Here is a 142,854-nt window from a genome sequence, read left to right as displayed (position 1 = left end):
ATCTTGCAACAGCGACCCACTTTCTCTAACAAGGTCACACCTCCTCCAACAAGGCCACACCTACTCCCACAAGGCCACACCTCCTATTCGTGGCCTTTGGGGGCCATTTTCTTTCAAACCATCACAGGCCTTAGGTCCACCTAGAGTTTCCACGCGTGCCCCGTAGCAAGTGTTTACCCACTGAGCCGTCTCCTTTCCTTAAGTTCCCTGCTTTAACTTGTATGAATTCTTGGCATGTAGTTTCTGCTCTTAAGGCCATTGCCAGCTCTGAACTGTAAATACTGCGCGTCAACATGGAGTTCTGTAGTTTCCGTGCCCTTGATGTGACCTAGGGATTTACATGTAAGTGCATTCTGTTTATGTGGTTACTCAACACTATGGTAGAAAAGAAAATTGCTCTATAACAAGGACTTACGGTGACATCTGTGTACTAAAAATGGGCTTTCATTGCTTCGCTTTTTGCGCTTTCCCAGGGTAAAGGTTTTCTCATTAGGTGTAACGAGTCAGCTATGTTATGCTTGGGTGACCAGTAGCCTCAACTTCAGGTGAGCGTCAACACTGAAGGTGTGCCCCAAATAGCTATGCGGCTGCCACAGGTCACTGTGGGTGGCAGGAAGAAGAGATGGCTTTTAAAGCTATTAAGACACGATCCAAATGATTTCTTCTGACATCTCTTGGGCCTTCTCCAAGTTTCTCTGGGGTGGTTGTGGGGTATGGGAACTTCTCTCAAGAAAGAATACTGAAAATGAATGAGCAGCATTTGCCGGATACTCAAGATTTGCTCACTGCTGTCTCAATCCACGGCTTTTGACGGAGACAGTCCCGGGGTGTGTGTATTCATCCCTTTTTACTACAGTCTGGAACTCCGGTCACTTCTCTGCCAAATCCACCAAAGTTAGCCAGCGTCCAGCTGGTGAACTCACTTTTCAGCATTGTGTTGACTTCTGTGTATTTGCTTTTCTATATAAACTTTAGAGTCTTTTGTCCCAAAGTTTAAATTTTTTAAAATTACCTTTCATTTGTATCTGCTTGTGTGTGCTCACATGTGTGTGCGCGTTGGTGTGTATACATGGGGTTGTGTGTGTGTGTGTGTGTGTGTGTGTGTGTGTGTACTTAAGCATGCTTGTGGAGGTTGGAGGACCACTTGTGGGAGTTAGTTCTCTCTTTCTTCCTTGTGGGTCCAGAGGATGGAACTCAAATAGTTTTTGTTTTTTTTTTTTTTGGTTTTTTTTGAGACAGGGTTTTTCTATGTAGCTTTATGCCTTTCCTGGATCTCGCTCAGTAGACCAGGCTGGCCTCGAACTCACAGAGATCCTCCTGGCTCTGCCTCCCGAGTGCTGGGATTAAAGGCGTGCCCCACCACCGCCCGGGCGGAACTCAAATTCTTAAGCATGGCCAAAAGTGCCTTTACCCTCTGTAGGGAGCACTAACCACTGAGCTTTTTCTCCGGCTCTAACAGTATCGCTTGCTAATCAGAACACAGTGCTCTGGTTAGGTGGTTGTGGTTTTGGTTTTGTCAATGTGGCACAAACTAGGGTCGTCAGAGAAGAAGGAACCTCAGTTAAGAAAATGCCACCATCAGATTGGCCCATAGGCAAGCATGTGGGCCATTTTCTTGATTGTTATGGGGTAGGTGCTGTCCCTGTATACTTTCATGTCACGTGTGTTGTACTGTCCCTTCTCTCTTAAGGCCCCACCCCTTTCAGTGGCCCCTGTCTAGCTTCCTGACCTCCACAAACACCCCAGGCGAAGTGTACAGATGTGAAAATTCAAAGCTAGGATAGTAAACTAGAGAGAACGTGTGGCATTCATCTTTCTGGACCTCAGTATAATTTGTCTCCATTTCATCTATCTCCGTGCACATTTCATTTTTCTTTACAGCTGAATAAATACCACTGTGTATATGCATCCCATTTTCACTGTCCACTCTTGAGTTGATGGACATCTAGGCTGATTGCATTTTCTAGCCATTAGGCTAGAGAGCCATGGCCATAGATGAGCAAGCATCTCCGTAGTAGAATATGGCGCCCTCTGGGTTTATGCTGGGACATGTGGTGGTCTATTTGTGGCTGTTTGAGAAACCTCCACACTGACTTCCATAGTGGCTGTACCGGTTGACACTCCCACCGACAGTGACTAGGTCCTTTCTCCACGTGCTCATTATCATTTGTTTTCTTGATGATACCCATTCTGTGGTGAGATGGAGTCTCGAAGTATTAAATTTGCATCTCCTTCATGGCTAAGGAACATTGAACCATTTTAAAAGTATTTATTGGCCATTTGGAGTTCTTTGGAGAACTCGGTTCAGTTCCTTAGCCCACCTTGCGATGGGGTTGTTTGTCTTCGTTCAGTTCAGTCCTTTGTGCTATCAACTTGTGTTTCAGGAGCGGTTGACATTTGAGGATGTGTCCATTGATTTCTCCCCAGAGAAGCGGGAATGCCTATACCCCGCCCGCTCGCTGGAATTTGTATAGGGATGTGATGTTGGAGCATTACAGGAACCTTGTCTCCCTGGGTGAGGATCTCTCCCCTACAGAATTCTTAACTCCTTCTCAACATCTGATTTCCCTTCTGTGTAGGCTTGTCTCGGGGGGCTTCTGGTTTGTATGAAGGCAGTTGACATTCCTACGCATAAGAGAAATACTTAGGGGCTTGATGGTCTAGAGAAAATCATTTTAATTGTATTTATGTTGAAATCTCCTTTCTTGAGGGAGTGTTTCGGCTTCACTCTAGATCAATGGTTCTCAACCTGTGGGTCTTGACCCCCAACAGGGGTTGCAGATCAGATACCCGGCATAGCAGACATTTGCATTCCAATTCATAAAATTACAGTTATGAAGTAGCAACAAAAATAGTTTTATCTTTGGGGGGGGGAGCTCACCACAGCATGAGGAACTGTATTAAAGGGTTGAAGCATTAGGGAGGTTGAGAACCACTGTTGTAGCTCAGTGGTAACGTCAGAAACTTGCTGGCATGAAGCATGGTGGCTGTATCTTAGAGTCCATTTGCTTTGAGTTGGTCACGTGTACAAGTGAAGTTTTGCATCTCCAAGTTGAAAATCCCTCACACATAATCTTTTTTTTTTTTCCTCTGTGTAGCCCTGGCTGTCCTGGAACTCACTCTGTAGACCAGGCTGGCCTTGAACTTGGAGATTTGCCTGCCTCTGCCTCCCAAGTGCTGGGATCAAAGGTGTACACCTCCACCACCTGGCAGACATATTCTAATGTATACGACAGGGAATAATCAGAGAAATAATTTCCTCAAAACTTCTTTTATATCTCTTCTTTTCTCCCAGCAAGAAATGTTATTATGAGACTCTTAACTGAACATGGTTCTCTATTTTGTAATTAAACAGGTCTTGCTGTGCGTAAACCTTACCTGATCTCATTGCTGGAGCAGAGAAAGGCGCCTTGGAATGTGAAGAGACACGAGTCAGGAACCATGTACCCAGGTAGGCGGGAATGACACAGGAGGAAGCCATGCTTTCAGATGTGGATTGGGAAGCCCTGTTTCAATGGAGATGATTTTTCAGGAGCCTCTGGAGCTGGACTTACAGATTGTTGTGAGCTACCTGCCATGTGGTGCTGGGAACTGAACCCGGGTCCTCTGGGAGAGCTATGCATGCTTGAAGCTGTTGAACCATCTCTCCAGCCCCAGATGCATAACCTTTAAGTATATAAATAACAAATCAAAACAACGGTAACGTGAAACCTATCAACTGTTCCTATTTCTGTGGACTGGGACCATCAGCTAATACACCATTGAACTATGTAGAGTCCATCAGAGTCATTCAAAAAGATTTTTGTTTTATGTTCTCTGTAGGGTTTTATTTTTATCTTTGCTGTCAGAAACACTTGCTCTTATTTCTGCTTAGGACTCCTTGGGCTTGGGCTGGAGGGAAGTCTGGTTGAGAGCGAGTCCTACTTTTGCAGAGGACCCAAATTTGGTTTCTGATTTTCAGGTTGGGTGGCTCCCAACTTCCCACAATCCAGGGCTCCATTGCCCCCTTCTGGCCTTTGCAGGCACTACCCTCAATTTGCACATACCTGTACACAAGCACATGCATACATAAAAAAAAATCTTTAAAAAGAGATTCTGTGGTCTCCTCTTCTCTGGTTGGTTGTCTGAAGTAATAGCATCTTGTGGATAATGTAATGATTATTCAGGGTTAGGTGAAGTCTGCCCATCCTGACATACTGTCCAAAGAATACCTGTTATCTCCCGCACTGTGGAACAGGGAGGAACCTTCAGACACTTGAAAAATGTATTCATTTGTTCTTTTCTTTTCCTCTCCAAGAGAGCAGAATGATGTGGGAAGTTGTTTTTGTCTTGGGGTGTCAGGAGAGTGCTGTTTTCAGAAAAAAAGAGCTGTGATTGACGAGGAAAGTAACAGGCTTTTCAGTGTATACCTGTGGGGAAATGGAGAGTTTTTTCCGTTTGCTGTTCTGCTGTCTGGAGGACATGTCTGTTTGGCTTGGTATTGAGGTTAGATTCAGAAATAATTCACCTTAGTGTAGTTCCTGAGGTGATCTGTTATTTTGATTTCTTGCAGGTGTTTCTTCTCATTATACCCTAGACTCTTCACAAGAGCAGGGAGAAAAACCCAGTTATTACAAAATATGATAGGGAGAAGATGCAGAAATTATGACCTTGACAATTTGCATTAAAGTAAGATAGGAATGTAGCAAGCCTTCAAATATCAACAAACCCTACTTGACACCAAAATTTTCACACTAGAGCCAAACCCTCCAAATGCCAAAAATGTGGCAAAGGCTTCAATAATAGTTCAACTCTTAATTGACACCAGAGAGTTCATATAGGAGAGAAGCGCTACAAATATCAGTGAATGTGAAGGCTGGAAAGCATTTTACAGTCAGTCTGTGGCAACTGTGCACAACAGAAAACCCATTGCCAACTGAGATCAATGACCTACAGCATCTTAGAAAAAAATCACTGTTAAGAAACTGTATGATTAAACGTCCACATCATGGTTGGAAACAGCGTTCCTCTTAAATGAAATTTGGGGAATTCTTAAAATGCACCTGTTCCATGCTTTAATTAAGAACCTGAGGGGCTGGAGAGATGGCTCAGAGGTTAAGAGCACTGACCGCTCTTCCAGAGGTCCTGAGTTCAATTCCAAGCAACCACATGGTGGCTCACAACTGTCTGTAACAAGATCTGATGCACTCTTCTGGCCTGCGGGCATACATGCTGTATACATAATAAATAAATAAATCTTAAAAAAAAAAAAAAAGAACCTGAACAATTGAAATGTAGCTGGACTGAACTTTGAACCAAATATTCTCTTAGAAAAGAGACTTGAGAATGTAGAACACATTTTAAAGTGTGATTGTCTTTTAGAAGGACTCATTATTTTGTCCCTGGCAAATTTGTTTTCTCTGCACCAAAATACACAGCTCTAATGAATGTAGTAATTTGTTGTTGTTGGTAGTTTGTTGTTGTTTGTTTATTTTGAGACAAGGCTTCACACTGTGTAGGCCAGGCTATCCTGGCACTTGGTATGGAGCCCATGCTCACTTTGAACTTACCATGATCTTTCTGTTTCACCCTCCTGCGTGCTGAGCTTACAGGTGTGAGTTAACCACCCATCAATTCTTTTCTACGTCCAAATCCAGATACAGATACTTAGAGACTCCAGTATATGTGTATTGAAAATAGGAAGATCATTAATGAGGCTGGGAAATAACATATTGGAGAGAAAATGTTGTTAGTGTAATGAAATTCATAGTTTTAGCCATGGTTAAAATTGTATGTCTTCTTTTCTCCCCAGAAAATCTCTGTGACTGTAATGACTCTGCAAAAGCCTTGGATCAACACACAAAACTTACCACCCATCAATGTGTGCATAGTGAAGAGAAGCCATTCAAACAGGAAGAATGTGACGAAGCGTTGATTGATGATTCGGCTTCTGATGGGCGTCACAGGGTGCATAAAGGAGATTTGCCCTACAAATGTAAAGACTGCGGGAAAGCCTTTAAATACCGCTCAATCCTCTACCAACACCGCATAATCCATACTGCTGCAAGACCCTATAAATGCCAAGAGTGTGGGAAAACCTTCAAGAGAGGTAGAAACCTCACGCAACACCAGATGACTCATAAGAGAGCGAAACCCTACAAATGTAAAGAATGTGGCAAAGCCTTTCCTACACATGCTGTACTTACTCAACACCAAATAGTTCACACTGGAGAGAAGCCCTACAAATGTAAAGACTGTGGGAAAGCCTTTAAATATAATTCATCCCTGACTCAGCATGAGGTCATTCATACCGAAGCAAAACCCTACACATGTCAGGAATGTGGCAAAGCCTTCAAGAGAAGTCACTCCCTGAATCAGCATCAGCTCATTCATAAAGGAGAGAAACCACACAAGTGTAAAGAGTGTGGCAAGGGCTTCAGTAAACAGTCGTCTCTTACTCAACACCAAGTAATTCACACCGGAGAGAAACCCTATAAATGTAAAGAGTGTGGGAGAGCCTTCAGATACCAGTCAACCCTGACGCGCCACCAAGTCGTTCACACCGGGGCAAAGCCCTACAAGTGTGAAGAGTGCGGCAAAGCCTTCAACAACAGCTCCACGCTTAGCCGGCACCAGATCATCCACACGGGAGAGAAGCCCTACAAGTGTCAGGAGTGCGGCAGAGCCTTTTACTGTTCCTCCTTCTTGATCCAGCATATGAAAGTCCATTTTGAAGAGCTGCCCTATAGATGCAAAGAGTGTGGCAAACCCTTCAGACTCTCCTCACAGCTGATTCGACACCAGAGAATCCATACTGGAGAGGAGCCCTACCTATGTAAGGACTGTGGCAGAACCTTCAAATATCACTCGAACCTGACTCGACACCAAATACTTCACACTGGAGCAAAGCCTTACCAGTGTGAAGAGTGTGGCAAAGCCTTCAATAATAGCTCGACCCTTGCTCGACACCTGATCATCCACACGGGAGAGAGACCCTACACATGTCAGGAGTGCGGCAGGGCCTTTTACTGTTCCTCGTATTTGATCCAGCATATGAAAGTCCATTTTGAAGAGATGCCCTATAGATGCAAAGAGTGTGGTAAACCCTTCAAGTGTTCTTCACAGCTGATTCGACACCAGAGAATCCATAGCGGAGAGAAACCCTTCGTATGTAAGGAATGTGGCAAAGCCTTCAACTGTACCTCATACCTTACTAAGCATCAGAGAACCCATTCCGGAGAGAAACCCTACGTATGTAAAGAGTGTGGCAAAGCCTTTAATTGCTCTTCCTATCTTTCGAAACATCAGAGAATTCATATTGGAGAAAGACTCTATAAATGTAAAGAATGCGGCAAAGCTTATTACTTTTCTTCACAGCTTAACCGACATCAGAGAATCCATACTGGAGAGAAACCCTACATATGTAAAGAGTGCGGCAAGGCCTTCAACTGTTCTTCATATCTTAACAAGCATCTGAGAATCCATATTGTAGAAAAACCCTACGTATGCAAAGAGTGTGACAAAGCTTTTAGCTGTCCTTCATACCTTAAAAAACACCAGAGAATTCACTCTGGAGAGAAGTTTTACAAGTGCAAAGAGTGTGACAAAGCCTATTACTTCTCCTCACAGCTTAACCAGCACCAGAGAATTCACGCCAGAGAGAAACCCTATCGGTGTAAAGAGTGCGGCAAAGCCTTCATTTCTTCTTCCAGCCTGAAGCGGCACCAGGAAACCCATACGCTGGTGAAACCCAGCAGTGTGTCGAGTTTGGCAAAGCCTCAATAGTCACATATTTGTCACCAGGTATTTCATAAAGGGGGGAAACCCTAGACACGCAGTCCAAGACTTTAACAACTGCTGAAACTTTAGTTTTCACACCAAAAGGTGGTGTGCCATGAGGGAGACTCGACAAGTGTGAGGAGGTGGGGAAACCTTTCACAGGCGTGCAGTGGTTAGTCCATACTAAAAGGTCCGCGGTGGAGAACAGCTTACAGATATGCTAATGTGGCCCGGCCCCTGACCACAGCGCTTCCATATTGGACAGTAACAAATTCATGTCGGAAAGAGCACTGTCCTATGTGTAACCCTCAGAAGAGTCTGATACTATACCGTGAATCCCCTCATAAAATAACAAATTGAACAAAGCTTTCACTAATACCTCAAATCTTTTTTTTTTTAAGACAGCCCATACCTCAATAAATCTTGATGTACATAAAGAATTAGCACAGAACAGAAATCTTATGACTATGTAGTTTGTGGCAAAATTTTGATCTTCTGCTTATCATTAATGAAGTGGAAAGAGATACATCACGGGTGTCAGAGTTATTTGAACTCATCTCCGAAAACGTGGAATTTGTTATACATTCAAATATACTAAATAACTTCACTGTTAGAAACTACACAAGGCTCGGCCTTGTGACATTTTCGCAGAAGAATAAGGCTGCTTTCTGAGAAGTTTTGAACTGTTTTCTCCAGAGAGCATAAAGTGGATTTTGAAAAACTGTATATTCTGTATAAACTTTATTTTAGTACATACATGGAGTGGGTGGTTCTTCTTGTCTCTGATATGTATTGCTTGACATGTTAATTTGTTACAGAGAGTAGGTCACCATTTTGATCTACTCTTATGTACAGTAAGATCCTGTTGATCTTACTGTTATGTACATAACAGATCTTAGTAATATTTCGTTGAGGAATAGTGAATGACTGCTAATTCTTTTTTTATTTTATTAAATTTTCTATTCATTTTACATACCAACCACAGATCCTCCTCTCCTCCCTCCTCCTGCCCCCGATCCTTGTGCCCCAACCTACGTCTCCCACCTCCTTCAAGGCAAGGTCTCCCATGGGGAGTCAGCAGAGCCTGGCACATTCAGTTGAGGCAGGTCTAAGCCCCTCCTCCCTGCACCAGGGCTGGGAAAGGTGTATGACTGCTAATTCTTGTTCTCGGTGTCCTTATCCTTCAAATAGATGTATAGATTTGAAGATTTATTTGTATGTGATATTTTAATCCATCCTTTTTTCACTTACCCAGAAATTATGAGGGATGTGAAAGTATAATAAATTGTTCTAGCTTTCTGAATATTAAGTTTTTTATATTTTTTTTTGTCATATGGTTTTTATCCACACATCACCCCTTAGTTATACAAAGAACACAGAAATGTTGGTATTCATTTGTGTTGACTGCAACATACAACTAAGGAGTTGTTAGGAGTAAGACTACAGAAATACTGTATGTTCATGGATAATAATTAAGAACAAAAGGAAATTATAGAAACCAAAAGTATTTTTAAGGGAGTTGATCATTTATGGCAAGGTAGAAACCTTGTGTTTTGGGGAGTGGGCGGGTGAGAATAAATTCCATTTTATCTAAATGGAACTTATTTAAACACTTCATGGTTCTTTGTTTAGAATCGTTACTTCCTGGTTCTACTTCTCTTAGTCATAAAAGACATATGAATTGAAGTTTATGACTTTGTTTCTGTGACCATTTGTTGGTTGTGACTGTCTTCTGAGCCAACAACCAGAACTTCAGGAGTTCAGCTGTGCCTGCTTGCAAAGGATCATCGCAGCTGGGTTTGTTGACTGATCCCTCACAGGAGAAGGGTGCTCATGGGACCCTCATCTGACTTTACAGCACTCCAGACCATCTGTTGTGTGCAGTTTTGCCCTAATTGCATGTGGCCTTGGGGAAGGCCTAGGGCATATAGACCTGGGAAGAATGGAGGAGGAACTTCATCTATGTTGCTGTGGGAAAGCCATTGTAACTTCTGGGTAAAGACTTTTCTAGCACAGCCTTTTGGGTAGGGAGAAACACCCATGCCATAAATAACCCCTTACCTATTCTCTGTAAGTAAGCCCAATAAACTCTGGTTCTCCAGAGTGACCTTGGGTGGAACAGTACCTCTTATTGTTGTCGGGACTTTATGGGATGAGATAGATGTTTACATCCTCTCCCTGGGAAGGAATTTTAGCAACGCTTGGTGTAGCTGGCAGAATACGACAAAATTCAAAGATGCTTTTGGGAAGATTGATGTGTTATGCCTGATAGGAAGAATGAGACAACCAAAGTGAGTGTGTGTGTGTGTGTGTGTGTGTGTGTGTGTGTGTGTGTGTGTGTAGAAAATTTTAACATGGTGGTTTGCCTTTACAGGGCTGTGGGGGTAGTGGTGGGAGATGGATGATGCTGAGGGTGGTGAGACATGCAACCAAGGTGAGACGCCCAGGGCAGTAGCTGTCAGTGGGGGAAATTCCAGGATGGCGGTCTTCTTGTAGGTGGTACTGAGTGCTACTTGCCAGGTGGGCGGGGCCCTCCCTGGGGGTATGGAGAAGCTTTAAGAACAGTTGAAGGTTTTGAGTTGTATTGACTAGTCTATGTCAACTTGGTGCAAGCTACAGAGTCACCTGGGGAGAGGGAACCTCAGTTTAGAAAATGCCCCCAACCAGATTGGCCTGTGTATGTTTTCTTGATTGGTGATTGATGTGGGAGGAGCTAGAACAGTGGGCAGCGCCACCCCTGGGATGGTGGTCCTGGATGCTATAAGAAAGCAGGTTGAGTTCGAGGCTAGCCTGGTCTACAGAGAGAGTTCCAGGACAGTCAGGGCTACACAGAAAAACCTTGTCTTGAAAAAACAACAGCAACAATAACAAAACCCAAAAAGAAAGCAGGCTGAGCGGCTCATGGGGGATGCAAGCCAGTAAGCGGCTCCCCTCTATGGCCTCGGCTTCAGTGCCTTCATTGAGTTCCACCAATCTGCATAAATGATTGCTCTCAACCTTTCTGGTAGATTCTAGGAAGCTGCTTTCTATTGCTGTTTGCTGCTTTCGGCAAATGATACACATGCATCATCTGTGTCAGGGGCTTTGGAGAGTACATCACTTAAAATTACAGCTATGCATTTAGCTTGTATTGTAACAGTTGATTATATGGGAAGTCCAAGGCAAGTAGGGCTGATTGTTACATTTTTCTCTTTAAGGCAGGTTGAACAAACAGTTGGAGTGCACAGGAGGCTCACTGTCTTGAGTGACTTCAAGGTGTGTTATTAACTCTGGCTGTGAGGTCCAGAAAAAGTGCCAGTCTTTAAGGATGTAAGAGATATTTTCTGAATATTGCCCCGACAGTCTCCAAAAGCACTACCACATGGATGACATTGCCAAGTTCAGCCACTAGCTTGGGATGGACTCTTCACCACTTTGACTACAAGTGCAGCAGCTTTTCTATGCTTTCTAGGGTCAGCAAACTCCTTAGGCCCTTTCCTTTCACAGATTGGAGTTTAGGAGGTATCCCTGAGGGTCCTCTTCCTATCTGATGCAGAGCAGGCCATTTCTCTCTAATGGTCCTAATGTCCCATCTTTGTGTTTTATTGCTGTGAAAAGACACCATGACCATGGCAACTCGTAATGGAAAATAGTTAATACGGGGTGGCTTACAGTTCAGAGGTTTAGTCCATTGTCATCATGGCGGGAGCGTGGTGGCATGCAGGCAGACATAATGCTGCTGGAGGAGGAGCTGAGAGTTCTGCATCTGGATCCACAGGCAGCAGGAAGAGACAGTGAGCCACTGGGCCTGGCTTGAGCATCTGAAACCTCAAAGCCCACCCCCCAGTGACACACTTCCTCCAACAAGGTCACACCTACTCCAACAAGGCCACACACCTTGATAATGTCACTCCCTATGAGCCAATGGGGGCCATTTTCATTCAAACTACTACATCTACTTAATGATGGCTGCCTCTTGCATCACATGGCTTCACTGTATTCTAAAGCTTCCTCCTGCTCCTTTCCTGCTCAAGCTGCACATTTTGTGTTTACTTTGCCACTCTCTCCCCCCCTCCTTTTCACTATAGATTTGCATAGGACCATACCACAAACTCCACGTCATGTTGTCTTGAAATTTCTCTGCAAAAGGAATTAGGCCATTCCTCTCTAATGTGGCCTCATGGATTATCAGGGCTTGAAGAGAGTGATCAGATTCTTTGCCAAGATATCATACAAATGGCCGCCAGCCCAACTGTTTAATAGAGTCCTTGCTTCCCCTGCAATGTCACAGGCTAGGTCTCCACTGTCTGCATTATTCTCGGCACTTCTGTCTCCCAGGCTCCTAAAACAGTTAGTAGGTTCTTCGTACAGCGTTCAGCTACTTTTCTAATCCAGAGGTCCCGAGGCTCCCACATTCCTTCAAACAAAACAAAACAAATAAAGACAAAACCAAAGCAAGAACAGAAAACCAGCAACTGTAATTGGCTTCTTCATAGCAACAAGGTGGCGCCACCTGAGCGTGGCAATCCGACATCGGTGCGTTGTAATGACACAATGGAGCTTTCTCATGCACGGTAGAGTATTGTCGTCCCCCCCCCCTTCAATTCTGTGATGTCACAAAGAGAGTTGTCATGCCAAAGAGGAGCATTGTGATATTAAAAATCTCTCATTATGTCACACCACCAATGGAGCATTGTGATGCCAGAGCTCAGCATATTCCAGTGGGACATCGTAACAGTGGAAAATTTGATATCACAATGGAAAATTGTCCTGCCACAATGCAACACTGTGAGGTTATAATTCAACATGGTGATGTCGCAGGGGAACATTGTAGTGTCACAAGGAGTCTTTGTGACGGCACACTGCATCATCGTGGTGTCATAATTCAGAATTTTTGTTATAGTTCAGCATTGTCATGACAGAAGCTGAACATTGTGACGACACGATTCAGCTTTATTACGGAAACATACATTCTAGTAATGGCACAATAGAACAGAGTAATGTCACAGTCTAGCAACACCATGTGTCAGATTCCAATGTTTTTTCATGATAAAATAGAGCAATGTGAAGCCACAATTCGGGACGATGACATCACAATGCAGCATCGGTATGTCTGCCATGAGGCAGCAGGTAAGTCACAGCAGAGTACTTCATTGTTACATCAGAAAATGGCATTGTGATAGCACAAAGTGGAGGAGGAAAGGCCGCTGGACTGTGAACACAGGCTTGCTTTGGAAAGCTGGGAAGGGTTCTCATCAGATGTCAGATCACACCCTTCTCTTTCAGGCTGGTTTTTTTTTTTTTTTTTAAATCAGGGCTGGGGAGAAGATTGTCAAAAGGGCTGAGGTCCAGTTCAGCCAGGCAGTGTTAATAATTCAATAGGATGTGCAGGGATGGTATTAGCAGTGTTGACTTAAGGAAATTAACTTTGGGACATTGAAACAGTAAGGGAGTGGCGTTCAAGCCGCAATGGAGTTTACCGGAGATGGGGTGCTATTCTGGCTGGTGTGGGGGTGCCTCTAAGTTGTGTTCTTGTTCTCTCACAAGTGAGATAGCTATATGATGGCACAAAGAGCATTTCCTTGGCACAGTGAGACATCATGATCAAATATAGCTGCGTGACATTTACAATTCAACATCGTGTCATCGAAATTCAGCATTCACCGACACAGCAGAGCACCATGCTGGCACAATGTGGCATTGTGAAGCCACAATTCCGCATCAGGTTAGCACATCTGACTATTGTGGTGTCAACATTCAGCACTGGGATGTCACAATGGAGCTTCGAACAATTTAACGTTACAGCCTGGTGATGACGCATGGCAGAAATAGCAATAGCTTGCAGCTCAGATACCTAAATTCAGGTTTGTGAAGACATAAAGTAGGATTATCATGTCAAAATTCAGCACTGTGGTGGACCGGTGGAACAGTATCATGTCACTATTAAGTATTAGCACAAAGGAGTATTGATCTGGAATCATTTAGCGCTAAGATGACATAATGAAGCCTTTTGATGTCACAATTCAGCATTATCACGGCACAAGGGAGTATTGTGATGGCCAAAGCATGCTCTCGTAGCATAATGGAACATTATTAAGGACACTGCAGCTAAGTGATGTCGAAGTCCATCACTGTGACATCATAAACAGCCTTGTGATGGCAAAATGGAGCATTGGGATAGCACAACTGATCCCTAGAGGTCCCGGTGTGTCTTAGTTAAGGTTACCATTGCTGTGATAAAACACCATGACCAAAACAACTTTAGGGAGGAAAGGGGGTATTCTGCTTCTGCTTCCACATCACAGGTCATCATCAAAGGAAGTCAGGGCAGGAACTCAAACGGCAGAACCAGGAAGCAGGAGCTGATGCAAAGGCAGATTCTCAGTTGAGGCTCCCTCCTCTCTGATGACTTTTAACTTGTGTCAGTTGATGTAAAACCAGCCAGTACACAGTGCAATAGTGTGTTACCATGATGGTGTATTGTGGTGTCACAATGGAGCATCGGTATATAATGGAGCATCAATATAATGGAGCATCGATATAATGGAGCATTGATATATTGGAGCATAGTGATGGCATGATGAAGTATTGTGGTGGAATAATGTAGCATTTTACATACCAACCACAGTCTCCCCCTTGCTACTCTCCTCCCATCCCCTCCCCCCCAACACTTTTCTCCCCGCCTCCCATCCACTCCTCAGAAGGGGGCAGACCTCCCACGGGAGTCAACAAAGCATGGCGCATCAAGTTGAAGCAGGACCAAGCTCTTCCCCCTGCATCAAGGCTGAGCGAGGCATCCCACCATAGGGAAAAGGTTCCAAAAAGCCAGCTCATGTGCCAGGGACAGATCCTGGTCCCACTGCTAGGGGCCCCACAAACAGACCAAGCTACGCAACTGTCACTCACATGCAGAGGGCTTGGGTCGGTCCCTTGCAGGCTCCCCAGCTATCCGTCTAGAGTCCGTGGGTCTTGTGAATTCTTCATGCCCAGATGATAGCGGAAGAGAGGGAGGCAGGTTTGGTTTGCACATGATTTTGTGTGCACAGTCAACTGGCCTGGTCACAGAACCCATTATTCTCACCATATTTCCCACCATCCTGAAGCAGACGGCTAGAGAGAACAACAGAAGCCCTTTAAAGACTGCCCTCCCCCCCAAAAAAAATCCAAAGTCTTTCTATGTATCCCAAACTGTGTTTGTCGATCTTGTTGATTTTCTCAAAAAACCAACTCTTTGTTTCATTGATTCTTTGTTTCTATTTTATCGATTTCAGCCCTCAGTTTGATTATTTCTTGGCGTCTATTCCTCCTGGATGAATTTGCTTCTTTTTGTTCTAGAGCTTTCAGGTGTGCTGTTAAGTCACTAGTGTGAGATTTCTCCATCTTCTTTACGTGGGCATTTAGTGCTGTGAACTTTCCTCTTAGTACTGCTTTCATAGTGTCCATAAGTGTGGGTATGCTGTGCGTTCATTTTCATTGAATTCTAGGAAGTCTTTAATGTCTTTCTTTATTTCTTCCTTGACCCAGTAGTGATTCAGTTGAGCGTTGTTCAGTTTGCATGAGTTTGTAAGCTTTCTGTAATTTGTGTTGTTGTTGAGTTCTAACTTTAAACCATGGTGATCTGATAAAATACAGGTGGTTATCCCAATTTTTTTGTATCTGTTAAGATTTGCTTTGTGATTGAGTATGCGGTCAATTTTAGAGGAGGTTCCATGAGATGCTGAAAAAAAGATATGTTCTTTTGTGTTTGGGTGAAACGTTCTGTAGATGTTTATTAAGTCCATTTGAGTCATAACATCTGTTAGTTCCCTTATTTCTCTGTTAAGTTTCTGTCTGGCAGACCTGTCCATTGGTGAGAGTGGGGTGTTGAAGTCTCCCACTATTAGTGTGTGGGGTTTGATGTGCAATTTAAGCTATAGTAATGTTTCTTTTACAAATGTAGGTGCCCTTGTATTTGGGGCATAAGTGTTCAGAATTGAGACTTCATCTTGATAGATTTTTCCTGTGATGAATATGAAATGTCCTCTATTTCTTTCAATTAATTTTAGTTTGAATTCTGTTTTGTTAGATATTAGGATAGCTACACCAGCATGTTTCCTAGGTCCATTTGATTGGAAAATCTTTCCCCAACCTTTTATTCTGAAGTAATGTCTGTCTTTGAAGTTGAGGTGTGTTTCTTGTATGCCGCAGAAAAATGGATCCTGTTTTCATAGCCATTCTGTTAGCCTGTGTCTTTTTATAGGTGAATTGAGTCCATTGATAGGTTTGAGTTCCTGTCCTGACTTCCTTTTATGATGAAGAGTGATTTGGAAGTGTAAGGCAAATAAGCCCTTTCCTCATCAACTTACTTTTGGTCAAGGTGTTTCATCACAGCAATAGGAACCCTGACTAAGACAACCATTCATCTTTTTGATATCAGAACTGATCATTGTGATGTTACAGTGGACACTGAGATGACAAAACAGAGAACTGTGATACCAGAATGAAAACTGGGACGTCAGCATTGGTCATTATGTTATCACGACAAGGCATTGGGAGGACATAATTGGGCTTGTGATGTTACACTGATATTATGGTGTCATCACAGAGAATTATAATGTCATGATGGGGTTATGTCACAAGAGAACATTTTAATATCTCTTACTATGCCACATTGTGTTGGTATAATGAAGCATTATGATGTCACAATGGTGCATTGTGATGTAACCATGGAGCATTGTGATGTAACCATGAAGCACTGTGATGTAACCATGGAGCACTGTGATGTCACAAATGCATTGTGATGTAACAATGGAGCATTGTGATGTAACAATGGGGCATTGTGATGTAACCATGGAGCATTGTGATGTAACCATAGAGCACTGTGATGTCACAAATGCATTGTGATGTAACAATGGAGCATTGTGATGTAACCATGGAGCATTGTGATGTAACCATGGAGCACTGTGATGTAACCATGGAGCACTGTGATGTAACCATGGAACATTGTGATATCACAATTGATATAAAAATGGAGCATTGTAATGTCATAATTCTTGTTCTGATGGCTGAGTAATATGATGTCACAAATCAACGTGATGGCACATTGGAGCATTGTGATTCAAAATAGAGCATTGAATTATCAAAATTGTTCTTTGTGACGTCACACACAACAGAGCATGGCTATGTCACAGTGGAGGACTGTCAACGACACAATGGGGCACTTCAATGCCATCTTAGGTGTTTGCAGTGGCACAGTGGAGAATTATGATGTCAGAATGGGACATTGTGATGTCAAAATTGAACGCTGTGATATCATAATTCATACTGTTATGATACAAGTGTGTGCTGTGACATCACAATACAGCAGTCTGATGTCACAATGGAGTACTGTGAGGGCATAGTGGATCTTTGTGAGGGACCCATACTAAGGCAATGGCAGAAGGTCGCACTGTGATGTGACAACTGAGCATCATGACGTCACATTTCCACATCGTATTAATTCCTCTTCTGTTGCTGTGATATAAAGCACCGTGGCCGGGACAGCTTCTGCAAGAACAAGCTTACACTGGCTGACATTTCCAGACGGTTAGAATCTGGGATGCTGGAGTGAGTGGAGGCAGCAAACATCAGGCATGTCCGCAGGAACAGCTGAGAGCTGCCATCTTGAACAGCACGTATGAGGCAGAGAGAACAAACTGGAAATGGCATGTGGCCTTTGCACCTCGGAGCCATCTCTCTAACTGCCTAATTTGTGTTTTGAGACAAGGTCTCACTATGGACCCTATCTGGCCTTGAACTCTCAGCAATCCACTTGCCTCCAGAGTTTTGGGATTTCAGGTGTGGCTCACCATCCCCAAACTTCCCACTTCTTTTATTTTTATTTATTTATTTACTGTTTTTTTGTTGTTGTTTTTTGTTTTTTTTTGTTTGTTTGTTTTGTTTTTCGAGACAGGGTTTCTCTGTGTAGCTTTGCGCCTTTCCTGGAACTCACTTGGTAGCCCAGGCTGGCCTCGAACTCACAGAGATCCGCCTGGCTCTGCCTCCCGAGTGCTGGGATTAAAGGCGTGTGCCACCACCGCCCGGCTGTTTTTGTTTTTTTGAGACAGGGTTTGTCTGTGTAGCTTTGGTGCCTGTCCTGGATCTCTCTCTGTAGACCAGGCTGGCCTGGAACTCACAGAGATCCACCTGCCTCTGCCTCCCGAGTGCTGGGATTAAAGGCGTGTGCCACCAACGCCCGGCACTTTTTAAATTGTATATCTATAACTTCCTGACTCTCTGGGGTCACTAAGTTTTATGAGCTGGGCATGGTGGCACAGACCTGTAGTCCCAGGATTCTGGAGGTTGAAGTGGAAGAACAGATTGCAAGTTCCAGACAGTGAGACCCTGCCTTAAAATGAATGACCACCAAAAGTGCTAGGGAGGCTGAGGCCGGAGGATTGCTGCAGTTCAAGTTTACTCAGGGATTTATAGTGAGTTCTTGGCTAGCCTAAGTTCTAAGACTGATATGATACCCTGCCTCAAAAAAACAACCAAACAAAAAAACACAAGCAAAGAATTTTTGTGAGCCCATGTCCTGCTTCTGGTATTCTGGCCAAGAACGTGCCTCTTACAGTGCTCGGCTGGTGTCGGATCTTGTGCATGATTCCTAGAGAGAGAAAAGGACCTGACAATTTTAAACAACAAAGATTCTTTCCAGGTTCTGTAGACATGCACTGAGATGGATTTTGGGCAATCGGGTCCTTTAATAATGGTAGCCACTCACAGTAGTGGTGGTTGGCGGGTATGTGTGTAAGACTGGGATAGGAGATCTAACAGTAGCCAGAACAGAGGAAATCCCTTATATTTAGAGACTTCAGAGGGTGAGGGATATCTGAGAACTGAGTTTAGATAGGGTTGTCTGGGCTTAGAAGGCAGGGGACTCTAAGTTTAGAAGATGGGTGTATTAGTTAGGGTTTCTATTGCTGTGATGAAACACCATGACCAGAAGCACCTTGGGGAGGAAAGGGGTTATTTTTATTTTGCTTACACTTCCCATTACTGTTCTTTATTGAAGGGAGTCAGGGTAGGAACTCGAGGCAGGAACCTGGAGGCAGGAGCTGATGCAGAGGCCATAGAGGGGTGCTGCTCACTTTTTGCTCCTTGTGACTTGCTCAGCCTGCTTCTTATAGCATCCAGGACCACCAGCCCAGGGGATGGCACCACCCACCATGGGCTGGGTCCTCCCCCGTCGATCACTAATTAAGAAAATGCCCTCTAGGCTTGCCTACAACCCGATCTTATGGAGGCCGTTTCTCAATTGAGGCTCTCTCCTCTCCATCGACTCTAGCTTGTGTCAAGTTCACACAAAACTAGCCAGCACAATTAGCAGAGGTACTACATAGGATATAAGGCAGGAATTTTGGAAGTTAATTTTATTGACCTGCCTGGTCTCGGGACAGACACATGCTAGATTGGCAGGTTATAGAAAGGTACTAGATATACTATAAGGTGTGGTCAATCCCCTCTCCATTGGCAGCCTCTGTGATCTACCACTAGTTGGAGACAGAGAAGTAAGTGCTCATGGGTTTCCTGGGAGTAATGGGGATGCTTGGGAACTAGAGAGAGTGGTTGGTCCAGCACTCTGCCATGGTCTGACTCGCTTAATTTCCTAAATTCACCTCCATCAAATAGCACGGTGCTCAGACCGAGAAGGGACTCAGGAAACTTCTGGCAAAGCTTACATTGAGCAGTGGTCCAGCAGGATGGGCGTTCCTACCAGCCAAGTGGAAGAGAGTGCTCTGTGAGCAGCTTCCCACCCAAGGGTGCTGCACGTCATGGCCCAGAGGGAGACTGGGAGAGGGTTTCAGGGGTCCCAGCACTACCTGTATCTTCTGGCCCCGAGAGACTGCCATCTATGGACACCAGCAGCTCCTTTGTGGGCCCGAAGCTGGCCCACGAGCCCGCAGCTGTCACAGCTGTCACGGGTGTCACCGGCCTGTGATCTTTCTGGTGGACTCAGCCTGACCTATGTACGAGCCATCTCCAGCTGATGGGAAGGACAGTCGCATCCTGCAGGCCTGGTGTAAACTACACCCCAGCTGCCTTGGAGATGCTCCCCCCCCCAAAGCTGGAATCTCACTAAGTGGCCCCCCTTGGCCTGGAATGCTCTATGTAGACCAGGCTAGCCCGAGCACTGCTATGTTCTTCCTCTTGCTCTGCCTCCTGAGTGCTAGCATTACAGGTTTAAACCACCATGCCTGGCTGCATGCACCCTGCCTTAACTTTTTTCTCTTTTTATTTTCTATCATGCGTCTTTATGTGTCTGTGTATGGATGTCTGTGCACCATATATGTGTCTAGTGCCCATGGAACCCAGAAAAGGGGGTGGTAGTGGGGGCTGGAGAGATGACTCAGTGGCTGAGAGTACTGGCTGCTCTTCCAGAGGACCTGGGTTCGAGCTCTAGTATCCACAGGGTGGCTCACAACTGTCTGTAACTGACTTCCAGGGGATCCAACTACTTTTCTGGCTTCCATGGGTACTAGGCACATATGTGGTGCACAGACATCCATACACAGACACATAAAAACGCACGATAGGAAATTAAAAAGAGAAAAAAGTTAAGGCAGGGTGCATGCAGCCAGGCATGGTGGTTTAAACCTGTAATGCTAGCACTCAGGAGGAAGAACACAGCAGTGCTCGGGCTAGCCTGGTCTACATAGAGCATTCCAGGCTAGGTGGGGCCACTTAGTGAGACTCCAACTTAAAAAAAAAAAAAAAAGCATCTCCAAGGCAGCTGGCGTGTAGTTTAGAGCTGGGATGTATCTCAGCGATGAAAGGCTTTCCTAGCATGGTTCGTGAAGGGTTAATGACCTAAAACAGGGAGCCTCAGAGGATCTGAGGAACTCCCGACTCAGCATAATAAGAACACCTGCCTTTCAAGAAAGCCAACACAGGAGTGAGAACATCCGCTGACCCCATTCGTCCTTGAAACTATAAAGAATACATCGACTGAGAAAACCTTCCTCCCCCGGAGACGCTCCCGCTCCCGCCCTATGAAGACCCCAGCTCCCTGTGCCGGGGCGCACCTGCCTCCTTTCTCCGTTCCTGCCTAGAGAATGGCACCCTTCAATGGTTCTGATTAAAGGACCATCTGATCTTGTAGAGGTCGGTTTCCTCTTTTATTTCCACATAAATCCTGATCTCACAGGCCAGGCCCTGTGTTTAATCCCTAGCACCGTAAAAACCGCCAACAAGAAAAGAGTAGACTGTGTCTCAGTTCTCTTGAACGGGTGCTGATGGGATGCGGCTTTGGCAGCGAGTGTCTGTGGATCGACTTCTGCCTGCTAGGAACTGAACTCTGGTCCTCTGCAAGAGCAATACGTTCTCTTTAATGACTGAGCCATCTCTCTAGTCCCTGGCCTTAAACACTTGATCCTCCTGCCTCTGACTCCCAAATACTGGGATTACAGGTGTGTGCCACCACACCGTGGGAGAAAGCATACCCACAGCTCTACAGTCAGAGTCCTTTCAGTTCCCCAAACTGTCCCACGACAAAAGGCTGGGGCCGCTGCTGCCTTGCACCAAGCTCCGGTTCAGAACATGATCAAGATCAAAGAGGAGTCACCAGACTGAGACAGGTAGGGACTTGACCTTCCCAGAATTCAGGACCAGATCAGAATGATAACCCCCAAAGTCCCCAACTGGGCTCACAATGAGGCTCTCCTGGCCCCCACCTTTACTGACTTGGCTCTTTACCAGCAGTGGTCAGTCAGTGATTTGTAGCATCCAGACCCCGCCTCCAGTAGAAAATAACTCTGAAAGGCTGGGGGTGTGGTTCACTTGGAATGGTGCTTGCTAATAGTCGTGAAGCCCTGGGCTCCATCCCCAGCACAGAATAAGCAGGGCATGGTAATGTACATCAGAGATCCTATCACTTAGACCAGTGGTTCTCGCCCTTCTTAATGCTGCAACCCTTTCATACAGTTCCTCCTGGTGTGGTGACCCCCCCAACCATAAAATTATTTCCATTGCTACTTCATAACTATAATTTTGCTACAGTTATGAAGTGTAATGTAGATATCTGTTTTTCCAATGGTCTTAGGTGACCACTATGGATGCATCATTTGACCCCAAAGGGGTCGCAACCCATAGGTTGAAAACTGCTGACTTAGGGGTTAGAGGAAGGAAGATAAGGTAGATCAAGGTCATCTGGCCAGCCTGGGCTACAAAGGGAGGCCCCTCTAAAACACCAACACAAAACAAAACATAAATACAATTCCCTGGGGATGCCCTGTGCCTGGGATGGAAGCTATGAATTATTAAGAGTTTGGGTGGGGACTGATTCCAGTCTCTGGGGACAAGAGCAAGTCCTCTGCCTTGTATCATGATTAGAACACCCAGGGCAGTCATATCAGCCACACCTGTGTGCATCAGGACATTGGGCATGGCCTGGTCACCTTTTGTGACCTTCATCCTCGATGGGAGTCACCCAGAGCAGCCCCTGCTTCCTGTCCAACAATGGTAACTATCCTCCTCATTGAAATGTCCTCATCCATAGCGCACACCCACAGCTGTAGGCCTTCCCAGCTTTCCAACCTAAGTGTCTGTGGCCGACGCTGCCTGTTCCTCAATGGCTGGAGCTACGTGTGGTCAGAAGCAATAGTATCCATGGCTTCCAGGCTCTGGCTCCTAGGGTCCCCTCTCAGGCTCTTCTCTACCTTGGTGGGATGGGGTTCAGATGTTCACATGCCCTTTGTCTGCTGTGACAAGGACATAGCAGAGCCTCCGCCAGCCCCGCAGGGACTCAGCCTCTGGAGCAGGAAGAGCATGATGTTGGCTTGCTAGGATTTGGGGAGTATGGGGCCGGCTGAATTGGGTGCTTTTCAAACACAGCCTATGGGTCTGTATTAGAAGGCATTGAGAAGACACCAGACAGACATGTTGTGGGGTATCCATCAGAGAAGACACAGATTTAAGCCTATAGAAAGTCTTTATTAGCTGACTGGTGAGTATATTAGGTATTTAGGATCCCAGTATAGCATTGAGCCTTTCTCAGAGTGAGTTTTAAGCACAAACAACAACAACAACAACAAAAAACCACCATGTCCTGGGCTGATATACTTTAGTCAACAAGAACAGTTAGCCAGAAAAGGAACTACAGAAGCCAACAAGCAAGGTTAGTCATTTAGAGTCTGTCCCAGAACGATGAACTTTGATGGATTAGGTCTTTGTTTTTGTTTTTGCAGGTGGTGCTGTCTACATGCTGAGTTATATGACCTGGATGGCACTTCCATCATGGAGTCCCTTGTGCTAAGGTCCTGGGGCCTACTAAGGCCTGGGGCCCTGATACATTCTCCATTGGTCTTAGTGAATGAGTCAAATCAAGGACTCATCCTTCTTCAAAGATATGCAGTTGGTCCTAAGGACCATTAACTTTACTGAGCTGATGCATAACTGGCCATATAGTTTAAGATGCAGGGCCCTGCTGTTCCAGTCAGAATGAGAATTAGAGATCCAGCCAGTGCTGATAGCAGAGTAGTTAGCCAGTTGTGTGGTGGGGGGAGGGGTGGGTGGGCAGAGACTGGTATCAATTCTTTGATTTATTTCTCTTTTTGAGGTTTTCCCTAACCACGGCAAGATTTTCTCCAATTACTCCTGATCAATTCGCACAGAAACAACAGGTTTTTCCTAAAGCCATTCATAGCTCCCTTTATCTCATGAGAAGTAAGCAAAAGCCTCTCCAATTTTGGTAGACCATTTCTGCAAGAGACTCTGTTGTTTTAATTCGGAAATTGAAACTTTAATAGTCCTCTAGGTCCTGATTGAGCAGTCTACTTAGTTTGGAGAGCATCGGAAGAGGCACATTTGGTCAAAAACATTAGAACAGGCCCACTGCATACAGGGAGGGATTTACCTGCATAGTCTCAGGGGCTCTGGTAATATTGCTGTTATCCAGATGAATTAACCCATAAGGCAGAACGGCAGGCATCAGAATAAGGGGAAGTGCCTAGGATAAAGATTTTGGATATTAGACAAGTTCTGGCCCCTGAGTAAATCCTCTAATGTTAATCTGGGCTGCTCCCAATGACAATGAGTTTTGTTAGTCAATGGGCTGACAGTCTGGTTAGCTCCTATCCCTATGTAGTATGGTGGTGGTGGCAGCGGTGGCGGGGGGAGGGGGGAGGTGTCTAAGCATAACTAGTAATCCTTGCTGATTTCTGGCTGGGCATGATTAACTCTATCCCCAGGGTCCCTTCCTATGGCATGGGGCCTGATATCCCAGGTTTTCCCTGTTTTCTAAAAGATGAAATCTTTCTTAGTGAATTTCCAGATTTTTAATTTTCCTATTCTGTATTTCTTGGGGATGGGGGGCGCTTTCTCTATATCTGTGTGTTTTCTGGAAGCCTGTTTTACAATCTCAGTTTTGGCAATGGAAACTCCCTTGTTCTTGGCAACTTAGGGGGCCAAGTCACGGGGTATGTATAGAATTGTAAACTCCGTATTCCTCGCTGGAAAGATAAACTCCCACATCCTTTCTCCAATCCAACCAGATGTTTAAAGTGAACATCAGTGAGCAAAGGTCAAGATGAGTGTGGGTTGCTGGTCTGTAACCACACGAGCTTCTCTGCATCTGTCTTCCTGGGTTCCCAGGTCTATGCCTGAGGGTAGTGGGGGTTGGACCATGATACTATATTCATCCCAAACATAAGACTTAGGAGGAGGCGGAGGGGCCGAGAGTGGAAGGGCCTGGGGCAGGATGAAACCTTAATGGGTCCATAGTCTGGAGATAGTCAGTTGGCATTACCATTCATGGCTTCCACTATCTTGACCTGGGTGTATGGATCCGTGGTATAATTCCAGCTGCCTTCACAGCTGTAATCACCACATAGGGTCCTTTCCAAGTTGGTTTCAGTGCTTCTTTGGCTACCCGCTTGATTCAGACAGTATCACTGGACTTGGACACTTGGCGGACACATACAGTCTGACGAACGGCCTTTATGGAGGGCCGGAGGGTCTGCAGTGACCTGAGAAGTGAATGGTTAGACAGCTTTGCCAGCTGCGGGTCTCCGAGCTGGTGAAGCTGTGGAGGAGGTCTTCGGAACATAATCTCACAGGGGGTAAAATCCCTCCCCGTATGGGGTGCAACAGGCCCAAAGCAAAGGGAGGAGGTCTGTCTACCCTTCCCTGTACCCTGGGGAGAATTTTGTTACGGTTTCTTTTAATGCCAGTTTTTTGTTTTGTTTTGTTTGTTTGTTTGTTTATTTTATTTTATTTTTTTGCCTGCTCAGAACTCTGTATCTATATGCACAATGAAGTTCCCAATCTATCCCTAAAGATTCTATTATTAATTGAGAGGTTTGGTTATGAAATCTGGGCCATTGCAAGACCCTATTGCTAGGGGAGGCCACATCAGGGGACCAGATCCTGGAGGATCGTCTAAGCTATTATTCGAGCAATTTCAGTCTGGGTGGGGAATGTTTCTATCCGCCTGAAAAAGGTATCTATAAAAGTTAGCAAGTACTTCCCCCCCCCCCCCCCCGCCCCAGACAGGGTTTCTCTTTGTAGCTTTGCGCCTTACCTGGAACTCGCTTTGGAGACCAGGCTGGCCTCGAACTCACAGAGATCAGCCTGCCTCTGCCTCCCGAGTGCTGGGATTAAAGGCATGTGCCACCACCACCTAGCAAAAGCTGACAAGTACTTCTATTCTCCCCCTGGCAGGCTAGACCTCAGTGAAGTCAGTTTTCCCATAGTTTGCCCAGGTGTTATCTCTCATTTGGAACCCCTGGGTAAGGGCTCTTTGTTTTGGATTTACTTGAGCACAAACCCGGCAACTGGCTGAGACATCCCATGCCAGTCTGTCCAGTCCAAGGACAGCAAAACTTGGTCTGAGAACCTCAGAAGGTTTTGTGGACCCCAGATGAGTAGCGTGGTGAAGGTCAGTTACCTGAGTCCTGACAGTTGTTTCTGGGAGGATGATCTTCCCTTCTGGTGTCCTCCACTAATCCGTGGGTTCGAGCTGTCCATTTTTTCTTTTTATGTCCTCTATTTCCTCTTGGCTGTACCATGGAGTCTCGGTCAGCACCAGGTCAGGGTATGTCATCAGAATATCAATAGAACTCACTGGCCTGAGGGCCATTTATCAGGCAGGCCAGGTCAGTGGTCCCCTTACCTCTTACCTCAGGGAGTCATCTTTTGGATGTCTTTGGTGGTGGAGGAGAGCAAGTCATAGGGGAACCAACGTATCCTTTATGGTGGTCAAGATAATAATATCCTTTTCCTCAGTTATGAGAAGCCCTCTTTCTCTATAGATCATAACCATTGGACATGGATGTTAATAAAAGGACAGTGACTGTTCATGTATATGGAGGTTGACTTTCCTTATCCCTGAGAGCCCAGGTCAGGTTGATTAGCTTTGTTCTCTGGGCTGAGGTCCCTGGCTTAGGCTCAAATCATTCCAGTTAAAGTAACGACTGCCTCCCAGTCTTTGGAGTTGGGATCAGAAGGATGGCAGCAATCTTACTCTGAGGAAGGCTCCTTTTACCTCCCCTCAGCTGGTAGCCAAGATAGGTAGCCTCCGATGTACAAAGTTGGGCTTTCTTAGCCAATATTGTGTAGGCCAAGGCCTGTAACTTGCAGCAAGTGGCCCCTTTATAATTTATTTTAGGTTTGGAGGCTAGAAGGAGGTTATTTACATATTTTAAGAGTATGGTATTGGGAAACCTCCAACGGAAGAGCAGGAGGTCAGCATTTAGTGTCTCATCAAACAGTGTTGGAGAATTTTTAAATCCTTGGGGCAACCTGGTCTATATAAATTGCCTGCTGCAAATTCCCCCTGGATCTATCCATTTAAAAGCACAGATGGGTTGACCTTCTGCCAGTGGGAGACTGAAGAACACATCTTTCAGGTTGGTGACAGTGTACACCTGTTTCTCTGGAAGAATCAGATTCATGAGATTCAGAGGTTCCATGCTTCTTCACAGACAGGAGAGGTGTATTCCAGGGCACCAGGATGCCTGTCTCTCTAAGCCAGGCAATCTAGACTGTAATTTCTCTCCCCCCCTCCCCAGGGTCATTGGGTATCATTCAATCTGGATGGGGGTAGCTGAAATGGTTAGTTGAATAACTATAGGAACTTGGGGTTGGGCCAGTCTTGGGGACTTGGTTTCTGTCTATACCCCCAGTAATCTTTGTTGTTAATCTGAGAGGTAATCCAACTGCATCTTTTGATTGGGAACAGGATTTTCAGCGAAGAGATATTCTTCTGACAGAGGGCAAAATTTTGCTGGGTATCTTAAGTCTAACTGTGTCTCATTATCAGAGAAGGTGAAGGTAGCTTTCAGTTTATGAAAAAGGTCTTGTCTCTCAATCAGTTCTCTATTAAATGCCTTTTGAGCTACCTCCAGCAACTGGGACCTACTTATATCTTTAATTTTTTTTTTTAGCCTTTGTAACTTTTTTCTAATATTGAATATCTGGGTGACAAAGGAAATCTTTTTAGTAGCTGTCTTTAATCGTTCTAAAAAGGATTTAGCAAAAGTTGTTTCAAGTCTTCTTGGTCAGTATTGGACAGAAGGGAAATGTGTTCTCTCTCCAGGCTCTGTCATCCCACAGCGATCTCCTTGCCCAGTCTAGGGGCATTTTTTTTTCAGAGGAGAGGGAGAGGGGGAGAGAGAGAGAGAGAGAGAGAGAGAGAGAGAGAGAGAGAGAGAGAGAGAGAGAGAGAGAGAGAGAGAGAGAGAGAAAGAGAGAGACAGAGAGATAGAGAGAGAGAGGACATGAACCCTATCCCCTCAATCCAACCAACTGTCAGAGCAGGCACTGTACAGTGCTCTCCTCTGAACAGAACCTCCGTCTTAAGACCAGCTGGGTCTGCTTGCAAAAGACCATCACAGCTGGCTGTGTGGACTGTTAACATGCCCTCCTAAACAGAGTGGGTGGAGAGGGTCATTGGAGCCCTGCTGGAGTATCCAGCCATTCTTCCTATCTATTTGTATACAGTTCTGCCCTAATTTCATGTAGTTTCTGTGTCTCAGGGAAGGGCTAGGGTACATAGACTAGCGAAGGAGCCGGGGGTTAAATCCATATCGGGCATGGACCTTCCAGAAGAACTGTTTTGGGGTCACTCATACTCCTACCCACAACCCCTCATCCATGTTCTATAAATAAGCCCAATAGACTTATTGGTTCCCAAGCGGGGGATCTTTGAAGGAAACAAACTTGGGTTTGTCGTTGGGACCTTAAAGGGCATGTGGGTAGTTGTAACTTAGCGTCCTTGGGGAAAAAATTCTCACAATAGACACTAACAAGCCCTGTCCGGGTGTTTAGCAGAGGTCCCTAATGGGCAGTCACCACACTGCCCTCATGACAACCAGCTGTTCCTGGCTACTGGGCCCACTGTGCAAACACCTGAGCTCCAGTCACGACCGCTCCAGACAGCTCTCACCAGCCTTGGAAAGAAGCACTATGAGTCTGATGAACTTGGTCAACTCTGATGATCTTGGAACAATTTCACCCAGGCCCGAGGGCGAGCACTTCCCTGCCTGTCCCTCAGAAAGCCTGCAATTTGGTACAGACGTGGCCTCGGGAGCCCAGCATGGTGTTTTTTTTCTTTCTCAAGATCTCACCTGCCTGGGGCCTGGGCAGCAGGGAGAGTGTGTCAGTGTGGCCCTGGGCTGCAGGTCAGGCTTCCGCCTGTTATCCATAGTACACCCAGTCTTACAAACTTCCTACCCCTGGTTCTCTCACCTGGAATATGAAGTAGCTGCCTTTATTCTCGTCAGGGTTGTTCCAGGATTCTGGTCAGTGTGACTGGACAGTACTTAAGTGTGTAAGCTGTAACTGTGGCTGTTTTGGAGGGTGACCCAGACAGTATAGCTCTGGTCTTACCCCTGATTCATTTGCTTGGCACCATGGCCCACCTTCTGGTATTTGTTTGTTTGTTTGTTTTTCGAGACAGGGTTTCTCTGTGTAGCTTTGCACCTTTCCTGGAACTCACTTTGTAGCCCAGGCTGGCCTCGAACTCACAGAGATCCGCCTGCCTCTGCCTCCCGAGTGCTGGGATTTAAGGCGTGCGCCACCACCGCCCAGACCTTCTGGTATTTTAAGGACATTTAATTAATTAAATTGACTAAATTTAACTTACTAAATTTAAATTGTGCCCTCCCAAATCCAGGTTGGTATACTAACCCAAGGTGGTAATGCTGGGAGTGTTTAGTAAAACATGGCCCTAGGGTGGTGCTGTTAAAAAAAAAAAAAAAAAAAAAAAAAAAAGACAGGATCTTACTATGTAGACTCAGCAGGCCTGGAACTATGTGGACAATGCTGGCCCAGAACCCTGTTTCTAAGTGCTGAGCATGCACTACTGTGCCCTGCAAGATGGTACATTTTGACAAAAAAAATTACATGTTGTCATGTGTGGGTGCAGGCCATGCGCACCATGGGGCACAGATGAAGGTCCCAGGTCAGCATGGGGGGAGTTTGTTCTCTCCTTCCATCATGTGGGTTCTGAACTCAAGTCCTCAGCCTCGGTGGCAGACATCTTTACACACTGGGCCATCTTGCCAGCCGAGGGTGGTGTATTGAAGGGTTCACAGTGCCTCCCCTTGGCCATGAGTGGACGCATCACTGAGGTGGCCCTGCCTGGGCTCCCAAGCAGGAGCAACAGGGAACAGCCAGGGCAGATACAGTTGCTTACACCTTGTCTGATTGTAAAATGGGAGTTAGACTGGCTGTGAGCTGGCCCTTGAAGTCACACGGGGGTGCCTTGACCTTCTTCCCATGCACAGAGCTGACGTTTGCTCATCAGACCGAAGAAGGCTCAAAGCCCATGACTACCCTTGTTGGGTACTGGGCCCTCACTGGGTGGTAAGAGTCCTCAGACCTTCCAGGGTCAGGTGGTCACAGGCTGGCCATCCACTTGAGTGCAGAGGGTCAGTTCAGCCCGGGACTCACAGACCACACAAATCAGAATTACAGGTGAAACGTGTGGTTTTGTTTTAACAGCGATTTGTCTAGAAGATGATGCCATGTGGTATCATGCCGAATGTTACTGCGGGACAAGAGCTGGATGTGGCCTTAGGAAGCTTAGACAGGTTGACCAGGACATATAGGGTCAGGTACCGGGTAGCAGTACCTGACTGGGCGTCAACTGAGTGGGAAACTGGGTTGGCTCCTTGCCCGGAGAGGATGTAACTGGGACCCATGGAAACAGCGAGGGAGTCTCAAAGTTTGATGGCCCTCAGGAGTCGTCATGTTCTGTAAGAACAGTAAGAGCCTCGAGGCGGCATCACATCCAACAACCTGGGGGTGGAGGAGATGCTCTTATTTTCTCCCCCCAGCCTCTGTATAGGGGTGTGCATCAAATCATAAAGCACAGGGGTCCAGCTGCAGCATGCCGCACAGGAGCCGGAGCGTTCCCCCCCCCCCCCCGGAGACCCCTGGCTACAGCTGTGGAGGGAGCAGGCAGAGGGGGTTCAGAGAACGCTGTATCCACTGATTTGTTTCGCTCAAGACCAGAGGTATACACAAGTTGCTTTTTTGTATTGGAGATCAAGCCCACAAGCTAGCCAAGTGCTCCACCACTGAGCTGTCACCTGTCCAGTGTAGAAAAATTTTATTAAGAGTTTGGGTTTTTAAAATGAGTGAGACACCAGCATCTAGACAGCTCCAGCCTGCAGGCCGGGCTTTTGGGCGCTGTGACCAAAGACTCTCAGGGCTCTCCTTGCGACTGGACTGGACAGCTGTGTCCTGCAGGCTGGTGGACAACATGGGACATCATAGGAACGTGCTTTGATATAGGGCAGAGTGGGGGCGGCCCCCATGATGCCTCAGACCCCTACTCTGTCCTGTGTAGCTTGACGGGTGGGTGCTGGCCTGGGCTGCTCGCTCCTGACAAACGCTCGAACCTGGGCGGGGAGGGAGCGGCACCAGCGCCATGTATGTGAAGTGTGACCTGGGGTGTGCAGAAGCCTTTCTTACCTGAGATGGGGCCAGTCGGGGAGGGGTGTGTGATCATATATGTCCAATGACAGAAGCTGCCTACTATACATCCAAGCCTACATGGGTAGCTCTGCCCTAGGGTATTTTCTATCCCTCAGGCCCATCCCGTCCCAGAACCTTCAGCTCCCGGTAGCTGATCACTCCTTGGTCCTAGCTCAGAGGCTCTTTCTGGACCATGAAGGTCTGTCACTCAGAGCAGCAATTCTTCCATAGCTCCTCCAAGTCCAGGGTGGGCCAGGAGGTGACATCATCATGGCCCCGAAGGATGCTACTATTGACCGGGCCATGCTGAGTATCCCTGCAGCTGCCCCTTCAAAATCACCCTGTGCTCTACATGCCAAATATTACCATTTCCCTACTCAGGGCCTGGGATGATTCAACCACCCCTTAACTGAACCCCCACTTTTATTCCAGGTGTTAGAAGCCCCTCCACAGCTGGGGAGGGGACAGCTTTGAGTCTAAGCTGCAAGGTGTCAGCCTAGAACCGTATGGGGCATCTTGCTGAAGCAAGGGCACTGACAGATGAGAGATGTCTCTATAGGTACACCCCCCCAAGCCACAGCACCCCGGGGAGACCCACAATTCTCTCCTGGCCACAGAGAGATAACAGGACTCAGCCTCCACTTCCGAATAGCTCGTCTGAGTTGAGGAGAGGCGAGTGCTCCTGACTGTTGGAGCAAGGCCCCTGGGCCAGCATCTGGATACCTGTGGGGTAGATCCTGAGCGTGACTGGTCCTCTGTACCAGCAGATACGGCGCTAGCTGCTGCAAATGGCCGTGGCATCGGACTGCTGGGTAGGTACCCCTCCCCCGCCATGTGCCCCATTGGGCCATCAACTCTCTCACTTGTGAAACAGGGACACTCTGAGGACCCTCCGGCTGTCCCCACCGGCCCACAGGTGCAGACAAGGCATTCCCCCCCCCCTCCCGGGTTGTGACGGCCAGGCTTGAGCAGCCCAGTAAGGTGCGATGAAGCAGCGTGGTGCACAGGAGAGGACGGAGCATGGCCTATGGCTGCTCCGGGTGGGAAGGGTGCGTGGATGCCGTTGGCGGGACAATCCCGTCCCAGTAGGAAGCCACTCCAGCAGAGGGTCACAGCACCCCCGGGGTTTGGTGAAAGGAAGGAAGAACACAAGTCCTGCTGACGACTGGCCAGTGTGTCCCTGCCCTCCTCGGCGCCTTGTTCCGCAAAGGCCAGCACTGCCCTCAGGAGGCCCTGGCGGAGACTGAGGTCCACAGGCCCCACAGCAGCGGCGGCACCAGCAGTCGAGACGACAGTGTAGACTTGGGTGCCTCTGAAGTGCAGGAGCATACTGCCAGGCTGTCCTGTGCCCCGCTGCGGCCCTGGGGTCCGGGCCCGACATCCTCTGCATCCGCCAGCGGCTCGCCACATACCAGCCAGTCCCGGGCTGTGGACTGTGGGTACCCAGGGGCCGCCTCCAGCTCGCCATCCAGCACCTTCCAGTACTCCTGGCCTCGGAAGAAATAGGATGCACCTGTAGAGGGAGAGGAAGGTGGCTGAGCTGGTGTCTCAACCATGGGGAGGCTCTGCATAGAACAGTGTGATTGAGTACAGAGCTGGAAGCAGGGGCGGGGGGGCGGGGGGGCGGGGGGGACATTTTGGACAGATAGGTCTGGGCCATGCCTGTCAGAAGCATGAGCCTGACTTGGGCAGCTGAAGGAGGCTCTGGGACACAGGAGTGGACCATCAACCCCCACACTCTTCCTTGCTGGAGTTGACCCAACATCGGTTCTCTGTGCATCTCTTTGGGTATTGGGGTGGTGGTGGGGGGAGGCCACAAGCGGGGTGGAGGGTACTCTGAGGAGCATGTACAAGGGCTGGAAGTCCTGTGTGTTTGGGGAGTGAAAAGGTCCTGGAGCTCACAGACAGGATACGGTGGTGCAGGAAACCCCGCCCCCCCCCCCCCCCCCCCCCCCCCCCGCGCCCCATCACAATCCCTTATCTACAGTCCAGGAAACATGCCGGACAGCACTGTCCCGTGCCCGGCCCGGCGCTCACCATCAGACCAGCGCATGGCGTCATCCAGCACGCTGGGGACACCCCTCCACAGGGGGCCCTGGGCAGGGTAGCCCGGGTCCATGCGCCGTGTGTGGTCATCGTAGCGCCAGTACAGCTGGTCCTTAAAGAAATAAGTCCTGTCATTGTGGGCCCAGGAGAAGACGGCATCGATGCCACCAGGCGGCAGGCTGAAGTCGGAGACGGGTCGCGGGTACCCTTCCTCTACGTTGTTGTCCTTAAACACCCAGTATCTGTCTCCTGGTGGCGAGAGAAAGAGCCGTGGGCTGCGGCAAAGGCTCCGGTCTCGGCTTTTCCCGGGGTCCCCCCCATCTTCACCCAGGTGGCAGTACAACGTAGTTACCGCATGTCAACAAGTTGAGGAGGAGCCCTGTCCGAATTTACTGAGCACCTACTATATGCTTGGTGTGGGTCTGAGACTCGGATCCTATTCTGGCAGTCACTCAGAGACATGGAACCCTGCTCCGTGACTATTATGTGTGAGGGGTTCGGAACATCCCCTCCCCCTTTTTGAGACCCATGGCCCGGGCTGATCTCAAACTCACTGTGTAGCCCAAGGGATGACCTTTAACCTCTGGTCCTCCTGCCTCCGTTACCTGAATGCTAGGATTAAAGGCGTGTACCACCATGCCTTGTTTAGGGAGCCCTAGGGATCGAACCCAGGCTTTCATACATACTACGCAGGTGCCTCAACAACTGAGCCACATCTCCAAGCCAGGTATGGACATCTTATGGCAGGGAATAGCAAGAGGACATTCAGTCTCAGGCTTTATTGCAAGTGAGATGCAGGTCTCTCTGTGAGACTTTATGTACCAAGACACGGAAGAACCATTGGAACAAAGATAAATGTGCTGGCTGGGACCAGAGAGGCTCCATCCAGGGGTACTCGTGTGTGGGGTGAACCCAGGGCAAGATGCTCAGGTGGCTCTGGGCCATTTCCAGGGCTTCCTGGTAACTACAGGGTGGGGTGGGGAGATGGTATGTCCAGACCACCAAAGGGATGGGTCGGACACCTGATCCATGGGAAACACAGGGCACACGAGGGGTGAAACCTGGGATGATAGATACTGAGAAGGCCCGAGGGAATGTTCTAGCTTGGAGACCAAAGACACCACCATGCAAGGGAGACCCTGGCTGGGACCCTGGTGATGCAGGAGAGGGTGTCTATGGACTAGATGAAGGTACCGTCACTGTGGCCTCATTGGCCCGGGGGCCAGTGCTTAGAAGCAACTGAGAAAGTCCCAGAGGAAAAAAACCTGACCACCCTGGGGATATAGTGAGTTCTAGGCCAGCCAAAGCTACACAGCGAGACCCTGTCCAGGGAAAAAGAAAAGGCACAATGATTAACATTGTCAACTGGAAAGCACATAGCATCAAGCCTCTGGGCAGGCCGGTGAGAGATATTTTAGGTTGAGTTGAGGTCAAAAGACCCACATTCCAGGTCTCAGGGGCTGGGATTTTGTACCAAATAAACAGGAGAAAGTGAGCTGAGCGCCAGCATCCATCTTCCCTGACTAAGGGGTACCACGTGACCAACTGTCTCATTCTCCAGCCGCCATTCCTTCTCTGGCATGATGGACAGAATGCCACGGCATTGAGTCACATGACTAATACATGAGGCCAGAGCCTCAGTGTCCTCATAGGGACCTGAGCTGGGCGGGTGACCTAGTTAAGGATGATGGCACTTTCTGAGCTGAGGGCGGGCCGTGTGCCCACCCTAATCCCAGGTTTCTGTCCCATAGTTAAGACAGGAATTTCATTCCTCCCTGCGCATGGGCCCAGGAGGCTCACACTTCATACATGCTCACCTCCCCTCTCTAGCTTCCTCCTTCATGACTTAGGCTGGCCTCCAACTTGCTACATGGCTAAGGATGACCTTGAATTTAAAATCCTCCTGCCTCTAACTCTCCAAGTGTTGGGATCAATACACCCGGTACATGCAATGCTGGGCCACACTTTGTGCACATCAAACAAGTATTTAACCAGGGAAATGATATCCAGGGTCCCCCAGCCACCTGATTTTTTGGGAGACAGTCTCAGTATGTAACCCAGGCTGGCTGGGAATTTCTAGCAATCCTCCTGCCTCAGTTTCCTGATTGCTGAGATGACAGGAATGTGCTACCTTCCTGGCCTGGATCTCATTTCTCTTTCTATGGGATAGATGTGGACGTAGGAGACACACCCCATCTAAGGCCAGCAGTGAAGGCTAGGAGCCTTTCTTCAGAGTTAGGAACACGGTAGGGTAGCCTAGACAGAGGCTGCTGCTAGGGGCTATGGCTTCATATTCTTTTGCACTCCATGGCCTCTCTGAGGCCCCAGCAGCCACTCTCTTAGTTCTCTACACTCTGAGGGGCTGTTTCTGCCTTGGGGGTCTTCACACTGGCTGCAAACCTGGCCTGGACCCTGTTCCTGGGGTTTCTGCTCAATGGCAGGTCCCTAGATAGACTTTGCCTGCCATGGTCTGTTCTCTCCCATCACCTGGAATGCCTCTTTGAATAAACTCCTTCCTCTGTATAGGAGCTTTTCACACCCCCACCCCACCCCCAACCTCAGCTCTCCACCGCCCCGGGGCAGAGATTTTCTTTTTTGCTTACTGTGTGTATCTGCAGCGCCCCCTACAGGATGCGCCGGCAGTAGGCCTCAATACACATCCAAAGAGTCCCGCTGCTCTTTCAGACTGGTGGAGCAAACCGTCCAACCAAGCTGGAGGCGCAAGGTTACAGCCAAGGTCAGCAGGGTACAGGGGAGGTTGAGGCAGGTCAGATGGCACAGAGGGAGGCCAGGGCAAGCCGTGGCCCACGGGGAGAAGTTCACCCACCTTTGAAGAAGACAATCTTGTGGTCGCTGGTACGCTCATACACGGCGTCCACGCTGTCCAGGTGCAGCGGCAGGCCCCGCCAGAAGCGATGCATTTGAGCGGGCTGCAGGGACACCAAGTGCCGGTCCCGGGTCAGTCGCCAGAAGTACTTGCCTGGGTGACGATGAAAGGGAAGGGGGCTGCTGGAGCCTGGTGTGGCTATGGGGATCTGTCCTTCCGTTCCCCCGGGCCCCAGGGTTAGTTACCTTTGAAGAAGAACGCTTCGCCTCGGATCTGGGCCACAGCATCAAAGTGCGCAGTGCACCTGTGCGGCACGTCCTTCTGGGACCTGCAAGGCAGGATGCCAGACGGGCTGAGAGGGGGAGCACCCGACCCAAGCAGCTGGGAGAGCTACTCCTGCCAGGATCATGGGGGTGGGCCTCCTGGATGGACCCACAACACCCCAGTGTCCACATGGTAGGCAGAGCTCACCAGGCAAGAAAGGTCGGTTAGAATGGGGGCCCAATAAGGCTCTAAGCTACATCGTGAGTCTGAGGCTAGCCTAGGCTCTAAGACTGGCTCAAAACACCAAAGCCAACTCCCCCAAACCTAAAACACCAGACAACTATAGCACCCCAAAACAAACCAATAATGATGACAAAAACAAACAAAAAAAAATGTGAGCTTGAGTCAGGTTTGTGGACACACCACAGCCTACAATTTTGTACTCAGGAGGTGGAGGCAGTAGGATCACCATTTTGTGGTCAACTTAGGTGTTGGGTTTCAATTGCCTAGGAATGAAAAACATTCCCAGGAGGGATAGTCCTAACGATTTAGGAGGGAAACACAACTCCTAAGTCTCAGGAAGGTCCTGAAACTTACAAGACTCACAGGCCCCTTCCTAAAGTTATATAAGACTGCTGGAGGAGAGGAGACTCTCAAATTGGCTGATGTAGCTCCACAGTAAGACCTTGTCTCTAATTAGGAGCTGGAGAAACAGCTCAGTGGTTAAGACCCAGGTCAGTTCCTAGCACTCACGTCAGGTAGCTCAGAACTGCCTGTAACTCCAGCTCCAGGGGGATCCAATGACTCTGGCCTCTGAAGGCACTCTAGGACCATGCACATTCCCACACACAGACACATCATTTTTAAAAATCTTGAAAATAGCCGGGCGGTGGTGGCACACGCCTTTAATCCCAGCACTCAGGAGGCAGAGGCAGGCGGATCTCTGTGAGTTCGAGGCCAGCCTGGGCTACCAAGTGAGCTCCAGGAAAGGCGCAAAACTACACAGAGAAACCCTGTCTCGAAAAACCAAAAAAAAAAAAAAAAAAAAAAAAAAAAAAAAAAAAATTAAAAAAAAAAAAATCTTGAAAATAGATGGAGAAGAACAGCTTCTCAGCTTCCCAGGGAGATAAGGGTCTCAGCACATACAGCTCCATGGGTTGAGCTGGGCTACAGACAAAGACCTTGTCCCCCACCCACAAAACAAAACAAAAACCCAGAACGAGCCCGAGCAGTATTTTGATTGCAACAGCAGTTCGCAGTATACAGCTAAGCCAGGAGAAGAACCATTCACCACAGAGACAAAAACCAGAAGCCCAGATGTACGTGGGCACAGCAAGGGGGTCAGGGGGTGGGGGAGGGGGTCAGGCAGGAGAAGGGGCAGGCTGAGTAACCGAAGGTTGTGCACTGTGATAACTCTCACCACAGGCCCTTTATTAAGTACCCGCTGTGGTACTGAGAGCCCAAGCCCTGGGAACTGTCTGGATAAACTCAGCTCTCAGTCAGCTCTGCAGAGAGACTGACACAAAAATAAGCCAGCTGTTTGCAAGATCTCTTAGTCCCCAAGGTCCTGGGCTTCGCAAACCAGGCTATAGGAGAGGAAATATTTGAGATTCGCTGTAGCTTCGTGGGGGTAATGGATCCTTTCCTCTTTCTATTTCTTACTAGGATGTTTAAGAGAAGAAAGTATCCCCCAGGCCCAGCCAGCACATACAGCAATGCCTTCCTCAGGATCCTGGGCTATACTGAGTACTGCGTGCTTGGAAGAGACAGCATTGGACTAGGACAGGCTGGCCGAGGTTCAGTGACAAGGGACATGGCTTACGGGGTGCTAGATCGATTGTTGGGGGGCTCCGGCAGGAGGGGTGGTTCCTCGGGCTCTGGAGTATCCAGCTGTGCCGTAGGGGACACGGACTCCCGCACACCTGTGGAGACAGAGAGACTGTGTTCAACCCGGGACCTCAGTCATGCCAGCCTATCCTGAGGCCCTGGGCATGGAGCGTGGGTTGTGAGGCTGGAGGACCCCGGTTTTGCTCATTCAGTTGAAGGGTGTCCAGGCGGGGCAGACCACTGCAGCTTGCCTGTGAACTATTCTATGCCCCCAGGGCTTGTCAAGTGCGTCAACATCCCCCTCACAACCACGCTCCCGGGTGGACACCCTCGAAAGACAGAAGCCAGGTGATCCATAAGAATTCTGCACCTATGTCCACAGCGCTGGTCAAAAGAGCCTGACTGGGAAGTGACCCAGTGCTCAATGCTGGACTCATTCAGCCATGGAAAGGAACCAGGCCTGACTCCTGTGAGGGAGAAAGCTTGAAGACGCTGTACTTGGGGAAGGCATGTACAACCCCCAGAAGGCCTCACTCTGCACGGCTCCCCTTCCTCCAAAGTGTCTCGCCCTGGGCAGTCCTCAGAGACAGCCCCTTGGGGGTTAGTTCAGGGTAGTGAGAGTTGTGAACCTCAGCCGGGTGCTCCCTGTACAACTCTGTGGCTGTGGCAAACACGTGTGTACCCTTGGAGATGGGGGATTTTACTGCATTAGAAATTGCACTCGGGCTGGAGAGATAGCTCAGTCGTTAAGAGCACTAGCTGCTCTTGCAAAGGACCTGGGTTTGGTTCCCAGCATCCACACAGGGACTCACAAACTGCCTGTAACTCTAGTTCCAGAGGATCTATTGCTTTCTTATGACCTCTGTGGGCACCCGTGTGCATGTGGTCCACATATGTATGTATGTACGTATGTATGTATCCAGGCACACACATGAAAAGGAAATTCTGAAAAAATAAAACCACAGCCACTTCTATTTCCAGATATGTCCTGGGAGTGGTCCTGGACCAGATTCTGTTCCTAGTTTGGCTCTTTATACTCCTGTGGGGCTACGCAAGGCAGACAGCCTGCCTCTCACGCTCATGGATCCAACCTCCAAGCTACCTGCCTCTTGGTCCTGTGGGCTATTCTGGACAAAGTGCCTGACTTTTGGTCCTACAGGGATATCTTCATACTCTTACGGGCTATCCTGGGCAAACTGCTGCTTCTTGATCCTGTAGGGTTATTCTTTCATTCCCGCCCCCACACACATGGTTTCCTCTGTGTAGCTTTGCACCTTTCCTGGAACTTACTCTGTAGCCCAGGCTGGCCTTGAACTCATGGAGATCCACCTGCCTCTGCCTCCTGAGTGCTGGGATTAAAGGCGTGCGCCACCACCACCTGGCTATTCTTTCATTCTTATGAGCAATCCAGGACAAGCTGCCTGACCTGGGTCCACTCCAGGACTACTGTTTCTCCTTTAGAGTCATATGATTAGATGGCTAATTTAGCACATGCCTAGTGCTTTGTAGGCCTGGGTCCACCTTTACTGCTTGCTGCCAAGACTCTTCAAACCTTTGAAGGACAGATGTGAAATCACCACATCTAAGCTCTAAGCACCAGGAGGATCAGCCTAGAAGACAGGCCTGTGCCCCACGCCCTGGGCTCCTCTCCTCTCTCCACTGACCCGTTCCCAGCAGACATCAGGTGCCCACGGGGCTTTAGACTAAGAGGGCACAGCCATGAGCAGAGCTTACAACTACCTGGGGTATCTGTTCCTAGCCCCACCCTCCATGTGGTCCATACTGGGCTTTAGGGACACTCACCATATAATTGCCAGACACGCACCCTGTCCTCGTAGGGAAGCCCATAGCGTAGCGGGTCACCCACGGGGCCCTGGTAGTACGGCTGCATGATGGAACTGGGGGCAGCAACGTGGCTCAGACCGATGGCGTGGCCGAACTCATGGACAGCCACTGCAAAGAGGTCCATCCCATGGGCATCTAAAGACAGAAAGCCGGGCGGTGGTGGTGCACGCCTTTAATTCCAGCACTCGGGAGGCAGAGCCAGGCGGATCTCTGTGAGTTCGAGGCCAGCCTGGGCTACAGAGTGAGTTCCAGGACAGGCACAAAGCTACACAGAGAAACGCTGTCTTGAAAAACAACAACAAAAAATAAATAACTAAAAATAAATAAATAAAAACACAGAAGCTTCATGAGCAGGACAGGACAGGACCCCCTCGCTAATGATGGGGCTGGAATAGAGAGCCGATGCTCAGAGGGTGCCTGCATCCTGGCTGTGTTCGGGGCCCCAACTAGCCACATGAGTGCTGCAGGTCTGCTGAGACCATGCTGGGCTCTGATGGAGGCCCTGTGTGACTGGAAGAGGTTTCTCAGGGGTCTCTTACACTTTCATGGGATGGAAGTCAGCCCTTTGAGTGCCAGACCAGAGTGGAGACATCCCAGGATTGGCAGGATTTGCCAGGTTCAACTACAGTAGTTGTCAACCGCCAGACCCTACATGAGAGGCCTGGGTTCCTGGGCGCTGGGCAGGGGACTAGCTGGTTTGCGGAGCAGACTGCAGACACTCGGTGGATCAGTATCACAAGAATGGCCCAACAGGTTTCAGTTGGTGGCTATCTTAAGGAGTGCAGAAGGATTGAACTGTTTAAGCCTATGCTTGGATTCGTTCTGGGGGCCACAGCTGTACCTGTCTTTCATAGGTTCAGGGTGTTATTGTGGGGTCTGTAGGGCCCACAGGGGCTGCCCAGGCCCAGGTCCCCCGACACACCTGAGGAACGGAAGGTCCATGCCTCGTCATCATCAAAGTGGGTGTCCCCTGCCGTGTGGTGGTCACCGGGGAAGAATGCATGGGCCACCGTGCCACCGGGGCCATCGAAGGGGTAGCCGTCATTGTGGTCGGCCTTGGAGAAGTCGATCTGGATGTCAGCGGCGTTGCCCGCTACCTCGTGGAAGTTCAAGGGTGTGATGTCACTCCAGACTTTGAGGGCGTAGTACATGAGCGCACGCACAGTATCCCGGCCCAGGGGTGAGTCCCGTGGGAACGTCCGGACCCTAGGGTCAGGGTCAGAGTGGAGGCCAGCTGTCCCTGAGGCCTTCCTGGACCTCCCTCTGGGGTGACATGTTGCCCCCCTCCTTGGCAGGAGTGTTCCCTTATTGTCTGCCTTTTTTCTAGTCCCCAGGAGCTGAATGCAGATGAGTCCAGGGGTAATATGCAAATGCAAGCTTTGTTGGGGGGGGTGGAGGGGTGGGATGGGGTGAGGGGGGATGGGGTGATGGCATGGGCGGGCCAAGTCTCAGTGTTCGCTCCACCCTCTATCCACAGTCTACACCCTGGTGGGATCCTCTCTGAGCTGGTCTGGCCCCAGGGATGGCAGAAGGACAGAGAGACGCTATCCTGGGGAGCCCCCACCCTGGCCACGCACCTCCAAGAGAGGTTCCTCTTGCTCCATTTGGTTGGTGGTGGACTCTGTCGCTTCCTTCTTGCTTGGGCCCCAGGGGGCAGGTCCGGAAGGGAGCAGCGAGGGGTCTTCATCAGGGCCAGAGTAGCCTCATCTGCAAGGTAGACACAGATCAGCAGGTAGACCTGTCTCCAACTCCCCAGAGAAGACACCCCCGACCCCCCTGCCTCAGGGCCAATGGCCTCCAGGCCAGGTATGCTCAAGCCCCACCTACCCCCCACCAGGTTAAGGCAACATTCAAGTTCATGGCTCTGGCCAGTCTGAGTCCTCAGTGGCTAATTTCGGGGGGCCCTGAGTAGCCAGGATGGGTATGGCCAGGCTGGCACAGCCCTGATGGAACCAAGGAGTCTCCTGGTCCGTCCCCCACCCCGTCCGGAAAACTGACCGAGGATGCCGGTGGTCTCCAGGCCTCCAAACTGCTGCATGGCGGTAATAGCCTTAGATAGTTCCTCCTGGGTCTGCAGCTGTCCGGTTGCTGGGTCTGCAGGAGGCAGGTAGCCAAACCTGCTCAGCCACTCCTGGAGACACAGAGGTTGTTAGGTTAGAGCCCACCTGAGGAGGACCTGGCCAAGCTCAGGACTGCTGCAGGGGAAATGCCTCTTGAGCCCTGGTCACCTCTTAGCGCTCCCCTCCCCTCCCATTCCTTGCCCTTAAACCGAGCTATAAGCAGTGAATAAACGTAAAGCCGGAGATGGGGGTGTGCATGTACGGGACCAATGTCCGCCAGCAACCACTAGATGGTGCTGCAGTCCACATGTCAATTGTGACAATGACCCTGCCTGAGGCATGCACCTGGCTGGCTCCAGCTGACTCAGAGGTCCTAGAGGGCAGGATGCTCTGAGCCAAAACCACCCTCCTTTCAAGAAAGGCCCAAGCAAGGTATCCAAACCTGCAGACTAGTTTCCTTCCATCTCATCAACATACACACACACACACACACACACATACACACACACACACACACACACACACACACACACACACAATTTTGAAACAGGGTCTTACTGTATAGTCTTGACTGGCTATATAGATCAGGTTGGTCTCAAACTCCCAGAGATCGGCCTGCTTCTGCCTTCCAAGTGCTGGGGTTAAATGCACCTGCCACACATCCAGCTATACCTCTCTTTTGAGACAGGGTCTCATGTAGTTCAGTCTGGCTTCAGACTCACCTTGCAGCCAAAGATGACCTTGAACTTCTGATCCTCCTGCTTCCACTGCCCAAGGGCTAGGATTACAGGCAGGTACTACCATGCCTATTTTGTGTGGTGCTAAGGATTGAGCCCAGGGCTTTGTGTGTTCTTGACCTTTTTTTTTTTTTATGTTTAATGATCCCGTTGTGGCGGTACACACCTTTAATTCTAGTACTTGGAAGGCAGAGGCAGACAAATCTCTGAAAGTCTGAGACTAGCCTGGTTTACACAGAGTTCCAGGACAGCCAGGGCGACATAGAGAGACCCTGACCAAAAAAAGACAACAAAAAAGTTAAACTATGTGCTTGTGTGTCTACACATGTATTCGGGTGACCTCGGATACCAGAACCACTAGATCCCCTTGAAGATGGAGTCACCAGACAGTTGTGAGCTGCCCAATGTGGGTGCTGGGAGCCCAACTGGGATAATATGACTCTTTTTTTTTTTTTGAGAATTTATTCTAAATTTGAATTGTATATTTCATTTTGTGTGAGAGTGTTTCGCCTGCAAGTATACATGTAGCCACACGCATGCTTGTTGCCCACAGAGGTCAGAAGATGGCATCAGATCCCCAGGACTGGAGCTATGGGTGGTTGCAAACCCCCACGTGGGTACTGGGAATTGAACCCAGGTCCTCTGCAATAGGAACAAGTGCTCTTAACCACTGAGCCATCACTCCAGCAGCTTGCCCGCCCCCTTTTGAGATAGTGTTTCACCATGTGGCTCTGGAATTTGTTATGTAGACCAGGATGGCTCTGAACTCACAGAGACACGCCTTTCTTTGCCTCCCCAGTGCTGGCAGGCATTGAGGTTGTGTGCCATCACGCCCAGTGACCCACTTCTGTTTTGACGGACACTTTTAAAAAATGGCCCATTCATGTCCTTCCCTGGCCCTCCAGGTCCCCAGGATGCCACCCAGACTCACCTCTTGGCCTAGTTCCCGCTGCTGATGGCTGTTTGCTCGGGAGCCGGGTAGATGTAGCTGGAACTGGGTTTCATCTCCCAGGACTCCTTGGGGCCTCAAGCAGGGGCAAGCTACCCAGGCTAAGAGGTCCAGGTTGGATGGTGTAATTTGCATACATCGGCAGTGTGCCTACCCGGTCTCCTCTCTGGATAGCACGTATCCTTGCTGGGGTTTCTCCGTTTCAAATTTCATCCCACCCCAAACCTCCCTGTAACCTGTTAGTGTGTATGGGGATGCCAGAGACCCACTTCAAAGGCTGAACAGCAGGACCTTCAAGGACAGGGCAACATCCCCAAAGCATCCTGGGACGTGAGAGTCATGCCCCTGGTGCAGGCCCAGATCTGTCTACTGCCCCATTTGGGGTTCTGTTTGAGGCCAGCTTGGTGAAACCTTGTTTTGATCTCTCCTCTCAAAACCTATTATAACATTTTAGTTGTTTTCAAGTGTCAGAACACACACACACACACACACACACACACACACACACACACACCACAGAGTTTTCATAGCTCAGACACAGGGCCCCGTGGTTGCCTCTCTGTCCTGCTGGAAGTCCCCTGGAGCTTCCTCAGCCCATACATGGAGCACTTCAGGGACAATGGGTCCCTTTCCTGAGTGTGCACATGAACGGGGAGCAGGGGGTTTGAGGTCCTCTGTGGGGGTCATCCCTGACCCCTGAGCTGGGGTGGTAGTTGTTGCCTGTCTAGAGCAGGACATAATTGGGGTTGGCAGCATTGCATTGGCAATCTCGACGCCCTGCCCCCACCAAGAGAGCGCTCAAGCCTCAGCATGCTGGCAGCCCCCTCCCCGTATCCGACCGAGTCCAGAGCTGACTACAGTGGGCTTTTTCTTGGGGAGATGGATGACTGTCAGCGCTGGCCTTACTTAGGTGGACACCCACAAGAGGCAGCCAGCTGACCAAATCCACACGTCAGCAGAGTATGGGTGGGTGTGTGGAATCCTTAGGCAGCCAGCTCCTCCACCTCCAGGTGGGTGAACCCCAAACACTCAAGAGCTTCACTTTATTGTCTGGGACTAGTGGCTGATAAATGTCAAATAAGGATAACGGGCCACTGAGATGGCAGTTAGCCTAGGGGACTTGGAGGCTGCCTCGGCCGACAAAAGCCACCTAGAGGATCAGATTTCTGCAGGAGAGGCAGCCTTGACTGGTACCTTGCAAGCTAGCGAACCCCCAGGCAGCCCTCATCACCCCACCTAACCTGCTCTGACCCCTGCAGGTGTACAAGCCCCTCCCCACCTCGATGTCTGCCGTAGGGTGGCCAGAGACAAGACTTCCGGGCTTCCTCTCCCCTGTCCCCTAATACCTATAGAGGCGGGACCACACACCCTGTCCTGGGCCACCAGCTTCCTGCTCGCCTGCCTGGTCCTCCTTCCACTGTCGCCACGGAGACAGACCGCTGTCTCCAGGGCAACGGAGGCTGCAGCAGGCGGGTGCTGTGAGGCTCAGGGTGAACCTTCCAGAAGGCCACTGGGGAGGGGGGTGGGTGGGGCCAGGAGAAGGGGAGTCCCACCCCCAAGAGCAGACACCCCTTCCTCCCAGTCCAGTCCGGGAACTGGACCATTACTGCAGGCTGGCTGGGCAGTCAGGGATTCCTGCACAGATGTAAACAGGCAGTCCGTTAGCGCAGGGCCCCCCTCCCCTTTCCCTTTTATCACCGTTTGACACAATGTGTATCTTGTACAGCTTTAACGAGGCATAATATATACAGCGTTACAATCCTTCCGATGATTTTGGCAAATTTATAGAGCGTCCAGACGCCACCCCAACCCCGGTTGCTGACTTACCCACCCGTCGCCACGGGACCTGGGCAGCTCTGCCCCACAGCCTTGGTCAGCTGCCACGGTGGCCCCAGGAGCCTGCAAAGCTTGCCTGGCACCTAGACTATTATGAAGCTGCCAATCACCCCTCACCCCTTTGTAACTGGACCCACCAGCGGGAGACAAACGGAAGCGGCCAGCCCCATCTCACAGGCAGGGAAACCGAGGCCCAGAAGCCGAATCCAGACTGTTGTCCTTCCAACGAGTGTCAGGAGCAGGGCCAGCTCCTGATCTATGATAATGATATATCTCATTTATATTACATATGATAACGGTAGGTGCTGTAATCCACAGGCAGTGCCACCTTTGGCCACTCACTCCTCGAGATTACATCTTCCTTCCATATAAGACCCCTCAGGCCCTTGTAAGGGCAATACCAGCGGGGCACACCCCCCCGCAACTGGAGAGGAAACTGAGACCCCAGAGGAGCTGAGGAAGCTGCGCACGGTTTCACACAGCACATGGGATACATGACTCATTTATTAATGAGTATGTGTGCGTGTGGAAGTCAGAGGTCAAGTTTGAGTGTTACCCTCGAGGAGCACTGTCCGGGTCCTGTGCAACAGCGTCCTCCCACTGGCCTGAAGCACCACCAAAGAGGCAAGACTGTCTGGCCAGCATCTCCAAGAATCTCCTGTTTCTGCCTCCCCAGTGCCAGGATTACGAGTATGTTCCACAGGCGGGCAGTGGTGGCGCATGCCTTTAATCCCAGCACTTAGGGGGCCAGAAGTAGGTGGGTCTTTGAGTTCGAGGCCAGCCTGGTCTAAAGAGTGAGTTTCAGGTCTACACAGAGAAACCCTGTCTTGATAATTAATCAACCAAACAAAAAAACCAAGTATGTTCCTCCAAGCCAAGCTTCATATATACACACACACACGTGTGTGTGTGTGTGTGTGTGTGTGTGTGTGTGTGTGTGTGTATGTATGTATGTATGTATGTGTATGTGTATATGTATATGTCTGTGGGTGGGTACTTGTGAGTGCAGGAGCATAAGGAAGCCAAGGGTATCTGACCCCCTGGATCTAGAGTTCAGGGCAATTGTGATCCACCTGATGTAGGTACTGGGAATCAAACTCGGGTCTTACATACACGCTTTTAACTGCTGGGCCACCTCTCTAGCCCCATGACCAGCTTTCTTTAGCGGCTTCTAGGGGTTGAACTCCGGTCCTCCCGCTTGCATGGCAAGCATTTTATTTGAGTGAACTTCTCTCCAGCCCCTGCATGGCCCTTTTATAAAGACAGATCCCAGCAGGTAGCTGGAGGGATCCCATGCCTGGGTCTTCCTGACTGTGCCAAGGGGCTGGCTGTGAAGGGTGCTAAGTAGACCAGGGCAGATCTGGACAGAAGCGAACAGTATGGAGGGGATGATGAACGGAGACCATGCCCATATTGCCTCAACTCGCCTTCATCCTGATGGCGGCTGTTCCAGTGATCCTGAGCTAGGGGCCACTGAACGCTTGCAAATACTTGCAAAGCTCCACACAGCTCCCAGGATGTGGGGAGATGGTAGGCACTGTTTTTTTTTTTCTTCTGCAATTTCCTTTGAGCACAGTGATCACTCTGTAAGTCATACAAGTCGACAGGACAAAGTGGGTTCCACTGTGACCCCATTTTACAAATAAGGGAAGAGAAGCACAGAGAGGTCAGGGCATCGGCCCTAGTCACACAGCACATGAGTGCAGAGCTGTGGCTGGAGCGGTCTGGCTTCTGGGTTTATCCTGTAACCACTGCAAGGGAAGGGAGGGGTGGGGCAGAGGGGACGGTCTGATGGACACTCGGGGAAGTTGTTCTGGGTAGACACGGGGTTGTCCAGGTGAGGAGCCCTGGGGAGGGTATTCATTGTGGGAAGAGCAGGCGTGAAGGCTTTGGCTAAGTACTAACACCTAGGAGGGAGATGGACATCGAGGGGTGGCGGGTCCGGGGACAGGGACAGAGTGGGACTTGGAGCTCAGAGGGGGTGCTGGGCTGTGTGCCCACCACATGACTATCCCACCTTTGCTGCGAGCCGGGTGCCCAGCATGTATGTCTGATCCTTCATGTGCCGGCCCTGGCCTGTACGGAGATCCAAGGCCGAGTGTTACCGGAAGCTTAATGTTTACAGTGCATTTACCACCACAGGCAGCCGACACACCCTGGGAAGTCCCCAGCAGGGTCCTCACTGGAGAATGCCCCATAAGCCTTATGAAGTGTTTCAGCTTCCCTGGAAGTACAGCCTGTCCCTATGGGCCCATCTGACAAGAGAGAAAACTGAGGCCCTATGATCTGTTGGGTCCCAGCAGCTTGGGACCCAGCCCAGATCTAGGGAAAAGGTCCCCACATTAGATATCCACAGAGTGGCCAGGTGTGGTGGTGCACAACGTTGATCCCAGCATTCGAGAGGCAGAGGCAAGCAGATCTCTGTGAGTTCCAGGCCAGCCTGGGCTACATAGACCCTGTCTCAAACAGAAACAAAGCACCAAGTAGTGGACATTAGGATTTGTTTCCGTGTGTGTGTGTGTGTGTGTGTGTGTGTGTGTGTGTGTGTGTGTGTATGCATGCATGCGTGCCCAGGGCCCTTCCCATGCTAGACAAATGAGTGTGGCTTGGATGAAAGTGGCCCCCTCCCCCAAGCTCATGTATGTGAACACTTGGTTCCCAGTTGGTGGAAACGTGTGGGGCGAATTAAGAGGTGTGTCACTGGAGGCCTGGCTTGAGGTTTCAAGAGAACTGCCATTCCCAGTGTGCTCTTTGCTACCTGAGATGTGAGCTCTTAGCTCTTCCTACAAGCGCGGCCTCACCCCTGCCGTCATGAACTCTACCCCTCTGGAACTGTGCCCTATTAAATACTTCCGTTTCTAAGTAGCCTTGGTCATGGGGACTTCTCACAGAAACAGAAAAGTAACGACGACTGTACAAGACGGACACCCAGCTTCATCCTCTTATTTTCTTGAGACAGTGTCTCACCCAGGCAGCCCTGGATGGCCTGGAACTCCCTATGTAGACCAGGCTGGTCTTGAACTCTAAGATCTGCCTCTGCCTCCTGAGTGCTAAGAGTATACGATTAAAGGCGCGCACATCAACATGCCCAGCATGGGCCCTTTTTTTTTGTTTTGGTTTTGACATTCTGAGGTTGCTCAGGCTGGCCTTGAACTTGCTACGTAGCCAAGGATGACCTTAAACACCGTATCTTTTCCCCTTTGTTTCCCAGGTGTGTGCCAACATGCCTGGTTTATTTGGTGGGGCTGGGGCTGGAAGCCAGTGCTCTGTGGATGCCAGGCAAGCAACTAGGCTAACATCTCGAGCTTTGCACTTTGAGACAGAGTCTCACTCTATAGTCCATGCTGGCCTTAATACCTACCATCCTCCTGCCTCAGGAGAATGCCTGTAACAGCAGGTCTGGCACTGCCTATGTTTAACCCTTGCCTGGCCACCTGGGTTTGGGTCCACAGTGAAGAGCTATAGTTCCCAGAGCATAAGGATATAACTCCTTCCTGGGCCCAGAAAGATTGCAGGTACCCGTGAGAGCTAAGGTCAGGACAGGGGGAGGTTTAGGCTCCATGAAGGGGACACAGGCAAACCCTGCACTCCATGCCCCTGCTTCCACCTGTCACCATGGGCCCTGGCCCCCAAGGTCTTTCCTTATCCATGGCCACCCTCGGTCCCAGCACGCCAGTCTTCAGGTGAGGGGCATATTGGCGATGAAAATCTCAACCTGCCCTGCTGTGTGGTGCCAGCAACAGGAGAGACTGCCGCGGGAGGAAAAACCGGAGTAGAAACTTCCCGGGATCCTTTGCCTAGCTGCCAGCATGAAGGGGGGTCTCAAGCAGACCCCTAAGCAGCCACGGGCCACCAGATACCTCGAGACACACGGTCACACAGCATCCACCGTGGTGCCAGGCCTGGCTGAGCGCTATGACATTTGTGAATGAAATATGGGTGGAGGGGGCGACGTGAGGGTGAGAACCTGCAGAGCGGGGCAGTGGCTGCAACATTCTCCAAGGCACGTGGTGAGTGAAAACCGCAGGGTGTGAGAACTGGGGCCTGATCTGGCTGTGTGAAAATTGCCCACTTCCCCATGGCTACCCAGCTGGAGACTGAAAGGGCCGTCAGGACGCCGCCACTCTCCAGAACCTTCCCTGGGGCTGCACACTTCGCTGTGGGGCATTAACCATTCAAGAAGCGGAATAACAAGACAAGGCCCACTAGGCCGGGAGGAGGCACATCCCCGGTGTCCTTCCAGGGGGCCTGGGGCCTCTCCTCGGCTTTATTCACAGGCGTGGGCCCCTCCCGGCCCAGCCGTGGGTGCAGAGCCGTCTGGCAGCGGCTGATCACAAACACAAAGGCGCCCTTCTCCTCAGAGGCATCCAGACTTGAATACGTTCAACAGCCCGCAGAGGGCGGTCTGAGGGGCATCAGAAAGCTCCCACCCAAAGCCCGCCCATCTTTTGCAGCTCGGTGCCCCTGCTCCCCAAGCTCTCAGGTGCCATCTCCTAAAGAGCCACCAGAGGGCGCCCCCCACCACCATAGAAGCAGCAGGCAAAGGACCGGGTTCCCACACCCGGGAGGGTATTGTCCTGGGCAGGGGGGGCTGCCTGCTGCACCCTCCCGCTTTACCCAGACCTGGACGACAGGGTGCTGCTGCCTCGGACAAGGCTGCAGTCACGCACCCTGATCAGGGAGACCTTTCGGGGGTGTGGGTGGGCCGGTGACCCCGGGGTGCTCGGGAACTCAATAGGGGAGGGGAAAAGTAGAATGAGGCCCACAGGTGCCAGAGGGAGGAGCCAGCTGCACCCCAACCTCTGAGGTCTGGCTGCTGCAAAACTTCCTAAGTGCACTGGGCCCGATCGAGAACTTGGCTGGTCAGGGGCTCCATCTCCCCAACTCCACCTCGGTGTCCTCTCTCCCTTAACTAGTCCCTTATGAGGCACCCTGAGAACTGGAACAAGGAGGGGTCTGGGCTCTGCCACCCCTCTAGAACTGGGACTAGACGTCCGACTGCTCGGGACAGCGGGACAGCCTGCTATGAAAACCCAGGAACAGGAGTGCGAGGGACCCCTATTTTAGAGGCCACTGGGGTGGGAGGAAGCCACCCCTAGGGGACCCTCAGGCGTCTGTCTGCAAGTAGGCAGAGAAAGCATGGGGCCGCTGCCACCCCAGATGCCTGGGGGTGGTGGAGTCGGCCTCTCACTCAGATCCAGGGGCAAGTCTTGCCAAACAGGGGGCTGCTCCCACCCGCTCCTCCAGCAGGACATCTCCACGGCTCCTTGCCTAGACCTAAGGGTTTAGGAGTCCCCATTGCCAAGCACCCATGGAGAGGGGACTCTGCCAGGACCCCATTAGGATATTTGCTGCCTTGTGCTGGGCAGGAAGCCGCCCCTGGCTGGGTCTCCGGATCTCAGAGGATCAAGGGCGCCCAGGCCGGGGCCTCCTCCTCCTCCTCCTCGAAAGCGGGCTTTATCCAGCGCGCGCGCCTTTGCAGAGGCTTCACGGGCCTGCGGAGCCATAAAGTCTGATCGAAACCTTCCGGGTCTCCTGCGGGTTTCCACCCGACTTCGGTCAGGAGGGCAGACGAGGGGTGCAAAGAAGCCGGCACCGGGACTCGCCAGCAAGGGTGCCCCGTTAAGCTCGGGGCTTAAGGTAGCAAGCGGTCTTGGGAGTTGGCGGGCTGGGGGACAGCAGCGGGCTTGACGCGACAGCGGTTGCCACCCGCACCAGCGGGACAAGGCCGACCGCTCCCGTGGAGGAGGATGGAGAGGGGGGGTCGCTCCACGCACGCCGTGCTGGCGGTTCTCCCAACATCGTCAGCGGAGCAAACTCGGGAACCCCAGGCTTTCCGGGCGCCCACATGCGCGTCCCCGGCTTGGGGTGCGCGCCCCTGACCTCCCACTCCCGCCGCGAAGCTCGCGGGGCGCACCGCTCCGGGCGGCTGTGACGACTGTCGCCCCGCCAGAGGTCTCTGTGGAGCTGCTTTGAACCAGGGACCCGGCTCCAGCGGGGCGACCACCTCCCCCGGGCGCCCGCGTTTGCGGCGCAAGATCGCACGGAACGGGAAAGGGACCGGTGTCCTCCTCCACCTGCAAGCGTGCGCCCCGCTCAGCCCGAGTCCCAGCCTCAGTTTCCCTGCCTTGGAAAGGGATCCGCCGCGCCCGGGATTCGCGCACCTCTCCTAGAGGAACCAAGGAGAGTCTCCCTTCTCCCCTGCACCCCGTGAGCGCCCGGGGGACACGGCTCCGAGAGTCCCATGCCCGCGTCGCACACTCACCACCCCGAGGCTGAGGTCCTCTGCGCGGGGCGCGGGCGCTGCGCAGCCCCCGTGGGCCGCCAGGGCGAGCAGAAGCAGCAGCGGCGGCAGCCTGGGCCCGGGGCTTGGAGGGCCAGGACCCCGGGGGGATCCGGGTCCCCGCGGGCGGCGTCCCATCCCGCTCTCCGAGGCGGGGTGGCGAGGGTCCCCCCGCGCCCGCCCGCAGCCGGCTCCGCGCCTCACTCGGCTCCGCGCCCGCTCCGCTCCGCGGGACTGAGCCGCGCGCCCGCCCGCCTCCGGGGCAGGGCCATGCTAATGTATGCTAATAAGGTACCACCCCGCCCACTCCCTTAAAGGGGCCCCCGCGCGGGCGGGACCGGATAATCCGCACTGAAGGTTTGCCCTCCCGGAGGGCTGGAGCTCCGCTCTAGGTGGGGGAGCGGGGTAACTGGGGTGCGAGTGTTCTACATCCCCGGCTGTCCTCTGGAAGCGTCCCCTGGTCTCCTGCTAGAGCTCCCGGTCCAGTTCCAGGTCACTCAGGACCTGGAGATCGCCGCAGCGCACATGATGGGCGCATGGGGGAGCCCGCGGGCCACAGAGCCCTGGGGCGAGTAGGAGTGAGCACCCCGATGCGGAGGGAACGGAGATGGGGTGGCGGGGAAAGGGTTAGTGTGATTCGAGCGAGCGTAGGAGGGAGCGGGGGCGTAGGATGGGAGGGGCTGAGGCCGAGAGCACACCTGAATCCTGCATGGAGCACTAAGCACGGAGCACCTTCTTTCCCTAGTTCGCGGGGAAGCACTTGGCTTCTGCTGCTGGGTGTCTGTCTCAGGTGTGAGAAAGGAGAGTTTGTGTTTTGAGGTGCGGGGAGTGAACCACAGGCTTCCGGAGGGCTGGACCGGCTCTCAGATCTCCCTGAGCCGCGACGGAATGGGAAGCTATGAATAGCTCCCATTAGCTGGGATCTGGCACCCGCTCAGCACTTTACATAAAAAAAAAAATTTTCTTAATAGATGGAAACCAGGGTTCTCAATTTGTACACAAAGAAACTGAGGTCCAGAGAAAATAACCCCTAAGCAAGTGACAATGTGCAGAGTGACAGATTGGAAACTGGCTGGGTTGGGGACAGCGTTCAATCCCCCACTCCACCCCCAGTCCAGCTTCTCATCACCTTGAGGTGCGCCTGGATCCCCAGCCTCTCTCTCACCGGCCTCTCTTAACTGTTGGTGGTAGGATTACAGTTTGTTGTTTGCACAGGGAAACTGAGGCTCAGGTGATGCCCCTGAAGGGGAGAGTGGCCCCCTGCATCCCAGGGAAAGCTCCCGCCCCGCCCCCAAGTCCCAGCTGTGGCCTATGCAGTCCCTGTTGCTCTCAGGATCTGGGTGGTTTGGGGAGAGGTTTAGATTCTGTGCTTAACTTCAGCACTGCGCAGTGACAGCTGGAGATGGGTCATCTTTTCCAGCACAAACACTTGCGCTCCAGTGGTGTGTGTGTGTGTGTGTGTGTGTGTGTGTGTGTGTGTGTGTGTGTGTTAGGGTTTAGGACCTTGATGTGAGAAAGCCCTGGAGGGCTGGTGGCCCAGAGAGAGCACCCAGACACCCAGCAACAAGACAGTAACATCTTGGGGTGCTTAGCTATGGGGAACAGACAGACTCCATCCCACTCCCTCTCAGCCCATGGAACTGCTGCCCACAGTTACAAATGGGTCTTCCTACCTCAATTAACCTAATCGAGATAATCCCTTAAAGGCAAGCCCAGAGGCTAACCTAATCTAGGTAATCTCTGGCAGGTGTGCTGCGAGACTTGTTTCCAAGGTGATTCTGGAGCCCGTCGAGTTTACAATATTAACACATGACATTAACATCACATGGCATTAGAAGAAAACTCGGTCCCTCTCGAGAAGCTTTGTGCTCACCTGGTAGAATAGAAAAGAGGGAACACAACATTTGTAGTTACTCTTTGAGAGATCGGCTTCAAAGCTCCGAACCTCCTCTTCTGTCTGTATGGAGGTCTCTGGCCCTCCCGTGCATGCATGTGATGTCCCTGTGTGGGAATGAACCTCGGAGAAATGCAGCTCAAATGGGAAAAGGGCTCCAGACATGGGTAGCTCTAGAGGCTCTTGGCTTCAGACTCTGTCCTGGACTCTGCCAACTCCATCTGGTGCCTTTGCCTATCTCCCTCTGGGAGTTTCTTCCAAGGCTCCTACAGTATGGCGAACGTCCACTTGACATGTTCTTAGTTGGACAGGAATCTTTTTTTGTTTAGGACTCTGTCCTGCCTCAGCCTCCTGAATGTTGGGATTTCGGGCGTGCACTCCCATGCATGCCTTGGATAGGGCGGTCTTTGCAGGTATAATTGAGTTAAAGACCTTCACTCACCGGGGATTGTCCAGGGGACCTCAATCCACTGTCGAGTGTTTTGATAAAAGCTGGGGAGGCTGGGCATGGTAGCAGAGGTTTGAAATCCCAGGCCTTGGGGAGGCAGAGGCAGGAGGATGGTAAACTCCAGGCCAACCTGGCCTACAGTTTTGAAAGTGTATTAAAAGCTGGGCGATGGTGGCATACGCCTTTTTTATTTATTTATTTATATTTTTTTGAGACAGGATTTCTCTGTGTAGCTTTACACCTTTCCTGGAACTCGCTTTGGAGACCAGGCTGGCCTCGAACTCACAGAGATCCGCCTGCCTCTGCCTCCCGAGTGCTGGGATTAAAGGTGTGTGCCACCCCACCCCCCAATCTTCTCCAGATGCATTTTTGCTGAAGGACCTTTGCACCTGCTCTCTGTGTGGATGGTCTCGCCTTGTGAGTCTATGCCTCGGATCTCTGCAAATGATTCTTGCTTCATCTCTAAAAAGCATCCCTTGCCCCTGGCACCCGCTCACTTAACGCTGCCTCATTCACACTCCCAGCAGCTCTCCCCCCTCTGCCATCTGTCTGGGCCTCCTCTGTTCACTGCCTGGCTCACGGAGGCGTCAGCCCCAGAGGGCAGAGATATCTATCGGGCTCAGGAGTTTGGCAACGCCAGGTCCTGCTCCGGGTACGGTGGGGATGGGTTCAGTAGGCAGCCTCTACCTTCAAGTGGACCTCACTGGAACCAGTGTCCTTTCTGCCCATCTCAGCACATATAGGTGGGAGCCTGGTGATGCCATTGTTAGCACCCAGCTGGCCACTCCTCTGCCTTGACAGAAATCATGATAGTCTGCCCCAGGGCGGGCAGATCTGAGCCCTGGAGTTCCTGAGGGAGGCCAAGGCTCTTGACTGGCAGACCCAGAGGCTTACGGCTTCTGAGAGCCGGGTGGCCTATTGCTCCAGGCTTTAGATGCCAGAGACTCAAGTTTCTCAGCTTGGAGGCGAATCGCTCTGGGTTTTCAGCACTAGCGGTCTTGACACTTGGCAGCTGATGTAACCAGCTTCCAGTGGCAGTGAGCAGTGGGCACCGTTTCCAAGGGTTCCGTGAATGAGGGGTTGAGACTTCAGCTTCCTGGTGACTGACTTTGTGGAGCTCAGGCCCTGTGTGTTGGGAATCCTTGGCGCTGGAGGCTTCATAGAAGCCCAGAATTCTCCCTGGCCTTTCTGCAGCCCCTGCTCTCCATCCCCTCCCCTTCTCCCTGTCTTGCTTCCTGGCATTCTGCCCTGGCTACTCTTTGGGGCCCCACACGTATGTAAATAAGCAGACAACTTGTGGGAGTTCCACAAGTTGTGAGTTCTGGGGAATTAAACTCAGGTTGTCAGGCTTGTGTGGAAGTCCCTTCACTTGCCGAGCTATCTCGTTGGCCCAACTTTTTTTTTCCCCTTGAGACAGGGTTTCTCTATGTAACAGCTGTCTTTCCTGAAACTCGATTTTGTAGACCAGGCTGACCTTGAACTCACAGAGATCTTCCTGTCCCTGCCTCTGAAGGCTGGAATTAAAGACGTGTGCTACCATGCCTGACACTTAAAAAAAAAAAAAAGATTTATATATTATTTATGTGTGAGATCCTCCATGAAATTATGTGAACCGGGAGCAGCATGCAGATCTCTGAGGAGGCCACAAGAGGGCGTCTGACTCCTTGGTTCTGGAATTACATGTGAGCTACCGTGTGGGTGCTGGGAACTGAACCTGGACCATGCTGTCAACCCACTGAGGCCCAGCATGAGTCCCAGCCATAAACTCCTCCATTCCCCCATCCAACTAAGGTTTTAAAAAAATATTTTATGTGTATGTGTGTTTTGTCTGCATATCATGTGTGTTCCTGGTGCCTGAAGAGGTCAGAAGAGGGCATTGAATCCCCTGGGATTAGAATTATGGGTAGCTGTGAGTCACCCTGTGGGTGCTGGGAATCAAACCCAGGTTCTCTGCAAGAGCAACTGCTCTTAACCACTGAGCCATCTCTCCAGTCTCCCAACTAAGGTTTTTAACACCTGAGTGATTTAAAATCGACTCCTCAGCTTCTGGCATGAGCCATCCTGTCTCTGTGGACTTGCTGGCTCTGGGGTTCTCATGTTGCTGAGATGCTGCAGGATTTGTCCTTCTGTGGCTGGCTTGTCTCACTGAGTATGTCAAGGTCCAGCCACACTGTGACAAGTGTGTCAAGGTTCCTTTTTTTTTTTTTTTTTTTTTTTTTTTTTTTTTTTTTTTTTTTTTTTTTTTTTTTTTTTAAAGGCTGAATAAGTCCGGTGGCATGCCTTTAATCCCAGCACATTGGAGGCAGAGGCAGGTGGAACTCTGAGTTTGAGGGTAGCCTGATCTACAGAGCAAGTTCCAGGACAGCCAGGGCCACACAGAAAAATGCTGTCTCAAGAAACAAAAACAGGGGCTGGCGAGATGGCTCAGCGGTTAAGAGCACTGGCTGCTCTTCCAGAGGTCCTGAGTTCAATTCCCAGCAACCACATAGTGGCTCACAACCATCCGTAATGAGATCTGGTGCCCTCTTCTGACCTGCAAGCATATATGTAGGCAGAACACTGTATACATAATAAATAAATTAATTAAAAAAAAAAAAAGAAACAAAAACAAAGCAAAGCAAAACAAAAGGCTGAATAATTTTCCACTGTCTACATGGACCATATTCCGCTTACCCACATGGCTGCGGATGCACACGTGGGTTGTGTCTGCTCTTTCTGTTCATACTATGCCCCTTCATTTCCTTGGTTATCCCCTTGGCAGCTTCTCATACCCTTGGGCACCCTGCAAGTTCTCCCCTTGTTTCTGGTCCTGGGGCCCATTCTGCCTCCTCCATCCTCCTGGCTGCTGTGTGTCCCCACTGTCCCAGCACTGGCCTCAGCTTGATCTCTCACAGGCTTCCTGGACACCCCTGGTAAGAAGCAAGCTGCCGGCCTTCCGACCCATTGGCTAAATCTAATGCCTTGCCTTCCTTCCCTACCACCCAGGTACCTGGCCTCTCCACCCAAAACTGTAGCCAGCACATTCGTACATCTCTTAACATGTTATTCTAGACCTATTCATTCCAAACAATAATGAGAAAGGAAGTGTCTTTGCCCTCTCGCCTTTATTAAAGTCAACGTATAAATATTGCCTTTGCAAGTGTTCCGTCCCCTCCCTCCGCCCACCCCAGCTACAGCTATCTGTTGTAGAGGAAATAACCAAATATCAATCAGAAGACATTCTGGAAATCAGCTTTGAAGCCCAATCATGGGAGCCCTGAGGCAGAACGATGTCTACTAGGCATGGAACTGAGACCACGTGTCTCTGACTGGCCAGGACCCCAGCCTTCCCATTGCACTCATGAAGCCTAGGTCAGGGGACTCTGGAACGCCCATGCATGACGTAGGTGATAGGTGTGGGGCCGTGCTCTCGTCTCATCGAGACAGAGCACTGGCCTTCCTGCTTGACAGCCTTGGAATGTGCAGTTTGTGTTCATGTGCTTTTTACAATAAGATTCTAAATTTAGAGTATTTAGAGTCATAGAGATATTGTGGAGACAGAATAGTGTGTTCCAGGCTTTGTCACCAACTTGTACCACAGCCACTTACACTGCCACTGCTCATGGGCACTTGAAGGCCCTTCTATCAGATTTAACCAATAGTGGGGATGGTGGTATATGCCTGTAATCCCAGCACTTGGGGAAGAGAAGCAGGTGAATCAGGAGTTCAAGGCCAGCCTCAGCCACATAGCAAATTTTAGATCAGCCTGAACTATGTGAGGCCGAAAATTAAAAGATTTAACAAATGGTTCCGGCAACCAAGTTTCCCCTAATGCCTCCTGTCCAAAGATTTCATCCAGGCAGGACATGACGTTTAGTGACTGCCTCCTCTTGGCAGCTCAAGACTTACTTTGGGGGACTGTCTGGTACAGTCTGGTACTGTCTGGGACTTGACTCCTATTGTTCTCACCACCAACTCTGTGCTTTTCTGTCTGAGTTTGCAGAAAAAGAATCACGGCAGAATCTATATTCCATTAGGCGAGAATCTGTGACGCTGCAGGGTAGCGGTGGCGGCACAACCCTTTAATCCCGGCATTTGGGAGACAGAGGCAGGTGGATCTCTGAGTTCGAGGCCAGCCTGGTCTATGAGTGAGTTCCAGGACAGCCAGGGACACACAGAGAAACCCTGTCTTGTGACTTACCGTGGAGGGTGGTGGTCTTGATCCCCTGGTCAGGCTGTTTGTGTCTGTGCTGTGTGATGTTATTCATCTGGGTCTATGCCTCAGGAAGGAGTTGCAGCATACTCCCTGGGTGGGTGGGTGGGTGGGGTAGGGCACTGCCTGGGGGAGGGTGCAGGAGCAGATCCCAAGTGGTCCCACGAGTCTGCTGCTTAGTGATGCTGTAGCTGTCTTAAACATGCTCGGTGATGTTCATATGATGACGAATGGCTGAGGCCACACTGCTGCTAAGTGATATGTGACCGGGTTTGAGGGCCATCTGCCCTCTGGCTGTGAGCTGACCTGAGGACAGTAGGTGTCCACGTGAAGGATGAGTGCTCCCCATTTGTCTCTTTCCCATTTACTTGGCTGTCTTTTATGGGCACCAGCATGGATTCACGGATATTGACTCACGCTGGAATCAAATGCGGTGTTAATTGTGTTGCTCTGGTCGTGAGGGCTCTTCAGTTGGTTCTTCTGGTAAGCCCCACCCACCGGAGATGTCAATCACTCCGGGCACTTCTGAGCCCGGCTTCCACCATGCCCTACCTGCCCAGCCCTGGTGCTAGCCAGTTCTTCAAGGAGTCCCATCGTTAGGAAATGGACACAGCGGCTAGTCTGGGCACTGGATGCTAATGTTGCTGAGGGCTCAGAGCTGGTGTTCTATTACCCCTCACCCCCACCACTTTCTCCCTCCCTCACCTCTGCCCCATGTCACTTGTGGGCCCCCCCACCCCCGCCCCTTCACTCCTGAGACCTGCCCATTGCTCTGCATCCCTCTTGAATGCTTTGATGGCCAATGGACTTTACTGGACACTGGCCTCCCACTGGCCTCTTGGGGTTCTCCGAGGCGTGCACAAATCCGAGGCTGCTGTTTTTCATCTCTCCCCTAAGGCATCTCTGTAGAAGGATGTGCCTGGCTGGTGGTGGTAAAACTGAGCAGAGGCCACGGCCAGTACAGTGAGGCTTCCTCTAGATATACGGAGCCCTTGGCTGCCAGGTGTTGTGTTCTTGGCGCTGGAGATTTGCATGCAGACAATGGAGGCATCCAGAAGCCGAGGACGGCTCCAGGGGTTCTGTGGCCTACAGCACAGCAGCTATTCCATTTGTTTCTGGTTTTGCATGTATTTTTGAATTAGGAAGACCGCGCGGGGTACACAGAAGGGAAGGAACCTGGGGTCATTTCTAGGTTGGTGAGGGCCTCATTACCATGTGATCTGTCCTGGGCAGGACACAGGCTGTGTGAGATGTGGGTGAGTGGGGAGCCCTCCGAATGCTGTCTCAAATCTTCTGCTTTCTGATGTTCATGTTTCCCTAAACTGCCCCCGCTGAACAGCGGATGAGCCTGTAATTAAAGCAACTTTTCATACTGCTGAAGTGAAATGGTGCAAGTTGTCCTTCAGCAGACCTTTTGCGGTCTACGATGACTGAAACCTCAGTGGATACGGGGGTGTGGGGGTGGGGAGCTGGAGACACAGGCCCTTTGACCCTGCACTTCCTATTCTGGGGTAGTGAGCCCTGGGTGTCTGTACCTAGCCTCCTTGAATTTTCTTGGGCAACAGCACCTCGTTTTCTCTGAGGTTGAATATTCCCACTGGACACATGGTGGTGCTGGTTATGCCCATGGAAAGCTGTCCCCTGAACTTGAATCCTGATCAGTTGGAAGGGCGGGTATCACTGGCTGTCACGGTCTGGCAGGGCCACCAATATGTATACTCTCTTGGGGAGTGGGAGGTGGCTTCACCATGGATAGTCAGTAGCCTACAGCCATGAGAGCCTGGATCTGATCCTTACAGACAAGGACAGAAAGGAGGGGTGTGGGCAGCGGACAGCTTTGTCCTCAAGGGGCTTTGCCTAGCTTGAAGTCTGTTTATAGAGGAGGCCACTGGGCTTCTGCTCAAGCTCTACAAACACAACCCACACGGTCCTTAGTGCCGAGCGCTTGAACCTAGGCATCAGCCTAGGCTTCTCGGATATCTCAAAACAAAGATATTGTGAAGTTCCTCATTCAGTTATGAGCTGACAGAATCCCACACAGAATTTCAAAAGAAGAGCACTAGTCATCACCACCCACCGGTGTGGTGCCCTCCAATGACAGAACAGGTACATTAGAGATAGATTCGCATTCCTTTTGACATGGACTCCCAGATGACACCTTCCCTGCTGACATGTTAATCCTGATTCACAAGCCCAGGACGTTCGCAGTGGAAAGTGACCCAGCAGTGGAAGGGGACTGTACTTGAACACCAAGGCACAAGACACGGACTACCACAGACCGGCACGGAGCAGCAGCCCTGCTCACCCAGACGCCACCCTGACACCAACACAGACTGCAGAGCACGGTCCAGCAGTGAACAGCCAGCAAGCAGTGCATGTGAGTGAGAGCGACAGACACCAATACTTTAGTTGTTTAAAGGTAGAAATCGGCTGGGCGGTGGTGGCGCACGCCTTTAATCCCAGCCCTCGGGAGGCAGAGGCAGGCGGATCTCTGTGAGTTCGAGGTCAGCCTGGGCTACAGAGCGAGATCCAGGAAAGGCGCAAAAGCTACACAGAGAAACCCTGTCTCGAAAAACCAAAACCAAAACCAAACCAAACCAAACCAAAATCATAGAAATCGCTTTACTTTTTGTGCGTAAGTGTTTGGTCTGCATATATGTGTAAGTATATGTATGTGTACCATGTGTGTGCCTGGTGCCTGTGGAGGCCAGAAGACCTAAGACTGGAGTTAGAGACAGCTGGGAGCTGCCAGGTGGGTGCTGGGAATCAAGCCTGGGTCCTTCAGAATTATCAGTGCTCTTAACCACCGGACCATCTCTCTAGCCCCACGCCTCTTTTCAGCCTGGCAAGGTGGTAAACACCTGGCAACTTGGGATGTGGGGGGCAGGAGGATCAGGAGTTCAAAGTCTTCCTTGACTACGTAGTGAGTTTGAGGCCAAACACACAGTAAGTAAAATATAAAGAAAAATTCTACACACATATAAAATCTTTTAAAAAGTTCAAAAGTTCAAGGCCAGCTTGTCTACATAGTGAGACCCTGTCTACTCCAAACAAACAAACAAACAAACAAACAAACAAACAAAGCACAACTAACAAGCCCCTTGCATCCATCTGACTTACTGTAAGGGTCTAGAGTCACCAGGTGCCAGTGACTGGCACACTCAGCCAGCACGCTCACTCTCCAGACTTACCCAGGACTCTGTGGTTCCGGCAGGCAGGCAGGCAGGCAGGCAGGCAGGCAGGCGAGGTTTGTGCTGTGGCCAGGGAGGAGTGGCCCCGTGGGAACCAGAGACTCAGATCAGGCACGCTCAGTGTCACAAAGCCCTCTGAGGACGTCTCCAGCACGTATGTTTATAAAAGTCACTATTTGTAGTTGACACCATGGGGCGGTGGGGGGGGGGGGAGGGACAGGGGTCCGGGCACTGATATAACCTCATCTAACCCAGGGAGGCACAGAGATGGCCACCAGCCCGGGGAGGACAAGGCATACCTGGCACAGGTATGGAATGGAGGAGCCCAGCAGGTGCCTGGAAGGCAGGTGGCGGTCCTGCATGCTCAGCAGCGCTTGCGGGGCATCTTGGGGGCCATCTCTCACAGACACCCACTTTCTAGGGCCACCAACTCCCATCACCTTCCCTGTCCACACCACCAGCTCTGGGGGCTGTGAGTGTCCTGAGAGAAGTGCCAGGACCACTGTAAGGAGGGAAGGAGCCCATTTCTGGTCAGGCACACGGCAGTGCGAGGATAGTCCGACCCACACAGAATAGTGCCGGGGATATTCAGGTGTTAGGAAGGAAGCAGGGCTCTGGCCTCAGCCTACGCCAGCAGGTCTTCGTTTCTGGTGTCGGGACCCTGAGTGTTTTGCATGTGAGTACTTTGAGAGCAAAGGCCTCCTGAAGGGAGGGATGCACAAACCTGCATCTTCATGGGGGCAGCTGATGACCTCGTGACTGACTGTGCCGGCAGAGGCCCGCAGGGGACAGAGGGGTTTATCTCAGAGCACCCCCTTCCCCAGCTGGAGAGAAGCCACCCCTGGAGGAAGTCCCCTTTTCCTCTGACACATGCTGACACACATTAAGTGGCAGACACATCAAAAGCAGAAGCCGCCCCCAGCTGCTAGCTAGAAAAGGTGTTTCTTCCCGTTTTATTTGATAATACATTTTCACAGAAACATGATATATTTACAAATATACAGGTAAGAGAGTGCTGGTCAAAAATCTGAAACTGAAAATGTCACCAAAAATTTACAAAAGCCACCGACTGACTCAGGGAGTCGGGCTGGAGGAGCTGGCGGCGTGCGTAGTCAGCACAGAGCCTGCAGCTCAGCTTCTGCCTGGGCTGTGGCTGCTCTGAGCCGAAGCCCAGCACCTGTGGCCACAGGCACGCACGATGCTCTGCTTGGGGCGGGCTCCGTGGCTGCCATCTCAGGATGCGCTGGTTTGCAGGTTTTTCGAAGCTGCGAGCATTGCTCTTACTTTGGCCATGAGATCCTGTGGGGAGACACAGAGGGACATCTCAGCCTCCTGCTAACCAGACCTGGAAGGAGACATGGTGAGGACAGGAGGCAGCTTCCAGCAGCCTCGCTGTCGACCTGATCCATGCTGCACAGAGACCACAGGAACCCTTTATCTTGTCACAAACCTCTCATAGCTGGGACCCCAGGGGGCCCTCGGGTACACGTAGGGCCAAGGATGTGTCAGTCACCTGTGGAAGTCTCGGGTTCCACAGCATGGCAACCCCTGGAGGACATGAACTTCCTGTGGAAGACGAGGCTCCCCAGGAAGTGATTCCTCCCCTTTCCCTGCCTCATGGGCTCTGACTTAGTGCTTTGCTTGGTTGTGGCAAGGCTCAAACCCGAGTCAACAGGTGACCAGCCCAAGGTTCTGACCTGGGTCAATACTGGAGAAACAAGGGGCAGAAGGGAAACTGGAACAAAGAAAACAAAACTGGGGCCCCATTGTAAAAGGTGAAGAGGAGAGGAGTACTCTGTAAAAGGTGGAGAGGAGAGGAGCACTCTGTAAAAGGTGGAGAGGAGAGGAGCACTCTGTAAAAGGTGGAGAGGAGAGGAGCACTCTGTAAAAGGTGGAGAGGAGAGGAGCACTCTGTAAAAGGTGGAGAGGAGAGGAGCACTCTGTAAAAGGTGGAGAGGAGAGGAGCACTCTGTAAAAGGTGGAGAGGAGAGGAGCACTCTGTAAAAGGTGGAGAGGAGAGGAGCACTCTGTAAAAGGTGGAGAGGAGAGGAGCACTCTGTAAAAGGTGGAGAGGAGAGGAGCACGCCCATCTTTTTTTTTTTTTTTTTTTTTTTTTTTGTTTTTGTTTTGTTTTTCGAGACAGGGTTTCTCTGTGTAGCTTTGCGCCTTTCCTGGAACTAACTTGGTAGACCAGGCTGGCCTCAAACTCACAGAGATCCGCCTGCCTCTGCCTCCCGAGTGCTGGGATTAAAGGCGTGCGCCACCACCGCCCGGCTGAGCACGCCCATCTTACCTGAGTTATTTTGCTCTGCACAGAGGAGACGATTGCTGAGGAGATCTGGCCATCTTTTTCCTGAGAAACCCCCCTAATGCAGAGGAAAGAGCAGAGGTTCAGACACACTCACGAATCTGAAGGTTAGTTCCCACACCCTACACTCCAGACCTAACTTTAAAATATCCACAAGCTTAGGAACGCGTTGTGTGTGCGTGTGGGGCAGAGGCAGATGTTGGGTGTCTTCGTCTATTGCTCTCCACTCTCTTTTCTGAGGCAGGGTTTCTCACTGAATCTGTTGTTTGTTGTTCATGGATTGGACTGTGCTGGATCCTCCCCCCGTCTGCACCTCAGCCTGCTGGAACTGCAGGTGCATGCTGTTGTGCCCTGCCCTTCACATGAACGCAGGATCAACTGCAGGTCCCCATGCTTGTGCTATACGTACTTCATGCAGTGAGCCATCCTGCCATCCCAGGAACGTGTATTTTATACCCATTTCATAAAGTGCACTGAACTCACACTTCAACATTATGCATCGCTTGGGAAGAGGAGCCCTATGAAGGAGGTACCTATCAGGAAGGCCAGGAGGATCAGAACTACAGCCCAAGTGATTGCTGGTTCCCATAGAAAGCTTCTGCAGATGTGGACGCTGCCCATGCCCTAGTGATGGGCTTCCTACACTCACTCCGGATGGCATCCTCAAGGTGTGGAGCTCTTAGGTGAGCTGTGGTCCTCATGGCGTGGCCATGGACCTGTCTGAACTGGGTACACCCTGTTCACGCGTACAAAAGCTCCTATCAAGAATGCAGACTTTGTCCCCTCCTGGCCAGCCCTGGACTCATGATTCCCCAGACTTCAAAGCCTGATTGATTGTTAGATGCACTTCCAGCAGGGATAGCCTCCTGAGAGCGCCTGTCACCAAGACCCACTACGTTCTGCAGGGTGCCTCAGGAGCTCTTTTACCCATGGAAGGTATCTGAATGCCCGGTAAGGCATGGATTTGGAGGAGGTGCTCCCACACATTCCTATCTGAGGTCACCTACTTCAGGTCACTTGTGGTCCCCTATTCCCAGAGAAACAATGGTGGGGGGTTCTGCTTAGGCCTCACTTGCCCCGCCTTGTTTTTTTCCCACTGAGAGCCGCCCAGAGGTCATGGTTACCTGGAACGCTCCTGGGAAGACCCTCGGCTCTCCACAGGAGAGATGCTGGCCGAGTGGACTGAGTGGGCTGAGGGACGCTGTGCTGCCTGCTTGCTCGGGGATGTTGACTGGGACCGGGCCTTGGCCTTGGTGCGAGAATGTGATCGCCGCTTCTTCTTCTTCTCGTGGGGACTTCTGAAAGGGAAATGCTCTTGTCAGAGCACATGCAGCATGACAAGAGCGCAGTCTGCACTCGTCTGTTTCAAGGGCCCTTTCACACACATGGGCTTTTTTGTTCTTTTTGAGACATATAGTACAGGCTGGCTTTGAACTTGCTCTGTAGCTCAGGATGACCTTTCTCCACCTCCCAAGTTCTGGGATTACAGGATGCACCACCAAGACTAGTGTGTGTAGTACTGGCAAACTGAATCTAGGGTGCCATGCATGCTAGGCAAGCACTTTACCACTGAGTATATTTCCAGCTCATGTACGTGCCTTAGACAGCTGTAATCCTTCAGCCAACAGTCTGTATATCCACAGGGTACTGAGCTTTAAAAGAACCATCCAGAAGCCAGCCTCTCCATAGGAGAAGCTTAGTCCTGGGGAAATGTCTGGCATTTACTGTACAATGAACAATCTATTTGCATTGAAAATACCAAGATAACTACCAACGGCACCCTGTAGGAAAGTCTATACTGCTTTCTCATTCATGCCAAAAGATAGGAAATTATCAGCCAAATCCTGCACATACCCGCTTCATCTGATAACTCAGGAGAAGGCAGCCTGGGCCTGCTCTGCATGTGTCTGCTGCACACAGCAAGCTCAGCTCTGACCAGTACCCTGTTCCTACCACAGGACAGGGTTGCCAAGGCCACCAGCCCTTGTCTCACTCCTTCTGAAGGTTCTGGCATTGCCTCACTCTTTCTCCCATGTACAGATGTAGGCAGACGCGCGCGCGCGCGCGCGCGCGCGCGCGCACACACACACACACACACACACACACACACACACACAGACTTGGTACATGCAGTATCTTCTCTTAGATCTACTCCCTGCAGATCTATCATTGACTCCTGGAGCTTTCCCTCCCTCCTGGGCTGCAGGACACCACCAGGCAGCCTCCCTGCTCGGCTCTCTTTCTGCGTGTGTCCATTTTATGGGACTCCGGTAAGTCACTGTCGCCCACTTCTCTTTTGCAGGCACAAGGGACCCAGCTCTAAGGCATCTGGTTTTCACAGAGACACAAAGGCCCTTCCCAACCTGACCCAGCCCTCTGCCCTCCAGGGAGGCCTAGGTATGGAGGCCAGAGGATGACTCTGTAGATGGTTCTCTTCTTCCACCTTTTCCTAAGTCCTGGGGGTCAAACCCAGGCTGCCAGGCTTGCATAGTAAAGCTCTTTCCGTGCTGAGCCATCTCAGAAACCCTGATTTAATCTTAACAGTTTGACCTCACATAAGAAGTCAAGCTTTTGCTGGAGCAAAGCAGTTTGCTCACTTCTGAACTTGCTGAGGTGCACTTTGCAACTGGGTCCTCTGTGCTGTTGCTGAGTGACCAAAGCAACACTGCGGGTGGCTGTTGTTCTGGAACATCCCTTTGGTGTACTTCAGTCTATGCCACCCTCCACACTCAGCTCTGGAGGAACCAACCCCCACACCACTGGGCGGGGCTCAGCAGTGCTTCTACATCACCTGTAAACGTGGGCGTGTCCCACATGCTCTTACACTAACAGTGGCACTGTCCTGTGTGCACTTGCTAACCTCACACCTCCTGGCTTCTGTGGCCAAACATCCGCAGTGCACTCTGGGGAGAAAAGCGGCTGTGAAGTCCGGCAGGTGCACTGTAACCTTGTGAGAAACTAAGCTGTTTCCAGGAGGCAGCCTCGGGCCTGCAGCTGGGAGGACTGGCTGGTGAGCACCCTCGCCCGCCCACACTAAGTGAGGCCAGGGAGCAGGCAGCAGAAACCTGCTGTGGCTCCTTACTCCTGCCGGCCAATGCTCAGCATCCTTCTGAGCAGACCCTGCTAACGTGGTTCTCTGTGAAGTCGGGGCCTCCGCTGTTCACATGGACTTCAGAGACAGGCACTGTGGGTGTCTTTTTCACTGGGAGAACAAGCAACTGGCCCTGGAAGCAGGCTTTTGACTTTAATGACACCATTACACTTTCCTCCCATTGGTAGGGTCTTCTTTTGTGTTCTTGAGGGTGTGTATGTACGCACATGTGGGAAGACAACCTCAGATGATGTTCTTCAGTTGCTATCCACTTGGTTTTTTGGAGACAGGGTCTTTTACTGTGTAGAACTCTGCCTGCTGAGTTCAAGGCCTGCCTGCCTGTTTCCCCGATACTGGTATTACAAGCACGTACCACACGTCTGTTTTTCTGTGTGGCACCAGGGGGTGGAACTCAGGTTCTCCTGTTTGTGTGGCAGGTACTTTACTGACAGGGATGTCTCCTCAACACAGTAGGGTTTTTTTGTTTTGTTTTTTAAACATCTTAAGGAGTCTCAAGCACACATTCTGTTTTCTGGTTCTGGCTCTTACATTTCGACAGCTGATCGAAATAGAACTAACACCTGCAGGTTCTCCTTTCTCATCCCAGGGTCCAGTGGGCTGAGCAGGTTCCGCTAGAGATGCTGCTGCTGACTGCCTCAGTGCTGTGGTCTAACCACAGGTCAGGCCACAGTGTGGCTTTAAGGATGCTGCATGAGCTCAATGCTTTACCGCAAAGCTTGACTGCGGCGTCTACCAGGATCTGGGTATCTCCAGGTCAAACTCCTCCACCTTTCTTCTCTGACTGCCATTGTTTCAGTTTGTCTGCTAGCTGCCCAGAAGTCCTAGGAAGTGTGCTGGGGTTGGGCTGAATCTAGAGACTGCAGAGGAGAGCAGGTGTGGGCAGTCCCGTTTGCTAGAGGGTTGATAAAACAGCTCATGTTTCTCGGGGTACTGGTCTGTGAACACGAATGTGCAGAATCCTTTCTGACCTAGGGATTAGTCCCGTGGTCTTGGAGGTGAGTGGGAAGTGGCTGCCTCTCCCTGCTGAGAAGGTCCCTGAGTGGTTACCTCATCATTCCTGCATTCTAGATTCACAGGGAAAACTGGTCTGGAGCTGGAAGCCAGGTCCTAAGACTGTAAATTCCAATTCCTAAACTGGATTTTCCCAATAGACAAGGAACAGATCAAATGATGTCCTTCTCCTGTGTCAGTCTGGGACTCCGTCCGTCCGTCTCTCAGAGTCAGAATTCCCTTATTATCCATTATAGGTCTGCAGGCCTTTCCTGCCTGATTAATTTAACCATAGAATGGCCAATTCTCTGACCGTTTCCACAATCTCCTTCCTTAGGCTGCTGTTTTTATTTGCAAAGGTCTCCCTCGTCTCACTTTGATCACTTCCTTGCTTCTGCACTGCCTCTGATTTGTTCTTCCCCAGACTGTTAAGATAACCCGGACCCTGTTTCTACACATCTGCTCTTCTGCAGTATACTGCGAACATTACCGAGAGTGCCTTCCTTCCTAGCTGGTACCCTGCGCACGAGAAAGGCCACACTCTCACATCACCCACTTCCAGGTAGGACTCTTCCAGTGACGACTTCTCTCAGCAAGGGGCATGCAAGCGTGCCGCAAACTTCCTGGGGCCTCCCACACTGATACAGGTCTGCGGCACACTGTACTGTGGTAAGGGATAACGCTATGACACAGAGCATGACTGTCCTGGTCAGGGTTGAGCGCCAATTTTAAAAGCAGGTGTGCCTTTCGGCTGCTGGCTGTGTCTCTGCTGTCTGTCCGTCTGCTGCACTTTATTCTGCTGTTTCTGTTCCGAGGACTGAAGTGTTATGGTTCCATTTTGCACACATTTTGAACATCACATCCTGATGATCAAACACCTGCCTCGGAGAGACAGCCCCGGCCCTAAAGTGTCTCTTTTAGGGTGGGGGGTACAGCTCCATGGTAGAGTGCTTTGTTTAGCCATTCAAGAAGCTTTGCGTTCATCCCCAGCACTGCCCAAGCCTCCAAGTCCCCCAAACCACTTTATAAACAGGTCTAAGATCTGTCTGACACACTTCACACACGGTGAGAACCGTCAGTCATTAACTTCAGATGCTCGGCCAGATGCCGTGCTCCGCACAGGAACACAATGGCAAGAAGCCGTTCCTGCTGACTCCTTCCTTAGTGCACAGAGTAAGCAGGACCTCCTGGTGACTACGGTGCCCTCTACTGAAACACGATTCACCATGCACACACATGCTGTGTGTTGATGCTGCTGTTTGCTTTCATGCTTTGCCGATTTTGTTGCGTTGTTTTTGAGACAGGGTCTCAAGAACTAATGTAGCTGGGATAACCTTGAACTCTTGACTCTTCTTTCTCCACCTGAGTGCTGAAGGGCCGGCCACAGGTGTGCACTGCCATGCCCTGCCTACCGGATCTCACTAACAATGTGCAGCAGGCTTAGATCCTGGTTTCCAAACTTCACTAAAAGGAAGTGGGGTGGGCTGGAGAGATGGGTCAGTGGTCAAGAGCACTTGCTGCTCTTCCAGAGGACCTGGGTTCCGTTTGCAGCACCCACATGGCAGCTCACACCTGTAGTCTGTAACTACAATTTTCTTCTGTCCTCCACAGGCACCAACCACACGTGATGCACAGACATACATGCATAAAAAACACTCATGTGCACAAATAATAAAAATAAAATGGAAAAGAAGAGTAACAGAGAGAAAGGGTAGGCCCCAGAGCTGGGCAGGCCAGGCAGCGGAGCCTGGACATTTGTACAGAGAAGCTGGCTAGTGTTTGAAGAACAGCACAGCCAGAGTCAGGACAATGTGACAACTGGCTTGGAGGCTCCGGGAGTCTGTCCCAATCAGACAGAATAAGGTCACAGGAAAATGTACAGTCAACAATGCCCAAAGCAGTGCTAACAAGGGAGGGAGGGGCCAGCTAATGACAGAAGAGGAGACAGGACCAAAAAGTAGCCATTCTTGCCATCAACAACCAACATGGCAGAGGACTGCCGGAACAGCGTTCACATGCTTTCCCAGGGTCCCCTAGACGGTGATTTGTTTGTTCAGGGAGGCAGAGGCTACTCTAGCTGAGGGACCAGCTAAGGATGCATCTCTAGAGCACTTGGTGTTCCTTCTGCAGTGCTGGTCTGGCCTCTAACACCGGTGGGAAGGGCAGTGGATGGAGACAGAGGGAAGCACGAGAGGACATGCAGCTAAGCGAGCTGCTGACCGAATGTGTGTGGGTGCTCTCAATACCACGTTAAAACTCCCAGTGAGTGGGCTGGGTGGGGTGGTGCACGCCTTTACCCAGCACTTGGGAGGCAGAGAAAGCGGGTATCTGTGAGTTCAAGGCCAGCCTGGTCCACAGAGCTAGTTCCAGGGCTACACAGAGAAATTTTGAAAAATAAAACAAACTAACAAAGACCCACCCTAATTAGCAGGTGGTAATCAGTCTGGAGGAAACTGCTTCAGACTGTGCTGTATGAGAGCAGCAGCAGGCCCCTCCATCTGGGTGTCGTATCCGAGTATCAGTGAATCAGCACAGGCTGCTGGACTAAAGCAGACCCCAGCCATGTGCTGAGATGGGAGGGTGGGGGAGAGTCTGATACGGGAGGGAAGGTGCTGGATGGCAAGTGGAGCAGCCCCAGGTCTGCGGTGGCGGAGAGCGCGGTGGCTAGCAGCTGTGCAGTCAGTGGCTGCTCCTGGAGCAGTGCTCGGCCGAGGCCTCTCCCTGCCTTCTGGGATGACAGTGCTCCAGCAGAAGGTCCTGAGGCCTAAGACGGGGATAGCTGCCCCCGCACTGCAGAGACTGGCCCCTCCACCACCACCTCCCATCATCTCCCTTGAACGCAAAGGTTAATTTGAGGGCAAAGCAGGAAATCTTCTGTTGAGAGAGATCCTGTGCTGTAAGAATTAATTTTAGACCATGCCCTTTACATACACCAGAGGTGAGGATGCATTTTCAAATGTTAGAGCACTTGCTGAAGGAATGAATTCTACATGCTGCAATAGCTGGTGGGATGATAAAGGCCGGATGTGATTTATAAATGCGAACTTGTACTGGAAACCTTTGCCAAGCCCCATCACCTTCCAGCCTGTCTGCTGGTTTCAGGTTAAAGAAAGTGATCTCTTGTTCCCAATGACCAGCTAGCTAACAGGCCGCTCTGTGCTGCTCCACCTTAGGCCACCTCCAGCGGGGGGATTCTGTGGCCACTGCTCATGTCCTACGGTTAGCATTGTGGGCAACAGCTGGGGCCCCAGATGTGTACTGGTCACCTGTAATCCAGGGTCTGTCTCCTAAACATTCTGGCCTTTCTGGCTCTTTTGTCCCATGACAGATAGAGGTCTGATGACTCCTGTCCACTTGGGAATTAAAGAAATCCACCAGGAGACACTGGCTGTTAGAAGCAGAGGAGGGTGCTCCAGGGCTGCACCCATGCTGGGAACATGGCTCCCATGGAGTGCTACACCCACGGCAGCTATGGTCTAGATTTCCAACGTCTCCCAAAGGCTTATACACCAAACACCTGGTCCCAGAGTGGTGCTTCAGGGAGGGACTAGGACCATAAAGAGGAACCTAGTGGAAACCTAGCAGGTCCCTGGGGACATGCCCCTGAAGAGGGCAACATGGCCCAGCCCTTCCTTTTTGCTTCCTGGTCATGAGGCAACGGGTTTGGCCCTAACATGTGCTCTTACCACAATTCACTGCCCCAGCACAGACCCAAAGCAACAGGGCTATAGAGACAGGAAGGTGATTAACACAGGAACAGAAGCAGGCACCAGAGTGTACAGAGGCTTTCCAAAGTTAGAGACGAGCCAGACAAAGTGCCAGGCCCCAGCGTGCCAGGGGGGGCCAGGGGAGCTTAGGGCTTCGCCAGGCGGAAGTGCCAGGAAGCTGTGGCTTACAGGGTTCAAGGGCTATCCCTGGCTACCAGGGGCCAGGCCCAAACTTAGTGGCTGGGACCTCTGCTCTATAACCTTGTTGGCTGACCGCCTCCCTGCCCTGTTCAACACTGTATCCCACCCAGTCTCCAGTGGCCACTACTGGAGACCCAGCAGGACACTGAGACAAGGCGTTCGTATTCTCAGCATTGACCCCTGTTTCCTACAGACAGGTAACAGTCCCTGCAGAGGGACTGGGGCAGGTCCAGGAGATAGCAAGGTCCCTGGGCTACTGTTAAGGAAAAAACAGGGTCCAGAGCAGGAGCCATGTGAGGGTTCCAAAGGCATGGACACAACTGTGCCCTGGATTCCCACATGCTCCTCGAGACCCACTGCCCCAAGAGACAGTACCCACTGCTAGGTGAGCCTGGGCTCCTAGAGGAGACATTACCACTGAAGTTATCTACAACTGTTTCACATAGGTGACACCAAGACTTCAGACATAGTTTTTTGTCCCTGTGAGACAGGGTGGCCTACCTGGACCGGGTCCGTTTCCTGCTGGCTCCAGGACTGCTGCTCATCCGGTAGGCAGTGGGGACACTCCTGTCCTCCCGTCGTCTCTCAGGAGAGTGCACTCTCCTTCTTGGGGACCGAGAGCGTGACCTAGACAGAGAACAAGGCGGACTTTAGCTCTTGGCCGAGGCCTGGTCTGTGTGGTGTGCACCTCCCTAGTGAGAGGCCAGAGAGGCCGCTGTCTGAGATACCAGCTGCTCAGGTGGGCCCTGCCCTACAGACACCAGCTCCGAGGCAGAGCACCTCTCCCCCACGCCTGCGCTGCTGCAAGGCGCAGGGCTCCAGGAGGCTGCGCTTGCTCCTCCCTGCCCTGCCTTGTGCTCACTCACGGCCTGAAGCTTTCAGCTCACTCAAGCTGCTCCTACCCTCGGGCAGGGAAAGGCGCTGAGCCTCTGGCCGAGGCCTGCAGGCTGCACCTTGCCATTCCTCCTGTCACCCATCTCAGGCCATACGGCAGGAGGCAGCAGGCCCACGCTGCAGGCCCACTGGCTTGAAGCCCAAACCCCGCAGCTGCTCAGAACATGACGTCCTCATGACAGACTGACTACTTGAAGTTGATGGGAGGTTTCATGGACACAAACCCATCTGCTAATCTTGGTTTGATTCATGCCAGGATATACTCCACATACGGCAAGAGAGACCCTCAGACCGCTCTCCCCCTTTGTGGGTGTAGGGGTCCTTAATAGAGGGTTCCTCAATGAAGGCTTTTAATTTAGTTCTCTGTCCATTTGCTATTTCAGGAAAATCTCCAAAAAGCAGAAATTTAGGGGGAAAAAATCCCTACCAAACCCAAACTCCTCTCTTTGTTCTGTTTCCATGACAACCCACTCAAAAACAATGTAAAGAGAGCAGTTTGATTCCACCATTTGAAAAAGTTCTTCATTGAACCATTCTAAGCACAATGAATTCCGCCCTCCCAATAAAAACAACACACAGTTGTTCAGGAATCAAGTTCTGGTCACACCCTGGCTCCCATGAGCCCGTGAGCAGGGCCGGTCTAGGTGGTGTGCCTCCCCAGACCTTCCCTGGGCTTCAGAGGTGGGGGCAGTCAGACACCTTGCCGGTTTACCAGGTTTCCCCTCAAAAGAGCTCCAGGAGTCAAAGGTGCTCCAGGCCGAGGCCGAGGCCGCCTGAGAACTCTCCTGCTGTGCTGCCGCCACTGCCGAGCTGCTGGGACAAGGCTCCACACTCAAGATCCCTGGGGAGGCCGAGGGCCTGCGGTTGGAGGCACATACTTCACATTCAGAATGAAATGTGCCAGGCTGGGTGCTACCAGAGCCGTGAGAAAGCTCCGCTCACTCAAAGCTTTAGCACCTATGGATGCTTAGCATAGAATTCTACAATAAACTCAACAATTAGGAAAAAGAAGTTAGTTTTGAAAGCCCGCAGATTCAGAACGTTGAAGTACAATACTCTTTTGCAGTGGCTAAAGTATTATGAATTCTTCGGAGCACATGGCTGTTCCCAGTAGAGTTCAAACCTTCTGGGAAGGAAGCCCTGCTCAGAACAGGGCAGCAAATAACAGCCAGTAATTCTTTAGGCTTCACTTTAATTAAGTGAGTCTTAATGCTTTTAATTTTGTTAACCAGGCTCTTAATACTGATGCCAGGACAGTGCAAGAGCCAGGAAACTCAGCTTAAAAGTAAATCTGTAGTGCAATGTCACCATAGGCCTTCTTAAAGAAGACAAACCGGTCTCAATTCAAAACTGCAGGCATAGTGCAACCAAGACATCCCTTCCTCAACAACCACAATGCTTTGCTCTGGGAAACGATCGAACTCCAAACTACCGTCCGAAGGCCACTGTCTGTTCCTCACTGCTCCCGGGCTTCTCACAGCTGTGGGCATCAACAGGTGACTCGGCGGCCAGGCTCTGGATCTAACCCAGTGGGAACTGGCTACTGGTGCTAAGGTGAACTGGACTGGGGTCACGTCACCTTCTGTTCATTCCATTCACAGGCTTGGCATTGTGAAGTGCAGGCACCTGAGCTTTACCCAGCTTGGTCACAGGTCACCTCAACATGAAACTGCTGTCCCACCCCCGTATGGGGAGTGCCACCACAAAGAAAGTCCCAACCAACCTCCTTCTTTCTTTAAGAAGCAGGCTTGGGGGATTAAATGTCCTTTTCTGGTTTAGTACATAGTTTACATTGAAAAATGGGTTGTAAAGACTCACCAATTTCAAACTAATAGAACCTCAATTTTATAGAACCTCAATTTTGCCTACACAAGTTCTTTCTTGCTTTTTTGTTTTGTTTTGTTTTTCAAGACAGGGTTTCTTTGTGTAACAGCCCTGGCTGTCTTGGAACTAGCTCTGTAGACCAGGTTGGCCTTGAACTTGGGAGACCCACCTGTCTCTGCCTCCTGAGTGTTGGGACTAAAGACATGTGCCACCACAGCCAGATTTCTTACTGAACGCTAAATCAAACTAGCAAGAAGAAACAAGTCTCCTCAGCCTGCACTCCTTCCCCGCTGAAGGGATTTATGGAGCTATCCTTAAAGAAATGTCTTTATCTCACATATCCTCCACACTGTCGGGCTGCCCGAGAGGGGTTCACTCAGCTCAACACCTCGATCGACACTAAGGGGATCTGACTTCAGAAGGTAACAAGTAAGCAGCTTCCCGGCGCCACTGGTACAAGTTAGCTCAGTACCACCCAAACCATTCCACGGGACTCAACTGCGTGCCTGCTGCTTCACCTCAGGAAGACTGAAGCTGACAGAGCAAACTGAGAACAGGGGCAACACCTGCAGACAGGTCTTACACTTTGGCCAATGCTGACGCGAATTCCTCACACCACTATGCTTTCTGAGGCACTGGGTGGTGTTATGAGACTAAAGGTTTTTGCTAAGAAGAACTTGCCTTTGCAGATCCAAAGTCACCTACAGTTTGGACATAGTGAGTAAGTGGTCTCGGCCCTAGGAGCACATTAAACAGTAAAGGAACATCATACTGTCCTGCATTTTATATGGGACCAGAACCACTTAGAATAGAGAAGACAATGCACTTCAGTTTCAGTATGCTACCACAGGAGAATGCCAACAACTGCAGCGTTTTACTTTGAGCTAGCAATCATCATTTAAAAATGACCACTTAGGCTGTGCCAGGCCTGAAAAATAAGTCTCGTATGTCCTATTGTAGATGTTACCATGGCAATGGGTTACTCTACCTGAAGATAGTTAAAGACAAAAATAATGACAGTATCCTCAGCACTTTCTGCACTGTGGTTGGAAAGTCAACAGCACATCGCACGGAGCTTGCCATCCATTTCAGCCACAACTCAGCATTTTATTTGTTTGTTTCTGTCTTTAAGATATGGTCTTAGTATGAAGACCAGACTGTCCCTGGACATCCTCCCTTCTTCTGCCTCAGTCTGAGTGCTGGGCTCATAGGCATGGCTACTGCACCTGCCATAACCATGGCTTTCAAATGGCTTTGATCCTGGGAGCGGCAGTGCTGGCAGGGCCTGGCCTGGGCAAGCAGTTTTGCTTTCAGCTTGGGGAAATACAAGTCTACCCCACAGAGCCAGAGCCTCTGTGTTCAGAAGCAAGAGCAAGAAGATAAAGGGAGGCCAGAGGGTGAGGTCCATGTGCAGCCAAGGACAGCAGCTTCCAGGGGCCATGTTCTAGCTCTTGGGGTGTTGTGGAGGCAGACAGTAGCTGGAAGGTGGGTCATGGTATCAACTCGCTTATTCTGCAGCAAAGCTGGACCTTGTCTTGATATTTTATCTAAACTGTAAAATCAAACACCGAAGACCGACTTATCTAATGCCAAAAATTATGTGAGTTATTTAACCAAATTAATCAAAATCATCTTTTTGATCCCACCTCAGCCATTTGAGGAGGAAGTTTGGGGAGCTTTGAGAATAACCAGCTCTGCTGACATTGTGAAACATTTTCACCGAAGGTCAAATTAAGATAAAACTGGTGGCCTACCATCAGAAGAAATAATGGTCAGACAAATTTCGGCTTCACTTTGTCTTTTAATTGATAGTTACACTAAGGAGTAGGGTTTTGCTCCTTGGACCTGTAGGCACTGAAGATATAAAGTGTTATAAATAATGTACTTGTATAAACTATGCAAATCTAAGTCTACTGCAAACTTAAAAACATTTTCAAAGGTAAGATAACATACAGAATAAGCTAGTCCATTATAGGTAAGGACTACGGTTAACTATTGCCAGGAACTTACAATGCAGGGGTTAGGTGAGCACTCCAGGTCAACAGCACTATAAGCCGGGGACAGGCTAGACAGATGGAGCACAGGGAAGAGGGCCGTGCCAGTCTGCCCTACCACACACTGAGGTTAGTGTGGGTGCCTGCTTCGACTGGCTCAAGGCCTGGGAGTCTTGAGGGAACTGTTCTTCCCCTAGAGTAGGGGAAATTAGGGAGAACCGGCTGGCCAGAATGAGGCTGAAGGATTGCTACAGCCGGTGTTGCTTGGATCTGTAACACAAATTCTAGGAGCTTAAAAAAAAAAGTAAATAAAAATCTAAAGCATGACAGCAAAACTGTTCATTTAATCACAAAATGGCAAGCTTTCTACATGTGCACAGTAATGGTAAAAAGTGTTGGGACTTCCAAGAATTAGAACCAAAGGTTCACTCTCAATAAGGACAGAAGGTCAGACACTTGTCAACCCTGGGCTTGGTGTGGATAAAGACAGAGAAAGCACACTGCTTTTTAGGACGCATCCAGAGAGACCAATGTACGTAGTACATATAAGAACACAGGACACCAATGTCTATGGATAGTGCTGACATCATCCCAGAAGAAAGATGTGTACCTGGAGTGAATTCGGGGTATGTGAGGGTTCAGAGTCCAGGGGACACCATGGAAGCCCACGGCAGGATGAGCGCTAAAGACAGGACAGGCGTACTGAATCTTTCTCACACTAGTGACTGCTGAGCTTCATTTTCAAACCTCTTAACACTAACGGGTATGCTCTGGGACCACTGAAGTTCAAGTTTACTAATTCTGTTGCCAGAAATGCTAAACTGCTTCTTCAACACCTGGCTCCTTATCAAGAGGGCTTTTTGGTGGTGGCTGGAGAGGCAGCAGGCTGAGATGAAGACATAGATGCACACAGCTGCCTCCTTTACACTCCCTTGCAGATGCTGTGCAGAACACCTCAACAGAGACTGAGTGGGAAGGGCTGCTGGACCACTTCACACTCAAGCAATCAGCATAGGAAAGTTCATTCACACAAAAGAACCCCAGCATGCTAGCCTACAAATTTCTACAACTCAATACATGTGTCAGGCTCACTTTATAACCTGTAAACCATTAGACAAACGATCCCCAAGAACAAGGCGGTCGCATGTTCTCAAATCTGCTCTATAGTTGAAGATGATCTTGAATGCCTTGATCCCCCTGCCTCCATCTTCCAAGCACTGGGACCATAGGCATGTGTTACCACACCTACTCACTTTCCTTTTTCAAAAATTTTGGTGGGAGGGAGAGGATAACTTTGTTTTGTTTTCCAAGACAGATTTCTCAGTGGAGCCCTGGCTGTCCTGGAACTCACTCTGCAGACCAGGCTGGCCTTGAACTCAGAGATCCTTCTGCCTTTGCCTCCCGGTGCTGGGATTAAAGGTGTGCTCCACCACTGGCAAATTGTTTTATTTGTGTGTGTGTATGTGGAGGCCGTAGGGCAAGGCTGGTGTTATTCCTCAGTGGCCATTCACTGTGGGTTTTTTGTGTTTTGATTTTTGAGACTAGTCTCACTAGCCCTAGTTAGCCTAGAACTTGCTATATAGACCAGGTTGGCGTTGAACTGAGAGATCCACCTGCCTCTGCCTCCTGATTTTATGAAACAGTCTCTCACTGGCCTGGGTTTTGCTGATTAGGCTAAGCTGGCGAGAAAATGAGCCCCAGCCTGTATCTGCCTCCCTGTGCTAGAATTAGAGGCCCGCACTACCAGGCCCGACTAAGTCCTCATGCTGTGCAACAGACTGTACTAACAGAGCCTAGTGTAGCTTAGCCTGGCCTTGAACTGGAGATCCTCCTGCTTCCACCTCCTGAGTGAAGAGTGAAGTATAAATAAGCTATGCAGAGATAAGAAGCATAAATAAATCATTTAACCTGTAGTGGCTGGTAAGCTTTGAAAAGCCTAAACAATGAAAGATTTCCTTTAGATTTGCAGGATGACACACACACACACACCCCTAGTGCATTCACCAGCCTAGTAAACACTGTGCTCATTTTAACCTTCACACACACACACACACACACACACACACACACACACACACACACACACACACACCCCAGTGTGTTTCACCAGCCTAGTGAACACTGTGCTCACTTCAAACCTTCTGCTGGCTCCACAGGAGGCCAGGAGGAGGCTCAGCAGGTAGGGCAGAGCAGGAGCAGGAGGGCCTGAGCGCCTGCACACTCACCTCGAGCGCCGCACTGTCCGGTAGGCACTGGGCAGGGAGTGCTTGGCTTTGGAGTGGGATCTAGACCTGGGCTTGGAAGACGAGTGGTACTTGGGGGAGCGGGACCTCGTTCGAGACCGTTTTTTGTGCTTCTTCTTCTTCTTTTCTCTTTCTTCTTCTCTTGGTGGCTCTCTGCATCTGCTTGAAGGCCTTTCCGGGGGCTTCACCTCTAACAGGGGCAGAGTTCTGCCTCCAACCAGCAGAGGACAGGGCATGACACTGGTGTCCTGGAAACATAAGTGAATGTGTGGATATCGACAGGAAAGACAACACTTAAAATGTAGATACTGCAGTGATTATCCAAACAAAATCTCCCTGCTGGGTGGGGAGGATCACACCTGGGATCGAAGCACGTGGGAGGCTGACAGAGGAAAAGTGCTCTGAGTTGGACGCCAGCTTGGGCTACAAAATCAATTCTAGCCTAGCCTGGTTTATAGTGAGACACTGTCTCAAAAGACAAACAAAGCTCTGGCCTTTCAAGAAAAAGAGTTTAACTAGTCATCGAATGCTACAAATGGAAGATTTCTCATTTGGTGCCGGGAGGATTTAGCAGTAAGGCTTACAGAAAAACTCAAGGAAGATGATCTGTGTGACCAGCCTCCCATACTGCCCCAGATGTCTGGGAGCCCTGGAATGGGATGGGGACAGCAGTGGTGTGCACGTGCATTTGTAAGCCTGCAGCTGTGGGGAGGAGGGCCCAGCCTTCCTGCATCACTCGGGTCCACTCTGGCAGCTGACTAGCATCCCTGTACACGACCGATTCTTACAGAATTTACAGGGGTTGAGCTGAGGCCAGATGGCTACCTGCAGTTGTCAGACAGGAGAGCAAGCTCTCAGCTTCTCCTTGAGCTCCCTGCTGCTTAGGCCACTAGCTCAACCATAGACAGGCTTATCATCACTGATGCAGTAGTCTTAGCTATCATACAGACTGCTTAAAAATTTAGTGCACCATTAATCTCTTTCTTCTTTTAGACAGGGTCTCACCTATGTATCCCTGGCTGGCCTGGAACTCACAGAGATCTGCCCAAGTGCTGGGATTAAAGGCAAATTTCTGTGAGTTCCACCATATCCATCCAGTAATACTTTTCTATGTCACTTACAATCACACATGGATATGTAAAATGGCACTGGGCAGAGCATCATGTAGAAGAGGACCACGTACATGTGCATGGTGGAATGCTACCTTGGGGAAACCTGCCCATCCTGAGGAGCTGGCTGAGTTAGGCTCTGACGATGTAGTAGTACACCTGTGAAATGATCTCACGTCCTTAAAGAGCCTGTAAGAACTCTTGTCTACAGCTATGTGGTTAACTGGGAAAATGTATCAACATTTGTGGATAGAGTGCACATCAAGTTACTCAGCAAAGTCAAGGACAGTCTGTTCCATGAAGTTTCTCTTTCTCTCTCCATCTCTCTGTCTCTCTCCCTTCCTCCTTCCTTCCTTTCTTCTTTTTTTCTTTCTGTTTTTGGTTTTTTTAAAGACAGGGTTTCTCTGTGTAGCTCTGGCTGTTCTGGAACTCATTCTGTAGACCAGGCTGGCCTCGAACTCACAGAGATCTACCTGCCTCTACCTCCCGAGTGCTGGGATCAAAGGCGTGTGCCACCACCGCCTGACTCTTAGGAAGTTTCTTGATAGTGACAACATTTTGTGTTGGACTATCATTTATAAACTGTCAATTTATTATGAGACTTTTGTTTCAAAGCAATCAGACACTTATCACCATCTGCTCCTCATGTTTCCTTTCTGTTGAAGCAGTTCTGCTGAGATAATCTTCCTGTGGATAGCCAGGGAGACCATTCCAGAGTCAAATATTCATGGATTATAGACAGGGCCAAGGCTGGCAGACAAGAATGGAGTCACTCTGAGAGAAGACACAGGCTGGCTCAGCACTGTGGCGCTGCCAGCAGGCTGATGACAAACAGCCCATATCAGAACACAGAGGCAATCTTGCAACCATGTTTTTATCTATCTGCAGATATGGCTTTACATAATTTGTATTTTTTGTTTTTGTAGAAAAGGTTTCTCTATGTAGCCCAGGCTGTCCTGGAACTCACACTGTAGACCAACCTGGCCTTGAATCAGAGATTCACTTGCCTCTGCCTCCTGAGTGCTGGGATTAAAGGTGTGCAGCACTCCCCACTCCCCCAGAGGTTTTACATATTTCTTAAAATTACACTTCTTTATTTATATATTATCTGTCTTTCTATGTGTTTAGGAGTGTGGAGGTCAGAGGACAACTACTGAGTCAGTTCTCTCTTTTCACACGTGGGTCCCAGGGATCAAACTCATGCTTATCAGGCTTGGCAACAAGCATATCTGCCTACTGAGCTTTCTCATACTGTCTTGTCTAACCTTCAGCCCCACTTTGAGATAAGGTCTCACGTAGTGCAGGCTGATTTTGAACTCAGGATGACCCAGAACTTCTGAACCACCCCCCCACCCCTCCACCCCGTGCTAGAATCATAGGGTGTGCTAATGTGTCAAAGACAAAACCTAAGACCCTACGCATTCCAGGCAAGCAATCCAGCAACTGAGCTATATTAGAGGTTTGCAGATGGGTCTGAATAAGTATCTTTGTTCATTGTACAAATGATAGCGAAACTAAAGATCCGGTCAAGCTTCATACATCCCTACTCATGCAGGCCCATGTTTAAGGTTTCTCTCTTTGCTGCCCATGTCTTTCCATAGCTACAGAACTCATGTTCTTGTATTCCTTCCTGCACACCCCATGCCACAGCGCCTCATGGCTGCCCTGCGCTGGGCCACAGCGCCTCATGGCTGCCCTGCGCTGGGCCACAGAGCCTCATGGCTGCCCTGCGCTGGGCCACAGTGCCTCATGGCTGCCCTCAGCTGTGTGTACTTTGTTCCTACATTTCTGCAGGAACAGGCCTTTTGTCAGGGACCAGAAGATAGTCCACCTCTGTAGGGCTCTGGAAAATGGGGTCACAGTGCCCTAGTAGGGTTGCTATGCTCTGCCACGTCCCTGAAAAGCTCATTCTGGGAAGGACAGGGCAGAGGTTAGCCCAATTAGAGGACCACTAAGAACACGCAAGGTGGACACAGAGGCAGCAGTCTAGACATCCAGGAGGTGAAGAACAGTCTTTAACCATACTCACTGCAGACTCCAACGGCACTTACAAGGGTCAATACAGTTAAAGTTTGAAGGGCGAAGGAGCCAGGCGTGGTGGCACATGCCTGCAACCCTGGAACTTGCAAGGCTGAGGAGAGAGAACTGATGACTTCCAGGCCCCTTTCCTTTTCCAACAAGAGCAAACAGGAGCAAAGGGCTTGCTCTGTATTAGGAGAAGAGCCGAGTGTAGAAGTCTGAATGAAGACGGCCCACAAAAGGCTCACAGGGAGGGACTCTATTGAGGGGTGTGGCCTTGCTGGAGGAAGTGTGTCACTGGGGATGGGCTTTTGGGGCTTCAGAAACCCAAGTCAAGCCCAGTGTCACTCTCTCTTCCTGCTGCCTGGCGATCTGGATGCAGAACTCTCAGCTACCTCTCCAGCACCAGGTCTGCCTGCACACTGCCATGCTTCCTACCATGACGACAATGGACTAAACCTCTGAAACTATAAGCAAGCCCCAGTTGAATGTTTTCCTTTGTAAGAGTTGCCGTGGTCATGGTGTCTCTTCACAGCATAGAAACCAAGACCAAGGCCAAGCGTAAGAGATATTTGGAGACATAACCTGGTGGCAAGGTCTTGCTATGCTGTCTAGGCCATCTTCTAGGTCTCAGTCTAGGCCAAGTTTGGGGATTCCAGGGGCGTGCCTGAGAGGTTATTATATCTTTCCTAACTATTTTAATTTTTAAATCATGTACATATGTTTGTATCTGTATATGAGTATGGCATATGAGTGCAACTGCTTACAGAGTCCAGAAGAGGGGATCAGATCCTCTGGAGGAGTTACAGGAGGCTGTGAATTTCCTGATACAGGTGCTGGGAACCAAAATCAGAACCTCTAAAGCACCTCCACCCCCAAGTCAGAGTTTAGGATAAGAAAAAGAAGAAAAAAAAAAAGTGGCCATTATCCTGCCTCGGCCTCCCAAGTGTGATTACTGGTGTGAGCCACCATGCCCAGCCAACACTAAAATTTTTTTTCTAGATTTACTTTTCGAGATGTGTATAGGTGTTTCGCTTGTAAGTGTGTACCATGTGTGTGTCTGTGGAGGCTAGAAGAGGGTGTCAGAGCTCCAGAAACTGGAGTTATGGATGGCTGTGAGTCACCATGTAGGTGCTGGGAATCACCCAAGTCCTCTGGAAGAACAATCATTGCTCTTAACTGCTGATCCATCTCTCCAGCCAGCCCCAGAAAGATTTTTAAATGACCATTTTTAACTGCTCTTAAGAAGCACCAAGGGGGCTTGGACCTGCCTAGGCTCAGTGTGCCGGGCTCTGCTGACTCCCCATGGGAGACCCTGATTTGGGGGATGTGGGGTGGCTTGGGAGGGAGGACTGGGAGATGGGAGGAGGGAGGAGGGGGATCTGTGGGTGGTATGTAGAGTGAGTAGAAAATTTCTTTCTTTTTTTTCCTATTCATATTGTTTTATTTTTTCCTAAGGAAATAACTGATTTTCCAATTATCTTCTAAATTTAAAAAGAAAATTTCTTAATAAAGAAAAAGGGAAGGGGCGTCATTTCCCGGCGCGGAACCGGGCAGCCAACGGCCTGCGGAGCAACATGCCTAAGTTTTATTGTGACTACTGTGATACCTATCTGACCCATGATTCTCCATCTGTGAGAAAGACACACTGCAGTGGTTGGAAACACAAAGAGAATGTGAAAGACTACTACCAGAAATGGATGGAAGAGCAGGCCCAGAGCCTGATTGACAAAACAACGGCTGCATTTCAACAAGGAAAGATACCTCCAGCTCCATTCTCTGCTCCTCCTCCTGCAGGGGCCATGATCCCACCTCCCCCCAGTCTCCTGGGTCCTCCTCGCCCTGGCATGATGCCTGCACCCCACATGGGAGGCCCTCCCATGATGCCGATGATGGGCCCTCCTCCTCCTGGGATGATGCCCGTGGGACCTGCTCCTGGAATGAGGTCACCCATGGGAGGCCACATGCCCATGATGCCTGGGTCTCCAATGATGAGACCTCCAGCTCGACCTATGATGGTGCCCACTCGGCCTGGCATGACTCGGCCAGACAGATAAGAGCAGAAAGGCTCTTTATCACTTTTGTACTTCTTGTTCTGTTTCACCAGGAGATGACGGTGCTGAGCCTGAATATTTTCTAGCTGCATGACAGGAAGGCTTCCCCTTCCGAACAGAGAGAAGTGGGGCAAAAAAAGTGTAGCTTTCACTGATATTGTGAAATGTGAAAATAAAACTGTCAGCTGTTTTAGTTAAAAAAAAAAGGGGGGGGGGCTGGAGACATGGCTCAGAGGTTAAGAGCACCGACTACTCTTCCAAAGGTCCTGAGTTCAATTCCCAGCAACCACATGGTGGCTCACGACCATCTGTAATGAGATCTGGCATCCCTCTTCTGATACTAAATAAATAAAATAAAAAAAAAAAAAAAAAAAAAAAGAAGAAGAAAAGAAAGAAAGAGGGAAGGAAAAAAGCAGCACTGAGGTACAGCTTTCTGACGACGGACTGGGGGCTGCACTCCAGCTGTGTCGTCCCTTCAGGCCTCGGGACAGTGGCTGCACTGCTAGTTTTCTTACTTAGAAAACTTCTATGTCTAAAATGTTCTTGAACTCCTCCATGAATTCCTAGACACCGTGAAGTATATTTTAACCCCCCCTCAAAAAAAAAAAAAAGGATCTTGAAAGATACCTGCTCTCAAGAATCTAGACGAAAAGACCCAGGTTGGGGATGCAGCTCAGGGCAGGGCACTTAGCGGCTACACATCTGGCCTGGGCTCCTTGACCAGGCCTAGACAGGCACGAGCAGACTTGTCACTAATGACAGAGTGCTGCTGGCAGCAGCGTGTACTGAGGGTTCCTGGTGCTAGGGACTGCTTCCCATCCCTCCACACAAGAGGACCAAGGTCCCATGTAATGATCCTGTTCAAGGCCACCACTGAGGAAGGAGCTGCCTGGGCTCTCCAGGACCTCCCACACATCGGTGCTCTACCACACAGCTGCACACCCAGAGAAGACAAGGGTGGCTGCAGTCTATTTTTCCCTACAACGATGCAGACACAGGTGCTGGCATTGAGATCTCTGCCCTCAGGTAAGCTCAGCGACGTGGTGGCGACCACCGAGGCCCTGCAAGGGCAGCCATGAGCTGAGCTTCCTGGTCAGGATCCACAGCTGGGTTCTGAGACCGAAGACTGCCTTTGGTGTACTTACAGGTAATTGTCCCAGCATCTCTTTTCACAGACTCAAAGCCATCAGCAAAGCCTGTGACTACGCTGGAGGCAGGTGCTGGGCTGCTGGCATCTGATTCAGGCTGGGGCTCCATGGCCAGAGCAGCCCAGAACCTCCTTTCATGGACTACAAAGCCAAGCATACCATCGGGACTTCCTTCTACATACCTCTACACTGAAAGCACCCTCCTCAAGTTTTCCGACTTCGGTTTCCGGAAGAGGGTTTTTTAAGGTTTGTAAGAACAGAGCTGCTTTCCTTTTCCGTTCAGCCTGAAGCTGCTTCTCCTTGGATTCCTTGGATGCCTGGGCCAGCTTTTCCCGGGCAGCCGCGGCAAGACGGTCCTCCAGTTTTTGTTTTGCTACAGAAAACAAGAAAGGCAGTCTGCAACAAACAGTGTTTTATTTCTAATTTTTACAGGCACCTTCTGGACCTACAACACTGCTATTTCGAGGCTACCCTCAGAACAGGTAGACACTTGGGACAGAGTGAAATTTTGAGAAAATAAACTTAGTGTGGCATTTTTGGAGATGCACACTTTACTCTCAAAGGCAGCAAGGCTGAAGGGGTTCCATGAGGGTAGAGGCTGGAACTGCAGAATGGCTCTCATACACAGAAGCCCCAAACACTCCAAGTGTCTGGGTGAACGATGCACTGAATGACGCCCTGTGGGCAGTGTCTTAGTTCAGAGGGCATGACAAACTGCTGAGCTCAGAGTGCAACCTCAAACACACAAGTGTGACTGTAAGTGCACTGAGGGAGAGCAACTGGGGGCCTAGGACATGCTCTCCTCTGGAAGACAGTGACTCCAAGAGCATCCTTTACTCAGTGCTATATGGTCTGTTCATGCATACCCAGAAAATGCAATCTAAGAAAACCAGTTAGAATAGGTAAAAGCACAAACGCATTATGAAGTAACCACTTCACTATGGAATAGGACTTATTTTGGAGGTGCAGATGTCCCCAAAATGCTAAGCATTATACCAGAGTTCCAGCCCCAGCCCATGTCCCCCACATGCTATTGGCCATGCTGTGACCCATGAAGATGAATCAGGGCTGAGAAATCAGCTCTGGCAGGCATCGTCTTCAAGGGTTGATGGTTCTGCTGAGAGACATTTCCACAAAGGGCCTCTCCCAGTTCGGTGCATTAACTGGAGCTGGGAGTCCGGGCCTGGTGTCTCACCCCGGGGCTGTCGTCCAAGTACAAAGTGCGTCTCCATTAGAGCCGTGCGCTTAGCGCATTAAGCTGCTCTGAGTACAGATTGCCAAGGGCGCTGCATCAAGCTAAGGAGTGCACAGTGCCACACAGCACCACACACAGGGCTTTCAGAGCGCTCCAGCATGGCTCCAGGCTTTGGTTTGCAGTCTTAGAATTTCTGGCTTAGCACTAAATCTTAACATTTGTCTTCTTTCTTTCAAGAACTTTAAAAGCTATCGACAAACCTTGCTTTGCTTCTAGCTCCTCCTGGGTGAGCTGGGGCTTCTTCTCCTCCACAGCCACACAGGGCGGGGCCGTGGCTGGGCTGGGGTTGGCCACGCTGCTCGTGCTTTCCTGGCACTCCCTGCTTTCCTCGTCCTCTTCACTGTCATCGTCCAGCTTGACTCGGTTTTTTTCCAGAGGAAGGAGGTCATTTTCTTTGGCCTTGATGGCAAAGCTTATTGGCGCAAATGAAGCTGTTGGGAAGAGGTGAGAAGTGCGACACATTTTTAGGCACCAGAGGCTGAACGTGTTGTCACAGGCACTACCACTTACAAGAGAGATGGCTGACGGGCAGATGGCATTTGTGTGAAGGCACAGCCTGAGTGTGTGTGTGTGTGCATGTGTGTGTGTGGTCTACAGGCAGGGCTTCTGCAGTGTTAAAGGAGTCCTGTTCACATGCTCCAGGCAAGGCATCTGACTGGGGTGTGTGTCTGAGCTATGCTTAGCATGGGCAGCATAGTGGTGGTGTCACAGTAGACACACACCTGCTGAACATGGAGTGGCCACCTTCGTCTTAAATGGTCAATTTCTTGTCATGTTCCCTTCTGTAAACTGGTAAACATCTACTTATTTACTTAGTGTACACACGTCAAGGTTAGAGACAACTGGAATCAGTCCTCTCCTACCACATGGGCGGTGGGCATTAAACTCAGGCTGGCTGAAGTGGTGGCATGTGCCTTTACCCACTGAGCCATCTTGCTAGCCTGCCATTTTTCTTCAAAAACATTTTTTATAAGACTCTGGCATGTAGCTGGATTGGTATGAGTAGGCACGTGACATGACTCTACTTAAGAAAGTACCTAGAAAATCTCCAACTACGTTTAAAAAAATAAACAAACAAAAACCTAGTCTTCAAGCAAAATCCAAACCAAAACAACTACCACCACAACAAACACACAATTCACTCCTTTATTTGGTGAACATGACAAGCATCCTGCCAGACTTCAGTCTACACCTATTACAAACATTTCAATGTGTAACAAAAATTTAGGCGACACATCCCCAACACCTAGACACTTAAAGAGACATGCAAAGGCCTTAAAGGAGAACGTCTTCCGTCTATCTGCTCGTCAACACTGAGCCTCTCTGTCACTCACTATGCTGAGTGACTCACGACAGCCAGCCGGATGCAGTCAGACGCTATGGCCGTCACTCCTAACGGGTATCACACAGCTACACTGAAGGGCGGGCCATCTCCAGTGCACTGAACAAAGCCGCCTCTGAGTGAGGTGGGCTGTGGGAAACAGATTCTAGTAGGGCTGTGATTACTGCAGTGCCCCCCACCCCCCCCCAAGCTTCTCAGAGCAGGCCACTCGGCCATGTGCTGGGCTGAGGGTCTCCTCGACTTACTCCTGTGTTCCACACCCCCGTGTGGGCTAAAGAGAATTTATACCTGCGACACACACCCCATTTAATACCCATGAGCCAGGAGAACAGACTTCCATGCCACACCTGGTAAGCGGCAGTGTACTCTGAAGCTGCTTCATGTTGTCATGCTGATCAAATACTAACCAAAATCCTCATCTTTCACAATACAACCAAGATGTCTACGCTAATGCCATGATGATGATCTGCTGCAGCAGATTCTGAGTGGAATCTAGGACAGGGACGGAGATGCAGAACAATGCAGTCCAAAGGCCGACTGCTGAAGGTGGCGGTGAGTACTTGGTGGGGTGATGTGGGTTACTATGCCATGTGCTGTGTTTGTACATGTCTTAAGGTTCCTTAAGAAAACTTAAGTTCGCCAGGTGGTGGTGGCGTACTCTAATCCCAGCACTTGGGAGGCAGAGGCAGATGGATCTCTGAGTTTGAGGCCAGCCTGGTCTACAGAGTGCGTTCCAAGACAGCCAGGGCTACACACAGAGAAACCCTATCTTGAAAAACAAAACAAACAACAAGAGAGAAAGAGAGAGAGAGAGAGAGAGAGAGAGAGAGAGAGAGAGAGAGAGAGAGAGCGCGCTAAGTTGGACAAACAAATCCTTTACTGCCTGTAGTAATATGGTCTCTTTAATAAGCAGAGGGTCAAGGACATTTTAAAAAGAGAGGAAACACTTAACCTGTGTGTCTAGGTGTCCTGCCTCACTAAGTGTTGATGATGGGATTACCAGTGCCCCATGCCCCATGGCTCTGATGAGAACCAAGAGTCCAAGGTCAGAAAGCTTCTCCTGACCAGGCCAGCCAAAGGCCCCGGGAATTCTTCTGGAACATTCTGATTACACAATTTGCACACCACAGTGTGCATTAACACTGATCCTAAGTTCTTTCTCCAGGTTGTGATCCAGCTACACCTGCCCTTCTGCACTGTGCTCACGCGGAGATAGACATCCTTGCCTGCTGCCTGCAGGATCCATTTCTTCTGACACATCTGACCCTCAAGGATGGGTCCAGCAGTGCCTCCCCGAGGCACATCCATGGCCTCATAGCTCCTGCCCCACCTCTCGGTAATGGCTGCATGTGTATATATGTAAACATATATATGTGTATTTCCAGAGGAGCTCTTAGCTATGCTGCCTAGTTTGGTCTTGAACTCCTGAGCCCAAAGGATTCCCCTGCCTCAACCTCCTGAGTAGCTGGGAATGCAGGTGCCTGACACTTTGCCTGGATGAGTGTAACTATTATTATTACTAATTATTATATGTTGTTCTTGTGGTGCATTCATGTGCACACACGTGTGTGCAGTGAGTGCCCCGTGAGTAGAAAGCAGAGGTGACGTCTTCCTCTGTTGTCCTCCATCCTGTTTTTGACACAATTACTCTCACTGAAACTGGTGTCTCCCTCATGGCTGGCCTGGCTGGCCAGTGAGCCCCGGGAAGCTTGTTTCTGCTCCTCCTCAACCCACACTAGGGTTACAGACCTCTGACTTTACAGGAGGTGCTAGGGATGGGACCTCAGGCCCTTAGCCTTGTACAGCAAGCACTTTTACCCACAGGGCTGTCTCCTCAACCCCGACACTAATTTGAAAAAGTCTATTTTTTCAAAATCTAATTGTTTTAGATTTATTTATATGCACGAACGTTTTACCTGCATTTATGTATGTGCACCATATACATGCCTGGATCCCCTAGGACTGGAGTCATGGATGGCTGGGAACCACTCTGTAGGTTCTGGGAAACCAAGCCAGGGCCTTTGCTCTCCAGCCCCAGCATCTTGTTTAGAAGAAACCTGGCACACTAGCCATGTGTTTTTCTCTTCTGAAGAATGCCCTCAGTCCATTTTCTGACCCAGAAAAGCTCTTTCTATAGTAAGCACATTAACCCTTTATCTTCCAACTTCTTGTCATTGCCTTTTCACTTCATTCTGGTTCTGCTCCCTAGACCTGGAAGCCTGATTTCTGGCTTCAATTCTGAGTCTAAGATGATCTGTGTTAACAACAACTTTCCTTCTCTCCCTGCTCCTCCCTCTTCCTCTCTACAGGGTCTCAGGGAGGTTCACAAAGCTGGCCTTGAGCTCCAGATGCTCCTGTTGCCTTCTCCTCCAGTGCAGGGATCATGGGCCTGCACTACCTACACTGACTGCATGTAGACTCTGACCTTTTGGAATTACCGCTGTTAGATCCCTGAGTCTATTAACGCTTTAAAAGTGAGGGGGCTTACAAGATGGCTCAGTGGGAAGGGAGCTTGCTGCAAGGCTCGACAACCTGAGTTTGATCCCAGAGACACACATGGTGGAGGAAGAGTCAAAGCGGAGCTTACCCATCCAGCTTCAGTTACTATTAACTACTGAAGCTACAGAAGTACCAACGCCTTCTCAGCGCCTACTGAGACAAGACCCCGGAAGTCTGCCTGCAGACAGGTGATGGAGAGGCCACACTAGGGCCCCGGAACAAGACCACTGCTCATTCATTCCTGTCACTGCTTTGGTGCACAGTTGGATTCCATTTTAATATTTTAACATCATGCTTCTAAGTGCTGAGGTCTATAGATCGCTGAGCTCTGAGAGCCTCTTAATTCTGTCTCCCATAAGCCCTGCAGAAGCTCTACTGACTGAGGGTAAATTAAGCCAGCCTTTAATTTGTTTTGGCCTCTTGCCTGGTTCTAGAGGCTGTTCACTAACCAATATTTTAAATTCTGCCAGACTAAAAGTCTGTCAGTTTTCTTTCTCTTCTTTTCTTGAAATAATTTTGGCAATTTCTGTTTTTTTTTTTTTTTTTGAAATGGTATTTTTCAGTGACTTGAGTCATTCCCACTTAAGGCTATGAACATGCTATCCTTGTGTATTTTAAAAAAGATTTACAACTTTGTGTTCATATCTGCATTCTTTTTCTCTTGAGTACACACAATATATTTTATTGGTCTTTTAAAAAACTACTTTCTCAGTTTCTCCTTTAATTTGTATTCCCTGGTCTCTGCTTTTCTTATAGCATTTTACAGGTTTTTGAGAGGTTCTCACTGTCAGGAAGCCTGTATTTGAAATCCTGCCTCAGCTTCTGTAGTGCTGGGTTCTAGGCATGTGCTACTGGCTGGGCTTCCATCCTGTGTCCCGCGTGTCTCCCCCCCCCCCCATTGCCAAGGACTGAACATACCCAGGCCATACTGTACTGCACCCCACTCACTTCCTACTTTCTCGAGTTCAATGTTCATTTCATTTTTTTGTTTGTTTAAAAACATAAACAGGTAATGCTATTGTCTTGTTTGGAATAGCATCTTCCTGCATTTTTACCCCGAGCAGTATAGAGAATAGAATCCAGGGAAGTGCTCTACTGCAGAGCTATGCCCTAACCCATAATAATTCTTTGATGGTCTCACTGTCCTTATTTCTGTGGACTCAGGACTTCAGGGTGCTGATATGCCTACAGGTCTTCCTGTTCTGGCATTCAGACGTACAGAGAAATGATGGACCAACCTGCTTTCTCTCCTCTTCAGAGAGAAGCCTGGCTGTTTATACTTGGATGAACTTCTTCCACATCTGTCCCTTCCTTTGAGATTTCTGAGAACTTCCAAAGCTGTCTTCTAGTCAGTCTGACCCTGGTGACTTCATCATGCTTAACCTAGCAGTATTTCAGAGCGGTCTTCTGAAGCTGCAGAGTATTAGCAGCCTAAGTTGTATAATATCCTCAACTCTTTTGAACATAAAGACCTAAGCTGCTGCTGATACTTAGGGCTAGAGGCTCAGTTGTTGTCTTGTGCTCTTCCGTCCTGACCTGCAGAGGAGCAGGCCTGTCTTCCAGGTCTGTGGGAGGAGTGTGTCAAAACCACTATGCAGTTCTGGCTCACATCTGGGGCTTCTCCTACCAGGGTGGGCAGGCTGGTGCAGCAGCTGGGCCTGGAGCCCCTTTCTCTGTGGCTCTGCAGTCACCCCAGGCAAGACCAGTCTAGAGGGTGCTTCCTGGATGACAGCCTCCTTGTGGATGTCCCCTAGCTTGTCCCAGCCTCCCCTTCTCCTTGCTGGCAGTGGCTGTCCTGGATCACTGTCCTGCTTGTCTTCTGGCATGGGACAGCATCTCAAACGGCTTCCAGTGCAGAAGCTGCTGCTCTGCTGGTGCCTCCGCTTATTTCAGCGAGAGCAGGCGGTAGTCGGTCACCTGACTTTCTAACAGCGCTTTGCTGGCGATAACCGGATTATTATGAATCCTCTCCATCCCCTCAGCCCACCCGGAAGGCCGCTCCAGGTGAGGCAGGAGACTGCTGCCTGTGTCTGCTGCAGCTCTTCTAGTCAGGAGCTGCAGGCTTGTGCTTCTGCTGCTGCCACTCTTGCACTGGCCACTGGGCCACCCGAGGCCCCCAACTGTCCCTCTGTTTTTAGTCTCAAAGAGCCAATGCTAAATAAGGCATTCCCTAGTCACCACAGGCCTCAGGGGAAGCGAAGTCCCAGATGCTGGGCAGTATACCTCTCCAGACTGAATCCCTAGAGCCACCTGCCACCATACCAAAGCAGGGACCTCACTTATCCCTCAGCACCCACACAACCTCCTTTTCCAGCAGGTGAAGTGCCGGCTTCTCCACATTCTGCCACAGAGCTCTGCTAGGCAGCCTCAAGCAGCCTTTCTCCCCTCTGCTCTACCGCACCAGCCACTTACACATGCCTGTCCTGCTAGACTCCATCGTCTAGTCCCGGCCAGGGCCAGGAGAGCGAGCGGATGTGAGTGAGGGAGCGCAGCCCTGCCTGACAAGGGTGCTCAAGGGAGCCCTCTGGACAAAGCAGACAAACTCCATCCCAACAGTTAGCACAGGGGCTGGAGCTGACCTAGCGGAGAGCACTTGCTCAGGTGAGCCGTCGGTGCAGTCCCCAGGACCACAAAGAACTGAACAGTTTCAAAGGTCTGAGTGAGGATGAAATAGTATTTGAAAATTTATAAACATGTCCACTAAATGGCTCAGAACAGGCTAAAAGCTGGTAAATACTTAGACTAGCTTGCATCTACAGGGTTCCAAACATCATGCTTGGAAGCAGGACAAGGTGAGCATGCCCGAATCAGCAGCTCCAGAAGCCAAGCCCAAGGAGCCCTCATGGTTGAGGAACCTAGTCCTGTCCCTGAGGTGGGAAGCCCACGAGGCCTAGGCTTCACCTGGACAGCGCACCTTTTACCAGCTTCCCGTCCACGGTGCTCTTGCTGGACCCAGCCTCCTTCTTCCCGCTGCCTCTTCCCCCAGTCTCTGCCATACCCTCAGGAGTGCCGTCCTCTCCAGCTTCACATGACTCTTCAGCAGCGGTTTCTGTGGAAGCCTCTTCAGCTGTTGATGCTACCTGGAAAGAGAGACATCACTGTGCACCGTCACATGACCATCACGTGGTGTGTCGGTACCATCCACAAGACAAGCCTATAATCCCAGCACCCAGGAGGTAAAGAGCATCCTGACCGAACAGGGAGAGGCCAGCCTGTGCTATGTGAGTCATTCTAAAAACACATCAAAACAATCTCCCAAGCCACCTGCAACAACATTTCCACATTTCAAAGTCTGACTTGAGGTTTTCTTGGGTGCTTTCAAGTGTGTGCATGCTACAGGGATTGGACCCAGGGCCTCTGGTAGGTTAGGCAAGTGCTCTGCCACTCAACTACATCCCCAGTCTCATTTTCTTTTTCTAACTCGAGAGACGAAAAGTTGGAGGACTACCTTCGCCTTGGAGCCGGCTTACTGAGAATACTTCAGAACAGACTCCCCCACAGAGTACGGATGAGTGAGGAGCTTCAGTTTCAGCAATCAGTTCGCAGAATAAGCTCCAGAGTGTCAGGACAAAGCACTCCCAGTGCGAGAGACCTGTGCGAGCGACTGTGTGCTGGGGAAGCCAGGGCCCAGCTCTACCCCTGGAGGGCTGGACAGCTCCAGCATATGCTCCGTGAGATGCATTACATAGTGGACAAAGTCAACTGGGCACATTGGCACATCTGTGAGTCCTGCGCTTGGGAGGGCTCAAGAACTGAAGGCTAGCCTGAGCTACAAGAGGCCATGTCTCCACTCCCTTCCCCAGTACTGTCCAAAGTAGCCTCTGATGCTTGAAGCAAGTGTCTTTTGTTTGGAACACACTGGACAAGTGGTGACCAAGGCACGAGTGAGCGGTGACAGCTTCCCCTCTGAAGGGAGAGGCTAGGCAGAGTGTAGACTTGAGGATAAGCAGGAAGTCCCGTCTGCACCTGTCATCAGAGCAGGTTTCACGCCTCCCCACCTTCAGTGAATACCTGTGTGCTACTGCCTCCTTCCTTCTGCAGGAAGAACTGCTTCTTAAACTCGTAGTAGGCGTTGTACTGGTGCCAGGGCTGGAGAAACTCAAACCTGTGAACGGAAAAGGACTCAGTATGACCACACGCAGGCTTCGGGGTTTCTTTCCCACGTGGCCTGTACTGTCCTGGACATCTAGATACTGGTCATCCCAACAACTCCAGAGATTCTACAGAGCTCCAGCCCTGCTCTATCCATTAACACGTGAATCGATCTGGCAGAGGGCTAAGCTGCCCTCCAGGGTCACAGCACAGGTGAAAATGAGGTCCACGTTTAAGGACACTGCAGGGGTAGGGGATAAGGAGCCTTGAAGAGGTGAATTGCAGCTTTTCTTCTTTTTTTTTTTTTTTTTTTTTTTTTTTTTGGTTTTCCGAGACAGGGTTTCTCTGTGTAGCTTTGTGCCTTTTCTGGGACTCACTTGGTAGACCAGGCTGGCCTCGAACTCACAGAGATCCACCTGGCTCTGCCTCCCGAGTGCTGGGATTAAAGGCGTGTGCCACCACCACCCGGCGAATTGCAGCTTTTCAAGCACCTACATTTTTACTGCACAATCAAAACAACAACACAAACCCTCTCCAGCTCTAAGTGATTCAACAGGACGAACAAAAACATGTCCATCTGAAGACACTCCGGGAAGACGGAAGCACAAAGGACAGTGACAGGAGTTAAAGAATGCCAGCGAAACCCCCAAATCTCATACATCTGACATGCTTACCATTTTTTGAGTTTTTTTGCAATGTGGGGGCTTGAGCTCAGAAATTCATGAATGCCAGGCAAACAATGGCACTGAACCCCAGCCCAGCCCAACATGAAACCCCTTCACCTCACCTCTGATCGTTCTTGGCTCGAACACTGGTCTCAAATTTAAGGCCGTTCCTGGCGACGTACTCTGCCAGCTTGTCGATCACAGGCTGGATGTCAGGGGGCGGGGGGATGATGGCCACGGGAGCAAGCGCACTGTGGAGAAGAGCTGGTGAGCTACCCTGACCTCAGCGTGGCTTGAGCCTGGCAATGGCAGTTGGAGGGTCCTGTCGGGCTCAGCCATGAAAGAGGAAGACTTGGTCTACAGCAGTGGTTCTCAACCTTCCTAATGCTGTGACCCATTAATACAGTTCCCCATGGTGTGGTGACTCCCAAGCATAACATTATTTTCCTTGCTACTTCGCAACTGTTACTTTGCTAGTTATGAATTGTACTGTAAATATCTGATATGTAGGATATCTGATGTGGGACCCCTGTGAAAGGGTCATTCAACCCCCAAAGGGGTTGAGACCCACAGGTGGAGAACCACTGGTCTACAGCCAAGAAGCGGGGCTTTATTCTAACCTAATAGAGGCAGCTCCTGAGCACAAACAGGGTCCAGGACACCACTGTCAGAGTGACAATGCAGGAGGCTGTGTGTGGCCCCTGTGAGCCCAATACTGGAGGAGCCTGGGTTACACAGCCAACCCTATCCAAAAAGAACTGACAGTGGGGATGTCCAAAGTCCCAGAGACAGGTTCATACTTCCTCCTAAGAGGTATTCCCTTTTAACTAGGAGCTACTTCTTGAGGACAAAACAAGGAACGACCATTAAAAACAGCTGGCCAGCATGGCTCTATGTTTACTTTCTCAGCAATATGGCCCGAGATGTCAACCCCCAATCCTCCCACACGCTAGGCTAGAGGTCTACTTCTGAGTGAAACCCTTGGCCCACACTTAACTGTCGCAGCCTGAATTACAGGGGCTTTGGTCCAGTTTTTCTATGAGCCCTGAGACACACACAGAGGGCCCTCTGCGGGGTGCTGGGCACTCCTGTCCTTCTGCCATCGTTGGGTTTTATACTAGATGCCAACTGTGTGAGTGGTGATCTCAAGGAGTGGCCAACAGAGCCCTCCCCTCACCAACTGTATGGAACCCTACAAGCCGGACAAGTTCAGTCCACCTCACTTGGACTCTGCCTACTACTCCCCAGCTGAGTGTCAACACACTGCACAAGAGCAGCCCAGAACGAAGGAGCAGATTGGGATGCTGCCCAAGAGCCACATTTACGCATGGCTAGATTTCACTGCTTAAGAACCATTTTTGGTACAGAAATAAGGTCTTACCCTGTAGCTCATTATATAGCTGAAGATGACCTTGAATTCCTGACCCTCCTACTTCCACCTCCCCAGAGCCAGAATTACAGGCAGGAAATACCTGTAATGTAATATCTAGCTGGTTTTGAACTTTTTTTTAGACAAGGACTCATTGTATATCTCCAGTTGGTGTAGACCTCACTGTACAGATCAGGATGACCTTGAACTCAGAGATAGCCTGACCCTGCCAGGCGGTGGCCTTGAACTTTTGATCCTTCTGCCTCAGCTTTCCAAAAGTCCATGTGTATGGTAATAATATATGAATAGTAACTATACTAATTATGGAGATACACGTATGCAACCCAGATCAAGAAGACTGGTGTGCGGCGGCAACCCTCACGCTGAGGAGGCAGCACACGTACCTTGTGGTGGTGGTTGTGGAGGTAACCCCGCTGCTTGTTTCAGCTGTGGTTGGGGGGGGTGGAGGTGTGGTCCCAGGAGGTGGGGGTACAGTGGTAGTCACACCAGGTGAGCTGGACACAGTCACTCCAGCAGGAAGGGTGCTGTAGTAGGTGGCCACATCGATCCCAGGTGGGGGTGGTGCCAGGCAGTAGGTGCCATCTGGCAGCATGTAGTAGCTGTAGTACATGGCTGCCACAGTTGCTGTAAGAAACATGCTTTGTGAGCAGGAGGCCAGTGACAGGTGTCACAGCTTGAATCTACAATGTCCCTCCCCAGCTCGTGTTTTAGACACTTGTTCCCAGCTTATGGCGTCATTTGGAGAGGCTGTGGAACCTTTAGGAGGTGGGCCTGGTTGGCCGGAAGTATGTTACTAGGAGCAGGGTTTCATATAGCTCTGGCTGGCTCTCTGTTTCCTGTACAAGCACAATGTGGACAGCCTCTGCTTCAGGCTCCCACATTCCACAATGGATGAGAGCCTTGACACTGTGAGGTAAAACAAACACCTCTCACCTTCTGTTGTTCCTGACAGGTATTTGATCACAGCAATGTGACAGTCACTAATGCAACAGGACAGCAAATGGTTCTGAGAGACCCTGGCCCAGGGCAGGGTCAGTTCTGCCCACTCCGACCACACTGCTTCTGTATCTCTGCTAGGCTCACACCCTGAACAAGTGCACAGGAGACAGGCACAGGAAAACTCCCCGTAAACAAGCCCACCTTCTTCCTTTGTGCAGGAAGGGCAGGTGGGAAAGCCCTCTCTAACTGCAGAGTGAAAACCCCTCTTGCAGGGATAACTGATGGATGGTCCCCTTCCCACATGGCTGGCCGGGTAACCTGTGCTCACAGTGAGTGAACTCCTAACTCTCCCGTGCTCGGACACTGACTACATTTTCTGGAATCTGTTTTTTTCACTCTACTGTTCACTTTAGAAACGGCACCATCCACATGCCCAGCAGGGAGCCACTGTATTCAGCTCAGAAGTCCAATGTCTCTGTAGCTGCTTCCGGCCTTTCCTATAATCAACAGCGATCGCTATCAGCTTCCTGCTCACCTTCTGTACGAAGGCCAGCACAGCAGCCTACTATGCTAACCACAGCCCTGAAAGGGACCATCTTCTTGAGACTTTTTAATAGATTAATTTAGTTAATTATCTATATGTTTGAGTGTTTTGCCTCTACGTATGTGTATGCCTGGTGTCCGCAGAGGTCAGAAGAGGTGTCAGATGCCCAGGACTGGAGATATAGAGTTTGTGAGCTGACATATGGGTACTGGGAATTGAAGCCAGGTCCTCATCAAGAGCAGCAAGGACTCTTAATGGCTGAGCCAACTCTTTAGCCCACTCATCTTCTTTTTGAAAAATGTTCAAAACCAGCACCGAGCACAGAAGGCTCAATGAAGTAACAGGGTTTTCATTTAGCAATGATGGCTACATAGGGAACTAATTTCCTCTTCATTAGGGGATAGGAATGAGGGAAACTTACTGATTTCCACTTGTTCATCTGAACACAGTGGCATAGTAAAACACTGTGGTTTCGGCCATACACGGCTGCTACTGAGATAAACATCACAGTGGTGTACTAATGTCCCAGAGGGGAGGAGATGTCTTTTCAGCTCAGCCTGGGAAGCTGTGTAATCCTCCCATGCTGATGGAACAGTTGTGGTTGACTCGCTTTTTATCAGGCATGTCACACACATGAAGTGTCCAGTGCCATCCCAGCTCAGTGTTACATGTAAGACTCCAGGAGCAGTATAACCAGTATCTGCATGGGGCATGTGGCCAGGTGCCTTTTCCACCTCTGCTCACAGGAACACCCACTCCATCTCTGCAGATGGCACAGTTGGCAGGGAAGCGTTCGTGGCAGAAGAGAGATCTTCTCACTGGAGTCTGTTTCCCAGCACTGAGCACTCAGTATCTGTTTGGTCAGGAGACATGATGTTGTGCTTAGATGTCCAATCCAGTAACTCAGAGACCCACTCCTACAAACACCTGATAACACTGGACAGAATATCACTACTCACAAGTTAATCAACAGCAAAGCCCAAAACAGACTGTCCGGTGAACAGATCTGAGGGCACCTGCAAAACCCTGGTCTTAGAGTGGGTACAACAGAGATGACTGAGGCTAAACCCAGGGAGAGGAGACATCTGTTGCTACCTGCCTCCCTCTGACTTCCTGCTTCATGTGACCCTGCCCAGGACTTTTATTCACACCTCAGAGAAAACACTTCCGTGACCTCACAAGGACTCAGAGGTGGTGGTGTGCAGGCATAAAGCACCCCATGTCCGGCACTACAAGATTCCAAAGACCGATGCTACGGCCATGTATACACTTCTCCACACTGCTGTTCCCAGACCCCAGCAGTGTCAGGGCTGGAAGGTATTAGGGGGGAGGCTGGATCTGCCCTTTCCTGTCAGGGGCGCCAAGGCAATGCACAGGTCTGAACAATGGCCGGAGAGCCAGGCTTCTCAATGGTCTCGAGCCTATTAACTCATCCTGCACACTTGAGCCCCATGAACTTTTAGCTCTTGCCACCCCAAAAGCACATAAGCCCTCACTCTCTGGTAAGTCTTTTTGGAAGTCCTTCCACAGCTTAGGCGGAGGTGGGAGTCCATCCACCTGTGGTAATTTCTTGCAATGCTAAGACTGTGGGCTGGCTACTGCCCCAGGAGTGCCACAGTTCAAAAACAGCTCTTGGCAGCTCCTGATGCACTCAGTGAGCAGAGCTTAGCTGTGCTGTTCTCAGCTAAGCCGAGCTGAAACACTGTCCAGTGATCATAGCCCACACTAGCCCAGTCCTGGCTCAGACTCCTTGGCTACACACTCTGAAGCAGCGGAGTCTATAGCTCAAGCATCCTATGGTCTTGTCACCAGCTGACCCCAGGATACAGGTTCTCATGCAGCTATTTGTACCAACACCATACCACACCAAGTTAAGAACACACACACACACACACACACACACACACACACACACACACACACACACAAAGAAAATGCCCCACAACCACACAGACTTTCTGATTTTATAATGTAAATTACAAATGCACTATTTGACATTTTATAATCTTACTTTACAGCCTTCTGGGAGACTTTCAAAAAACTTAATACTACCACCAATCAAGTATTGTTTGTATTATCTTTGCAAAAACTTTGTTTCCATTTAAAATCACTTAATGACTTACGATTTCATATTTTGCAAGATGAAAAGAGTACCAGACCAGTCAAGTAACAATGTAAGCGTACTTAATACTACTGGACTGTCCATTCAAAGACAACTCACACCATTATTCAAAAGTTACACACAGAATACAGCAAGTTACGAAGCTAAGTAAGACGTTATTACAAGGAAGAGGGGGCTGGAGAGATGACTCAGTGGGTAAGAGCACACTGCTCTTGCAGAGGGCCCACGTTCAATTCCCAACGCCCACACTGGTCAGCTCAGAACCACCTATAACTCCAGTTTCAGGGGATATAACCCCTCTTCTGCCCCCCTCCCGGCCCCAGACACCACAAGACTCACACACATGAAACCTACCCCGAGAAAACAACAAAAACTATAAAAAGCGACACCTCCACCACAGATCTGGGCAGTGGAGCCATGCCCAGCGGGTGCCTGGCTCGGGGAGCCCCCTGTGCTCTTCAGTCAGTGCCAGGCTGCTACCCCCAGGACATGCCTCAAGAGGTCTCTGCTGCCCTCAGCACCTTACACTGAACTCTCCAAGGGTACTGCTTGTTTTCCCATCCTGACAGGGGGTCTTGCTCTGTTCCCAGGCAGGCCTCTAAGCCTTGGGCTCAATTGAGCCCCCTGCCTCAGTTTACCGAGGAGACAAGACTACAGGACTGGATTTTTAAGTGAGTGAAAATATGATGTGACATTATGCTAATAAATGTACTTCATGAGAACTGCACAACCCCACACCAAGTGAACCAAGAGAGAAACTCCAGCAGGTACCCAAGCAAGCCATCTAGACGACACCATGGAAAGGAGAGCTGCTAACATGGAGGCCTACTCAGAAGCACTTCTCCAGCCCCACACAAGCTTATGTGCACAACCACCCAAGGCAAGCTGGTGGGGTCTGCCTAGTCATCCTTTACTCTGTTCCTGACCTTTCCCTATAGTGGAGGATGGCCCCGAACCCTCATCATCCTGTCTTCACCTCCCCAGCGCTGGAGTTACAGCTGTGTGTCACCACACTCGGCTTACACAGTGCTGGAGACGGAAGCTAGGGCTTCCTGCGTGTGAGGCAGCCACTCTCCCCACCCTGTCGAATCATCTTCCAGAGCCCTTCTGCTCCTACGGACAGCCTGAGTACAGCTGTGTGTGTGGAGAACACACACACACAGAACTTTGCTGAGACCTTCCTAAGACATGCCCGGGACACTAACGGAGGTGTTCAAAAGCTCACAGGTCACCAGCTGAGTGCTTCTGAGAAGCAGAGGTGACCTCTCCTCTGGTTGTCCCTGGTGATGCACCGAGGTCAGGTGCCAGGCCACTCTGACTCTGCCCTGATTCAGGCGCTGTGCCGTTCATGCCATGCCCTTCCACCTCCTTCCCACCTCCTACTGTACCAGCAGGCACGCCTCAGCCTTTTCTACGGTCAACAGCTTTGCCTTCTCTTCCTCTGACGATCGCGCAATTCCTGTCTCCAGCCCTGGGCTGCATCGTCTAAGAACTGTCCACTCAGCACTGTGATCTCAAGAGTTCACACATGTTCTAATCCAACTGTGTCCAGAACCGTCTTGGGCTTTCATCTATACCTTTTCATCCTGCAGCTCTGGTCGAGGAAATGCCATGCCTAGTCAGATTCCTGGATCTCATGGCAATACCTCTGCCCAGTGTTCAGACAAGCTTCTGTTTAGGAGGCACCCCAAGAGCTCCTTCCCTCTTCTGGGGCCTCTGTGAGAACCACCCCAGCTCACCCCAGATTTCTCTCCGTCTTTGGTCAGTCCCCGATTGAGCTTCCTACAACTTTCAGCTGAAATCAGCTGCATACCCACTACTGTGGGAACATCTGCCTCTGCAAACAGCACTGAGCCCCGAATGGCTGTATATTAGTACACACGCATGCCCGTGGAGTTTAACTGCAAATCAGTCCCGGAAGAGAGTGGCACCAGAATCCACAATGGAATGAACTACTACAGTAACACACGGAACGGAAGTTAAGGGAGGAGGGTTAGTCTCCCAACACCCCACTGAGCTGTGCACATCCATCTTTCTTGGGATAACAGAAGACGAAGCAGCACATATGTGACAGGTGGGGCACTAGGTGGCCTAGGCGCAAGGATGTAAAGGGGTCATTTGAACATGAACTCCCCGACACAACAGATGATGACGGTTCCTAAGTGACTAGCGGGAAGGCAGCATATACAGCCTGGATCAGCTGGGCAAAGGGATGATTCAAGTCTGGGTAGGAAGGACTGGGACACTGTGAGATCTCATCATGCAACTCATCACAGTGCACAATTTCAAACTCTGGAATTGCTTATTTCTGGAATTTTCCACCGAATACTCTCAGACCGGATCCCATGGAAAGCAGAACTTCAGATGCAGGCCTGCTGTCTCTTCACTGTTTACCATCTGTCTTGTTCTCTAGAGTGCCAGTGCCAACTGGAAGGACTCCGTCCAGGCATTCCTGACATAGCACTGGCACGGACACGCTGTTCAGTGGATGTACCAGTTGCACAGGGGAGAACAGGGAGTCTCAGCCTAGGCCAAAGGATGGGAGGTGGTACCACAGAACACTCCAAAACTGGACAGAAAAACAGATCTATACCACAGTTTGAGGTCCACCCCACTACCCCACTATCCAGTAAGGGCAAGAGCCAAGGCATTCTCAGATATCCAAGGATTACAATAAGAAATATGCCTCCCTGTGTAGTCTCTTGTGGCAAGTTCCTGGAGAATGGGCCCCAGCAAACAAAACAAGGACCCCAAAGAGACAGCTACAGGAGCTAACCTAGTCAAGCGATGGAGAAGGCGCAGGAAAGCCCAGGGCTTGCCCCAGACACAGGTGCAGACTGGGAAACGGCTACCAACAGCCAACACACAGGTGCGCACTGGCTGACGGACCTACTCGCTGTCCTCGGCTTTAGCAGCAGTCACTGAGGCTTGGGAGATGGCACTATCAGAACCTAAAATGATTCATCTTCGTGGTAGGCCTGTAAGGGTGTTTCCAAGAAGGATTAAATGGGGAGAGGACCCTCCCTCAGAGTAGGTGGCACCTTCCTGCAGCACACCAAACAGGAAGAGGAGGGAGGTCTAAAGGAAAAAGCATGGCTGCCTGCCTTTGCTTCTTGCTAGTGAGTGCACCCAACTCTCTTGTTACTGCTGAATCATGTGACTCCAGGTTCTTCGGTCTTGCACATGGGCAAGAGACCAGTAAGTCCCCAGGATTCTGAGGTTTCAGTTCGGACTGCAAAGGCCTCCAGCCGCTTTGTGGACTGCGCACCTATTTGGTTCTCAGACTCTTCAGTGGGCAGACAGCTATTATGAGACTACCCAGACCTATCTGTGCCCATCTAGTGGATCCTCTTTTGTAACACACACATTGTACTCTTTTGTCAAAAGAACATGCTAAGCCAGACTGTGGCACCAGAATGTGGTCCCAAAACAACAACAAAAATCCCTGTAACAAGTCCAGGCTGCTCTGCCATTTGGGCTGTAGGATCCAGCCAACCTGACGGTACCTAAGGTGTCAGTGGTAGATAGGGTGGTGTTTGGAGTCTTTGGCAAGGCCCCACAGGTGAATCACAGTGGAGGCCTCCAGGATTTTGGAGCAAGGCCTTGTTGTCACCTATAGACAACCATTTTCTTTGAGAGACAGTTCTTAGTCTGCTACTGAGCCTTAGTGGAAACTGAGTATTTGACAATGGGCTGCCAAGTTACCACATCGCTTGAACCATCACAGGCTAGGCATTACCTACCAAGCATAAAGTTGAACATGCAAAGCAGCAGCCCATCATCAACTGAAAGTGGTGTTTATATAACTGAGTCCAAGCAGGGCTAAAGTTACACAAAGAAGTTGCCCCGCCTACGGTTCCTATTCCTGCAACAATGCCTTTGTCCCCAAGCACTGCCTCATGAGGTATGCTGTGACTGGACGCTCTGTGAGGGAGACAAGAGTCCATGAAAGACACAGTGAAGGAAAATCTTTGTGGTAGGTACAACTTGGGGCAAAACATAGAGTTGTATATTTTTAATATTATTTTACTCACTTTTTTTTTTTTATTAATTTCTTTCTTTCTTTCTATGCATTCACGCTACTGATGTGCATTGAGGTCCGAGGACAACCTGTGAGAGAGAGTTTTCTCCATCTACTATGTGGATCCTGGGGATTGAACTCAGGTTATCAGGCTTGGTGGCAAGCACCTTGAACTCAATAAGTCATCTTTCTGGACATATACACTTTATTTGGACAGATGTGCAATTATACAGTGACTTATAGGCCATACCCAATGGTTTGGATGAATAGCTGGGGACTTGGAAGGAGCATGACTGGAGAATTGATGAGAAAGACATTTGGAGAAGAGGAAAATACTCTCTTCAAATGAAGCGAAGACACTTGTGTCCTATGTAAATGCTTGTCGAATAGTGACATCAGTAGAGGAGGTCAACAAGCAAGTAGGATGGCCTGTTCTGTAGACAGAAGTCAACTCCTTTCCCTGACCATTCTTGTCATTGCCCAATGGACCCACGAACAAAGTGGTCACCATAACAAAGATGGAGATTCTGCATGGGATCAACAACATGGACTCCCATTTGCCAAGGCTGACCTAGATACATCTGATGCTGAGTGTCAAGGAACTAATTTCATACTCGAAGTGTGGCAGTGAGTGAGTTCACATTCTTGGAGTCCACTGGTCTTGCCACCCTAAAGCAGCTGGTTTGACAAAATGGTGGAATGGCCTCTTAAAGACACAGGACCAATTAGGTGGCAGTAGCCTGAAAGGCTGTGGTAGGGTCCTTTCAAAGACTGCATATGCTCTGATTCAGTGTTCAGAATATGGTAGTTTCTCCTGTGTCCAGGATTCATGGATCTAAGAATCAAGGGGTAGAAATGGGCATGGTACCACTCACCACTACCCCTAGGGGCCCATGAGCAACATTTTGCTTTCTGTTGCTGCAACCTTATGCTCTGGTAGCCTAGATGTCTTGGTTCCAGAGGAAGGAGAAGTGCTTCTCTTAGGAGGTACAAGAAGCATTACATGGATTCAATTAAACTGGAAGCTAGGACTTTCCCCTGGCCACTCAGGCTCCTGATGTGCTTTGAGTCAACAGAGTAAGAAAGGAATTACAGTGTTATTAGAAAAGATTAATCCAGACATCATGGAGAAACTGGACTGCAATGGAGGAACGGAAGAGTAGGGTCTTTCTTGGTATGACCATGTTCTGAGTAAGTAAGAAACTGTAACAACCCGATCCAGGCAGGATGATAAATGAACCTTTAGGAGGCTGAGGCAGGGAGGATGAAAATTCTAAGCCTTCTCATATTATAAAGGGAGTTTCAGGTCACCCCCACAGGTAAAGATCCAGGGGCTGCTGAGTATATGAACTGGGTAGTAGAAAAATATAAACCACTATGGCCAAGTGACCAATCATAGACTTGAGGAATGTAACTGTCATGCATGCTTCTGTCTTACATTGTTAAAATGTTCCTGGATTTACACACATATATTAATAAGCAGATATTTGTGTTTTCTTTCTTTTCCTAGTCTCTTACCATATAACATTAAGAAAATGTCAGCACTTAAGTGTTGTTGATCTATGTATCATATTTAAGCTATGGGTTATACCTTGAAGACAGCATTCTTCAAGGGACTTTGTTATCTGCTCTGGGGGAAGAACTGGTATGTTTTCAGTTGTACATAGTACACTTATGTCTCGTCAGGTTGAATTATGACTTTGTTATTATCTTCATTTGGAAATTAAGCATATATAAAATGCTGGGGGTCAAGTTGACAAGGGGTGGACTTGTGATGCTTAATCTTGTCAACTTGATGGCAATCAACTTGACAGAATCAAATAAGAAACAAGCCTCTGGGAGGCCTGTGAGTACATTTCCAGGAAGATTTAAATGAGAGGTGAACCATCCAAAAGTGGGCAACATCTTCTAATGGGTAGACCAGATAGATAAAGATGTCTGAGGCAGAACAGTGTTGTGTGCCTGTCTGCTTTCATTTCTTTCTCTTTTAAAAGATTTATTTATTTTTATATAGATGGGTATTTTGCCTACGTGTATGTGTGTGCACCAGTGTGCCTGGTGCCCTCAGAGGCCAGAAGATGTTACATCTCCTGAGACTGGACTTACAAGTGCCTTAAAACTGAACCTGGGTCCTCAGGAAGAGAAGCCAGTGCTTATAACTGCTGAGTCATCTTTCTTGACACCACCCCTCCCCCAGCTCCTGCCTTCACTTCTTGCTGGTAAGTCCATCTAACACCACTGTTGCTTCAATTGCCACTTTTGTTGATATCAGACTCCAGCTTCTTTGGCCTTCCAATATATACCGAAGACTAGGAACTCTGGAATCTTCCAGGTCTTCAGCACCACACTGATTGCTGAAGCATCCAGCCACACGCATTCGGCAGTACCAAGTTCTCTTTCTCTCTAGCACGCTGAGAGCAACTGCTGGACTACCCAGCCACTCCTGTGCAAGTCACTCTACTGAATCCTTTCTGATTATTTAGATTATACATTATCTCACACACCTTCAACCAGTCCCGTTCCTCTAGAGGTGCAAGGCAACCACGAAACCATGGGTTGGAGTGTTAGAACTCTGGGCGTGAGGAAGCTTGAGGGGCACATGTAAGTGAAATCAGATGACTGTCTGTCACAGGGGAAGATCTCAGAGCACCTAATTTCAGGATGAGGAGGAACAGAGGTATGGCCACAGCAAGGGGGTGTAGAGCCCTACAAAACCCTAGAGACCAATGCTACAAGTCGTCCTGGAGCCCAGACTGGCACTGGGAGGCGGAGAGCAAACACCTTTCATAACAAGTGTGCACTTGACTTTCAAAGTATAGATATGTCCTATTCTAATTAAAACAAAAACTGAGCATATACTAATTATAATCAAAGAAATGAGGAATATCCTACCCTATTCAGCACATTCTTGAGCTCGTGGCAAAGAGAATGCATTATTACTGACACTTTCCCCTAATACGGGTGACTAAACAAAGAGTCTTGTGTGTACCAGGCAAGTACCCTGCCACTGAGCCACTTCTCTAGCCATCCATCCATCCATCCATCCATCTTTGCATGTAGTATGTGTGTGATACATGCATGTGAGAATGTGGTTATCGGAGGCCAGAGCAGGACAGTAGGTATCATCCTCAGTTGTTTCTGCCTTATTGCTTTGAGACAGGGTCTCTCACAAAATTTAAAAGCTTACCATTTCGGCTAGGCTGGCGGGCCAGTGAGCTCTTGGGATCCTCCAATCTCTAACCCCATCCTGTAGTTACTGGCATGTGCAGGCACATCTGGCTTTTATGTGTGTACTGGGGATTTAGACTCAGGTCCTCGTGCTTCCAGACTAAGTGCTCTTTTGTTTTGTTTTGTTTTGTTTTGTTTGTTTGTTTCCGAGACAGGGCTTTTCTGTGTAGCTTTGGAGCCTGGCCTTGAACTCAGAGATCCGCCTGCCTCTGCCTCCTGAGTGCTGGGATTAAAGATATGCACCACCACCGCCCGGCCAGACTAAGTGCTCTTAACCACTGAGATGTCCATCTCCCATTTCTTCCTTTATTATTTTCAAACAAGTTCTCAGTAAGCTGCCCAGGCTGGCCTGGAATTTGCTCTGCAGCCCAGGTGGGCCTTGGTCTTACATTTCCTCAGCCTCCTGAATAGCTGGTATAAGGCCTGTATCACTAGGTGTGGTTCCATGTTCCCTCTCAGTGACCTTTTGTCCTCCACTGGTTTGCTAAATATGGGTTTGTGTCAGCCAGCTGGGCATCATAGACTCAGCAGTACATGCAACCGACAGGGTCAGTCATCTGAACAACAGGACAGTTTTCAAGATGAAGCTTTGGGATCAGGACCCTTGGTTTTCAAAACAGTGGTGAGGCTGTTGCTCCTATCAAGATGTGAAGAACTAAAGAAGCCATCTATTAAATGTATGGGACAATGGCTGCTGACACAGCATTGATGAGGAACAGGCTGGCAAACACAGCTGTACTTGGGAATTTCTACCCAGGACAAATCAATCCACTCTGAAAGCAGAAACGACTCTGGCGATCCTCTGAATCAGCACTTGACTGCCTCTGGATGACTGTCGACAGACAGAACAGCAGAATGGGATGGGAAGGTTTTCTACTGCTGTTTAAGAAAGCTGGTGAGCTGGAGAGATGGCTCAATGGTTAAGAGCACTGACTGCTTTTTCCAGAGGTCCTGAGTTCAATTCCCAGCAACCACATGGTGGCTCACAAACACCTGTAATGAGATCTGGTGCCCTTTTCTGGCCTGCAGGGACACAAGCAGGCAGAATACTGTATACACAATAAATAAATTAAAAAAAAAAAAAAGCAAGCAAGCAAGTTGGTGCGCTAGTCTATTGCTAACAGCTAACGACAAGATCTCAGCGGTGTCCAGAGTTCATCTTCCCAGACCCGCAACCCTCCGGTGTATTCCTAGTCAATTTTTTAGCTAGCAAGCACCACCAGTAGTCTTGGCTTGATTGCTAATCCCTCCTGACTTGGCTCTCCCCACCCATCTATTTTGCCCTCAGCTAGTGGCTCTTATTGATTTCTGTTACACCTCCTCTGTCACCCCAAACAAACTGATGCATTTTCCGCATAAAGCTAACAATAAAATATTTCATGCAAGTGCCAGAACAAACAACCAATACCAAGTGTTTTCCCAAGAAGAATGGTATACTGAAAAGGCAGGATCTTAACACAACAGAGTTTTAATAACTGAAGTGTATAGGGCTCCATATAACAAGGGGGAAATGAGAATGCAATCGCATGCAAGCACATTCCAGAGTATCATCACGAAGTAAAATTTCCTAACAAAGCAATCTTCAGAACGTATTCCTGTGGGTAACTGACACATGGGTATTTAGACAAGTTACCTCACTCTGTGAGACCAAGAGTGGGGGTCAGGGAAGCTCTGTAGAAAGACACTGGAGAGTTGGAATGATGGCTTAGTGGGGAAAGTGTCTGCTGCCAACCTAGATCCCCAAGCCCTACACAGTAGAAGGAGGAACTGGATTCCTGCCAGTTGTCCTTGGACTTCCATTTTCATGCTATGGCACACCCATACCAGCCAGCACACACAGATACACAACAGCAACGAAAATGGAGTCAAGATAGGCACAGGTTGTGTTGCTGTGTACCCACAGGCAGAACTGAAGACAAGATGTAGATGTGAGAAATGAAAACAAGTGGCTGTTTCCCCCTTCTATACGGGGTCTTTCTGTAGCAGAGGCTGCCTGGGACCTTGTCATCCCCCCACTTTAGTCTCTTGACCGCTAGGATACAGACACACATGTGTGTGCCGAGACGCTCAGCTCCAAATGTCCGTGTCCATAGAACTGAAGCTGCTGGCAGGGAACTGTTACTTCCAGCAGCCCAGATGTCCTAGTGAGGAGACTGGCACTCTTCATGGAATACCCTCATCTAACTAGGTTCGGGGTTGGTGTCCCTGTCATGAAACATCTTCAAATCACCACACATCCTGCGCAGGCGTGGGCTGATGGAGCTCATTCTGGCTCGGCTGACAAGCCTGGACAAAGGCTGCAATCTCGGCACTTTCCACAGAAACACTTGTCTGTCTCACAACACCACAGGTTTTGTTTCAGAAAGCCAACTTCAAACAGACAAAAAACAAACAACAAAAAAACCCCACCACCACCAACAACAAAAAACTGGTTAAAATGCTTTTTACTTTTGGTATCTGAAAGCAGGGGAAGTCAGAGGAGTAACAGCTCTTCTTGACCCCACAACCATGACTTTCTTGAGTTTGTTTGTTTTGAGACAGGGTCTCGCTCTGTGGGCTGGGCTGGCCTGGAACTTGTGGCAATCCCCCCATGTCTGCCTCCCAAGTATGGGGATTACAGGCACAGGCACGAACCATCACACCTAACTTTTGGTCTCCCGCTCTCCTCTACTCTCTTGATGTGTAGTGGCTGCACTGTCAGGATGGTGTGTGTGTCTCCGATACCCTTGTGGCTCTAGTCCTTACCACTCTGCAATGCTGGGCTGAACTAGTCACTGCAGCACTGTGACCAAAGTCCCAGACATACTGACTGTAAGGAAGGAATGACGGAGCTTGGCTCATAGTTTCAGAGATGCTCAGGCCATACTATAGCAAATCAGAAGTAAAGGACGACAGAAAGCCAGGGCAAACCCATGTCCTTCAAAAGCTCTATCTTCTACTTTTCATTCCCTCCCAATAATGCTGTCATACTACGAGTCTATCAAGGGGATGACTAACTTCTGTTAGATCAGAGTCCTCATGATCCATTCAACTGTGGAAACACATCCACAGATAAGTCAACAGTGTACATCACCATGTCCTGCAGTTTCTCAGGAAACACACTCCCAGTCAGCCAGCAGGATGCTTCACTCACCTCCTGCAGCTGCTCAGCACAATCTAGCTGGCAATCTCACATGAGTGAGATGGCACATGAGTCCCAGCACCATAGCTACACTCAGTCCTTTTTATCCACAATGTAGCCAGTTCCATAAGGAGGCCATCTCAAAGCATAACTCAGACAAACCTGCAGGTGACTGCCTGGGAAGGCTTGCTCTAAAGGAGTGGTTCTCAATCCGTGGGTTGTGACCACTTGGAGGGTCCAAAGACCCTTTCACAGGGATCACATATCAGATATCTTGCATACCAGATATTTACATTATGATTCCTAACAGTAGCAAAATTACAGCTATGAAGCAGCAACGAAATAATTTTATGGATGGGTGTGGGGTGTCACCACAACATGAGGAACTGTATTAAATGGCTGCAGCACTAGGAAGGTTGAGAACCACTCTAAAGCACTGCAGCCTGACTTGCTGCCAGAAACTGTCAGTTCTCATGTACGTGTTTTTCTAAGGCCAGTGTCAGGATGATTATTACCGCGGTAATTTCAGCATCAACGAGCAACTCCCTATCATCAACAGATGCCTGTTGCCATCTGCATGCTGCAGCAGGTACTGTGAGAAGGCTCTGTCTCCTTCACACTAAAGACGCATACTCAGGGGAGGTCACAATGACTTGAGCATAAATGTTGGCACCAACTAGTCACTGTCACTGCTCAGGTCAGGAAAGTCCACACACTCAGTGGATACTGAAAACCTTCAAGGTCCCCAGAGGTGGAACAGGGAAGAACAGAGCTGAGAACCCAAGTTTCACTTTTCCATACAGCCAGCTCTGTTCTCTAGAGTCCTTGCTTAATGCTCTCTCTGAACTTGGGTACCCGACTGCCAGGAATTCCCAACAGATCCCTTCCTAGTCTAAAGCAGTCGGCATTTTCTAATACAAAATCTTCTATTGCAGAGGATAAAAACAAAGTCAAGCAGTCTCAAAACTCCTTAAAATGCACTGCTCACAGTTTTTAAATGGAAAAATGTCATTGTCCTTCTCATCCCTGCAAGTATGTAAGAGACTAAATTCTTCACTGGCTCACCACACTGTCTCGAGGACATCCCATCACAGCAGACGATTGCCAAGGTCTGCTAACTTGGTGCAAGCATTATGATATGTTTGAGAAAATGAACACCATATGCCACACTAGTTTACTTGCCACGCTGAGGCTTCCAGACACCCCAGTGTCATATAAAATGTCTCCATGCCTGGGGAGATGGCTCTGTTGAGAAATGCTTTCACAGTAAGCACGAGGACCCATGTTCAAGTCCCAGAACCTATATAAAAATGCAATGTGGTGGTGAATATTTACAAGGCCAGAGCTAGGGAGGTAGTGATAGGAGGATGGACCCCTGGGGCTCTCTGGTCAGGCTGTCTAGCCTCATTGGTGAGCCCCAGGCTAATGAGCAACTCCATCTTAAAGGAGGTAGATGTGTATACATTTCTAAAATCCTCTGCCCTTCACAACAAATTCTGGAGCATGCACATACATGCAGGCAAGCACACGTGTGTGCACACACACATTAAATTTTAAAAAATGTGTCTTCAAGAAAAGACTTGTTTTGACATCACACAAGGTGGAAAACTGGAATGACTTCTGTAGTGGTGCATGAAGGTCACACCTGGGAAGAGCCATCAGATGCATCCATCGCATCCAACATGTTTAAAAGTTCTTTCTTTTCTTGGAGGATTAGATTCTCCTCTAGAAAAGTCTGTCTGAACTAAGTTAGGATTTGTGTGCGTGCATGAGCAAGTGCATGCACGTGGAGATAAGAGGTCAACACCAGGTGGGTATCTTCCTCAGTTGACATCTCCCTCAATTGCTTTCTCAGACGATTTATTCCCTAGGCAGGGGGTCCTGGACAGAAAGCCAACAACTGAGTCTGTCTCTGTTCTGGACTGTGGATGTGACGTGACGAGCTGCTTTAAGCTCCTGCCACCATGCCTTCCTTGCTATGATGGACTGTGATCTGGAACAGTGATTTGAACAAATCTTTTCTCTCCCAAGTTGCTTTTTGTCAGGATATTTTATCACAGCAACAAAAACATACTGACAGAAAGTCAGTAAGTAGAGAAAATCAGGACACTGTCAGTCACGCAGGGGTCAGTATGGGCTTGTCATCTGTTTTTTTCCCCACAGGACCTAAGGACAAAACTGCAATTATATCTTTAAACAATTAAAGGGAAAAAAAACAAGCAAAATAGTTGTTTTACAAGATGAAAAATATATGGCACTCCAATCCTGGTGGCTACACAGAGGTTTTGTATTGCTTCCTTGATAGTGTTTCAAGTAGAACTTGTGACCCTCCTACCTCCACCTCTTGGCTCATATAAAATATTATTGTTGCTAAGTTATCTTGTCTGTGGCCTGTGGCCACCTTCATATGACAGTCACAGAGGTGAGCAGCTTGGTAGACATGCAGGACCCTGGAAGCTGGAAATATTTACCCCTGATCTCTAAGAAGTTCTGGCCCCAGTCCCACTGTCCAGTTAAGAAGGAGGACTGAAACACTAACACAGAACCAACTGTGACACTAACATACAACACTCGACCACAGAGACAGAAAATCACCTGACGCCAACCAGAGGCAGAGCCACAGCCAGGGAACAGGTCACTCCCAGGAAAAGGAGGCCCAGACCACCAGCCAGCAAACCAAGTGGACAAACCCTGAAGGCACACATGGGAACTGCAGACTGACATTAAGGTAGTGGCATTCCCCTGGAGCTCAGGTGAAACAGCACACAGACAGCTAGTGGGTAGGGAAGCCTCCTTCTGAGAACAGGGCTGAGCCACTATGTCGTAGGTGAGTGTGGCTCGGTAGATGCTATGCTGCTGCTGTGTATGTTAAAAGGCAACAAGCACTTTCGATCATAAAAGAATTTAAGAGAACAGCATCAGACCCAGCAGATGAAAACCAGTAACGCCAGCATCTGCCTGCCCAGGGTTCTCTGTGGTATTAAGGGTTACACTGGGCTCTGGTTCGAAAAGTTCTGAGGGATAGAAACCATTACCTGAAAACCTCACACCCAGACCCAGACATGATCTTCTTTTGTATGAAGGTTGAAGCCTGGCTTTTTTCTTTCTTCTGAAACAGTCTTGCTCTCTACATACACCAGGCTGACTTCAAAAGCAAGAACTTCCTGCCTCTGCTTCCTGAGTGCTCCGAGTATAGACAGCAGCCACCAGGTGCTGATGACCAGGTACCAGTGGGCATTTGATTTTCATTTATGCAAGAATTTGTGAACTTCTGAAGAGTCCATGCAAAAAGCTAGCTTATGAGACTCAAAAAAAAAAAAAAAAAACAAAAAAAAAACCAACAAAAAAAAAAACAAGAGATGAATCAAATATGGAATTTAACTGGAGACTGTGTGCAGGGGAAACACTCAGCCACAGAACTAAGACTAAACAAGCAGGAATTATAGTTACAGACAGAAGACACACATTACTCATAAAATCTCACAACATGAAGTCAATACTTATAACAAAAACTAGGAATCAGGGAGGAGTAAAAGGAACATGAATCCAGGGCCTCAGTACATGCTAGGCAAGTGCTTTACCACCGAGCTATAAAACCCAGGAAGAAAATGATTTCATGGGGGCTCATTCCCTCTAAGACAAAAACATGTAACTTACCTCCCGTCCTGACTGGTGTTACAGGGACTGAACCTGTGCCTACCATGCAAGCACTCCACTCCTGAGCTACATCCTAAGAGCTCTAGCTCTCTACTCTGAACTAGAGAGTTCTTTCAGGGCTGGCTTCCTGAGTGGTGACCAGTTCTACCTACAGTTCAGCACTGAGCTGAAATCCGAGTCTGCGACTGAGCTCAAGTAAAATCTCCTTCCCACCATAACCCACGCTGCGGGTTTTGCTGTGCAGCTGGCTCAGCCCTCTCCTCTGTTGTTGAGGTAGCTGCTTGGGCTTGAGCCTCATCAAGGATGCTCACGAATGCCAAGAATCACAGAGCTTTTCTACCTCCCTTGACTAACATTACACTACTTAAAAAAGAAAACGCCACAGCCAGCAGCAGACCAACTGTTAACCACTGGGATAGGGACCAGTGAGGTTGCTGAGTGGGTATAGAGGCTTGCTGCCAAGTCTGACAAGCGAATTTGATCCCTGGAACTCACAGTGGTGGATGGACAGGACTGACTCCCACAGGCTGTCCTCCGACCTTCCTGTCGGTGCTACACTGCACATGTGAGCACACACACAAGTTAAAAACTATAGTGTGACACAATTTAAACTCGGACAGGGCTAGGGAGACGGCTTGGTAGGTAGAACTGCTTGTGCAAAGGCCTGATGAAGCGATTCCACACAACTGTCCTCTGACCTTACAATTACAAGAACGCCGTGGCAGATGCATCCTGTGTGTACATGGAGAAAATTTAGTCACAAGGGATACTTTACTTTTTATAGAACATTATACAAAGCATTATTGGCTCTGACAGTGGACAGTATTTCAGCATTAATGCCTCCTGCATAATTTACTTATTATACTTTCCTATAAGGATTTACTGCTAAGTAGCAAAGTAATATAGAATAGAGCTTGAAAAATGGTTCACTATCAAGCTAAGAAATAAAAGAAATTGTTAATTTTATACACCTACATTTAAAAAGCTTCTAGAAAAAATTGTGTAAAATGAAAATTAGATGTTCTTTTTCACAGGCTGCCCAATCTGGGAAAACTGGTGGAAAGTGAGTCCCAAGGAGCCTGGGTGTCCCCTGAGTTGCTGGGTAAACCCCACAAGGTGAGCAGAGCCACCCACTAGCGCTGCTAGCAGAGCCTACTGGGCTGTGTGCCTAGACCACAGCTGGCTGTGGAGGCAGTGTTGAGGCTGTACACCCACGTCACAGCTGTGATAAACTCACTCTGGCCAGTAGCGGAACCCTAAATAATCACCATATATACCTCAACTCCTAAGGCTGGGGATGCAGCTCAGTGGTACAGGGTTTTTCTAGCATGCATGGAGCCCTAGGTTTGACCCAGCACCACCTAAACCAGCATGATGGTTCATGCCTGCAATCCTAGCTGGTGATGGAAGCAGGGGGTGGAAGTTCAAGGTCATCCTTGGCTACAACAGTGAGTTTAAGGCAGGCTTGGGTTACATGACACCGTCTCAAAAAAATAAAACAGAAGCCTGCATGTCTGCTGGCAAGGGTCCACACACTTTAAACAATGAGCAGCTGTTGAAAGAGCAGGTAAAGCAGCCACCACTCCACCTCAGCATCCTTCTCCCAGGTCCCAATGGCACTTGGCACCTTCCAACACCTACACAGACATCCTCCCCTCCACCTCAGGCGGGCTTCTTCCTCAGAAGCCACACACTCTGGGCCCCACAGCAGTGCGGGCAACCTTGCTCACACCAAGCCAGTGCGGGGGGGCCACGGGGATGGACGGGACGGGGACGGGACGGGACACGGACGGACAGGGGAGCAAAACAGCCATGCAGCTCCTGTCATGCTCTGGTAAACGACCTGAGCCTTTGGCCACTACTAAAGCCTTCCTTCCTCAGAATGGGTTTCCTTGGAGACTAATGGGGCTACACTGGACCAAGGGGTGTGCATCTTCGATTCTTACACTTAATGCCATTCACCCTGCTTGCTCAACCCACAAGCCCATGGAGAGAACAGTCAGTTTCCTCGTCTCTGCTTCAGTGAGGTCTGCTTTTTCACTCAGACCTTTCCGTTAAGGTGCCCATGACTGTGAGTAGAATATTTCAGTGGCCTCCAACCCAACTTTGCCCTGATGCACAGTGGAGCCTTCCTAGGTAAGCCCTTACTCAGTGGCTGGGGAGCAGCTGAACTGAACCTCTAAAACGAAGCACAGTCATTTTCACCTCAGAGTTATTTGTACCAATTTCTGAACAAAATGTCACTTATTTCCCATCTAACTGTGAAAATTACTTGTACATTAAATATTCCCCCATTTTCTCATTAGTTTCATAAAAAACAAAACAAACAAACAAACACTCAAACCCCCATTCACGGATGTAATCGAGTGGTGACTACTGGCTCTTCCTCCTTAGCTAAGAACCTCCCCCATCTGGCTCTCGAATTCACAAGTCAGCTCTTGGCCATCCGCACACTCTAGCTGGCTCTGTTTCCCAGACACTGCTCTTGATGGCGGCCCTCTTCAAGGACTCCTGGCTGTGGCGGCCCGCAGGCGCTCCTCTGCGTCCCTCTGCAGAGCCAGCTGGGGCTGGCCACCCTGTGCAGGACTGTAGGAGCTCCCTGAGCAGCTACGGTTCCACCTGACCAGGCAGCCTGTGCCCTGACACACCAGGCAGGGTGGGCTCCTCTTTGGAAGGGTGAGATTTTGCTTCTTACTGGCTTTTCTCTTAAGCATTTTCTTTTTAGTTAAACTTACTGTAATTATGTATTTGGTTAAATTTTATGCCAACACACAATTTGAATAAGAAGAGAATTGCTGTTTCTGTGAACATAAAGTTGAATGCTTTGGAAAATTTGGATAAAAAGCCAAGTGCTTTCAAAAGCTACTGTGCAATTACAGGAGAGGGAAAAACTACTGAGGCCTCAAAATAACAAAATAAAAGCCTACATTGTGGTACCATAGCACTTGGCCCCTGCTTCCCAGGACAAAAACCTGGACAGGGATGGAGGTAGAGTGAGGAATGGGGCAGCTTGCTTTGCTGGAGTCCAAGGAGGCGCTGTGGCCCAGAGCTGAAAGGATGGAGAAGAGCACATAAAACAAACAAATAAATAAATAAAAATGTGGGCCAGTGAGACAGGGAGACGCCTGCTCACCCTGCAAGCTTGGCCACTGGAGTCTGATCCCAGAAGCCTTGTGAAGGTGGAAGGAGAGAACCAACAGTGCTTCTCCTACCGCCATGCCGTACGTGTGCTGTGGCATGTGCCTATGCCACACACACACACACACACACACACACACACACACACACACACACACACACACACACGTTAAAAGGATAAAGACCAAGCCCAGCACTCAGGGATGGTCAGCATGGTGATGGTGAGACTGATTTCAGATCCACAACTACCATCTTCAGACCTCTCTTCACTATGTATTTTGTTTATGGCACCAACTATTTCATGGGCCTCCAAAAGCAAAATAACAGTTTATTATCTGTTAGGATATATTCCCCCATATTAGACTTCTTTTCAAATTCCTCATATTCGGCCTTACTATTGTTTGGATAACTAGGGAAATTTTTTACTAGGAAAAAGAAACAAAGAGAGGGAGAGAAAGAAAGGAAGAAACCATCTCCACACACCACCCTAAGTTTCACTTGACCATTATTACAATGTAGAATCTTGAAGTGCTATGAAAATAACTATCTTCAATGTTTCACTCGGAACATAATAAATTAACATTCTAAATGTACAAATGGAAAAACCAAGGCCTGCAGAAGTAGAGCAACTCCCGCAGACAGGGTCTCACTCTGCGGCCCTGGCTGGTCTGGACCTATGTATATCAGGCAGGCTTTAATTCACAGAGATCCACCTGCCTGCCTCTCAGAGGCTAGGACTAATGGTGTATGCCATGGGTTTATGGTTTAAGACTTGCTTTTATTTATGTGTGTATGTCTGTCTGTTTCTATATGTGTTTGTGACTGAGGTCAGAGAAGGGTGCTGGGTTCCTTGGAGTTGGAGTTATAGGCCATTGTAAGCTGCCTGACATGGGTGCTGGGAACTGAACTCAGGTCCTCTGAAAGAGCAATATGTGTTCTTAACCACTGAGCCATCTCTCCAGTCCCCATCTTAATGTTTTAAAAGTTACTAGTAACCATTTCTGAGAGCCCTGTGTATCCCTGGAGTAAAGCAAGAGGGCACTGTGCCAGCAGGTCAGGCATGACCTTTATCCACAAGGGGATAAAGATACAGATGGATACAGACCCATGGCTGGTTAACATATCAGTACAAGATCCTCTGGAATACCAGTACAGCAAACACCAAGTGGACCAGCTTAGTAAGGAGAGCACATATGAGCCTGGACAATCGTCATGATCCCCACCCACCCCTTGACCACAGTTGCCTCTCACTTCGCTTTCATATTCATTAACAATCCTTAATCAGCCAGGCAAATTCATTCTCTTTTTAAGAACCAAAGGTAGCAATCTTACTAAACCATGGGGCAAAATAGTAATTCAACATATCCCTGTGGTCCTGTGCAGGAACCACACCAAGCAATCACCTATTCTTTGAATCAAGTGCAACAGAAACCAGACATACTCACTCTGCACTGAGTCCTGACATTGCTGCCCAAGGCCCCAAAGTCTCAGGGCCTCCTGCCCCTGTCCTGTCAGCTAAGTTCTAAGGGTTGGTGGACACTTGCCGAGGGCAGGAACAAGGTTAACGAATGATGGCAGTCAGTCACACATATGCAAGTTCATCCCACCCATCTCTGCTACCGTGGGAAAGAAGGAACTCTGAAGATCTGTTGGATCTGACTTGATACACACAGGGCTAGGTCACAGGCCACTGTCTGTAGGCCATGTTCTAAACATTACAATCATTATCAAACCTTTGAAAGGTTAACAGTAAAACACATTTGAAAGACGCAGACAGACTATATATAAGGGCCAGTGAGCGGCTCAGTGGAAAAGTGTTTACTGTGCAATCTTGATAACTGAGTTCTTTCTCCAGAGCCCACAGAAGGGTACAGCTGACTCCACATGCATGTGACATGCGCATCACTCCATCATACACACACACTAATAATGAAAAGAAGAAGTGTTGAGAATAAGCAAAGTACAGAGGGAAAAAGGCTGGTGACACTCTGCACAGGACCCCAGCAGTTTCCTGTTAACACTTAAGCAACCTAATTGCTATATATGGATGAATTTACCACAAAAGGACTAAAACCAACAGCTGTGATTGGTTTTCCTCTGCTTGGTTGCATTCGTAAGTGCCGTACTAATGGTTGGCTACAAGCTAAGTGTTACCTAATTGAGCAGAGCCAGGGCTGCTGTGAATGACCAGCAGTGGACCAGAGATTTGGAATCAAGCAACTCTGGCAGTTTACAGCATCACAAGACAAGACCAACAAGCTAGTTCAGATACTCCCAGGGAAAGAGTATAAGGGGAGGTGAGAGTTTCAGGCAGGTACCCAGCAGGGCTGGAGCCCGGAGAGAGCAAGGCTGTACCTAACTGCAGCAGTCCCACAGCCAAGGATGCTGGGACTTCTCTGATGGTTTCTGAGCAGTTTCATTGAGAAACAGATCCTAGGTTCTAGCCAGGGGCCTGGCTCTGCTGTTAAACCGCAGTCCACCTGCTATGCCCAATGATCTTTTGATCCTGGGCAGGAGGCTGTGTTGGTGGCTCTGGTCTTTGTAGCTGATAACAGGAACGTATCTAAAACCCATCAACCCCATGTAGATCTGTTTGTTCTTACAAACTTCAGATAGCTAAACAACCCATTCTTCCTTGTGTCCAGGGGCTTCATCAGGGCCTGATGTCCTTTCTGGTCAAGGGCAGTGTAAGCAGGACTAGGCCTCAAATAGAATATAGCAAGCCTGAGATTCCCTCAGAGCCTCAAGAAGGACTCTGAGGCCCCGGGGCCCTGTCTTGAATCTGCATGGTCCTTTGACGACCTAAAGTGTCAAAGTTGGCCTCAGGCCACTATTCCCACTGGCCTGGGGATGATGAGTCACAAAGCAGCTATGATGAGTCAGCTTGCTCTACCATCCTGCCTGGCCCACAGGGTCTACGCACACTATACCACTGCTGACCTCTGTGTGTAACTGTTCACCCTTTGATGACAGAATTAGTTTCCTCACCCCCAGTCTCTACTGCTCTCTTCTAAGGCTATAAAAAGACACAGGAACATGAATAGACAATGCATCTGATTCAAGCAAATTCAAGACAGTCTTGGAACAGGAATGCAGGGGATGGGCAAGATGGGGGCTCAGTCAGTAAAGTGCTTGCTCTGCAAGCATGACGATCTGACTTTGGACTCCGAGCACCCATGTACAAGCTGGAGCTGTGGCTTGTGCCTGGGAGGTAAACGCAGGCAGATCCCTGGGGCTCGCTGGCCAACCAGTCTAGTTAAATCACTGAGCAATCCTGTCTTAAAAAAGTAAGGTGGAGAAAATCCAATCCAAAGAGGAACCCAACATTTTCGGGTGTACGCGTGCGCGCGTGCACGCACTCACACATACATCTATGCACACACAAAAATAAGCAAAGAACAATCAAGGACACTCAACACAGGCCTCTGTCCTCCACATACACTTGCAAACGAGGGTACACATACAGGAACATGCATGCACACATACACACTTAAAAACCAGAAAAGCAGGAAATAGGCATGATGAGGTGGGTGTGGTTGGCAGCACCCCGTTCCCTCTCTGAAGGCAACCAGACTGCTTGGCAGAGCCTCCTGTTGCCACTGATTAGGTCATTCACGAGCTTTCTCTGGGGCTACACAGGGCATGGGAAACAGGCAGGCTATGTACATGGATCTCTTCCCAAGTGTGTGCCTGAGCTAGCAGAAATCTCCAGAAGGCTGCAGGATGGCTGCCTGTGGGATGTGACACGCAGCCCTGTAACATGAGCTCTCTCTGACTGGGTACTCAAGATTGAAGTCACTCAATCTGATCATTAAAGAAATGGTCTAAGTCCCAGAGTCCCAGCCTAGGTTTTCTAGGGCTATGCTCACAAAGCTCACTCAGAAATTGATTTTTTTTTTTTTTTTAATTAAAGATAGGGTCTCACTATGGTAGCCTAGGCTTACCTTGAGATCTACTTGCCTTTGCCTCCCAAATGTTAAGATTAAAGGCCTGTGCCACGTCTGGCAAGTAACTGAATTTTACAGTCTTGTCTCTTTATTACATCAAAATGCCACATCTGTGTGGAGAGAAGTGCAGAAGAGCTGGCACATGTAAAGACTGTCCATCCTCGATAAATGGCAGCTCTCTCTCTTTAGTGCAAGACCCATGCTCCAGCACTGAGCTCCATTCGAGGAATGGAGTCTGCGGCAGGGTAGCAGGCACAGCACAGGCTGACCCTTCTTTGCTGAAGGTTCCTCTTTTCACACAACACTCACACAACACTTAGCCTCAGAGCAGCAGTGAGAGCTGACACTGAACCTAAGGTCAAACACTCAGGATCATTCTCCAGAGTGCTCCCCTTCAATTAGTAAGCTTCAAGTGCTTAGAAAGGTAAGAGAGCAGCAGTCCTAAGAGTCCAGAAGAACACAATCCCCTGCGCATCACAGCCAGCTCTCAATATTCTTAGGTCCCACACCACTGTTCAAGCAGCTGATTCAGAACAGGAAGGGGGAAAGTTGCATCTGTACTGAACAGGCACAAATTTCCTTGTCATGACTCTTGAATAACACAGCATAACAACTATTCACAGTGTATTCCAAGTTCGCCAGACAGGATTCTAGAGGTTGTGAGAGAAACCAGGAGGTTTCAGTTGGGGGGTAAACCAACCCCTGTAGAGGCAGAGGGATAACTGTGTACATGCTAAGCAGTCATGACAAGCAACCCCACATTTCCCCATCCCTCCTTGGGGTTCTTCTCAACAAAACTGTGCCTAATCTGATGCTGATACCAGGGAGTTCTCACGGCACCAGGACAGACGATGCTGTGCTGTCTACCCAGGCTCTGCTCTTCCCATTCTTAATAGGTCTGTCTGTGCATTGTTCAGCGCAGCAGTTTTGAACTGTAGGCGTCACTTCCCAGCCTCCACCGCTCTAGCCAATCATGAGCTAAAGGAGGTGTCAGTGTGGCTTTGGGAAGCAGGGTTGGCGGGTGCTTACTTTTCTGCCCTTGCCTGGCTCTTCCTTTCAGGAATACAGAGCCACAGGCCAGGCAAACATGGCCTCCTGGCACCTCCTTCCTGGCCCATAAGGAGGTCTGGAGTGAAAGCTCCACACCACTGAGGGAGAGCATGGCAGGTGGGGAAGGGCTGCAAGCTGATATAGAACAGGACACTCTGGGTACTCACAGTCTGTCGTGTACTCCACTTGGGAGGGCTGTGCAGGTGTGCCATCTGCAGTGGGTGGGGCTGGAGCAGAGCTGTCGGCCTGTGCTTTACGGACAAGGGCTGCTAGGGGGTGATCTGGGTCCACCACCTTCAAGGGCTAAGGACAGAGAAGATACTGGCTTTAGCATTTTCTATGCTCCGAACCGTGTACAAACTTCCTGTTGAGATTCAACCTCACGGTCTCGTGGATATGCCTTAGGAAAAGCCAGCACACATCCAGACAGTGAGAGCTGCCGCCACTGCAGAGGCAGCCACCATGTCAGACCCTGAAAACCCTCACGAGAGCCGGGAGGTCATGGAGGCAGAACTGCACGCATGTGTCCGAGGATCACAAGAGTCTTGTCAGAACCATACCTGAGCACAAGAGTATGCTCACTGCCCTGAAGCTGCTTGCTCAATGCTGCCCTACTGGTTCCAGTATGGCTCCTATAATTCTGCCCCTGCGCCTCTGAAATCCACCATCCTCTCCATCCTTCCCCTGAGCATGCCACCTTCCATGAGCACACGCTCCCAAACACAACTTTCTTGCCAACAGCCACTGTTCTTTAGGCTGGACACGGACATGGACATGGGGACACACACACACACACACACACACACACGTCTTGTCCACTTGGGGCCAGGTGCTCCAGCTGGCTGGCTGAGAGTACCAGAGGAACAGGCTTCTGCTCCATACAACTTCTAAGCAAAGGGCAAGGGAGCATCAAGACCAGACAGCTACTCAAAGTGTAGACATCCAAACTCCCATGAAACTTCAAACTCTATCCTTCCTCACTGGGTCTTGATTTCTCATCAACAGCTCTTACCTCCCGTTAATCAAGAGCCACTCCTCCCAGACATCAACTACACTGTGACTGTGGAGAACCACGCTTCAACCTCATAAATTCTGTCTTCTACATCACAAACGGCAGAGGGAGAGTGTGCAAGTGATGGTCTCCTCATAAGGATGAGGGAAGGGCCAGGTGAACAGAGGTAAAAGCACATAGTTAGGACATGTCTATGAAGGGAACTAAGGCTTTTTCAAGCAGACCTTTAAAAAGCCTAGAAAATCTAATCCTAAATTCCAATCTACACAACAAAACAGCTTCTAAGTCTTCACCAACACTATTCCTATAATAAAACGATCTTTTGCTTGTGTGACTTGCAATGTGGGGACATAGAAAAACAAATGATTCTTCACCACATGGAACACAGACATGCAGACACCTCAGTGATAAAACAAGACACAGCTGTGCCACAGGAAATGGTAGGCTTCGTGTTTCCAAATGTAAATGAGCAGCAATTTTGTGACAGTGTAAACACACAGCCTAGTGAGAAAATAGAGACCTTCATCAGCTCTTCCAGGCGGCTGCTCTTCTTGGAAGCAAAGAGAGACGGGTGCAGGTAACTCCCATCCTCCTCCTCATCTTCGTCTTCATTGTCAGAGGTCGTGCCCAACTCTGAAATTGAATTCAAGATGTTGGCTATCAGGCATGATGGCACCCACCTGTAATCCCAGCTCTCGAGAGGCAGTCTCAGGCCAGCTTGGGCTACATAATGAGATTGTATCTCAAAACATTTTTTGTTTTGGTTTTTAGTTTGTTTACATGCATTAAATTATCACCATATTCTATAAATATGCTCATTAAAATCATATTTAAAGAGTCTCCTGGGCATGGTGACAGATGCTTGCAATTAATCCCAGCACTTGGGAAGTGGAAGTAGGAGGATCAGAGTTCAAGAATAGCCTGGGTTCCTTGAGACACAATTTCAAAGACCAAACTAAACATGGGGCTAGAGAGATGGCTTAGCAGTTAAGAGCATCTGCTGTTCTTCCAGAGGACCTGTACTGGGCGCTTAAAACTGCCTGTAACATTAGTTCAAGTGGACTCAAAACACTGGCCTCCACAGGTACCCAAACGGATATGGCATGGACTCACAAAGACACAAGCGCATACATGTAAATAAAACAAAAAAATCTCTCTCTTTTTTTTCTTTTTGTTGGTTTTCCGAGACAGAATTTCTCTGTGTAGCCCTGGCTGTCCTGGAACTCACTCTGTAGACCAACTCAGAGATCTGCCTGCCTCTGCCTCCCAAGTGTTGGGATGAAAGGTATGTGCCACCACTGCCCAGTCATATAAAAAAATAAATCTTAAGCAAACAAACAGATAAATAAATCTTTTTTTTTTTTTTTTTTTTTTGGTTTTGGTTTTTCGAGACAGGGTTTCTCTGTGTAGCTTTGCGCCTTTCCTGGAGCTCACTTGGTAGCCCAGGCTGGCCTCGAACTCACAGAGATCCGCCTGCCTCTGCCTCCCGAGTGCTGGGATTAAAGGCGTGCGCCACCAACGCCCGGCTGATAAATAAATCTTAAAGTTAAAAAAAGACAAACTCTTTTTCAGTGAGTTTGATCCTCAGAATCCACATGGTCCAAGCAGAGAACTGACTCCTGCAAGCCATTCTCTGAACCCCACAAAGCATGCCATGGCCTGAATGGGCTCATATACACAATATAAATAAGGGAACTTTAAAGGAGATAGACACAGGCTGGACGTGGCCGCACATGCTTTCAATCCCAGCGCACTGGAGCTAGAGGCAGGTGGACCTGAGTTTGAGGCAGTGGGGTCTACACAGGAAGGGGAGGGGAGAGGAAGAGGAGAAGGAAGAGAGGGAAATGGTTACAATGAGTGTAGAAACACTTGAGAGCAGACACGGGCAGAGTCCTGCATGGCTTTTCTCGGTTAGCAGCACCCGAAGCCCATGGGGGAATATTCCTTATGTTGCATAGGCTGTTCAGAAGAAAGTAGGAAAGAGTGCCACCTCGTCCACCTCACAGCCTCCCTTTGGCAGTTACTGGAGTGCTGTAATAGGTGTTTATTTTCAAAAAGGGCAAAAACCTTCTTTATTCATGAAAGCAAAACATCACCAACAGGAAACCAATAAAAAATAACAAAACCCCCAAACCAGCAGGTAAGACTTATACAGCTGGGCAGGGCTGGAGGTGCAGCTCTGTGCCAGGGTGCTTCCCTGGAGGTGCAAGGCTGAGGGATGGGAAGACCTGGCTAGAGAGACTTGCCCCTGGGGGTCACTCAAAAAGGAGATGACTGGCTTTCTAAGAATCTGGAGTGGAGCCGGGCGGTGGTGGTGCACGCCTTTAATCCCAGCACTCGGGAGGCAGAGGCAGGCGGATCTCTGTGAGTTCGAGGCCAGCCTGGGCTACAGAGTGAGTTCCAGGAAAGGCGCAAAGCTACACAGAGAAACCCTGTCTCGAAAAACCAAAAAAAAAGAAAAGAAAAGAAAAGAATCTGGAGTGGAGGCACTTGAGAAACAGTTTCCGATAGGTGAGCCAGGACCAGGGCAGCGTCTTCATTTTGTGAATGTGTAGGAGCTAACTTCCTGCCCCATGCACTGTGATGCGAGCACATGCACCGGAGAGTGAGAGTGCCTCCTCTGCAGACTTTAAGCTGTCAAACTGGGAGGAAACATTTCCAGCCTAGATGACCGCTTGGCCGGCATCGATATTAACTGTATTCGAACCCTCTGGAAAAACATGAACTAAGGATTGAGAACGGTGTGCCGGCAGGACTCATCGGCAGTTCACAGGCACCTAAGACTTCAAGCCTGATCTCAGTCACGTTCCTCTGAGAACGGTACCCTCGCACTCCCGGACCACCTCCCCACCCGAGAAGCCAGGCCAGATCCACATACTTTTCTTGTCCTCACTCTTGTTTTCTGCCAGCACCGTGTACCGTCCTTCCTTCATGGCTTTCTGGATGAATTTGTAGTAGGGGTTGAGGTAGTGATCAAATCGCAGGAAGTCGAACTGTGAGTTTCGTGCTTGCTTGGCCTTCAGCATTATCTCAAACTGCGCTCCCTGTTTGCACACGAAGTTGGCTGTGCGTTCGATGATGGCATGCATTTTGGCTGTTGGTGGCTAGGGGAAAACAGTCATGTGATCAGAGTGTGTGAGTGTGTATGTGTGTTTGTGTGCATGTGAGCATAAAAGTTACATGATTTAATTAAAAGAAACAGCCTGGTTTTACCGTCCCAATTTAAGAAATGAGACATTATAAGGCTAGAAGGTGGCTCAGAAGGTGAGTATGCTTGACACCATGCCTGACAACCTGAATTCAGTTCCCGATCTATGCGGTGGAAGGAGAGAGCTAACTTCTGAGAGCTGTCCTCTGACTTGTGTGTACTGTGGCACATGTGTGCTACCAACACTCGCAAATAAACAAATGTATAATATCTTTAATGTTAGCAAAGAGATTAACATTAGAAAACTACATGGAAAAACTACTGGAAATTATCACACTAAGGATGGATAGTTAAGAATTCAAGATGCAGTCCTGGTGTGGTGGTCCACACCTTTAATCACAGCACTTGGGGAGGCAGAGGCAGGTGATCGCTGGAGTTTGAGGCTAGAGTTCCAGGACCGCCAGGACTGTTACACAGAGAAGCCCTGTCTCAATCCCCGCCGACTCCTCCACCCCCCAATTCAAGATGCTTATGTAACTTCAGGACTTCATCCTTTATAAAATGAAAGTGGTTTAATTTCTCAAGTTTGGTTTCTAATTAGTACTGTCCCCTCACTTTAAAAAGGAGAAATGTCAGAACCAGCGAGTTGGTTTAGTGGGTAAAGTTGGCTTATGCGGCTAAGCCTGATGACCTGAGTTCACTCCCTGGAATCCACAGAGTGGAAGACTGATTCCTGCAAGCTGTCCTCTGACCTCCACACACATGTAATCCTGCATGGTGCCCCAACAAAACAAGTGAATTGTAATAAACCATTTTTTGAAAAAAGAGCAATGTTTACAGTTTAAGTTATTTGGTTCTATGTTTACACCAGGTTCCATGCTAAAGGAAATCTGAGTGGGACATGGGCCCTGATCCAGAGTTTCACCAGCTCTGGCTTAACACAAAGATTCAATTGTAAAACAGTCCATTGTATAAACATGCCAAGGATCAAGGATCACTTCAGCATGACCCATAAAGGCATGATTTCACCACACAGGCTCTTAGTGGACCAGGTCAACTTGTTGGCCTCAATGACTTAAAAGCAACTACTATGGTCACATAAATTTTATTTATTTTCTGTATGTGTTTGAGTGTGTTCTTGTGGAGGTCAGAGGACAATTTGCAGGAGTCAGTTCTCTTCTACCACATGGGTCCCAGGAATAAAACTCAGGCTCGATGGCAAATGCTTCACCTGCTGAGACAGCCCCGAAGTATCTTATGAATATACCTTAAGATCTGCTACCAGGGTAATAAAATAAAAACTCTTTCTCTTGGACAAAGCCATTTATAATAGTTCATTCTAATTGTCCACTTGACAGAATCTAGTATCATCTGAGAGATGGGCCTCTGGGCATGCCTACTAGGGATTATCTTCATTACTGGGTTGAGAAGACCTGCCCACTGTGGGCAGCACCATTCCTTGGCTGGGATCTTGGACCCTGTAAGTGGAGAGAGGGATCTGAGCAGCAGCATGCATTCACCCCTCTCTGTCCCTGATTAGGGATGGTGATGAACTGCTTCAAACTCCTACCACCTGGACTTCCCTGTCAGGATTGTGAGTGAGAATAAACCCTTTCTCACTTAAGTGGCTTCTGTCAGGGTACTTTATCACAGTATCAGAAACTAAGGCAGCATTCTCTGCATCTTTACTATGCAGATCTTACATTCTCTTTCATTTTAGGCCATCATGGAGTGCTATTTTAAAATATGCTCAGTAAGTTAGGCATGTGGTATATGCTTCTGATTGCGGCATTCAGCACTAGCCAAGACCATATAGTAAACCTTATCTCAAAAACAAACAAACAAACAAACAAACAAATAAACAAACAAACCCGTCACAAGAAACAAAAACCCAAAACAACAACAAAAATAGTTAATAAGGACTGGGGTAAAACTCAATGGCAGAGCACATGCTTAGCACACATGAGGCCGAGTTTGAACTCTGGCACTAAATAATCACACATGAGCGCCCCCCAAAAAAACAAATACCCACCCCCTCCATCTGCAAACAAACAAAAACCTCAAACTAACAAACATGTTAAGTGTGCATGTCACAAAACCTACACAGCAGAAGGAAAATGTTCTTCAGTCTCATCTACATCTAAGTCCTGTGTTGAGAGCCTGTCTCCCTGGAAACTCTGTCATCTTGGTCCTAAACTTGGACTGAGAACTGGGAAGTAGGACGGTGACAGCCACAGGTCAGGAAGCCCACAAGGATGGATTTCCAAAGAGCTCTGAGAAGTTCTGGATAGATTCACAAGTGCAACATGAAAGAGTTCGGGAGGAGGGCAGTAACTAGTGAGAGGTTTGTCAATCGTCCCACTGAGAAAGAAAAGAAACACTCACTTTGCCCATAGGTCCAAATAAGCACCAACAGTCACACAACAGACACACAACAAAACCCCAGAGGAGCTGGGAGGGGATGCAGCAAAACCTGTCCCATCAATTAAGAGTGGGAAAGAGCTCCCCCAAAGCAAGCTTCAGAACCCTGTGTGTGACACAAAGGAAGAGAGACACAGGGCTTTACCTGAAGAATCACACACAGACACAAGCCCCAGGGCTGGAGCAGCCCCCGCAGGTGGAGGACAGAGATAAATGGACAACAAAGCTGCTCAACACTCAGGAGCGCCAAGCTTGAGAGCCCAGGGTTTCTCCTACTTCACAGTGCCTGGGATTTCCAAGTGAGAAACACAAACAAGCACAGAGATGCCCTGGCTCAGGCCTGGGACACAGCATTTCCACAGGAAGTGCTACTGTCCAATAACAGACTAAAAATGCTACACACAGCATCTAATAAGCCCCTTCTCCTTCCCACTGTCCAGTGTACTCTTCCAGAAACACGTTCTAACAGGCCTGCTAAGCAGCAGAACTTCTGGGCCCCTAGGCCTGCCCAGAGGTGGGTGGCAGAACCCAGTAAAAGGCAGTGCCAGCCACAGGCAAGCCCATGGGGCCCCGAGTACCTGGCAGACATTCGCACTCAGGAATCACCATGCTAAGCGCAGACACCCATGTCTGCCATCTCTAATGTCTTGGGAGTGAGGAGAGCGGTGAGAAGATGGGCTGAACAAAGGACTCTGCACAAACCCTACGTGCTACCCGGGCTCCACAGGGCAACAGAGCTGGCCAAAGCAGGCAGCTAGCTGATGTGTGGGACTCAGGCCGAGACAAAGGGTTATGGGTACTTGAAAAGGGACAGGTGAGTGTTGGGACACATGATGCATAAATACAAAATGGGAGGAAAAACGGGTCTTTCTGTTTTTCTTTCCTTGGAGCAAAGAGACATACCCATAAAGATACTAGAAAGACCAAAAAGCCAAAAACATAAATCCAAGGGGCTTGAGTCTAGAAGCAGGCATGGACCAGGGGCTGGCAGGTATGCAGCAGGAAGCAGGCAGTGATCCCAGGGACCTTGTGTTCACTAGGTTCGCACCCAACATCTAATGTAAACCAAGAGCTCTGAGAGCACCTGCCTCCTTACCCCGCCCCCAACTCAAGCTCCCAGGTCAGGATCCCCTCCTCAACTGCCACAGCAACACTCACGCATGTAACCAACACACCACCTGCTTAGTCACCAACCAGAACTGCTGCTGCCAACACTGTCCCCTCTCCTTCCCCATCAACACCACAAAGGCTGTATGATCTACACAGTACACTGCCATGAACACTCGACAGTTTAATGATTTACCCAAGAATGCCCAAAGCCACAACTGAGAAGAGTGAGATACTGACACACACACACACACACACACACACAGAGAGAGAGAGAGAGAGAGAGAGAGAGAGAGAGAGAGAGAGAGAGAAGCAAACCAGACACTCAGCCAAGGACTCAGGGACCTCTCAAACCTTGATACTAGAGAACTATGGCAACAGAACAAGGCTCCCTTAACTGTCTGTGGGTTCAAGGTAACTATTAAACAGCACAGTGATGCTTACGTTGAGACTACACAGCTGTTAAATCTTACAAGAGGAACTAAGCCATCGTCATTACACGTACCTTTGTATTTTTATCCGAACAGACATTAAAAAAACAAAACTACAAAACCTTTTTGTGTCAAAAACAAAAGGGCTGAGGAGAAGGCTGAGTGGATGGAGAGCTGATTATACAAGCATGAGGACCTGAGTTCCTAGCACTCAGGTGAAAGCTGGGCAGGGTGGCATGTGCCTGCAATAGCAGCGCTGGGGAGACAGGATGAAGAATCCCTAGGGTTTGAGGCTATCCAATCTCACCCAGTGAAGATAGCCCACCCAGTGAGTCTTGGGTCCCAGTGAAATACCCTGTCTCAGAAAAATGGTGAATGGCTCCTGAAAAATGACACCCAAGGCTGATCTCCAGCCTCTACTTGCGAGAGTACATAACACACAAAAGACCTCACACTTGGGAGATAGAAGAAACAGATCACAGGTTCAAGGTCAACTTAGGACATATAAATTGAACCGATCTCAAAAAAATGGGGTAGAAAGGCTGGAGAGATGGCTCAGTGTTAAGAGTACGTATCATTCTTGAAGAGGACCCAAGTTTGAATCCCAGTACCTTTGCTGGCAGGCTCACACACTTGCCTATATTCTATTTCCAGGAGAATCTGATATCCTCTTCTGGCCTCCCTAGGCACCTGCACACATGTGTACAATGAGCCCTCCCCCAACACACATAATGAAAAAATTAAACAGTCAAATGTGGTGGTATACACATTTTATCCCACTCAGGAGGTAGAGGCAGGCAGATTTCTGTGAGTTCCAGGACAGCCTGGTCTACACAGTAAGTTCCAGGACAGCTCGGGCTATGTAGAGACTCTGTCTCAAAAAACCAAAACCACACACACACACACACACACACAAAAACAAACAAACAAAAAACAACCCAAAAAAACAAACAAAACCCCAAATAAACAAACAAACAAAAAAAAAAAACAAATTGGGGAAGTGGGGCATGGGACCCATAGTTAATCTTAATTAAAGTATTTAGTATAAAATAAAGTAATGCAGCAAATGGTTTTTAAGACTCAATTTCAATGGGCCTCTGATGCAGAATAGTCTGCTTTGGAATGTACAGAAACTGTATATATCAAAACAAGAATATGGGGCTGGAGAGATGGCTCATCCATTAAGAGCTCTTGCTGCTCTTCCAGGGACCTGTTCCTAGCACCCGGCCACACTGAGCAACTCCCAACTGCCAACTGTCCAGACGATCTCACAGCTTCTTTTGGCCATTATTGGCATCTTCATTCATGTGCACAAACCCCCACACAAATATGCATAATTTAAAATGAATCTTCAAAAAACAAGAATATGTATTAATGTAATACTTAGGACATTAGCTCTTCAGGTAAATATATTCATCTCTAACTGTAGCAAAGCAATCAGAAGATAGAAATAGGGACGCAAGCATAATTGTAATCACACAGAAATTTCTACCCAGATTTGTAAAAGATGTCAAAGGAGGAGCCAGGCCCCACATTCCCTCATGTGGTGCAGGAGAGGAAGGAAAGAACCTCAAGTCCATGCCGAACTGAGTGTGGCCAAGTGGGGAGAGGGTGTCAGAGGTGCTGTCAGTGGAGGTGGGTTATGGTGTCTACCGTGCCAGGCACAAAACCTGGAACCGTAATACCTCTGACACTTGCCACTGAGTGAGAATAATGTCAAAGAAAGCATGTGTTCCTGAGCATAAACCCTTAGGAACTCTTTCCAAACATGAAAGAGAAGCTGGGCTGGAGGCACATGCCTGATACCCCAGCACTTGGCGGGGGTGGAGGTTGAGAGAATCGGAAGTTCAAGGCCAATCTCAGCTATGTATATGAGTTACATGAGACTTTGTCTCAAAACTAATTTTAAAAGGGCCTGACAAGATGGCTTATTGGACAAAACACCAAACTAGCACCTCAAGAGACAGACAGGTGTATTCACAAAGCTCTACCTCTGTTTTCCTCATCCATGGAAGGTTGGCCTGGACATGTCACATGGACCCAAGAATGGCCAGTGAATGTCAGGCAAAGAGCAAGTCCTCCACAGTTCATGCTAGAAAAAGCCAGAACCAGGCACTGCTGAACGCAAGACTGCCTTGCACACAACTGTTTTCACATCTGTATGTGGACAGCAACATGTCAGCGCAGCCCTGACTTGGCTGATGAAGAGAGATCCCCGCAGAACTCCACACAAACAACACAACTCACTGGTGCACTGAGCCCTTCATGATGCTCTACTTCACTCTTTCCATCCCTGGTCTCTTCTTTTCTTGTTTTAAAGTCTATGTTCTTTAAATGTACGTATGTGTATATGTATGAGGTTATGTGTACCACATGTGTGTAGGAGCTTGCAGAGGGCAGAGGGTATTTGATCCCCTGGAACTGAGTACAGGTGCTTGTGAGCCACCTGACATATTTGCTGGACACTGAACCAGGGTCTTCTGCAAAGAAAGTAATCTACTACTGAGCAATCCATGTCTCCAGCCACCCCCTTTCCCCTTCTGTTTTCTGAGATAGGGTCCCTGTTTGGAGCGCTCACACTGCTTTGGAACTTGAGATGCTCCTGCCTTAGTCTCCCAAACCCCAGGACAGTTGTGCACCACCACAACCAGCACCCATGTTTCTTCAGAGGTAAGTGGGCTGTACTCTTTCTCCTACAACGCACAAATGATCTTGCAGCATAAAGCACCTAAACAGCGGCTGCATTTTACTGTGCTCTCACGCACCACCAAGAACAGCAACAGACCACAGTGCGAAGGCTTGTGAAGAAGCACACATACCAGCTCCACGTCAGACGGGACACTTAATCCTAAGGGGGCAATGAAAGGCTCTTCGTTTTCTTCCAAGTTCTCAGCCTCACTTTTTTCTGTGAAAACAAAAAGGGCGATGAAGGACTGCAGCACGGTGACGCACCGCCAGCAGGCAACGCTACAGCGTGGACTTCCCGCCTCTGCACCTTTGCACCACCACTCCCACAAGCCCTTCCAGTTCCCGCTCTACCCCACTACACTTGAGTATCCCCTTTCACGGATTCCAAAGAGGTGCTGCTGCTGGTGCTACAGCAACAGGAGCCTGTTTTGGGGTAACTGGCAATCTGAAGTCCAGTCTGGGTACTTGTGAACCCTGGGATTCTGGGCATAGGCTTCTCTCACATCTTTTTCCATGTCTGCCTCAGTGCATTGCAGCTCACTTCCCTGGTGTAAGGGAGCTAACTCACAGGCCACCTTCCCCAGAGAGAATGCTTAAGGCTTAGCAGACCCTTAATAAATGTTCTTTTGTTTTGTTTTTTTACTTTTGGGGGGAGCTCTACGTGTACACATGTATGGCGTGTGTGTGTGTGTGTGTGTGTGTGTGTGTGTGTGTGTGTGTGTGTGTGTAAATGTGGGCATGGGCTTGACAGCTTGCATATGTGGACACTGAAGGCTAATCTTGGGTATCAGTTCTTCCTTCAGCCATTAGATAGGGGTTCTTGGTTGTTTTTGCAGTGTTCAAGCTAGCTGGCCTACAAACTTCCAGAGATTCTCATTCTACTCCACCTCCCATAGAAGTGTTGGGATTACAGATACTTGCTATTGCTTCCCAGCTTTCACATGGGTTCTCAGATGTGCAACTAATGCTTTTACCCACCAGCCCACTTCTGCTTTTACCCACCAGCCCACTTCTTTAGCTCCCTGATCAATGTTCTTAAAATCTTATTCCCCTCCTGACAGTATCTTAGTCTGTCCTGTGCCGAGTGGGCAATTTCTTGCCATGCTGGGTGGGAATGGGGCCCAGGGCTTTCTCTACCACTGAGCTACATCTACCCTTCCCAGACCCTTTTGTACAGATGCATTAACTGGCTTCAAAAGCATCCTCCAACTGTTTCTGTGATCCCAGAGAGTAACACAAGATAATCAATGTCTAGAAAAATTAGTTATGATCACCAAGTTGTAAAACAACCAAGCTGTCTCCACACAGCAAACCACCCTGTTTAAAAATGTAATCAGATGCATTTTTTTCCATTTCAATTTTTTAATTGTGGTCCATTTAACATTTGTCTGCTATATACTGGACAAGGTCCCACACACTACACCTTTTCTGAATTCTAACATATCAAACACACCTCAATAGCCAACCGAACTGTTACCAATGTATTCATTTTATAATTACATTGTTTTGTGTGTGAGTGCACATCTGAGCATGCTATTGCATGTGCGTGGAGGTTAGAGGACAACCTGTGGGAGTCAGTTCTTCCACATGGGGTCTGGGGCTTGAGCTCAGATTGCCAGCCTTGGTGGCAAGCACTTATATTAGCTGAGCCATCTTGTCAGCCCCATGATTACCAATTTGAAAGTACACAGTAAGGGGCAGTAAGGTAGCTCAGCAGGTTAAAGCACATAGTGAAATGTACAGAAACCAGCACAAAACTTCAGAAAGCAACACTTTAAGGAATTTCAGCATCTACACGATTTTTAGTCCAGAAAAGAAGAAATGAAAGAAACAAACATCACATCTTCATTGTGTGTAGTGGCACAAACCTGTAATCCTAGTACCCAGGAAGAAAACACAGGTGGGTCACAAGTTTAAGGCCAACTAGAGCTACCTAGACAGCAAGTTCCAGTCAAGCCTGAGCTGCATGGTGAGAGACCCCACTGCACACAGTGCAGCCCCTTGGACATCAGCAAGCTGCAGCTCTAAACACGGCTCCTCAGCAGGGCAAACACTCAAGTGTTTTCTTCCAGTGAGATCCAAACTGATGATGCACTCCTGCCAGGCAGGAGATGCTGACCACTGCCCCACTGTTCTTCCTTGGTGTCCACTAAGAACAGGGGTGAGCAGGAGAGCAGACACATCCTGCTACCTAGACTTCCTGAAGCACCAACCCTGCTGCTGTGCTCACCTCCAGGAGTCACTCAAGAGTGGGACTGGAAGGATCAGAAACACTGGTGTGTAGAGCTTTCCTACGGCAAATACCAAGGAGCAACTTAGCTTCTCAAGATCTCCTTGGGAATGAGTCCAAGGGCTTGAGGGAAAACACCACTTTACTCTATCACCCAAAAATGAAACAAGTGATTTAGAGTAGCCTCTTCTTTGTGTGGTAAGGTGTCCATAAACACAGACATTCTAAATAAAGGAGCTTTTGGAGCAGATGGCTAAATAGATTCTACTCTTATATAGGCCTTTATTTACAGAAAAACTACACTGAAAATATGAAATAAAAACCAATCATTAGCTGGTGGTGGTGGCACACGCCTTTAATCCCAGAACTCGAGAAGCAGAGGCAGGTGGATCTCTGTGAGTTTGAGGCCAGCCTGGTCTACAGAGCGAGATCCAGGACAGCTAGGGCTACACAGAGAAATCCTGTATTGAAACAAACAAACAAACAAACAAACAAACAAACAAACAAACCACACAAAACCAAACAATGACAAAAAAATGACCAATCATTGTGATACAAAACCAGAGTCACCCCCAATGTTAAACACAGTATAATGGTGAAAAGCTGTCACAGTTGAAGATGAAGAACCCTGGCTGCCCAGTGTGCTATGAAAGGGGGTGAGGAATCAGATGCAGAAAAAGGCATATGTGCTCTCAGATGCCTGTGCTAGAAGGCTGAAAGCGCTCAGCAATAAGAAGAATACTTAATCTGGAAAGTCAAAAAATGTTCAGACATGTTTCTGGCTCAGAAAACCAAGTATCTTAATATGTGACCCTGAATTCTGCCATCAGTGGTATAGGTCCCAAACAGAATCCTACTAAGTTTATAGTAGTTTACCAATTAGCACAAGCTAAAACAAATGTCAGGTTGTAAGTTTCAGATGAGCCCTGTTTCTATTACTTAAAAAAAAAAAAAAAAAAAAAAAAATCAGTTAGGCCTGGTGGCAAAAGCCTGTACTCCCAGCTAGTAGGGAGACTGAGGCAGGGGGATCAAGAGTTCAAGGTCGTTCTGGATTACAGTACAAGTTCAAGTTCAGGGTCAGCCTGGGCAACTTAGTGAGACCATCTCAAGCTGGGAAGGGCGGAGGGTAAAAAGAGCTGGGGATGTAGCTCACTAGTTCAGTGCCTGCTCAGTTCAATCCCCAAAACTAAAAGAAAATTGTAAAGTTCTAGGAAGATGATTTTATGAAGAAAAGAACATCATGAAATACCAAGGAGAAGGCAGGGTGAGAGGGAGCCCATGAAGCCACACTGGAATTCATCACTCTGCTCAGTACTAAGCTGCAACAGACCCAAGCCCAGACCAGCGGACCAGCAAACAGTGTAGAGGGTCAGATGCGGCCACAGGCTCTGCCCCTGCCACTCCACTCTGCTGAAGCACATGCATTCGACAGATGAGGCAGGAGCATGGCTGTGTTCTCATGAAACTGCCTTTACAAACACCTGGCACCTGGCCTGTGGGCCTGGCTAAGATGTTAGGAATACAGTGCTGCTTTCTAAACACAGTTGCTGTGCTCTTGAGAAAAATACACAGCCTCTCTGTATTTCAAAATTCTTCAGTTAACACCAAGAATCAAAGTTGAGCAGAAATAATGTGGGCCAGACAAGTCAATGGGTTTGTAGTTGAGACCTGTAAGATTTCCAGCACATCACAACCTCTGAGGGAGGTTAGGTTCAAAAGCCAATGTAGGAGCCAGCACTTGGGAGGCAAAAGCACTCAAACAAACTTTCAGGCCAGCCTGGTCTACATAGTGAGATGCAGACCAGGTCAGCCAGGAACACATAGTGAGACCCTGCCTGAAGAAAAAAAAAGTGGGACACACACACTCTCGAGGACAGACAGCAGCACAGTATGCAGGTGGTTCCTTAATTGCCTTTCCCAACCTGGTCCCAGCTACACTTGCAAAGTCTCAGCAAGTCCACATAGCAGCTGTGCATGTAATGTTTTGCCCCTAAGGATCAGGAAGGAAACCTGCAGGCACGTCTGTTTGCCTGCTCTTCTGCTCCACCACTCAGTGGATGGGTGGGGTGGGTGGGGTGGAGCTAGTGCAGCTGCAGGACAAGGGTGGACAGCACCTTGTTGGAACAGTCAGCTGTGATCTCACGTCACGTTCACGAACAGATTTAGCTCTGACATTAAGTCTCTGCAGGATGTGATCCAGTTTCCTATTTTAAATATCTGAACGGCTTTCCAACGTTAACGGTTTTCCTCTTCTTCAAACAGAACGTCCTGACTGTCAGTGAGCTATCTTTAATGTCTGAAGTTCACATCACTGTTACTGACAAAAGCTAATTAGTATGTCCTATGTGACAATGGTGCTCTCAGGGCTCACAGAAGTGACCAAGGACTCTGCTTACACTTCAAGTGCTTGCAGTTTTTGATAAAACTGTTTTTATGTTCAAAGGTGACACAGTAGCCTAGGGAGGGCACTAGCTTCCAACCTGAATGTTATATTAACAGTCTGGCCTTTCTGTTTAGTGTAACAAGCCCCTCGGGTGTCTTTCCACTGGACACTTCTGTGCTATGCAGAGGTTCATAGGAAAGAGATGGACACTAATGATTGCTAGGCAAAACTGACGTTTCAGTACCACAGAATGGATATTGAAGCCATGAAAGTGTGGTGGTTTGAATAAGAATGGCCCCCACAGACTCATATACTTGAATGTTTAGCCACCAGGAACTGGCGCTATTTGAGAGGGTTAAAAGGATCAGGTGCTGTGACTTACTGGAGGAAGTGTGTCACTAAGAGTGGGCTTTGAGGTCTCAAAAGCCCCTGCCAAGCCTAGAGTCTCTCACTTTCTGCCTATGGATCAGAATGCAGTTCTCAGCTACTGCTCCAGGGCCCGCCTGCATACTCTCTGCCCTAATGAGCATGGACTAAGCCTCTGAAACTGTTAGCAAGCCCCCAATTAAATGCTTTCTTTCGTCGAGTTTCCTTTGGTCATGGTGTCTCTTCACAGCAATAGAACAATGACTGACACAGGAAGAGTGTGTGTTCCCTGCAGAAGCATGGACCCCAGGATGAAGAACTCAGTGAGACCCACCCTAAGAGGAACTAATGCAAGCAGCTAGTCAAAGTCACCACTGTCTTTCCACTGCCACTCACAATCCATCTGCTAGGTTCCAGCTCTGTTCCAGCAGGAGGCACCTCATTAGTGCCCCTGCAGTACTGTGGTCAGTGCCCACAAGGACAAGCTTCCCTTCCCCTCACCTCTCTGTTTCGAAGGTTCCTCCTCTTCCGTGGGCTCCGATGGGTCATAATAGTCACTGCCGTAGGTGAAGCCTACGGCACTGTAGTTCCCATCCTCAGCCAGCGCTTCGCTCAATCTTTTGTATTCTTCCTCTTGAATAAAAACGAGACTTTTATTAACAAAAATGGACGTTTACTGAGCAAAACTTCAGACACTTCTAGAGTGCAGCTATCAGTAAAGCATACAAGACACTTTTTTCAATCTCTTTTTGAGGAGAAAATTTTTCTGCAAATGCACACTTGGTATCTATTATTATGTACTTTTTGCCAGTACGTGTTTACCCACAGACAGCAGAATACACGTCTTTTATGGAAAATTTCTTCCTGCTGAGGAAATTTTGGGATTAAGAACTGTATTAAAAATAATTAAGGCAAAGACAAGAACATCGATTTTAATTCATACGATACTGTTAAAGAAGAACAGTTAAAAGAGTTTTGTTTTTTGTTTTTGTTTTTTTCAAATCCCAGTCTGCCCTCAAAAGCTGGGAAAATTCTCTGTGGTTCTACATATAAACTATCCTGAGGTCCTCTCAGAACGCAAAGACTCCTGTTTTTCCAATCCACTGGGTACTGTCAAGATAATATCAGAAAGAGTGAGTATAAAAAAATGAATGGGAGTAACTTTTTAAATACTTAAAATTTTAAAAGGGTGTGGCTGAAGTAAGTCTTTCTTGAGCAGTACCTTGCCTTGCCTCCTCCTCAAGCAAGTCCGTATGCAAGGCTAAATACCTCTCTTCATCACACAGCGCCTCTACCCGTGCCTCCTCTTCAGACAGCTGGTAGTCTCGGTTCCATGTGGCGTACTCAGCATCGTACGCAGAGAGGTCATGCAGGTGACCACGCCCGTCGTATCTGTAATGTGAACACGCTGGTCAATGGATGGAAGTCTACACCCATGCTGGTTGGTGTGACACTCTATGCACATACTTACCAATTAAAATAATGAAATAAAAATATTAAATCAAATGCAAAGCTTCAGATTTATATTTAACATGACTAGTCATATCTCAACTACTTTTAAGCTGAAGTAATTGTAACAAAGTCTAAGCTCCTCTCTACAAGTACAACAGAACTTAGAGCTAAAGGCAGACAATGCTTTAGGGCAGAAAACGTATCCCCCTTGCTAGCAGTTCTTACCATGTATGCTTTGGTCAACCATTCAATGCCACTTGCAAAAAAGTATCTGTTCTCAGCAGTTAAATATTACAGCTTACATTCACACAGACCGAGTCCATAAATACCTATCCGACAGAACCAAACGGGCGAAATTTCCTCGCTTCTTCCTGCTAGTCCCGAACTCTCAGGAGAGATCTTCACCAAAGAAACTTGCGTCCATTGGAGGTAAAATCTTGGCTAGGCTCGCCCCTAGCCACTTGGCTGAGGAAAGAAGTGCTGGGTTATGTGGTAGAGAGACACACATACAAAGGAACAGTGACATATACATGCAGTTTAAGGAGGTTCACTGCAAACACGGCCAAACCACCAAAAGGCGCAGCGTCAGGATGTCCCTTAACCTTTCAATCCCAGAACCAAGCCACAGCATTGAAGACCCATGGGTACTTTACCAAATAAAGACTAAGAAGAGTGCTTTCTGCTAGGTTTGAACATAAGAGTCCATGGAGATGCTGTCAATGTACAATTGCCAGACAATACATGAGTTAGCGGAGTTTAAAGACTCAAATTTAGGTTGCAAAAGTGAATGTGGAGTGACAAACCAAAGTTTGCATCATTTATTAATGCTGACTTTCGTAATGGAGACCAAATTGAGGACGGAAAAAGTGCACCACAGGAAAAGGCCAAAAATTCCTGGGAACCCCGATGGTTACATTTTATTAATTTTCAAAACTTGTTTTACTTTGATGTAAACCTCCTTAACTTACAGATGTATTATTTTCAAATATTACACATATACATGTGTGGTGTTTGCTCCCCACCAGTTTTGGGAGGTCTAACTCAAATCATGCACAGAATGGTATGGAAACTGCATATGGAGCAGAGGCTTCAGCATTTGCCCAACTTTGACACAAGGAGTGCCTGGGAAGCAAGCCTGACAGGTCAGGCCACTTCACTCGCTAGCAACCGAGGTTCACAGGCATAGCACATTCCAGCAGAGTGGACCATCAGATCCAGAGCCCAGCTGATCTGCAACACTCCCTTCATGAGTCCTTTTTTCCTACATCTGTCTCCAAACACAGAGGTAAAGGAATGGAAGGGCCTACTGGTCATTAATGTGTCCGCTCTGGCCAGCTCAGAGGTCATCCCTACAGTCATGCATGTTCCAAGTCCTTGCAGAATCCAGTTTTACTTGTCTCAAACGATGGGTTTCCTTCACTTGGAGAAAACCACTCCACAGCTTAATGGTTGGTCACAGTTAGCCTTTCAGTCCTGGCCCCGGAAGCAATACTGCCCAATGGAAGGACAAATACCCAAACCCAGGATGGTAGGGAAGGAAAAGGGGACCGAAAAGAAAATGAGAAGAGAGGTGGGGAGCAAACCACCCACATCATGTAATGCCATCCTTTTCAAATCAAACACCGTTAGAAATCCACAGTCCCCGCCCCTTTACCCTCAACTCAGGGCACCCTCAAGTGGGTGTGATTTGAAAAGAAACAACACAAAGGTAACCCAGCTCCACCCTTCAGCTTGAGGAAAACAGTGAAACCAGCTCTAAGAACGCTACCCCTAAGAGCAAGGTCCGCACGGGGTCGACCGGCCTCCAACAGACGGCAACTTCACCAACCACCGTGGTAGGTCAAATGGTCGGACAACCGCGGGGAGGGGCTCGCCGGACGCCCAAAGTCAAGCCGGCCAGAGACGGTTCAGGCTAACTCACGGGGTCCAAAAGAAGCTTCTACCCACGGCCTCGGCGTGCGGCGTTTCGGAGGAACAAAAGCGCACTCCCGGGCTCCCTCCCGCGGGACAGCGAGCGGAGGGACAGCGGCACCCGCCCCACGGCGCGGGCGGGAGGCCCGGGCAGCTTCCACCGCGCTGAGTCGCTAGCGGCAACCCGGGGCTCGAGGGGCTGTGGGAGCAGAGTCGATCCCTCCGGCGACGGCGCGGCGCCAGCTCCGGCCGGAGCCTTAGGACCGGTTTCACCGTCCCCTCCCCCCGGACGCCGGGAAACGTGGGGCAGGGAGGCCCCCGGGTCCCCGGGCTCCGCAAAACCCCCTTTTCGGTCCTGGCCATCAAGTCAACATCAGGCGAAATCAAGCGGGCGAGGGAGGGGAGGGTCGACGGGTGGGGGGTGGAACCGACCTGTCGATGAGGATCTTGGGGTCCCCCATCCAGGGGATGAGGTGCTGTCCCTGCTCCTGGGCCAAAGCCCGCTCGTCGTCGCGGAACAACTTGCAGGCATAGCCGAAAACCAGAAGCTCCACCCGGTTGCTCCCAGTGCCGGCGCCGCCGGGCCCGGCCTCCTCCTTCGCTCCTCCTTTCCTCTCTGGCTTGGCGCGGCCCCCGCCGGCACCGTACATGACAGCGTCCTCGACGTCCGGGCCGGTCTGCTGCTGTGCCGCACAACGTCCCAGAAGCCTCGCCTGGCCTAGCCCCTCAGTCAAAGGCGCCGCATCCCCGTCGCAACTTCAACACAGCCGCCATAGCGGGCCACAAAATGGAGGAAACGCAACTTCCGGCAGGAGGGCCGCGCTTCCGGTGGCAACCGCGGTAGATTCGCCACGGCTACGGGCCACTCGAACCTCTAACAAAAAGGCAGGCCTTAGTTTCCGTTGTCCAAATGTATACTGTGTTGGAAATTTGTGTTTTTACAAAACGTTTTCTTTCTAGTTTTTTTTGGTGGCCACCTAGGTTGTGGGGAAAGTGCGGTTTGTGGCCGCGCGCCGACTTCCGCTGCGGCTGGAGAGGCTGTGAGGTGTGGGGGCTAAGTGGCAGCTTGTCGGGATCGCGTCCCCGCTGTCTTAATGGAGGCCAGCGGGGTTTTGCTCACTTCCGACACCCCGTTCTTTAGATCACTAGGAAGCCTAGGTCCTGGCCGTCTGACTCAGAAGGTTTCTAAGACTTGTGAGCCGCAAATGTTCGAGGTGGCGTGTTTTCAGAGCTTGGGGGCTGCAGTGGGTGAGGGGAACCCCAGCTCGGAGACAGGGCGGTTGGTCGTTTCCTTCTGGGAAGCAGAGTTTGTTCGTTTGTTTGGTTTTTGGTTTTGGTTTTTCGAGACAGGGTTTCTCTGTGTAGCTTTGGAGCCTGTCCTGGAACTCACTCTGTAGTCCAGGCTGGCCTCGAATTCACAGAGATCTGCCTGGCTCTGCCTCCCGAGTGCTGGGATTAAAGGCGTGCGCCACCGCCACCCAGGCTGTTTGTTTTTAACGGCAGGGTCTCACTCTGACCCAGGGTGGGCTCGAACTCTGGCAATACTGGCACAGCTAAGTTGCTGGTATTACTGAAGTGAGCTCTGCTGGGCTCTAGTTTTTTTGATATCTGGCCTAGATTACTAGATCAGAGTTGGGTGGGATGGAACACCAGTGGTCTTGTTTAGGAAAGAGGTCTCCGTATTTCTATTTTCATTTGTTCCCTTTTCAGTTCTGAACATGCACCCAGGCCCTCAGCACTTGCTAGGCAAAACACTCTTTATCACTGAGCAGTATCCCCTGCCTTTTCTTTTTCCTTTTGAGATATAAGGTCTTGCTTACTTTTGCAGGCTGACGTTTAAAAATTTGTTATTATGCCAGGCAGTGGTGGCGCACGCCTTTTAATCCCAGCACTCGGGAGGCAGAGGCAGGTGGATCTCTGTGAGTTCCAGGACAGCCTGGGCTACAGAGTGAGTTTCAGGAAAAGGCGCAAAGCTACACAGGGAAACCCTGTTTCAAAAAAAAAAAAAAAAAAAAAAA

The 142,854-nt window shown here is 49.3% G+C and overlaps 4 protein-coding genes across 9 annotated transcripts; 2 read left to right on the top strand and 2 right to left on the bottom strand.

Annotated features, from left to right (window-relative positions):
- The first annotated feature begins 1,349 nt into the window (after positions 1–1,349).
- LOC114693680 (zinc finger protein 11) lies at positions 1,350–9,449 on the top strand. The gene is given in 4 exon segments (XM_037198272.1): positions 1,350–2,447; positions 2,449–2,515; positions 3,356–3,451; positions 5,792–9,449. Coding segments are annotated over 4 exon segments (2,256 nt in total). The 5' UTR covers positions 1,350–2,327; the 3' UTR covers positions 7,765–9,449.
- Positions 9,450–30,215: 20,766 nt separating this feature from the next.
- On the bottom strand, positions 30,216–51,588 carry Mmp17 (matrix metallopeptidase 17). The gene is made up of 10 exons (XM_028870184.2): positions 51,332–51,588; positions 41,483–41,615; positions 41,062–41,191; positions 40,407–40,690; positions 39,443–39,619; positions 37,635–37,734; positions 35,794–35,876; positions 35,549–35,701; positions 32,713–32,970; positions 30,216–32,188 (listed from the first exon to the last, which is right to left on the bottom strand). Exons 1-10 carry the CDS (start codon positions 51,485–51,487, stop codon positions 31,899–31,901), a joined length of 1,764 nt encoding a protein of 587 aa, XP_028726017.1. The 5' UTR covers positions 51,488–51,588; the 3' UTR covers positions 30,216–31,898.
- Positions 51,589–61,997: 10,409 nt separating this feature from the next.
- On the bottom strand, positions 61,998–141,647 carry LOC114693683 (splicing factor SWAP). Of its 6 annotated transcripts, none has more exons than XM_028870189.2 (19): positions 141,269–141,647; positions 138,696–138,865; positions 137,975–138,106; positions 132,626–132,711; positions 125,578–125,803; positions 123,220–123,332; positions 121,855–121,990; positions 96,304–96,544; positions 94,653–94,781; positions 93,785–93,878; positions 92,688–92,853; positions 86,133–86,363; positions 84,860–85,050; positions 78,330–78,595; positions 72,986–73,144; positions 71,894–72,019; positions 64,507–64,680; positions 63,368–63,440; positions 61,998–62,373 (listed from the first exon to the last, which is right to left on the bottom strand). In XM_028870189.2, the coding sequence occupies exons 1-19, from the start codon at positions 141,484–141,486 to the stop codon at positions 62,308–62,310; spliced, it is 2,997 nt and encodes a 998-aa protein (XP_028726022.1). In that variant the 5' UTR covers positions 141,487–141,647; the 3' UTR covers positions 61,998–62,307. The 6 variants fall into 6 exon arrangements, with proteins under 6 accessions (XP_028726022.1, XP_037054165.1, XP_028726018.1 ...); XM_037198270.1 differs by having other exon boundaries at positions 92,772–92,853; XM_028870185.2 differs by lacking the exon at positions 72,986–73,144.
- On the top strand, positions 83,021–83,729 carry LOC114693685 (U1 small nuclear ribonucleoprotein C-like). The gene has a single exon (XM_037198271.1). It carries the CDS (start codon positions 83,053–83,055, stop codon positions 83,530–83,532), a length of 480 nt encoding a protein of 159 aa, XP_037054166.1. The 5' UTR covers positions 83,021–83,052; the 3' UTR covers positions 83,533–83,729.
- Positions 141,648–142,854: the final 1,207 nt, after the last annotated feature.

The sequence above is a fragment of the Peromyscus leucopus genome, chromosome 23 (assembly GCF_004664715.2).
Source record: "Peromyscus leucopus breed LL Stock chromosome 23, UCI_PerLeu_2.1, whole genome shotgun sequence".
Lineage (NCBI taxonomy): Eukaryota > Metazoa > Chordata > Mammalia > Rodentia > Cricetidae > Peromyscus > Peromyscus leucopus.
This window is presented reverse-complemented; position numbering and strand designations above follow the sequence as displayed.

Coding starts and splice junctions, on each gene's coding strand:
- Mmp17 (XM_028870184.2), bottom strand. CDS start 51,487: ATGGGACGCCGCCCGCGGGGACCCGGATCCCCCCGGGGTCCTGGCCCT. Junction 41,192..41,482: donor GGAGACCACCGGCATCCTCG/GTCAGTTTTCCG, acceptor TCTACCTTGCAG/ATGAGGCTACTCTGGCCCTG. Junction 32,971..35,548: donor CAAGATTGTCTTCTTCAAAG/GTGGGTGAACTT, acceptor TCTCGCCACCAG/GAGACAGATACTGGGTGTTT.
- LOC114693685 (XM_037198271.1), top strand. CDS start 83,053: ATGCCTAAGTTTTATTGTGACTACTGTGATACCTATCTGACCCATGAT.
- LOC114693683 (XM_028870189.2), bottom strand. CDS start 141,486: ATGTACGGTGCCGGCGGGGGCCGCGCCAAGCCAGAGAGGAAAGGAGGA. Junction 138,107..138,695: donor TGAGGAGGAGGCAAGGCAAG/GTACTGCTCAAG, acceptor TTTTTATTCAAG/AGGAAGAATACAAAAGATTG. Junction 62,374..63,367: donor TGCAGAGCAAAATAACTCAG/GTAAGATGGGCG, acceptor GTCTCCCCACAG/GATCTCATGGCCAAAGTAAG.